Source organism: Xyrauchen texanus, chromosome 38, assembly GCF_025860055.1.
Source record: "Xyrauchen texanus isolate HMW12.3.18 chromosome 38, RBS_HiC_50CHRs, whole genome shotgun sequence".
Lineage (NCBI taxonomy): Eukaryota > Metazoa > Chordata > Actinopteri > Cypriniformes > Catostomidae > Xyrauchen > Xyrauchen texanus.
This window is the reverse complement of record NC_068313.1, coordinates 13020225-13164403: the sequence shown is the minus strand read 5'-3', so window position 1 is coordinate 13164403 and position 144179 is coordinate 13020225. Positions and strand designations below refer to the sequence as shown.

Here is a 144179-nt window from a genome sequence, read left to right as displayed (position 1 = left end):
TTCTTTAGCATTATCTATTAATCAAGTGTCAAGCTCAACCCCAAATTTGGTAGATTATTTGATCAAGTCCTTCAACTCTCTTGAAAGCTTCAGCCAATAATCACTTCTCCAGATGGCCAGGCTTCTCAAGTGCTCTCCTGGCAATTCACCAGCCACAGTGAGCTGTATCAATATTAATTCTTCTATCTATTTGACCTTACCAGAGGCTCATTACTGGACAAGTGGGGTCAGTCTACATTTGGCAAGTTGGGTCACAAAGTGGTTGCTTTCTATTTGAACTGGACACAGCTCAAGTCGGCCCATGCAAAACCAAATCATTATTGTTCTGCGTATGGCATTCCCTGAGGTGCCACAAATGTTTACAGGTGGTTTCTACTGCTGCTTGTAATAGGGCAAATGTTGTCTGATACAAAAACACTATCGATTCCGCTCAGTAGTGCTAATATTTACAGAGTTTCATCTTTTAGTAATAGTTTTCTGCAAATTATGATTATGTAGATAACTTTCCTAGTTATAGTCCACAAAAATAGATGAAAAGTATTTTTATATTTAAGGTGGAAACATACTTTATGCAAGAATGTTAATGTAGGCACTTATAGATACATAAGCTCCAAAGTTGATGTGTTCCAAAATGTGTCATACCACAGTTAATAACACAACGCAAAGGTTGTAGCCAACTATTACACACACTTTTAAGCTTTTGCTTATGTCAGAAAATCTTTTTTAAGCACTCCATCTCCTGCTGAAAAAGAGGATGCTGTATGAAAGTCTATTTGAAGAGTTGATGTCAGAAGTACATGCTGTTCAAAGCGTTGCTCAATTAAAGACAGGTTCTCATTGGAAATCTCTGGGCAAATCCATAACCAGAGTTTGAGTGAGAGACTTCTAATCTTCTGATTCTATCTAAAAGAAGACAAAAAAAACTGTGGAGTTTCTTTGCTTTTGGGACTTGCTTTATACAGATTATGATACTTAGAGGTCTATAGTTCTACGTCAAGGTAACCTTATTATATTTATTTATTTGTTTAAATATTGCAGGCCAGATTCATGCTCAAATTTCCTGTACAAGCACCATGGCTCAATATAACCACCAAGCCACAGGCCTGACCCATTATGAACTTTTAGTATCACTTTTTCTTTGTTTTTCCAAACATTTAATTCTATCAAAACACAACATACAAATTGTATTCATTGTCATTGTGGACAATTTGCCGATGGACGTTTTAAGGGAAATAAAGTGGACAGTGTTTTTTTTTTTTTTTCAAATGTGTTAAACTGGGTAATTAATCTAGACTAGGGATTTAAAGATTTAACAATGCCAAAATAGCTTCTTTTAATCCATAATCCAAGATTTTGTCCAAGTACTCACTAAAATTGATTGACATTGGTTTAATAGTTATAATGAAGGAAAGGTCTCTGTGGACATGTTCGGCTCATCATCAAAGAGACATGTTCAGACATCTCTTTGTTAAGAGTTTACGGTTTCTCCAACATTTCTGTTAAGTGGTTCATCCTCTTGCTCCAAAAAAATGACAAGGAGCTCAACAGAATACAGGACACATTTTATTTCAGTCAGGTCAGCAGAGTCTGTAATGTTGGTCTCAATATCGCATTCATTGTGCTGGTTGTGAAAGTATGTGCATGCTATGAGCCGTGATAGCACTAGAGATCAAACAAGTTCAAAACAATTTACTGCGATTTTAATTTTTGGGTGAACTTTAAATTAACAAATGTTAACATTTTATCCAAGGTAACTCTCTGTATTTTTGAGGACCTAAAGGAAGTCTTGAGCTTTAACCTAATCAAGCTGGTAATGAGCATAACAGGCTGAAATCGAGCTGATCATATTCTTTCTAAAGGTCATTCTTGCCTCAAAATCCTGGGGCTGGATTTAAATATGCTTTGCTCCAGATATATTTACTCTCCCTTCCTTCCCCCATTTTTACATCGCTGTACTCTCCAGTGGATGTCAGATGCATTTCAAAAAGCCATTTTCTGACAGAAGTCAAGCATGCCGCAGGAAGCAGCTTTCAAAGGGATGGGCCCCAGGCGCCAATGCTTTGGCCTGATTTAGCCCTGCAAGCAGGGGCAGACAGAGAGGACAGATGAGAGCTAATCTACTTATAGATGAATTAGAGATTGCAAAAGAAAAACCTTGCATGACTCTTTGAGAGATTTTATTTGCTGAATGATTTGGTGAAACAAGCGTTTGATTCAACCTTGTAAAGTTTGTCAGTGGTGTTTAGTATATGCAGATCACAAAATAAATCACTTTAATATAAATTGTTTCTCCTAGACAGTGATGAGATGGAAGCAGAAAAGCTCTAAAGAAATCTCAACAATGTCTATGTCACGTTTAAAGGAAGTCATGAGAGTGGGATCTAGATGCATCTTAATTTAATAAAAATAAATCAAATACAAGAACAGGGTAAACACTTGAACAGGGCAAGACTAGCAACTGGGAAACAAAACAAACATTTCAAACAAGATAGCAACCGGAACATGAACTGAAGGAAAACACATAACAACTGAAAAGGGCTGGGTAGAAATCAGGGCATTATATATACAGGGATTAATTAGAGTGAATGAAACACAGTTTAGAACAATAGGGAACAGCTGGCAGTGATGAGGGCAGGGAATTATGGGAAGTGTAGTCCGAGGGAAATGATGACATGGGCAAAATACAAGGCAAAAAAACTTCTTGACACCCATATTTAAATATCTCGGCTGGGATGCCTGCTCTACAGCTATTTTTTACCAGCAGTGTTTTCTTGATCCCAGGCCTGTACTTACTGAGTTTTACAAAACAAAGACTTTGGGGTTCCACTGCAGTGATAAGGATATAATTTGCTTGGCAGGGTTCTAGACAATTCCTACAATGAATGATCACCAAAAGGGATGATAGGCATCTACCATTAAAGCACAGCAGTTTGACCTTGAATTGATGTCAGTTCTATTGTTGGAGATGTGTCAGACAGACTTGTTCATGGCTGCATTGATGCACTTGGATAATAAATGTAACATTCATCTAGAATGAATCAATAGTTTAGTATTATATGGAGTTCATAAGGCTAATATCCTAATATGGTGTGGTATGCGGAGATCCTTTTCATGTGGGCACTGTGGTAGGTATGGTTTATTTACCATATTTAAAATAAGATTTGCTCCTATGCGCCACCTGGCTGCCTGGATAAAGGGAGCTTTGGCACTTCAGAACACATCATTTAGTGGGAAAAAATTGGAGATGAATAACAATATGTTTTTAGGTAAATGGATAATAATCAATCAATATTTATTTTAATATGCACACTTTTTGACTTGTTCACTGAAGCCTGCTGGGGACAAATCATCGAGAGCTTACACCATTGAATAGGTATGTCCCTCCTTATCATGGTTTACTTTTTTAAAACTTTTGTTTTGCTATGTTGACATAACTTAAGATTTTAATGTGAACAGTGGCTAAATACTGAAGCTGGAGTATTAAACATTTTTAATGATGCATAGTGTGCAACAGTTAGAAGTGTACAGAGTCCCTAAATTGTCCTTGGGGGAAAAAATAGCTATGACTATCAAGTGTGCACAAGATACATTCGCGTGCACACAAGATACTTTCTTGCAATGATTGGAAATGTGGGCATGTTGTCGTTACCAATATTTGAAGTCAAAAGTTTACATACACCTTGGCCAAATACATTTAAATAATCTAAATAAGTTTTTCACAATTTCTGACATTTAATCGTAGAAAACATTCCCTGCCTTATGTCAGTTAGGATCGCTAATTTATTTTAAGAATGTGAAATGTCAGAATAATAGTAGAGAATGATTTATTTCAGCTATTATTACATACACTTTGTTAGAATTTGATAGCATTGCAATTGTTTAACTTGGGTCAAAAACTTTGGGTAGCCTTTTGTCCAATTTTTTCCAATTCCTCCAGACAGAACCTGTGTAAAGTGTCAGTTTGTAGGCATCCTTGCTCGCACATGCTTTTTCAGGACTGAGGTCTGGGCTTAGTGATGGCCACACCAGTACCTTTTTTTGTTGACTGTAAGCCATTTTGCCACATATTTGGAGGTATGCTTGGGGTTATTGTCCATTTGGAAGACCCATTTGTGACCAAGATTTAACTTCCTGGCTGATGTCCTGAGTTGTTGCTTCAATATATCCACATAATATTCCTTCCTCATGATGCCATCTATTTTGTGAAGTGCACCAGTCCCTCCTGCAGCAAAGCACCCCCACAACATAATGCTGCCACCCCCAAGCTTCACGGTTGGGATTGCAAGCTTCTCCCTTTTTCCTCCAAACATAACAATTGGCAATAAGGCCAAACATTAAATTTTTGATTCATCAGACCAAAGTACATTTCTCCAAAAAGTAAGATCTTTGTCTTCCTGTTGTAGCGGGACCTTAAGAGGAGAAAACTACATCTACATATGTAAGACTACGCCACCCTGTTTGACCAGAGAAATATTAATACTGGTGAATTTAACCACCTACAAAAGGACACACAGGAGCGTGGGTTTTTTGAAAGGAGGGCTGGAGACGTGGATACAAAAAAATACAAATGCTTTATTTAAGTAGTCAACAACAATCTTAAAAAAAACAACATTAAAAAACTAGGTCAACATTCATCCTTCAACATTCACGACTTTTAAAGGAACCAAAAAGAAGGCAGAGGCTTAACAATGGCAGGTACTCTATTTTAGTGAGCACAAGGCTCCTATAATCACTCTTACCACCCTGTGCACAGATGTCAACACACGCACTCCAATAAGGTCAAACATGAACGCACTGCACTCCGTGACAAAACCTCCACCGCCGCACGTGAGGGCCTACTAGCGGCCTGCCCTGAAGCCTCGGCTCCTATAACGAAAGCAAAATTACCACACTGGTCTCAACATTTTCAACAAAAAACAATAATAAACATTTAAATTAATAAACCAGAAAATCATGAAACAAGAGTCCCCTTTTATACAGTACCGCACAGTTCATAATTGGTCCCTCGATGACCCAAGCGCATTAGTTTGATTAGAGATGCAACAGTACGTCCCAACACACTGTGCACTTGCAAACTGTAGTCTGGCTTTTTTATGGTGGTTTTGGAGCAGTGGCTTCTTTTTTGCTGAGCAGCCTTTCAGGTTATGTTGATATAGGACTAATTTTACTGTGGATGTAGATACTTGTCTACCTCCAGAATCTTCACAAATTCATTTGCTGTTGTTCTGGGATTGATTTGCACTTTTCGCACCAAACTACTTTCATCTCTAGGAGACAGAAGCGGTATGATGGCTGCATGGTCCGATGGTGTTTATACTTGCATGCTATTTTTTGTGCAGATGAATGTGGAGGTTTCTTTTGATTTTCCAACGATATCAAGCAAATAGGCACTTAGTTTGAAAATATGCTTTAAAATACATCCACAGGAACACCTCCAAGTCAGTACACCTCCTATCAGTCTAAAAGCTTGACATAATTTTCTGGAATTTTCTAGCTGCTTAATGGCACAGTTAACTTAGTGTATGTAAACTTCTGACCCACTGAAAGTGTGATATAGTCAATTAAAAGTGAAACAATCTATCTGTAAACAATTGTTAAAAAAATTACTTGTGTCATGCACAACGTAGATGTCCTAAACGACTTGCCAAAACTATAGTTTGCTAATATTAAATCTGTGGAGTGGTTAAATGACTTAAATCTAAGTGTATGTAAACTTCTGGCTTCAACTGTATACTCCATTGACCTATATTGAGACTACATATAGTGCACTGAACATACAACAGGTTGAACATAGGTTATGGTCAAACAAAACACAGATGGTTTTCATTAATGATAAGGGTTACACTACTGTGAAGAGAGCGTTCGTGTTATATAAACATTTGACCGTGTAATCTGTTTGTTTGTTGTCAACAATCTCTTAATCCTATGTGCTCTAAATGCGTGTGAAAGCCAGATACATTCAAACAGGAAAAGAGAAAAAGCAAGAGACAAAGAGAGTACAAAGATCATACACAGAAAGTCAGATTTTCAGAGATAAATTTGGGGAGAGAAAATGAAGAAAAGTCAGAGCAAGTAACCGGGAGTGTTTCCCATTTTGGAGATTATCAGTAATACCGGCACAATCGGATCTGTAACACTGCAGAAACAAACTTTTAGATGTGTCAAGTTAGGGCAGAGTGAATTCGATTTTTTATTAATATTTCCTAAAATCCTATTTATTTAAATAAATTACATGGTTTATTTTGAGATGCATGTAGAACAACATAATAACCCCCTAAGTTCTGTTTTCTTTGTTGGACCCACATCATATTAAGTGTCATTTGATACATTGTACTTATTATGTATATGTTTTTGCATTGTACTTACATTTAAAGTATCTGCACTTAATTACATCTGTAGTTACACTGTTCACCTTACTCCTAACTTAACCCTACCTCAACCCTTACACAACCCCTAACCCCATAACCCCTAGCCCTAAAACTAACCCTACCAATACTCCTAAACCTACACTTACCTCAACCTCTGTAGCCATTTCAATTTTTCAGATCAACATGTAGTCACACAGTAATATGTACTTTGTATGTATGTAGTTTAATGTTAGTACATAGTAGTTAAATACAAGTTGACATAATTTTTATAAGTTCTCTTAAGATAATGAAAGGTATGTTTTTATATTAAAGTGACCTTGGGGTCTTTTCAGATTCCAAACAGACCCTAACCAACCTGTGTTTTCCTCATAAATATAAGTATAAAAATGTGTATAAATGTATGTATAAGTCTTCCCCTGCCATCCTACGTTTTGGAAATCCGTAACCAGCCCAACAAAGCAATAATGGTTCATCCAATTATGTTAATTTGTGTCAAGCTCATTTATTTTTTCACAACACCTTTAAATTCATTTTGCCTTTGATTTTGCCAGCAGGTCTTTGCCTTCCTATCAATAACATATAACATTTCTATATAAAAATATACTACTTGATCTCCATTGTTTATTTATCTGGCTGTGGTTTACACTCTCTCACAGTAAACTCCATGTGAGATAATCAGCAGCCTTCATTTGATGTTGCCCTCTGGGGTTAAGGACTGACTAAAGTCCCCCATCAGCATTTTCCTCTTCTCATTGATTCTGCTGTTGTTCACAAGTGCTCCAGAGACCTGATGCTCATTTCAGCTGGCCTAGGACCGGTTTACCTAGCCTGCGTTGCACATACTAATGCGTTTGAGTTCCAAAGTGCTCACTGGAGCTGAATGTCTGCTGATCTTGTGTGTGGGTACGTGTGCATTTGCTAATGCCATTTATAACTGCTCAAATCTGTGAATGGCCTGGTGGAATATTCATGAGCAAATTAGAGGAATGCTAAGTAATTCCTGATAAATTATTAACAAATTGATGACACACATGTAAGGATATTCTGTGAGACACTTTTAGGGTCCTAAGAGGCCACCGTAGCAGGGAACTGTAACGTCACGAAATGCGTAATAAAGGCAGTTGAATACTTACCAGCTAATGTGTCAGTCGCATATCTGTACATGGTACCAGGAGTAAAAGTATAAATAGTTAATGTCTGTGTGAGAAAGATGGGATGGACGTCATAAAACCACCAGAACCATTGAAGCTCACAGGAAATATTGATTATGCATGGAAACAGTTTAAACAGGCGTTTCAACTTTATTTGACTGCAACTGGCACCAATGACAAGAGCGGTGAGAGGAAAGTGGCATTGTTACTGACGATAGCAGGGACACAAGCGATAGAAATATACAATACGTTTGAGTTCACAGAGGTGGGAGATAAAAACAAACTGAACAAAGTTCTGGAGCAGTTCGATGCATACTGTAGTCCGAAAAAGAATGAAGTATACGAGAGACATGTTTTTCGTTGCCGCGTTCAGCAGCAAGATGAATCGTTTGACTCATGTGACTGATCTAAGGCTGAAAGTGCAATCCTGTAACTATGGCGACATGCAGTCCTCCATACTACGTGATCAGATAGTATTTGGAATACACAATAAAAGGTGTGGGAACGCCTGCTAAGGTAGGACAGTCTGAAATTAGAAGATGCAATCAGAATGTGCAGAGCTAGCGAACAGACTGAGAAACAGATAAAGATTTTTGAGAAGCCATCCGTTACTACTGAAGCACCAGGGGGTGTAGACAGGGTGGTCAGAGCTAGCGCACCTCGCTCAGAGGGGGAACGTTCTAATAATGCACGTGAAACAGGATCAGACTACGTCATGAACTGTAGGAGCTGCGGTGGGAAACATCGCTTCAGGCAATGCCCCGCATATGGGAAGGTGTGCTCGAAGTGCAGAAAAAAAAATCATTTTGCAAAAGTGTGCCTTTCTGCCAGAGAAAAGAAACAAATTTATATGATGGAAGAGAGCGAGCAAGACTATGATGAGGATGACATATTCTATACAGACACAGTCACTGTGGAAAATAAGGGCACTTCAACGCTGGAAGTTAGTGTGAACACAATAAATGTAGACAGGTGGATTGTGCCACTTAAAGTAAATGGCACAGAGATTCACATGAAACTTGACACAGGAGCTATGGCAAATCTTATCACATTAAAAGACTTCAAAGCTCTGCGCCACAAGCCAGTTATAGAAAACAAAAAAGTGGGATTGAGAGCTTACAATGGACAAATGATTGAAACACAGGGCGTCTGCAGATTACAAGTCCAGAACAAGCACATTAAGAGACATCTACCATTTGTGATAGTGCCGAAGGGAAGGACTCCCTACTGGGAGATCAAGCTTGTGAGGAAATGGGACTTGTTAAACGTGTTCTAAGCATTGCCAAGACAGAGAGAAAAGTAGGCCTACAGTCACCGCAGCTGAAAAATGCAGGAGTCACCACATCACAAGCAGACAACTGGGAAGTGCAGTATCCCAATATTTTTGATGGCATAGGGGTGCTGCCGTTCACATACAGCATTAAACTGAAGGATAATGCTAGACCTGTGGTGCATGCTCCACGTCGAATTCCTGTTCCACTGAGACAAGATCTTCGCAAAGAACTGGACAGAATGGTGGCATTAAATGTCATTCAACCACTAAGGGAGCCACAGAGTGGGTCAACTCAATAGTCTGCGTAAGGAAGCCAAATGGAGCTCTCAGGATATGCATGGACCCAAAAGACCTCAATGAAAACATCCTCAGAGAACAATATAAAATTCCCAAGAGAGAAGAGATCCTGAGTGAGATGGCTGGGGCACAGTGGTTCACAAAACTTGACGCGTCACATGGATTTTGGCAGTTGCAAATTGACAGTGCAAGCGCAGACCTATGCACCTTCAACACGCCCTTTGGGCGCTACAGTTATCAGAGACTCCCCTTTGGAATTTCCTCAGCACCAGAAATTTTTCACTGTGCAATGGAGAATGTGTTTGAAGGACTGGAGGGGGTCAGGGTTTATATTGATGATGTCATAATATGGGCGGAGACCCAAGAACAGCTCAACAGCAGAGTGCATAGTGCACTTCAGACAGTCCACAAGTACGGGCTCAGATTGAACAAGGAGAAATGCCAGTTTAGCACCCAAGAAGTCACGTTTCTTGGGGATCGACTGACACCGGCAGGAGTACAGCCAGACATGAACAAAATCAAAGCAGTGACTGACATGCCCCAGTCAACAGACAAGAAGGCGGTACAAAGAGCATTAGGGATGGTGAACTACATGGGAAGATTTGTGCCTAATCTTGCCGCAAAGACTGTTGCTCTCCGCCAGCTCCTGCAGTCAAACACAGAGTGGTCCTGGCACCAGACACATGACAAAGAGTGGAAAGAAATCAAGGACATTTTAAGCACAGAGCCAGTGTTGTTTTTTTTTTGATCCAAGTAAGAAGACACGAATCTCCACAGACGCCTCAAAAGCGGGACTGGGGGCTGTCTTGCTGCAGTATCATGATGGGGCTTGGAAACCAGTGGCTTATGCTGCACGATCCATGACAGAAACAGAACAAAGATACGCGCAGATAGAAAAAGAGTGTCTGGGGCTCGTCTTTGGCTGTGACAAGTTCCACTCTTATGTCTTTGGCTTGCCACACATTGAACTTGAGACTGACCACAAGCCACTCATAACTATCAGCAAAAAGCACTTGAATGAGATGACACCACGCATTCAGCGTATGATGATGTGTCTACAGAAGTATACCAATGAACTGTCATACAACCCGGGGAAATACCTGGTAGTGGCTGATGCTTTGTCAAGGGCCAGACCAGCACAAGGACTGAACACAGACGGCACAGAGGAATATGACGCCATAAGAGGTCACGTGGATGCTGTAGTGGAGGCTCTACCTGTGAGCTCTACCCTGAAAGAGAAAATAGTAATGGAGACGGTAGTGGACCGCCAGCTCCAGAAAGTGATATGGCACATGCGAAATGCATGGCCAAAGCAAGCGTGCCCGCAGTACTACTCATTCCAGGATGTGTTGGCGGTAGCTGATGGCCTGTTGCTGAAAGGTGACCAAATAGTCATCCCAACAAAGCTGCGGAAGGAGATCCTCCGAATACTGCATAGAGGGCACTTGGGCATAGAGAAAACAAGGAGACTAGCCAGACAGACTGTTTACTGGCCAGGCATGAATCGTGACATAGCAGAGATGATCAATGACTGTGCCACTTGCCTTACTTACCATAACAGACAGCAAAGAGAACCGCTGCTCACAGACATGAGGGCGGAGCACCCCTGGGAAAAAATTGGGACGGACCTGTTCCACTTCAGAGGAAAAGAGTATTTACTGATGATCGACTACTACTCCAACTATCCTGAGATGGCTTTGCTCACGAGCACAACAGCAACAGGAATAGTTAAGCATATGAAGTGCAGCTTTGCACGACATGGCATTCCAGGGACTGTCGTCTCGGACAATGGGCCTCAGTATGCCAGTCAGGAGTTCAAGCAGTTTGCCAGAGAGTATGGATTTGAACACATCACAGTAAGCCCACACTTTCCACAGGCAAATGGCAAGGCTGAAAAGGGTGTTCAAATAGTGAAAAGTCTTCTGACAAAGGCAACAGAGAATGGTGAGGATCCTTATTTGGCTCTGCTGGCTTATAGAGCAGCACCTCTGGCGAGTGGGAAGTCTACGGCTGAACTGCTCATGGGCAGAGGACTACAGACACAGATCCCAACAGTGAAGAAACAAGTCCACACACCTGTGCTGGAGGCCATGAAAAAAATTAAAGGAAAAACAAAAGAGATACTTTGATCGCACAGCAAAAGCAATGCAACCTCTGCAGGCGGGTGACAGAGTCAGAGTTTTCAACACAGAAAGACAGGACTGGCAGCGCGCTGGAACAGTGCTGAATGAAGTGGCTCCGAGGTCCTATGCAGTCCAGACGGACACCGGGGCTCTGGTCAGACGAAACAGGTTGCAGCTACTTAAAACACAGGCCAGCAATGCAGTTCCTTCAGTAGAGGAGTACAGGGACAAATGTGCACAGCATGGAACAGCAACAAACAATCAGCCAGGGGTTTTAGAGGAGAATGCACCTGTCATGACGGAGCCAGAGGCAGCTCCAGAGAGACGGTCAGAGCGCATTAGAAAAGCCCCTGACAGACTTGATTTATAGCAGACGACTTTAAGCTCATTATTACACAGTTGAGGTATACAAGTTTATTGTTATTAAAAAAAAAAAAAAAAAAAAAAATTAAATGTGTTGAGCCTTAGTATCTGGTCATGAGTTCACCAGGTAATGTATAGCCTTATGGTTGAGTCATGTTCCATGCTCAGGTTAGGCTAAAGTAATCGTGACACAGTCTGTCTTGAATGAGGCGGTGGTAAAGACCGTCCTCCTATGGTGTGCTAAGTACTGGCAACCTCTGGCACCAAATTATTTAGTTATTTTTATGCTTAAAGAATGCACAGTGAATCTGTTTTTGTTTACTGAATAAGGGAGATGTAAGGATATTCTGTGAGAGACTTTTAGGGTCCTAAGAGGCCACCGTAGCAGGGAACTGTAACGTCACGAAATGCGTAATAAAGGCAGTTGAATACCTACCAGCTAATGTGTCAGTCGCATATCTGTACAACACATGCTAACATCTGTTTGTCCTAAGCTTGCAGGGCGGCTTGTGCGTTCAGTGGTACCACACTGTATTCTAGTGGCTGGAAATGGTATTGCATCACATATATTAATACAGGCTAAATATGCAACAACACAGCAAACAGCAATTATAGTTGACGATTTAAAGTACACATTTCTAATTACAAATTCGAAATTATATGAACAATATATATATATATATATATATATATATATATATATATATATATATATATATATATATTATGTTATATTGTTATATTATATCTTTATATAAAATAAAATATTTTATATTTATATATTAATAATTATATAAAGAATAAGTAGTAAGTGAAAGAATAAATAGAAGTAAATAAATAAGCTGTGCTTAAAAAGAGTTGCATGTGGAGGACAGCAAGGTTTGTCTACTGATTGACTTTGGCATTTCAGTGAGATCAGATGAGGAAATTGTGCAACAGAGAGACTATAGAGAGGATAGCTTGATGAATCATGTGCAGGTTAAACAAGGGCACAGGCAAGCAAATCAATGTAGATCAAATGGGTGGTCAGTTGGGATGGACTTTGCATTATATACAAAGATCTCAGCTCTCAGATGTACATACTAGAGGATAGACCAGACAATAGAGCGGTACAGGTGAAAAGCAGCCTATATATCCTTGCATTAAGTCATCCTTGACACCTAGTTGAGTGCCACTCCTTTTAATTTAAAATGTGCTTATGTCAACTTTAGTTTATGTATAGGTCCAAATGGAATCTGTGGACTTTGTTCACAGTTAATAAAAAAAAAAAAAAAGGTTTAATTTGGCAGAATGGACTGAAACATAGTATGATGCTCTAAACAAAGCTGAGCGTACTGCACTCTTAACAGTAGGTTAATATGATCAGATTAGCTCAAATATTTATAAAAATCAAACATGCAGACCTGAAATTCATGTAATACTTTCACTCAACTTGGTAGAAAAAAAAGAAAACTTAGGACATAAAAAGTTGCATCACTGACATACAGTATATGGTGCATCCTCCCAATAAATAAATATTATATATACAGTATATATATATAAATGGTTCTAAAGGTTCTATGTGCAGTAGAGGTCTTCAGTAGACGACCCGGGACCCGATCCATACGGGTTCGGGTCAATTTTTTAAACGGTCAGCCGGTTCCGAGTCGGGTCCCATTCTTGTACTTCGGGTCCGGGTCTGTTTAACATCTGCAGTGACAAGATGACTTTACCAATTGATGATTGTCTTTTTTATTTAGAAGGCGGTACTTATTCCGCCATATCGTGTTTTACAGATGGCGTAAACCAAAGTGCATTATTGGCGTTGACGCGATTTTTGAGATATTGAGGTTGGAGTTCGTTCCCTTTGTATATCTAAAATCTATGATCAAGAGCACAGATGACAGCAAATTAGGGAAGCTAACGTCAGCAGCCGTAGCACTGAATGAGCAATAGTTGTTATAGTTCAGGGGTCGAGAATATGTGGCTCTTTGTTAAAAAACCCATGATTTTTTAAAACTAGAAACATTTTTTCTAAACTTTCCAACAAAAAGTGTGTGTGCGATTGCAAAGCTTTAAGTCAATGGCGCGCAGTGAGCTCTGAGTGCAATGAAAGCGTTTCTCCAACACACGAACATTCATAGAGGTCTGGGACTCGTTTCCCAATAACTATTGATCTTAGCTGTGAGCATTTTCTACGAGCTATTTTATGAACGTTCGTTATTTTTTACGTGCAAACAGGGTGTGATATAGCACCCGCAAAATGCGATGAGACTCAATCCAGTTCACAAGCTCCTCTCCAAATGCATTTCATGCATGAGTAATTTTGCTCATCTACCTGCAAAAAGTGTCTCGGAGTGACACATGACAAGAAATGCTGACGTGCTTGAAGAAACACACCTTATTATATTTTTAAGAACAGACAAAAGAAAAGCCATGCTCATGTCTGATTCGCTGTTTGGTGTGCAACGGGTGTTGTGAAGGTAAGTGAGGACCCAAGAGCGATGTAACAGAAAAATAGTTCTTTAATGAAAGTTCTTTGCAGCACAATAACGAACACAGAATCTTCTCCTTGAGAGGTAAAGGTTAACACAAACAGCCCGCAGAGAGGGCGACGAATAAAGGAAGCTTCTTCAGAGCCCTTTAGCGAGTGTCCCTTAGGCAGCAGCCGGGGGTTGCAGTGTTGCGCCGTAGACTCCCCTGGGGTAGACAAGGATCGAGGCGAGACCGTGGGAACCAGGCTTCTAGCAGCGCGGGGCGAACTGAACAGAACACAAATACATCCAGATAATTATCAAAGAAAAGGACGTAGTGAGGCGGATGCCGACTGGACTGGACTGGACTGGACTGGACTGGACTGGACAGCGACAAGTGTAAACAACGGGTTTGTTTGACAAGTGAGACTCAGACAACGAAAGCAGCGAAAGCAGAGAAAGAAGTAGAGATCTAATCAGCGGGAACAGGTGGGAAGGGAATTAACAGAGAATTAAGGGGAGATGAGGAGCAGCTGGAGGAAGAGAGAAAGGGGGAGAAGTAACCTGAAAAGGCCAGCAGATGGCGAAAGAGTAGAGGGAAAGAACAAGAACAAAACATATAATGACAGGACAAGACAAGACAAGACATGACAACGGGACCCTGTCTTGTGAAACAAGTGCATGTAAAGAGTTATCACTCCTTTTTCTCGGTTTCATTCAACTGAAAACTGTTTGCAAGAATAATGTATGAGAATGCTGCAAATGATCTCCGATCATCCCGTGAGGTACTGCGAGTTTAGTTCGCTCTTACACATTGTGAACGCAACTCTACAGGTTCAGTAATATATACAGGTATATTTGTATTAAATAAACAAAGACGAAAGTGATTAAATCATAAGGTAATAAGACACGTTCACCTTGAACCTAAAATGTAGTTCTATTTTTTTTCTTTAGGCAGAATAAATATGACCAAAATGGAATACAAACACATTTGATAAGAACACACATTTGGCAGCATTTTTTGGGAACACAATATTTTTTTAGGCATATTTATTATGATAATTATTATAATTACCTTTACATTTATAATTCTTTTTAGTTCTTAAGTTGTATGTGAGTAATTTTCACCTGTTGCTGCATACAGACACTTGCGTGATGACAAATGGAGCCGGTAAATGTTTGGATTTGAGGAGGTGGTTATATAGAAGATTTTTTCTATCACTTCGTTATTTGAATTGCTTTTTCGTTTAAAGTGCAATTTGAATTTAGAAATGTCTTTTGTTCAAGTTTTTTGTATTTCAATAAATTAATTAAACTTTTAAAGCAAAATCAATCAAACTAAAATATTCACCAACCTTGGGGATTGACCATATAATCGGATATTGATATTTTAAAAGCAATTATCATTCAAATGTTTTTACATATCGCCCAGCCCAAAAGGGAAGTACATTTTTTCAAGAAGTAAAATTAAGTAATTTTATGGAGACCAGCACAAACATGTGTACTCAATTCCATATTGCAACATGTTGCCTATTAATATTTGCATATTTATTTGTTTTTGAGTAGTCAAACTTAATTAAATTATTCATTTGTGGTCTGACTCTTTCGAAAAATGCATCAACCAAAAATAAAAAAATTGGCTCCTTATTGAAAAATGTTTCCCGACCCCTGTTATAGTTCAAAAGGGCAAACAGTGTAAGTTATCTTATTATGCAAGATACAAAAAAACTACAAAGCTGCAAAGTCGTGTTTGTCATCCGCCACCAATTGGACTTTTGAAGCTGAAATAATGAGTGGATTATGCATGCTCTTTCAGTCAGCATATCTTTCTTGGCAAGGAGGATGGATTGTATGCGTCACTGTCAGGTACAGGAGAGAAGGCTACTAACGTTACATTAGGTGAGACACAAAGGTATATTTTCACAACTTGTAAATTAACTTGTTAATAGCAATTAGCTGTGGGATCTGTGCCGATGGGGTTCAAACGGGTCTGTGTGTTCCGGCCGGATCCAGGTCCAGATAAAATAATAGACTTGTCCGAGTCGGTTCCAGGTAGTACATTTACGCCATTTCTCAGTTCTGCATGGGTCCGGGTCCAAACTTTCAAATAATAGATGGATCTGTGTCGGTTCCGGATAGCACATTTCCGTGTCTCTTTGGTTTCGGGCACACAATTTTGGACCCGTAAAGACCTCTAATGTGCAGTTCTAAAGTGTAAGAGCAGTGCATATGTGTTAAGAGCTACGGTGTGTCTCTTTACATTTATTTAATTTTTTTTACATTACATATGTAAGCCAGAAGGTGGTGGCAAAAGATCATTTTTGTGTGTAATATGAGCCAGTTAGGTGACGTGAAGTGAATCCGCGCCAGCCAGTGTTTACATACAACAACACTCTGTGATCGCTTGTATTACTACTACACTACTAAAGCTAGGAAATAGCTTTAAACAGCTTTAAATGAACAACTTCATCATTAAGGCTCATCACAGCATCACAGAGAGACACAACAGACAGATTAATTACACAACTCAAGGTGCTTACCTCCCACCGGACTTTCCACATTGGAGAGGATGTGCTATTTAAAATGGTGGAGGAGATTGCGGTTTCTATAGTGAACTAGTCTTGTGCACCATATTATATATATATATATATATATATATATATATATATATATATATATATATATATATATATATATTTACAGGGTTGGGGAGTAAAGGAGTACATGTAACGGGATTACGTATTTAAAATACAAAATATTAGTAAATGTATTCCACTATAGTTACAATTAATATAATTGGTAATTAGAATAGTTACATTCACAAACTATTTTGATTACTGAAGAGATTACTTTGCATCCTTATATATATATATATATATATATATATATATATATATATATATATATATCCAGACCTGAACCCCATTGAAAAAAATCTGGAATGCTGTCAAGAGGAAGATGGATGGCCACAAGCCATCAAACAAAGCCGAGATGCTTGAATTGTTGCGCCAGGAGTGGCATAAAGTCACCCAACAGCAATGTGAAAGATTGATAGAGAGCATGCCAAGATGCTTGAAATCTGTGATTGAAAATAAGGGTTATTCCACCAAATTTTGAAGTTAAAACAGCAGTATAGTGTTGTTTAAATATGTATATGAAGTTTAATAAATAAGTAATTTTCTGCAAATAAATTCTCTAAATGACAATATATTTATTTGGAATTTGGGATGAATGTTGTCAGTACTTTATAAAACAAAACAAAAACACATATCTATAAATAGTAAATCCAGAGAAACCAATCATTTTGCAGTGGTCTCTTCATTTTTTCCAGAGCTGTATATATAACTATATATATATAAGATGAAACAAAAAAGAGCTTTTTGGCAGCAAATAACAGTGGTGGGTTTGGCGTACACAGAGATTAAGAAGTACCAATGCCCATGATTAAATGTGGTGCTGCATTTTGAATGTTGTGAGGCTGTTTTCTGCCAGAGATCCTGGACATCTTGTTCGGATACATGGAATCACGGACTCTATCAAATACCTAGAGATAAAAAATCAAACCCGACTGCCTCTGCCAGAAAGCATGCAATGGACCCTGTTTGGATCTTCTAGCAGGACAATGATCCTAAACAAACATCAAAATCAACACAAAAATCGTTCACTGACCACACTAGTGGATTTAGGTATAGGCATCTTGCCGGCAATGCCATGGGGGTGGCACGGGGCGCCCGCACAAAAAGAAATCGGAATGGTGACATTTGTGCAATCAGTTTTCTATCGCTCGTTTGCACGTCACGTCAATGATATCGTGTCAATTAACCTTGTTGGAGTGGGCGCCCTGATTCCATTTTTTTTTGTGAGCTAGACAGGCTACAACTTGGGAAGTTCTCTCACTCAGAATTACGAGATGGCTTTGTTTTAGCAATACAGAGACTAAAACAAAGCCACATGCTCTCACAATCACAACACCGATATGATACAAGTGCATATCGCCAGAGGCAAAGGCAACTTGCAGGGCTCATGCAAACAACATTCAAGAAGGGACCCATGTGTGAGGGTTCAGCCACAACTAAACAGGCACCAAGACATATGTGGCCAAATCCTAGCACAACATGACAACGGATTGTGACCTGGGCGCGCAGCACAAAGCAAGTGTAATGTTAAGCACGCCCGATGTCACGAGAGACAAACACATAACAACTGACACGAGTGCATGCCGCAAGAATGAAATAAGAGCAATGCACTAGTGCCAATAACCAACAAGACAAGATAATGCATGACAGCACCAAAGGGATGAACCATGCACTCTCACAATGACTAGACAAGACACTAGACAAGTGTGTCAGAGCTCAGCCACAAAGACAACAAAACATGATCAACATAAATGTCTGAACTCTGACAATGATCTGCTAAAGGTGTGACTTGATTTTTAAAGTAAAAAGATAAAAATAAGTGAAAATAAGTTGTTTTTTTCTGCCAGACAATCACGTTCTACCGACAAATATCATGCAACTTAATTATCAAAGACACTTTTTTAAGCACCATCATTTGAGCCTTTGATCTATACCATAAAACCATTGGACAGTTGTGTCGAAGGCATACTGACATCTAGTAGGCCAGTAGAAATACAGACTTGATCTAGTGGAAATCAAAGAAGTCTTACCTATGCTATGATTAGATATTAAATAAACCCTGAGTAGAACATCACACAAGTGTTGTTCCTGTGCAAGTCTAAGCCCAGTTGCTGAGCAACAGCCTTCTCCATTACCTTGGAGATAAAATAACAGATGTGAAATAGATTGATAATTAAACAAGTCTCAAATAATTGGTTTCTTAATTAGCTGATAAATGTTTGATATTATAAAAAGTTTGGAATGTGACTTAGTAGACTGAGCCTTACCAATTGTATATATTGAAATGATTCTTTGAGCAGTATTGTATGTGTAGGATTGATCAGACCAATGCTTTTCTTTGAGGTCTTTTAGGTCAATTGGCCCCAAAATTCTAAAGATGTCAGGGTAAGCAATGCATAGACTGTTATAGTACACTGAGGACATACACTGAATCTCAATTATTGCCTGCTGGTTCATTAGAAGTGTAGAAACAGAAATGTATTTATATTCTATAAGGAGTCTATAATGAAAAAAATAATTCTGACATACGAATAATAGTACAGACACATGACTGCCCACATTAACACATCAACAATGGCTATTCTGTGTTCAGAAATGTGGTCTCAGAGAAAAAAAGAGGAGCATCACGCTAAATAGAAGTTCTCAGGTACAGATGTGTCACGAACCCCGCTCCTCTGCCCCATCCCCGCTTCGTCGCACACACACTCACTCCCTCGACCTCACTCCCTCGCTCCGCCCCCTCGAGCTTTTCACGCACTTTTTGCTCGCTCGAGCCCTCACGCCCACTTTTGCTCCTACTCGCTCACATGCTCGTAGGTTATCTCCCTTCCTCGAGTTTCTCACGCGCTTCCAATCCTCCTGCACATTAGTTTCACCTGCACTCGTCTCATCACCTGTTCATTGTTTACACCTGCACTCGTCACTATAAATACCACAGCACTTCCGTTTCACGGGGGTTGGTTATTGTATTTAGTTTCCCGTGTCTTTGCCCCCCGCTAGTCTCGTCTAGTTTTGAACTCCTCTTGTCTTCCTCTTAGCTTGCCAGCTCCCCTTGTTCCCCTGTCTTTTGCTCCCACTAGTCTCGTCCTTCTTATATCCTGTTTCCCCGGCTCTCGACCCTACGCTTACCTCGACCATTCTCCCTCTGGATTTTCCCCACTGTACCTTCCTCTGCTCTTTAAAAATAAAAGCAGTTTTGATTTACATTGTGACTGTCTCGTCTTGTGTGTGTGTGAGCGGGTTACAAGATGTAAAAACGCAGTATTCACAGTCAGTCATGTAAAACTAATAACTTTAGAATAACTTTAGATTTTGTAGCACAAAAAGATAAAAAGGGAGGTCAAAGTTAGTGTAAACCTTTAAATAGAAATGCTATAAGACAAACGAACAGACCATCCTTTTGTTCAACACTCTGACTTCTCATATCAATCTTGCAAGAGATTTGCAAACATTTGAATGTCTTTTGATTTTTGTTTTCTGCTAAAAGTCAGTCTCTGCTTTCTGAATTTCCAAACTAGCTCAGTGCAGCTGAATTGTGACATTATGTTCCAGAATTTGACACCCCGAGTCTGGGTGGAAAGAATTTCAGAACACCACAATTTCCCATTAGATCATGTTGAACTTTGGGACAGCTTGCTTATGTTCTTTGTATAGATGATCTAGGGTTTTCACATTCAGTTCAATTCTGACGAAAGGAAATTGCTTCAACTGAAGTACAGTGATTATAAAAACTGCATGAATCATAAAGTCTTGAGTGAGGTTTTACAAAAAAAATGTGTAGCCTGTGTTTATGCATGGCCTTTTTTCATCATTTATAGTATTTAATGTCTTAGAAACTGTGGAGAAGCCATATAATTGAGAGTTAGCTGCCTGTGCATGTAGTGTGCATGTTGTAAAAATCTTATTTTCAGACAGCCTCATCACTGGAAGCTCATTTTGTTTGGTGTGACTTTCAGATAGCCTTCAAGAAGTGTCTAAAAGCATATACTGTAAATCACAATTGTTGCAGGGCTGTAAGCCTTTCCAATTTGCATGTATTATAGAGCAACTAGATGCTGCAGCTGGCTCACATTTCCCAACTGCAATACATCTAATAAATACTGCAATTGTTGCATCTTAGGATGAATCATATAATCACACTGATTAAAGAATGCATATTAGAGTCAGCAAGTTTAGTTCAAACATCTGGCCATTCCATGTGTTCAGTAACAAATATTGATTGCATATACTCTTACTCATGAATAGACTAATTGATCTGATGAATAATTCAATGATTAAACCATACAGATTTAGATTGCCTGTGTATAAGCACCATTTTACAACTTGAAAACAACAAAAGTTTATTTTTCCTCCTCATTTCTGTCAAGTCTGTAGTGCAAACATAGTGGCCATGTTTTATTCCTGAATAATTATGTTTACTAAGCTGATGACATTTTTGACAAATGTAACAAATGTAACATTATTAGTGCTCATATTAGTAATGTAATGTTTAAGGTATTACATTTGTAAAATGGTAAAAAAAAAAACATCTGGCAATATAGTGTGGAGATGACTGTTTTTAATGACAGTGCCTCACCTGAGTGTGTAGATGTCATGAAGCGATGGTTCAAGGTTGATATCATTAACTACTTTGACTCCAAAAAAACTTAAATCACTTTTGTAAACTCTTGTTTTATCATGCAGTGCTCCGCTGCTATGGCACAACGAGCTCAATGTCTGAATGTGTTTGAAGAGGGCAGCACAGAATGGTCACAGCTCCTGCTGTCTTTTATTATACAGTTTTTTAACTAACTAACTAGCATTAGTTTTAACTAATTTGATTTTTAACGCTTAAGGTTACATATATGCAAAGCAAGTAAGTGTAAATAGGTAACATCAAAACCTTAAAGTGAAAGACTCCACAACACTAGGGAAGGAGGACACAGGAATACAGGTTTTCCATACTCAGGTAAAGCTTTTAATCGCCACTTAAATTCTTTACAACTTTCACAAACTCAACAGTTTCACAGGCACCTAGACAGTCAAACTAATTTAACTTCACAACTTAAACGCATTAACTTATCATAGGTTTCCCTGTGCCAGCCTCCCTCTGCCTCTGCTGGTGGTGTGGTCATTTATATGCCGCTCTCCCCATGCTCACTGGAATTAGAGACAGGTGTTAGACATAATCTAGCTCAGGTGTAAGCACCCTTACAACTTTCCCTCACTCCGGACGGACGCTCGACCACACTCTCGCTGCCACATATCCCCACCGCACAACTTAGGCCGGGGAGCTATCCGGCCTGTCTACCACTCTCCCCATTTCTGAAAAGGAAGTTGGTGACAGCCATCTGCACACCCAGTCTGTGGACCACCTTGAATTTAAAGGGCTGGAGAGCCAGATACCACTGGGTGATCTGCACGATCCAAACAGTGTGGAGAAGGCTGTTTTCTCATGGGAAATTGGTGTTAAGGGGATCTGCCAATAACCCTTTGTCAAATCCAATGTCGAATAAAATCGTATGCAGTGCCCTACCGATCGAGCAACTCATCAACACAAGGCATTAGGTATGCTTCAAATTAAGGCACCGCATTGACTTTTCTATAATCCACAAAGAACCGTACAGACCCGTCGCTCTTAGGAACTAGAACAACCGAGCTGGACCAATCGCTGTGGAATTACTCTATTACCCACATATCAAGCATCACATCCAATTCATCTCTAAATATTTTCTTTTTGTGTTCGGGCAATCGGTAGGGACTGCTACGTACCACCACCCCCGGCTCGGTCTCGATGTGTTGCTGGATGAGGTCCGTACAACCCGGTAGATGGGAAAACACATCTGCAAATTCTGAAGCAGCAAAACAACATTACTCCTTTTTACAACATTACAACATTCGTCAGCATTACAGACACGTTGGACAGTTGACCCTGGATTTCTCCTGCCGCACCAGCCAAACTGAGTCCTTGGTCTGCAGGCCCGTCAGATGTTTCAGCTTCAGCAATTAATTGTCAGAGCCCGAGGATTTTGAATTCTTTGCCATGTTTACTTCAAAGAAGAGATATGTAGCAGGATGTGTCAAATATCCCCGGTTTATGACATAAAAATAATTAAAAACTAGCAAATTGCGCAGAGCTTGCCGTTTACACATCCGCTCCTTGCATGGCATCACCTGACTATCAATTACCCTAGATGTTTATAAGATAATGCACACCTAAACTAACTTTTGTTCACTGAACAAAAAATACCTGTCCTCTTTGTTCTCTTTCTCTGACTCATCTTGTCTTCAAGGAAGGATTTATTTATTTGTTGTAAATATCACTCAATATTGTAATAATTTGCTGTTATTATAGGGCCTTATTGAATTTTTTTATGGATCAAACTATGTTTTTTTTTTTTACATTATCATTAGAATATAAAAAGAATCATTAATTGATTTTATTTATTCATTATTCTTAATTGTATTCTGTATGATGTGAGAGCATTTATCTGATTTTAATTTCAAATAAAACATTACACTTTTGCATCTTTCTTTCTTTTGTTCTAGTCAAGACAAGTGTTCCTGATTCGTGATTAATTTGTGATTTATTATAAATGTATTATTGAATGGCAAATTCAGAAATCACTTGCATTGCAATAATGTAAAATAATAACCAATAAGTAAATAAATAAACACAATCGAGTGGGGCAGCAGGCCAAATCAGTCGTCAGGCCACCAGGACTTTGCCCGCTGGTCGCGATGGCCATTCTGGGTCTGCTCAGAATCTTGCCTATAGTAGACATTCAGATAATAATAGCACACACTTTGCCTCACTGAAAGACGCCAACATAGATGGCAACATTGATCGATTCAATCTCAAAATATCTTAACTAAAGACTACATTTCAACAATCTTTTCAAGTACTTAATCAACTTGAGCCAAAATCTAACTATTTAACTTGCCTCAATAACCCCTCTGAAGTACCAGTCAATCTACACAACATCATCACATAGGAAGTCGGCATGTTGATTTTGTGAATTAATTCAGGTGCCCTGAATCTAGGTGCGATCGCAGTTTACAAATTTAAACCACTTTGCCGTTGTATACATGTGAAACAGCTCCCTACACCTGCTCATATGTTCTCTTATCGAAACTTTCCTCCTGGAGTGGTCCATCGCGCGAGCTGACTCCACGAACTTGCACTGCTCCAGCATCATGCCATTTGAGCTCTATTACTACTTTATTCGAAAGTGAGAGAAAAAAGATTTAATTTAAGAAAATTAAGAAATGTAATTCAACCACCATTTCAACCCCCTCAGTGTTTTAATCTGGTTCTACCGCACATATGATTCCTGTCAGCCTCATTACCTCGCTGCACAGCTCGTTTAGGGTGTTCTCTATTCAGTGATTAATTTTTCCAACATGACCAATCACAATTGTTCTCCTTTCAAAGTGACCTTCAGAGTGTGATTTATCCCATTCGGAACACAGGGGCAATCATGCAACAAGCGAAATTCCTTCCAAACGACTGCTTCTGTAATTACAACATCTTTTCAAATAAACGCAAACATTTTAGTGTGAGCACGCTGCTGCAGTAGTACCTGCTCCGACCATAGCACCCGCTACGACCATATACAGCTTCTGTCTGAACAGACACGAGTCGAATGCGGCTCCGCAAGAGGCGGACCGCGTGCCGCGTCGCAACTCATTCTTAATCATTCTGCAAACATGTCTCGCCTCCTCACAGCATCAGAGTTCACCTCTGCACGCAGCCTGAAAATTATGAAGCAGGTGATTTGACAAATATCTACTCATCTTTAGACTATAACACGACTTTCCTCCCACCCTGGATAAATGCTTCATGCAGGTAAAACCAATTCATAATTTTTATTCTTATAGTCTAAGTCTTAACATTTTTAATGTATAGTCTTCTCTACATTTTTTCGAGTCATTGGATTACAAACCCTTAACAAGCTGAACCATAGAACCTAATTTCTGCATGACTTCAACAATCTGTCAATCTTACGCTCCACACAAGTTTTTTTTTTTCCGTTTTCTACCCAATTTGGCATGCCCAATTTTCTATGTGCTCTAAGTCCTCGTGGTGGCGTGGTGGCATAGTGATTCGCCTCAATCCGGGTGGTGGAGGATGAATCTCAGTTGCCTCCGCCTCTGAGACAGTCAAACCGCGCATCTTATTATGTGGCTTGCTGAGCGTGTTACTGCGGAGACCTATTTCGTGTGGAGGGACCCACGCACAACTCACCACACACCCATCCGAGAGCAAGAACCACATTATAGCGACAACGAGGAGGTTAACACAACATGACTCTACCCACCCTAGCAACCGGGCCAATTGGTTGCTTAGGAAGCCTGACTAGATTCACTCAGCATGCGCTCCACCCAAGTTAAAAAATAATGGGTTCAAATCAACACTGGATGATTCGGCATTGCACTTTGCTTCATACCATTAGTTTTTATATAGAATTGAATACAGGTCATCAATATAAACGAGAATTTGTATTCATCTCACTACTGCAAATGGATACTGATATAGTATCTTTTAAATCCAACCCCATTCAAATGCAGCAAGTGCCACCATGTCCAGGCCATGGACTCTCCCATTCTAATCAGTATGGCCTTCCCATTCAAATGCAATATAGCTCTCTCATTCAAATGCAGTATGGCTCTCCTGTTCAAACGCAGTTCTACTCACTCATTCAAATGCAGTATGGCTCTCCAAGCCAAACGCAGCACAGGCTCAGCAGTTTGAATGCAGCAAGAGTCACCATGTCCAAGTCACAGACTCTCCCGTTCGAATTGCAGTGAGGGGTACCCAGTTCAAAAACAGCACAGGCTCTCTCATTTGAATCGTAGTAAGGGCTCTCCCGTTTGTATGCAGCGAGAGTCACCATGTCCAGGCCATTTGCTCTCCTATTCGTATCACTGCGAGGTCTCTTCTGTTCGAACGTGGGAGGACCCCCATTTGAATGCAGGCTGGGCTTACCCATTCAAATCGTCTTGCAAACCTTATGTCAGTAAGATGCAGGATACACACCATAGTAAATCATTTACCAGAATCCAACCAACACAAATAGGACATTCAATGTACATTTTCAACCTAGCGAATTCCGTTTTACTCTCCCAAGCTAAATTTCCCTCTCAACAAAGCAAACAGACCAAACACAAGAGGGCTTTAAAATTTCATTTTGAACTTGCCAACTTCCATCCAGCCCTTTTAATCACCAGCACACTATCTCCATTACTGAGGGTTCCAATAAAAAAAATCCTCTCGATCCATCTGCATAGATGACAAAAACCAAGCAGTTTCCCGAATCTGGTTCCAAAAACACCTCAAATCTGTTCTGATTAAATCCGGCATCTCAGAAAAACTATATTCAAGCCATTCCTCTGCATCGATGCTGCAACCACTGAGTAAGTTAATTTAATCCAACCAATAACATTAACAGAGTAAGCGTATATAAAAAGCTGCTTACCTCTATGTGGCGTCAAGTCTGGCGGCATCCCTCCACCTCCCCTTCTCCTCCTATCTATTCATTAATAACTATTCTAAGTCAGGGGGAGTATTCAAGCTCAGGCCAAGCCTCGAGGCCTTTGCCCAGGACAGCGAGCCACACGTTTACACTATTCTCAATGAAACTAAAATTAAATTTCAGGGTTCACACATAACACATATCCAACACATTGCATCCAAATATATTAAACTGTTCATCTCAAGCACAACTGAATGTGAGAGGTACGTCATGTCAAAAGCAATTACACCCTGTCTACACCAGACATGAGCATTGCGACATGTCAAAAGTAATAGAACCCCATTATAATCAGTGATGCTGTCTACACTGGATGTGTCCGTCACAGCGCTGTCTGTCGCAATGACAATAAACAGGTGTCCTGTTTCATTTTACGCTGCACGTGCTACCCTTACTACACAAATTAAGCTGTTTAGAATGTTTGTGTTGAAGCATCCAGTGCAGACAGCCTCAAGCCATGGCACCGTGTCATGTCACGGTGTAAACAAGGTGTTATAATCAATGATGCTGTCTACCATGGAAGTGTCCGTTGCAGTAAACCAATATCTGGTTCTATTTTGCACTGCATGCAGTGGCACTTCTACTGCCAACAACTTCACAAATAAATGGTTTAGAAAGTTTGCGCTAATGTGCCTGGTATAGACAGCCTCAAGCTGTTGCTTTGGGATAATGGACACGCCCAGTTTAAACAAGGTTTCAGCACCATAGATTATCAAACAGTCATAACATTTAAAATATTCATGAATGGAACTGTTTACTTATGTTTTTATGTTTAGTGTTTTTTAACTGCCCCATATCCTTCAATGACAAATCTTTTGCAAAGCTTGAATAGTTTTATGACTGGTTCAAAACCAATCCATGCTGCAATATATTGAAGACATATCCACATGATGCACATTCATAGTCCAAAGCACAATAAAGACACACACATCCAGTTTGCAGTATCATTCTGTAATGAGGTGTGCACATTGTCAGAAACGCATTAAAACGGTTAAAGACATCCATTTAGTTTGTGTTTAAATACACCAACAATTAAAAATAGCACAGATGGCCGAAAGAACATTATGTTGAGCAGTTGGTGCACACAACAAGTGGAAGCAGCTAAATGTAACCGAATGGCTTAAAACTGAGTTGTAATTCGACACATTGTCTTTTAAAAGCACTGCCAGAGACATGACAACAGGCAAAGATTTATGTGTAGTCTATGTTTATATGCAAAAATAATTCAAAATAGTCCATATGGGTCCCATATGGTATTTAGGAATAGTTAGACCACACTAGGCCACACTGTTTGCCATGTTCTCTCTGTGTTTACAAACTGAGCCCCAGGGCCAGTGGGAAGGGCCAAGGGTGCGATGATGGAAAGCAAGCGTTTATGTTGTTACTGTAGAGGTGGTCATGAATTAATGAGTACCCTTTGTGACATCACACACTATTATGGAAGTGAGACTGAGGCATTTTGGAAGCTTGGTTTCAATAAATGCTTTTATTGCTTTAGAGATTATGTTTTCAATTCTGAAATTTACAGTAGGCTTTTATAGTAGAAAGAACTCTTATAAGTCAAAATATCACAGAAAATTGTATTCCTCATAACATGAACCCTTTAATCAACTTATCAATATAAGGAGTGAGTCTTTGAGGAGTTTCCACTTTCATAATGTAATTTATTTGATTGTGTGTGTAAGGTAAAAGCACAGTTTGGATTAATTTAATTTCATTACAAAAAAAAAGACTGTTCGCATATATAGGCACTTGCAAATATGCACAGAATCATGGAGGCAAAGGCTGCTATTTTGGGATATTATGGAACAAGATACTGATAAAGTGTGTGGAGGTCAGCATTGGTAAATTTGTCTTTTTTAACAGAATTGCACTGTACGTCAATCAATTCCATTTGTAGATCAGACTGATCTCACAGTGGAATCGGAAACAGTAGGTTGACTTTTCTTTAGTTGAAATCATTCTGTGCTTGCCAAAGTTCCAAACACTTCCTGATTTCAACACAATATCTAAACCCAGGTCTTCCACAAGTGAAAATAAACACACTAGAGCTGATGTAAAAGTGTCAGATAGGAAATGCTGCTTGTCAGTGAGTTGGCATAATGTGGCCGATCCTAGGGTACTGGAACTCTTTGAAACACACATACAATATTACTCAAATGAATGAGCATTATTATCAGCCTTTGAAGCATGACAATGCAGCTTCTGGAGTGTGAACTGTTGCCAACTCTAAACATTTGTGAGTTTTGATAGATATAGAAACAGTTTGAGCAATCATCAGAGGCAATTCTAGGGACTCTGGGGTCCCTAGGCAAAAAAAAAAAAGTGTGCCCTTCTCTGCAAACCTAGTGCCCATTCACTAAAGGAATTATGCAGATCAGCCAACAGTGCAAATGCACCCATGTTTGCAGAACAAGGATGGATGCATTAAACAGTTGCGCCACATTTGCACATAGAATTTCAGCCCAAAAACCTGCGTTTTATTCATTAACCACCCTAATTTATTTTAGCAGGTTGCAAGCAGCACTGAAATTGTGCTGCATTGGATTATCCATGCAGAAGAATTGCAGCAATATGATTTGAATCTAGGAAAAACCCACAATCTTTGAATTAGAATTCCTCAACATCATAAATTAAAAGAAGGCGCCAACAAGTCTCTTATCTGGCCAATAAAACTAACAAAGAGACTTTTCTAGATTGCACATGACTTGAGAACTTCTCTGTAAAGAGGCCCTAAGTTTGAAGGTCACAAGCAATAAAAGACAGAGAATATACCCTCTCTGGAATTCCCAAGAAAATCTCCTCTGATATAAACCAATTTGCTACACTAAGACTTATCAGATCACGAGACATCGTGATTATAATCCTGCAAACAGCAGCTAAAAAGGGGATTTCATCATCCAGGAACATTTCACACAGTCACAGTACTTTGCTGAGTTAACCCTATAAAATATACAGAATGCATGTAAACCCCTAATTTACACCATACCTAAGTATGATAATTCTGAAAATTGCTTTGAACTGTATATAACTGACAAATTAATGATCATAGCCTGATGTATCTTTTTAAAATATGTGTAATTATTTGTAATCACTTCTAACTAACAAATCGATGATCTTAATATTTAATCTTGTATGGTAACTTCAAGGTTAAACTGGATATTATACCCCTACAATCAGGTTTCTCATAATCTGTAATGTATTATTCATGTTGTAAAACTAATGAATTAACCAGTATGATTTGTAACCAGGGATTTTCATGTTTTGTTACCTACACGTATAATATTCATGATAGAATGTCATATTTAGTATGCAAACGCTTGTTGGGATAAGTAGAGAATGTTGATGACAACGAATGTCATGACGCTTGTACTGTTGTCAAGATATACAAGTTCATGATTAAAAATGCACTATTTTTGAGCGGGACGTCCCAAGAATCACCCAAACAAAGGGTCGTAAATTAATTCTGAAAAAAGACAGACCAGTCGACCATGTGACTCTGAAAAGTCACTTCTGATTGGCGCAGGACACCTTTGGGGATGTGGCCAATTTCAGTTCAAATGTCTCCAGACAGGAAGTTCTCTTCACTCTTCTCCAGCTCCTCTCTTCTGAACTCTTCTGATGAAGCATTGCTTGCTTCTTCTAGATCCTTCATGCTATATAGAGTCCAAGGAAAACTTGGGACACACAAAGTCCAGAGGAAGCCTCTCACTCTATGCTCTATGGTTCACACACCCAACGGGATTCACAGGTCCTCCGTGCGGAAGGCCTCGCTTCAAATCCCACCTCATCATTTTATCCAGACAATAACTATCCGATCTAACAGAGGTCCAAACATCAACGGAATGAACTTTTGACCAAGAGCCAAGCAACACAAGGAAACGTGACGAAACGCAAATACATCACCACACTTTTGATCAAAGTGCTGGTGTATTAGTTAAATACTTTGGGTAATCCGATTGCAAATCAATGTAGACTAAAAGAAGGATAAATTGTTCTTAAAGCATTGTCAACAGACTCTATAGAGTTCATTTTCTCAGTATTGATCATTTATTTCACATTCTGTCACTTTACTTACCAACCTGTTTCATGTTGTATGTGTTAGAGATGTTTTATGTTTAGAATAGCAATAAAGTTTGTCTGATAATTTGAGATAATTTGACTGTGGTAAATTTTTCATAAATAATCTCATCCCTGTTTTTAAAAGATTTCACTTCAAAGCTGTACCTAAATATGTTGTAGCATCTGGACCAATCAGACACACATTTATTCATTATTTAATGAATAAGCCAACAGATGTCTCAAGACTCTAGCAAGCAGAGGCCCACGCAGTCTCCATTTACGTCTGATTCCCCACTATTCGTTATCAGCAAAGGAATGCAGAAAGCGTGATTAACTCCTTTCCCCCATAGGAAATGGACACAAAGCCCAGAACAACATATCTTTCTTCCTTAAATTATAGACAAGCAGTCTATAATTTCACATGTATATCCCCATGACATCATGAGGGTATAGGATCATTACTGTCTTGTAAAGTGTTTTGTATTGTATACTGTTTTATCCATGACTTATGACAGTATCATGTTTAGTATCATGTTTAGTATCATGTTTTCTACCAAATGAATCCTTGAATGACATCCTGCACAATGGCATATACACTCACCTAAAGGATTATTAGGAACACCTGTTCAATTTCTCATTAATGCAATTATCTAATCAACCAATCACATGGCAGTTGCTTCAATGCATTTAGGGGTGTGGTCCTGGTCAAGACAATCTCCTGAACTCCAAACTGAATGTCAGAATGGGAAAGAAAGGTGATTTAAGCAATTTTGAGCGTGGCATGGTTGTTGGTGCCAGACGGGCCGGTCTGAGTATTTCACAATCTGCTCAGTTACTGGGATTTTCACGCACAACCATTTCTAGCGTTTACAAAGAATGGTGTGAAAAGGGAAAAACATCCAGTATGCAGCAGTCCTGTGGGCGAAAATGCCTTGTTGATGCTAGAGGTCAGAGGAGAATGGGCCGATTGATTCAAGCTGATAGAAGAGCAACTTTGCCTGAAATAACCACTCGTTACAACCGAGGTATGCAGCAAAGCAATTGTGAAGCCACAACACGCACAACCTTGAGGCGGATGGGCTACAACAGCAGAAGACCCCACCAGGTACCACTCATCTCCACTACAAATAGGAAAAAGAGGCTACAATTTGCAAGAGCTCACCAAAATTGGACAGTTGAAGACTGGAAAAATGTTGCCTGGTCTGATGAGTCTCGATTTCTGTTGAGACATTCAGATGGTAGAGTCAGAATTTGGTGTAAACAGAATGAGAACATGGATCCATCATGCCTTGTTACCACTGTGCAGGCTGGTGGTGGTGGTGTAATGGTGTGGGGGATGTTTTCTTGGCACACTTTAGGCCCCTTAGTGCCAATTGGGCATCGTTTAAATGCCACGGCCTACCTGAGCATTGTTTCTGACCATGTCCATCCCTTTATGGCCACCATGTACCCATCCTCTGATGGCTACTTCCAGCAGGATAATGCACCATGTCACAAAGCTCGAATCATTTCAAATTGGTTTCTTGAACATGACAATGAGTTCACTGTACTAAAATGGCCCCCACAGTCACCAGATCTCAACCCAATAGAGCATCTTTGGGATGTGGTGGAACGGGAGCTTCGTGCCCTGGATGTGCATCCCACAAATCTCCATCAACTGCAAGATGCTATCCTATCAATATGGGCCAACATTTCTAAAGAATGCTTTCAGCACCTTGCTGAATCAATGCCACGTAGAATTAAGGCAGTTCTGAAGGCGAAAGGGGGTCAAACACAGTATTAGTATTGTATAGAGCATAAAGGGGCTTAAACTAACCCCAATCATGCAAATGAGTCAGCTTCCAAACAAAGGAACATTTCCTGCTTGGAAATTGCACCTTTCTCATTGGTCAAGCCAGACTCGAGAGGAGGGACCTCCAGCAGAATTTAAAAGACACGTCCCGCCTCTTAATCACTCTCTTTCCCCTGACTCTCTTCTGCTTTTTGTATGGGACCGGGATGTGGGACCATCCCTGTTTCTAAAAGATTTCCTTCAAAGCTATACATATATGTGTATTATTATTGTCAATAAGCCATGAGAACAATATTACTCCAATAAGAGAATTAATCATAATTCTCTTATTAAAGCTAATTCCCACAGTAGAAATTGTGAGCTGATGCAACAAGATGTTGTATTACGATTTTAATTGTGGAGAATTCATTCAGACAAATAATCTAGTTATTTGTCATTTATCTAAATTATAATGGTTGTCAAACCTGACTGAATTCATTATACATTTCCTTACATAGTAATGTAGAAATAAGACCGTTTAATTTAATTGCTAGCTCCCACATACTCTTTCTCTTACAAACAATGGAAACGTACACAACACTGTAACCCATACAGTGCACATTTATCGTATCAATTTCGCTACATATATTGGTGTGAGAATCTGGGCACTTTAACTGATTACTGTTTAGTTGTGATAATCTGATAATCAATGTGAAGAGAGCGATGCACCTGAGCACTGTCATTGAGACTGAGTCTAACTCCATGCTGAGAAAAGAGATGTTTTGAACCGTGGCGAGCTTGCTCTTTTCCCAGTTGACCTGAAGCCCTAGGTGGCTGAGGTGTCTGAGCACCTGGTCGCTGTGTGCGCATATTAATTCTCGAAAGTGAGCCAAAATGAGCCAGTCCTCGAGGTAATTATGCGGATACCCACTTCCTGTAGTGGGGGAAGGGCTGCCTCTGTGACCTTGGTGAAGATGCGAGGAGACAGGGACAGGTCAAAGGGGAGGACCTTGTACTGATACGCATGGCCGTCGAACGCAAACCATAGAAAGGAAGTATGCTTCCTCCATGTCTACCACCGCAAACCAATCTAGCTGTTGAACGCAGGTTAGAATCCGTCTATGCGTGATCATTTTGAATGAGAGTTTGTGTAAGGGCCGGTTGAGAACTTGCAAGGGTTGTAGAAACCCTTCTTCATCTCGGCTGGAGGGATGGGTTCTATCGCATCCTTGAGAAGCAGAGTTGTAATCTGGAGCAATGGCTTTTTTGCCACGTAAGGAGGTGGCGTGAACACCGCTGAATACTGTGGGAGCCGGGCGGATTGAATTGCATAGCCGAGACGGATGGCCAGCCAACGCGACGGGTTGGACAGCAAAAGCCACGCGTCCAGATTCTGTGCGCTAAGAGTCGCTTTTGACGTACCGGGTGGGGCTTCACAGTGGGAGGGAGCAGGTTATAGCATGTCAGGAGGCAGAAGAGCGTCCTGAGGCATGGGTGCTGAGAAAAGTCTCAAAGCACTTACCTTGCTCAACGCACCTGGCAGGGGGCGGGTTAGAGACTGAGGAAGAGGTCCTGGAAAGGCGTCTTCAGAACTCGTCAGCACTGGCCTGCCAGGGCTGAGCAGTCGCAGGTCCAGAGGCAAAGTGACTGAGTCCGGGGAGCCGGGAAAGTAGGTTTTTGGAGCCGGCTGGATGACCCAGGAAGTGGGGAAATCGCTCTTTTATTAACAGTGTGGAAAGTGGTCTTGGTACCAGCTCTGGAGTGAACGTCTGACTCCCTGGGTCTTCCATCTCAGGAGTACTTAGGAGCCTTCTGGGTCCTAGAGGAAGCCCTGAAGATGGGGGCATGCGCCGCCTGCGAGGTGCTCGACGCTGTGGCTGAGAGCTGGGCCCGGGTAGAGGCAGAGCTGCCTGTTGCTTGGACGCAGGGGGATGCCCTCGGCAGGCAGACGGGGTGCGGACCATGCTGGGGCAGCGCCAAGGCATGATGTGCGAGATCACTTCCGTCTGCCTCCTTACCGCTGAAGACTTCTGGGCGAAGTAGTCGCCAAAGAGGCCAAGCTGTGAGATGGGGGCGTTGAGAAAGCGAGCCTTGTCAATGTTGCACATCTCGACCATGTTCAGTCATAGGTGACGTTCCTGGAACACGAAGGTGGACATCGCCTGCCCGAGTGCCTGCACTGTGACCTTCGTGGCTCTGAGAGCAAGGTCGGTGGCAGAGCGCAGTTCCTATGGCACGTTGGGGTCAGGATTACCCAAGTGCATATATTTAAGTGCCTTGGCTTGGTGGACTTGCAGGAGAGCCATGGCCTGCAGGGCGTTGGCGGCCTGTCCAGTGGCGCTGCAGGGCTTTCGAAGTCAGTGACGACATCATCCTACAGGCCTTGGAGGGGAGTACTGGATGATCCTCGCACACATGGCGGCCCGCGAAAGCATAGCGGACATTCGCGCGTCAGCCTCAGACTGGGCGAGCAGACCCGAAGGTGGCAGCCCAGATGAGTCATCAGCATCAGACGCTGCTGTGACACTCTCCAATGCAGCGGCGATGTCGTCATCCAATTCTGGGGGCTCAAGGGAGAATGCATGCCTGCCGCGAAACACACTCATCCCTAGCTCAGACAGAAGCAAGCGAGCGTGCTGGTGGGCGGGTGGTTTGTGGGGATTTACCCGGCGAAACCGAGCCAGTCGCCATACCCAAATCGCCTTCATCGCCAGCCAGGTCATCCTTAATCCCGTGGGAAGAAGGAGTGATGCGGGGGGTGGCTTAAGTGGTTTTGGCCGTGACCGCAACGTTGCCATGGCTATGTTCTCATACTGAGAACATGAACCATTCATAAAACGCTGAACGTAAAACAAGCTGATCTGAACCAGCCATTGGAGGAAGGAAGAATAGGAGGAAGAGAGAGAGAGAATCAATCATTTATCACTCTCACTCTAATCTTCTTTGTTAACCACATTTTAATAATTTTTTTTGGCATATTTATTTAAATGTAAATGGTCACATTACTCATATTTGTCTTCTTAAAAATCAGTTTAATAAGAAAATGTTATCTTTATATTGCCATTACAATTATGCTTATCAAAGAAGGCTAATATAATGTTATACTGTATTATTTGTAGACCTCACGTCGCATGCGCATATGTCGGAGACTGCCTCTTGATTTCAAAGAGATTTTTTATCCTCTGAAATAGTTTACAGATGGCTGTCCAATGATCAAAATGTATTAATACAGTTTATTAAAAGTCCCATTGTCTTTGATAAACTGTGAAATATTTCAGAAAGATACATTTAAATTGCACTTAATGGACTTAAGATAGGTTCAAAACTCTTAAAATGTAAGTACTTTTAAATTTAAATTTCAGTGTGATGTGGTGAAATGACAGGTCTGCTCTTGTATCAATTTCATACTCCATGTGTGCTTGCTGTGGTAGCCTATTATGTGCCTATTAAGGTTGTTAAAGTTTATGTAAATCTACCTTAAAATTCCATTTTGTGTGATAAATAAAGTGTTACATTTAATTTTAACTTGTTAGTTTTCAATGTGGTATATAGTGGGTGGACACATTGGCTCTTCTGTCTTAGGGCTTTCCACCAGCGCTGACTGTTATATATCTAATTAGATGTGAGGAACAAACAATTGCAATAAAGCTACAATCCCAGATGTAGCCTAATGGCTCAGCCCACCATAATGTGATATTCTAGCCAATGTTGCCACCTACCTCAAATGAGTTCCCTCCCCTGGCATAGAAGTTTCATTCAGGCATGTTTAGATTTGTTGTTTCAGTTACTCCCAAATCAGGTGTATGTGTATTCCATGGGGAACTTTAAGGGATAGTTCACCTAAAAATGAAAATTCTGTCTTCACCCTCTTGTTGCTTCAAACGTATACTTTCTTCTGTTGAACACATTTTTTGTCAATGAAGGGCACCTTAAGCCTTATTGATGGGGCTATGGATGTACATAAGACAGAAAAGCACTGCTGTAGCTGGTTGTGTACATTAGGTTTTGAAAATTGCCTTTTAAGCTTGCTTGTGTCTCATAACTCAGGTCAGATTCAGTTCTATGCCTGTTCTGGGAGACGTGCACTATTCAAACCACGCCAAATGAAGACAACATCTATGTCACTATGGTAAACAAAAGTATCATTAATAGAGAAAATGCATGATATCAAATAAGTGAATGCACAATTTTTGTGTGTCTTCTGCATTGTTAGATTGAGGTGGTGTGTACAGTATAAGCAAACACCACTGCATGTGTAGGCTAGATTACAACCACTAAGTATAGAATAAATTTGTGCACAAGTAAATTGTCTTTTGTATGTGTGTCTGTGTATCATCAATCGTTGAAAGCAGCATGGATTCCCGTTCACACCGAACACTGCTGTCAAGGCTAGACTGAACAGACATCTTCCTTCTTGATTGGCAGCAGGAGGATGAGGAACCTGTCTCTTCCCATTGAACTCACATTTGCCCGTGTTGTTCGAGACCAGCTCATGATCGCTTGGTGCAGGACTAATAACAAACACACACAGAGTCATTAATTATTTAAAAAGAAGAGACTGAAAGCAATTATTGTGGCAGTTATTGTGAATAAAGGGGCTCGAGGCATTAGTTCCTATTATGCTGTTTTACATTAGGTTGTGATATACATTGCAAATAAGGTTTTTTTTAATCAGTATTTTTGGGCAGTATTACATTTAAAATGTAATGTGTCTGTTGTGATAAATTCAGAAGTCACATTGACACATTGATGTTGTGTGAGTCATCAAATAAAACATATAATGCTATTTATTACAGAGCTGTTTTTAATATTTGATTATGATTGGAATGCAGTTACATTTTTGTTATAAAAAATATATATATTTATAATACCTACGTCAATTGACCGTTGTCCCAAGCAACCAATTTCCTACATACTTTAACTGCGCTAGTTTCATGTCCCCCGTATCACTCTTATGGTCTTGTTCTTCTCATGAAATAAAATGTTTTTAACTCAAATCAATATTTAATAGCCATTTATTCATTTACTTGGTAAGTACAGTTGCTGTGTAAAACATGTGATAATGTACAAGCTTTGCATCAGGTTTTGTATAAACTGATTTTTATTGTATTGTTTGTTTGTTTTTTTATTTTATTATTACCAGCTCAATTTACATTATCCCTTATAATGCATAAACAAATTACAATGCATTATATTGCAACAGTGCGTTTGTAAACTATTCCGACAGTCAGAATTTATGGGAAGTTTACATATTCTGCAGTGTGACATGCTATGCTCCATTGAAAATGATTTAAATAATTGCATTATAATAAAATAATGCATAGTTATTATGCATGCAGCTTTTATGACTATATTAACAGAGATTACATGAAACATTTGTATAAAAAAATAAAAATAAGTCAAGTGGTTTTTATTGTCGTTTCAACCATATACAGTTAGTACAGTACACAGCAAAACGAGACAACGTTCCTCCAGGACCATGGTGCTACATAAAAACAACAAAGGACCAACATAGGACCACATGAGACTACACAACGAAATAAAATACCTATATAAACTACCTATATATACCTATATAAAGTGCACGTGCAAACATGTGCAAAAAGTACAGGACAGTACAACAAATTACTGACAATGAACAGGACAATAGACAGTGCAGCGCCGACCAGTACTCAGTAGTGCAAAAAGATTACAGTTTCTAAAAATGTAAACATAACATACTATGAGATAATGTTCTATGCACATAGCAGTTTTTGAGGTAGCAGACAGCTATAAAGTGACAGTAATTAAAGTGCAACTCAGGACACGTGTGTGTGTGTGTCAAACCAGTCTCTGAGTACTGAGAAGTCTGATGGCTTGGGGGAAGAAGCTGTTACACAGTCTGGCCGTGAGGGCCCGAATGCTTCGGTACCTCTTGCCAGACGGGAGGAGGGTAAAGAGTTTGTGTGAGGGGTGTGTGGGGTCGTCCACAATGCTGGTTGCTTTGCGGATACAGTGTTTTTTGTAAATGTCTTTGATGGAGGGAAGAGAGACGCCAATGATCTTCTCAGCTGTCCTCACTATCCTCTGCAGGGCTTTGTGGTCCGAAACGGTGCAAGTCCCAAACCAGGCAGTGATGCAGCTGCTCAGGATGCTCTCAATAGTCCCTCTATAGAATGTAGTGAGGATGGGGGTTGGGAGATGTGCTTTCCTCAGCCTCGAAGAAAGTAGAGACGCTGCTGGGCTTTCTTGGTGATAGAGCTGGTGTTGAGGGACCAGGTGAGGTTCTCCGCCAAGTGAACACCAAGAAATTTGGTGCTCTTGACGATCTCCACAGAGGAGCCGTCGATGTTCAGCGGAGTGTGTTCACCTTGTGCTCTCCTAAAGTCAACAACCATCTCTTTGTTATAAATAAATGTAAATAAAATATACATTTTAACCTAAAATGTTTGTTGGTTATACAGTGTATACTGTATATGGAAGTTATTTGCCCACTAACCATTTGCATTTGATGGTATCATTATGATTATTTTGTTTTCTTTTTGTCCTCTTGTGACTCTCCGATCATCTGTCAGGTGTCAACAGTGGTCAATGCAGTTTAGTTATTGCACTTAGCTTGCTGAGCTTCAGCCACTCGAATTTTCCTCTTTATCTTCTCAATGACTTCTCATCAGCATGAAATTGCTACTTATTCTAACTGACCCATTGTCTCTTTGTTTGAAGAGGTAGCAAAATAAATGTGCACACTATGCTAAAAGTGGAAAAGTGGTTCTGTCTCAGTCAGTATGACAGATTCGATTACTATGCCCACTCTGTCCAAGTGAGCTGCCTACCTAGGCAACACTTTTAGGCACCGTAGCTGTGCTCCCAATTCATTGGCTGTTCCAAACAGTAGGCATCAGAATTAGCTGCTTTAGAAGCAGCTGCCTAAATGTAGATAATATAAAGCGAGGTAGATTACTAGTTTTTGGAACAGAGTTTATTATATTTTAAATAGGCAGCATCATCATTTTTTTAAACATGAGCAACACCAACCCTATTCCATGCTTGTTTTTGTTCTTGTAGCTGATGTCTCACCAGTGTACTTTGATGTACATTAGTGAGGAGATGAGAGGTGGTCCTACTGCTAGCTGGTGTTTTTCTTTAATTGTTTAGCGGCAACGGCCGCACGGATTTTCTTTAACAAAATTCGGTCTACCCTGAATTAAGTAGGAAATGCAATGCAGATACATTACGAAGTTTTCTCTTTAGTAATGTAATATTGCATTATGTGGTTGCTTTTGTTTGTTAAATCATAATATTGCAATATGGTTCGTTTGAACAATCTGCCATTCATGCACAGTTGACTTCCACGAACTGCAACCATAATATCAACCAGTTATCCTGCTACAGACACTGCCAGCCATATCACAGATCAAAATAAAAACATATTCCGTGCTTTATTTATAATTGTAGCGCAGAAAACGATCACAAACGGAATTCGTTTATTATTATTTTTCGATTAATTAAGTTTCAGCGACCAAAATGCCCGTTTTATTACAATCTGCGGAAATGCAGCGGACGTCAGCTTTCAAGTTATCCTGTGTAGCATTGGTGATGTTTGTGGGTAAGTAAAAACAGCTTCTGCTATGGAAAAAATAAATAAATAAAACCCATAATTAAAATTTCAAATAATTTTTCGCGGTGTGTTTGTGTGTGAGGGGTAAAAGAGGGTGTGCGCATCGTAATAGCTAAAAATATGTTTAATACTGTATGAGCATCATTAAAATGGGTGTAGACGCATTTGATGCCATTTCACAATGCAAGCCGAACAGATGTGTTCGTAATCAGGCCTTACTACCTGTTAATGTTAAGCATAACTGGAAATCATGCTAATATAGGCTGAGCTATGTCATTACACCGTAGCGTTTGATGGTGATTTTCTGAACAGACATTATTATTACTGGTCTTGTGTCAGTTGCTTTGAATTTAATGTTTGATATCTTGTTATTGTAATCGGCCATCAGCATCATCACTGCGCTGTATGTGTTGCAATAGTGTGAGCGCCTATGGCAAGCCGTTTTAACTTTTATTCATTTCCAGGATATTAATTCTTCAGAATCAGAATCAGCTTTATTGCCAAGTATGCTTACACATTCAAGGAATTTGTCTTGGTGACAGGAGCTTCCAGTGTACAACAATACACTGGAATCTTGATATCAACAATTACATTTTCACTAGTTAAAATGATAGTTATTGATATCAGGAATTCGATATCTACTAGTAACAATGGCAATTTCTGATATCAGAAATTACATTTCCACTAGTAAAAATGTTAATTCTTGATAACAACAATTACATTTTTACTAGTTAAAATGGTCATTCTAGATATCAAGACTTGTATTTCAACTAGAAAAACTATAATTCTTGATATCTGTCATTGTTATTTCACTAGTGAAATGTCACCATGCTGCCATTCAAAATCAATTGTTAATATCAAGAATTGATTTCTTACTTGTTGAAATTCCAATTTCACATATCAGAAATACAATTTGTACTAGTAAAAACCTTTATTTTTGATTACAACAATTCAATTGTCACTAGTTGAAATGTCTATTCTTGATATCAAGAATTACATGGTTACTAGTAAAAATGTCTATTCTAGATATCAACAATTGAATTGCTACTAGTAAAAATTTTAATTTTGATATCTGAAAATGTATTTATGATATCAACATAATTTCAGATATCTAAAATGGCTTTCTTACTAGTAACAATCACATTCATGATATAAGAAATGAACATTGTCACTAGTAGCAATTCAGTTGTTGATATCAAAATAGACATTTCAACTATTGGCAATTGAATTGTGTTTTTACTAGTACAAATTGTATTTCTGATATGTGAAATTGGAATTTCAACAAGTAAGAAATCAATTATTGATATCAACAATTGATTTTGAATGGCAGCATGGTGACATTTCACTAGTGAAAATGTAATTGTTGATATCAAGAATTAGCATTGTTACTAGTGGAAATGTAATTTCTGATATAAAAAAATTGTCATTGTTACTAGTAGATATCGAATTCCTGATATCAATAACTATAATTTTAACTAGTGAAAATTGAATTGTTGATATCAAGAATTCATATCCTGGAAATGAATAAAAGTTAAAATATGGCGTTATTTCCCTGTCAAATGTCGAGAGCGCATTATTGTAGCGCGAAAGTACATTAATGTTATCTGTGGCCGTGAATCCCTCTGCTGCTCGCATGAATATAATCGCCGAGCTGAATCCCTCTGCTCGCAGCTGGAACTGGTGCGCTCTCAGATAGACGCTGCTCTTGAAAGAATTTTCTCTGCGCTCGCTCAGAGAATATGCCTGCACTTAAAACGTGTTCATTGCAATCGCGAATCTCTCCTCTTCAGCTTAAAGTAAGCGTGTTTGTGCTTAGACTGTGTCCCGTGCGTTCGCGATGCCCAAGTACTCTTCTCTTCGATTTCTTTCTCTTTGCTCTTGGCATAAACGCTGTCAAAGCGGCAACAACCAATCAGAAAAGGCTTCAACGACTGACCAATGAAAACGCGACATCGTACATGGAATCTTATTGGTTGATATTGAACCGCACATGTTCATGTGTTCAATCAAGACGATTCAATTCAATCAAGACGAGCCGAGATGGATCCGCAGAATCGACGATCTCAGGTAAACAGTTTTATTTGTTTTGATGTTAAATATGTCAAATGTATCTTAGAAATGTCTGGGAAGAGGGCGATTGGATTATTTTACATATAAATGACCTAGACTGTCAACCACATTCATACTACAGGCGCTATGCCCATTGTAGTGAGATTTTTGAGCCAAATAGATTTGAAAGCCGATTCCAAAAGGCAAAAATAATATTTTACGTCTGATAATTAACACATTGTCTCGTGCAATCACACCAGTGATTAAACATTAGAATGCGTAGCGAGATCAACTGCTAAATTCAAATCTGAAAAAAGACTTGGGGAGGGAAAGATAAGGTGGCAACATGCCCCGTAAAATTATGCTAGTCCTATATCTATTATGGCTGTCACGAATGAAGTGATGTGAAATGAAAAGTGTCATCTGCAATAGATTTTCTTTATCGCGGATTGCAGCGTTGAGTGTTATAACGTTAATCAATCACCCACTTTCTGTTGAGCTTAATTAATGCAGTTTGGCCAATCAGAGGCATTTTGATTAAAGGACAAGTTCGGTATTTTACACTTAAAGCCCTGTTTTAAGATCGTTTCGGATGAAATAGAACGGTTAAGATTGAAAGATTGGTTAGGGTTAGACCACTAGGAGGCCTTCTGGCCCATATATATCTGCGTCTCATATTGACGCTAAAGGGTGCCATGTGCGTTGGTTTTATGATGCCTTGGTCCAAATTTTAATCTTAACCGTTCCATTTCATCAGAAACGATCTTAAAACAGGGCTTTAAGTGTAAAATACCGAACTTGTCCTTTAATCAAAATGCCTCTGATTGGCCAAACTGCATTAATTAAGCTCAACAGAAAGTGGGTGATTGATTAACGTTATAACACTCAACGCTGCAATCCGCGATAAAGAAAATCTATTGCAGATGACACTTTTCATTTCACATCACTTCATTCGTGACAGCCATAATAGATATAGGACTACATAATTTTACGGGGGCATGTTGCCACCTTATCTTTCCCCCCCAAGTCTTTTTTCAGATTTGAATTTAGCAGTTGATCTCGCTACGTACTTAATGTTTAATCACTGGTGTGATTGCACGAGACAATGTGTTAATTATCAGACGTAAAATATTATTTTTGCCTTTTGGAATCGGCTTTCAAATCTATTTGGCTCAAAAATCTCACTACAATGGGCATAGCGCCTGTAGTATGAATGTGGTTGACAGTCTAGGTCATTTATATGTAAAATAATCCAATCGCCCTCTTCCCAGACATTTCTAAGATACATTTGACATATTTAACATCAAAACAAATAAAACTGTTTACCTGAGATCGTCGATTCTGCGGATCCATCTCGCTCGTCTTGATTGAATTGAATCGTCTTGATTGAACACATGAACATGTGCGGTTCAATATCAACCAATAAGATTCCATGTACGATGTCGCGTTTTCATTGGTCAGTCGTTGAAGCCTTTTCTGATTGGTTGTTGCCGCTTTGACAGTGTTTATGCCGAGAGCAAAGAGAAAGAAATCGAAGAGAAGAGTACTTGGGCATGCGCGAACGCACGGGACACAGTCTAAGCACAAACACGCTTACTTTAAGCTGAAGAGGAGAGATTCGCGATTGCAATGAACACGCTTTAAGTGCAGGCATATTCTCTGAGCGACGCAGAGAAAATTCTTTCAAGAGCAGCGTGTATCTGAGAGCGCGCCCAGTTCCATGCGAAGCAGAGGGATTCGCGTCGGCGCATTATATTCCGCGCGCGAGCAGAGGGATTCGCGATCGCGCATAACATTAATGTACTTTCGCGCTACAATAATGCGCTCTCGACATTTGACAGGGAAATAACGCCATATTAAAACGGCTTGCCATAAGCGCCATCACGCATTCGTATCAGCGGCAGTGTGGAACGCCATTGGGGACATGGTTAAAGGTGCACTCAGTAATTTCTTCCTCATTAAAAAAGTTTAACTCCTAAAGACCGGAATTGTAATTTTGCAATATATGTATGAAATCATGACCACTCACATCAAAATGAAGACTCCAGTCATATCAGTAACCTTATGAAAGCTGTTTAATTATACATGGAGAGGGTCCGCATATGGGGGCGGCCATGTTAGAATCACATGACCAGCCGAATACTACTCGCTTAATCTCAATAACCACCCTATTATTTGACACTTTCCATTGACTGATTAAAATAATCATGGCTATCTGTGAATACAAAATTTTCACAATGGCATCTAAAATTAAAACTACTGATTTTAAATGATGCTGCATCCAAGCTGCTTGGAGACAGTGTAAGTCCAAGATGACACAAAGACAAAAGTTACTGAGTGCACCTTTAAATTACTTCCAGTCAGTCTCAGTCTGGTTGTCAAAACAAAAGTAGCAGAGGTGTTGACTGACACCAGCGATGCAAATATTTTGGAAAGAAAATAAATAAATAAATTGATTTGCACACTGACTTGTTCAGTGAAGTTTTCTATAGGTTGCATTTATTACACCATAGTAATAGATTACACCATTAGATGGTGACCAGTATCTCTTTCCGTAGTATCATGAGCAGGTCACTGTATCATTTACTCTATATGTTCACACTTGGTAGGTTTGGTTCAATTAAAACGAACTCTGGTGCGATTGCTCTGTTAGTGCGGTTCATTTGAACAAGTGTGAACGCTGCCATCCGAACCTTGGTGCGCACTAAACAAGGGGACTGAGACCCCCTGAATAGTGGGTCTCGGTTCGCTTCCAAACAAACTCTGTTCGCTTCCAAACGGACTCTGTTCGACTGATATATGAACACAGCATGGACCAAAGACGTCTAAACGGACCAATAACAGGAAGTAATTTGCCTTTAATACTGACCTCAAGCATATCTTGTTCTTCTCATCATGGGAACTATGTTGCCCATTACAATTCGGTACAGGGATCTGAACCGCCGTCAGCCGTCCATGCAGCATATCTTCATTTGTGTGTGCAACGGAGGAATTCCTGGTGCTGTTTTGACTCCTTTGCACATTTTGATAGCTCTTCGTTTGTTCTCAGCTGGTAAAAATACCACCAAATATATACACAAATCCAACGAGCACATTTAGCCCAGCAGCCAGCATTGTTTTGGATGTTCGGCAAGTTCCGTCGCAAAATATACACTATAAAACCTGTCCAATCAGGTTGTGACCTGCCTTTGATTTTGTAAATGCCAATGTGAACACTAAGCGAACCAGGACTAAATGTATCAGTTTCATTTTTGGTCCGAACCAAGCGAACTGAACTACAAGTAGGAACACACCCTAAATAAATTAATTGAGTTTCAATTATTACAGTTTTAGGAAACTATTTTAATGTGTGGAATTTCTGTGAATTTGGGCCGGAATTTTCCGTCCTGTTTGTGACTTGGTGTGAATTGCCCACTTCTGTGATACAAATTGTACAGAAATTAAACATTGGAAATGCAGTGCTTTGCTGCACATTGTTACACAATAGTTAAAGGTGTTATAAATTTGTGTTACAATGTGCAGCAAAGCACTGCATTTACAATAGACATGGAAGTGAACATTTCCAACATTAATTAAATGCATACATTAAAATGATAAAATAAATAAAATAGCAAACTAGCTTAATTTAAAGCCCCATGGTTTTTAGTCTATGTCTATTTTAATAAAAGGAATAGTTTACTCCAAAATGAAATTTTCTCATCATTTACTCACCAACATGCTACCTCAGATGTGTAAGACTTTCTTCAAACTACCCTACAGAATTTTTTAGGAGAATATTTCAGCTCTGTAGGTCCTGCAGTGCAAGTAAATGGTGACCCAAACTCTGAAGGTCCTAAAGGACATAAAAGCTGTATAAAAGTATTCTATATGACTCGAGTGGTTTAATCTATGTCTTCAGAATTGATACGATTGGTGTGGGTGAGAAACAGATCAATATTTAAATCCTTATTTACTGTAAATTATATACTTTCACTTCTATATTCTGGTGTGGAAGTGACTTTCACATTCAGCCACCAACTGGTCAATGGTGGACCACTGGAGTTGTATGGATTATGTTTATGCTGCTTTAATATCCTTTTTGGACCTTTTGAGTTCTGGCCAAAATCTATTTGCATTGTGAGGAACAACAGAGCTGAGATATTCTTCTAAAAATCTTTGTTTATGTTCAGCAGAAGACTGAAAGTCTTACACATCTGCGATGACATGAGGGCGAGTAAATGATGAGAGAATTTTTATTTTTGGGTGAACTTTCCCTTTAAGTCCATGCTATTTATATAGCTTTTAGGGCATCTATAGGCAAGTGTGCTCCTACAAGTTAACTTATTAACTATAATCAGACATACACATTCTCTTTGGGGGAAACGGTCCATTTATCACTTGAGGGTGTTTGATTTGTCCTCATGAGACTGTTGCTGTTGCATGTCATAAGGATTATTTATTTCAACAGCAGGCAGTTGCCCTACTTTCTCATAATCCTTTTGGTATAGTCCTCACTTAACAACTAGTTACTTGTTAGACTGAAACATGAAGAAGTTTGCAGAAGAAGAATCTTCTTATCTCAGCCAAGACTGGTAAAATTACATTCAAGTTGGATAAAATGCAGTTTTTCTAGAAAGGCACTAGAGGGCAATATTCAGTAAAGGAGTGGAACATTGACTAGAATTATATTAAACCTAGAATAACTAGATCACTACTTAATAATAGTTTTTTAACTATTTTAACTTTTCGTCCTCTACAGAACCCAGCTTTGATGAGTTCACAAACAAGTGGAATAAAGAAACAAGTTAATAAATAAATTAAACAAGTATATAAATTAGACAAAGACAGAAACTATAAGACCTGCAGCAAATCCATATATGGCAGATTTCTGTTATATTGAAATTGCTGCAGCATATTTTGGTTGTTTTAGATTACTTGCCTTATTTTAACTTGTGGATCAAAAGATTAAATGAAGCTGTAATAACAGTGGAGCGGAGGGGGGCGGGGCCGGGTCGGAATATCGCGCGCCCGGTCCCCAATCGGCCTGATGAGGCGCGCGAGGGATAAAGGCGGCCGGTGATGATGGTTCGAGGGAGAGAGAATTACGGGCATGTCCGTCATGTGTGTGTTTATGTTGTCTTTTAAGTTTATCATTAAAACTATTATTTATATCATCAAGCCGGTTCTCGCCTCCTCCTTGCCCATCCTTAACAGTGTTACATTGGTGCCGAAACCCGGGAAGGAGGAGGGATGCCCGAGATAACGCCGGGAGGAGTGTGGAGCGGAGGGGGGCGGGGCCGGTTCAAAACAGATGCTTGTTTTGACTCATGCTACTCAGTCGCTGTACAAAATGTAATATGGAACATCTCAGTCATCAGGCGCACACATATGCACACACACATTTTTGTAATGCATTGACACGCAAATGTGTTGCTGTTACTATGCTTTTAACAACCTTACACTATTCACTTTCGAAAAATAAATGTACAACGTTATACACTATTATGTTCCAGTATGCAGCATTATGCCACAGAGAGAAGCTTTCTGGTCTGTAATAGTCAGAGTATTGAGGTTTAAACATAATAAGGAAAGATAATAGTGCCTTCTATATGTTGTCCAGAGAGAGGAAGACACAGAGAAAGAGAGGATATTTTACCAGCATCTAGATCTTTTTCAGAGATGTAACACATTTGGGGGAATTTACCAAGAATGAATTGTGCCCGTTAATAGAGTTGTTTTATTTTCACGCACTCTATACTGCATTTGGTAATCATGCAAATCATATAGTGGCATAAACACATCCTGAATATTAGTTCTGAATGCAATTTGTATAGCACAATTCCCCAATCCCCACCAAGCCAAAACTGAGTACTCATTTGGGAAAAATGCAGGAGACTGTCATGATCTGGCATAATTTAGCAGGACTGTACAGCATCACTTCACTGTTATCCAGACTCCTGAATCAGCTATTCAAAATGCTGATAATACACTTTTCACATGAGTCTGGACATATGCCCGCTTATAATGCTCTTCTCCTTTAATTGATGAATTACTGCTGCCATGATGAATACAAAATGCACACAAACATCATATTAAATAAAATTATATTTACCACATCCTTTCTTCGGCTCAACTTTAATTGGGTTAGTCAAAAAGTGCTGCCTTCTCTAAATAAGGTGCAAACTATAAGCCTTATTTACACAAAAGTTAGCAGTTTTGCACTAGAAAGGATGAGAATTACTTTGTATAAATATGCATGCCTATACCGGCACAGATTGTGTCTTGTTAAACTAGATTGCATGTGGTTAGTAAATAACACGCATGTTTTCATGCAGAAATGTGTTTCTCCAGCTCAGCTGGTAGCATAGCGGTGGCAATGCCAAGGTCATAGGTTCAATCCCTAGGGAATACTCAAACTCATTAAACTGTTTAATAAAATCTACATATACAAACTATTAGTTGCTTTGGACAAAAGGCATCTGCCATGTAAATAAAATGTAAATACTGTGTGCAAAAGTGGCCAAACTGTTTAGTAAGTTCTCCCCTCTGTATTTAAAAAAGAAAGAGTGATTTAAGTTTTTTTTGAATGTCTATACTGTATAATTGAAGCAGGTTTACAATGTACCATGGCCACAACTCCATTTTGCTGTAACCTTGAGAACAGAAAAAAAGGACAGAGAAAGTGCAGGGAGGGTAGGGATGGGGTTTGTCAGGGTTTGTTGTGAGAGAGAGAGAAGGAAGAGAAAGGGAGCAACACTGCAGTATTTTATGCCTACAGCACTCTATAGCTATTGGAACATACAGTATGTATCACTGGACCCCCTTGTACTGCTGACACAGGGCTGTAGTTGGACCACTTATTTTCATGCTCAAATTAAACCACCCGTCATGCTAGATAGTTTGCAAATATGAAGTCTAACTACAAAAATGAGCCTATAATTTGCTGACCCAGTTTAGAGGAACATGCATTAATTCAAAGATGGAAAGTGCATGGAATACGTAAAATACATTTGAAATCCCTGCTGCGGCACAGAGCACAGAGAGAAATGAACTAAATATACATGAATGTAAAAGGCTGGGTGGCGACAACATTGACGTGATGCCTGTATTGAGTAACACACCCAGCTGAGTGCTGACTCTGCTTGTGTGTGTGTGTGTGTGTGTGTGTGTGTGTGTGTGTGTGTGTGTGTGTGTGTGTGTGTGTTTGTTTGTTTGTTTGTGTGTGTGTTTTTGAGTGTATGCATTTATGCTGAACATGCGTCTCTCACTGTGTATGTAAATTTCAGCCCAATTTGAGAGACTAAGCAGGATACGGTGACCTAATCACATGTGATATATGCAGATTTCTTATGAAATGTGATATGACATGCATATTCTAGCTATAATGTGGACTTTAGGTATTCACATATGTTCACATGAGTTTTTGTGTGTTTTGCAATGTCAGTCTGTTCTCTAATACTTCTCGGTACCTAGCAGCTGTAGTTCTTTCAATCTCTACATTAGGACACTTGATTTTTCTAGAGGGAGGGGGTCAGACTAAACTGCAGCACTTTGGGGGGTGGGTGGTAGAGATGGGATGGGATGGGATGGGAGGGAGGGTGTGACGAAGTTACTGCTACTACTGCAGTGAGCCCGGCTGATAAAGCATAACTGCAGTGGTAGTGGGAACTTGTCCAGAAACACAAAACTACTGACTGCAGAGGGTGAAATGGTGCAGAGCCAGAGAAAATAAATATTCCTGTTGGACACACTTGCACACACACTCTTACTTCACAGACATACAAATTCATGCTGAAATGCTAGTGGTTGTCCACTGGTTTTGATTCAGGTCAGGACAAAAATGTTATAATCAAACATTGTAATGTATTGATAATGTAATATCGCCATAAACTGCATAAGCCCAATAATATGCAAACATCAGAATAGGAACTTTTTAGTTATAAATTGTCTTCATAGATTGAGTGTTGCGTTTCTAAATGTCTCTTGACTTTTGATGATCAGAAATTCACAGCACAGAACACATTGTTTGGCCTTGTTTATCTTGGTTATCCTTGTTGATAGTAAGCCTGTATTAAATGTACTGTGTTCTTTTATCTTGTGTCACACAACCCGTCCATATTGGCATCAGGCTAATTTGACTAGCTTCTACCAAGTGACAGATGAATTTGTAGCCAAATACTGTTGAGTTTGATTAGACACTGTCTTTGACATCTATAACAAGAGCTGACTGATCTCATAGTGAAATCAGAAACAGTAGGTTGAATTTTCTTTAGCTAAAATTGGACTTACTGAAATTCGAAACCAAATGGGAGAATTGTAGTTTGGTGTATGGGCACATGTAAGCTTAATTGTCCGGGTGTAATGTCCACAGTGGGGTTAGTACTGGCTGTAATACAGTGAAGAGGAATGCATTATTTATCAATTGTACCCCTAAGCCCAAACCTCAAACCTAAACCTAACCATCAGTGGAGTGAAAATGTAATGTTAGGGGGGAAAATTATGGAACCAGATTTGTGCCAAAACTAAACAAACAAATAGAACATTTTGCAAACAAATACAATCCACTTCGCAAATGAAAACTCAACTCTCACATGACTTTTGGCACAATTTTCTCATCCACAGTCTTGATTTTCTCACAAATGCATCAATGCATATTTTCTCACAAATGGGCTGAGCCACGTTCTCTTTTAAAACAGTAGACTTGAATACCCTTCAAGTCTGACCTTTTGATACAAATAATTTTTTTTGTCCCACTGTTTATGTTCACTTTAGACATAACTGACTATGTTTACATTAATATCTCGCCAAGACTGGCATTTTGGAGGAATTTTGAAGTGTTTCTGACCGTTTAGCTGTGTATCTGCATTTGCTCAAGTGCTCTTGGAACACACGCGCATGTAAAGTGCACAAACGCTAGCCACAGTCAAACAGCAGGCGGCTACAGAAGCTAGGAAATAAAAAGTCAATCTTTTATATTCACAATCATTTTGTAGTTTCAAGATCAACCAGTGGTCTTACTATTGCGATCATCGTAATGAGCACTCCTGGTCTAGATGTTGAGCAAAGGCTAAATATAGAAAATGACTCAAAAGTTTTTCCAACAATTTCGAGAAAGTTTTTTTCGATAAATATCGTGAACTTTTTATCGCCCAGCCCAATTGCTAATATTGCATAAATCTCTCACAGCAGCCCAATAATCTAAGTGATAGCTAATTTACAGGCTACGTTAGAGATGTAGAGAATCTAGTAAGCAGGTCTACTGCTGCTGTTCAAGTTTTGTTAGCATGATTTGATTTGATGGGAGCCACGAGACTCTTCCTAGCCAATCATGTTGATGGATAAAAATAAAATCATGACAGGGATGTAGCAAACACAGACAGAGGGAAAATAGCACAGTAAAAGTACAGTTACAGTATTTTAAAATGTACTCAATAAAAGTATAAAAAATTTAACTATTTAAAAAGTACAATTCCTTAGAAAAACTACTTAATTACAGTCACGAGTATTTGCAATTCATTAATTTACACTCCTGCTCATGTCATGGTCCCTTTAACAATTTTCACATTAAGGTACTGCAGCATTTGCATTCAGTTCAACCAAACATGTGGATCTAATCAAATAATTGATTATCTGAAAGATCATTTTTAACCACTAACATACTAACACTAACAGTACATAGCCAAAATTCTCAGAAGTGTAAACACTGTTTGGGTCGGGACTACCAAGACAGGCAGAGTATTTGGGAAACCACTTTGAAAACAGTTGTCACTTTTTGCAATTCCCTTTCATGTTGCTAGTGACAGAAATGGTTTCAGTGTTCAATAAACTATTGAGAAGAGTTAACTTAAACTTAAGCTATGGGGCTTTGGGCCTCTTATAATACAGTTGTCATGATAAAGGCATTTTCCTTTACACAAGACAAATCATGTACTTTATAGTGTCTCACCAGTCAGATGGCAGGAATAAGACATGTGTATATTTTCATATTTTGTAGCCTGCCCAGTCTCTTCCATGGACGTGCTGGTGCCACCACAGATCAACGCTCTCAATGGCACTGAGGTCAGAATCCCCTGTGTGTTCACCTCATGCTACAAACTAGATCCCAGCAAGTTTGCCATGAACTGGACCTATCAGGAGACAAGCAATAGCACACATGAGATGGTGAGAGAACAACAAAGACTAAACATGTTAAATATATTTTGTGACCTGTAAAATTCATCTTACAGCTGATTATCACAAGGCAATGTCAGTAATTGTACAGTTGATTTGAAGTGATGCCATTATAAGTGTAAATGTTTAAAGACTCCATATCTTTTAAATGTTTAAGTCTGTATCTGTTAGCTTTGAGGCAATCTATATTCTAGTGTACTCCTAAAAGTTGACCAAATTAATATATGAAGTTACATTTTTCATTTGTTCTCTTTTGGGAAAACAGACCAAAATGTTGATGATTCATCTTTCACTCAGGGGCTTTTTTTGTCTGATAAATTGTTGTCTAGAATGAGAGTTTCCCTCCTACTAATAGCACCTGTCTCCGACTAGCAAGGACAATTGTCAAATCATGGTTTATGGCTATGATATAAACTAAAGTTATCAGTTATTTTAACAAAGCAACATCCAATGTTAAACTCAAACTTCATGTTTCAATAGGAAATATGCCAATGATGGAATAAAATCTGTGTTCATCAACTCATTTCACGAGGTCTTTAAATGATAACTACATAAATCACTTTTAGTCTATTCTTCTCTCAATCTACATTCCTTCTAAAATGTCTTATTTTTCCAGTTTATGACCTATAAGAACAGGATAACACCCCTGAAGTCAAACCGATTTGGAGACCGGGTTGTGTTTTCTGGGAAACTGGAGAAGAACGATCTGTCCATCACTCTCTTGGATGTTCAGTCGACCGATGAGGGCATCTACAACTGCTATGTGCGCAACCCTCCAGACCGCATTCAGGGACAAGGCATCATCCAGTTGTTCGTCCTGACTGAATGTAAGGCCTCAGCATGAGCTGAGAATCTGGAAAACAAACGTTTTTGTGCCTTTCAACCAGAGTTACTTCAGGACAGTCCAAGATGAATGGAGTTTCCTTGATACAGGCTTTGTTAAGTCCATGATTAGAATTAATGTTGAGAAAAAATCATATAGAGTGGAAATAACTCCAAGGATAGTTTTCACAGTTCAGCACAAAGGAATAAATTAAGTTAAGTTGAAAAGTGAAAGGCATAAAGTGTTACACCGTGTCGTAACAATACACAACACAAAAAAGTGACAAGCATTAAAAGCTATCTCTTCAAGGTAAATCCTTTTTTCTAACATTTACATTTATTCAGTTTTCAGATGCTTTTAGCCAAAGTAACATATGAAGAATATAATGAAAGCGAATTATCCTAATGTGGCAGTACGAAGTGCTGCAATTCAAAGTTTCAGATTTACTCAAGAGAAGTACATGCAGAGCCAAATGTAGAGATGATGGTAAAAGAATAAATTGAATTATTTCTTTTTTTTAGAAAGAAGAGTGCATTAGTAGGATTGGGTCAATTGCTCACAGAAGAGATGTGTCTTTAGATGTTTCTCGAAAGTTGCAAGAGAATCGGTAACTCAGACTGAGTTAACCAATTGCACATGACACTGATGAGCAGGAGGACATTTTTGTAGGTTAATTAAGGCACATTTCCGCCATCCGGCAGGGCTGCGTTTCCCAAAAGCATTGTTAGCTTTCTATGGTCGCAAGTTCCATTGTTACCAACATATTTCAACGATGTGGTGTTTTACGAAAATGTAGTTCCAAACTAAAATTTGCAAACAGCATTGCAAAGTTGAGTGGTTGGAACTACAGCTCTTTACCTGAGGTTAGAAGAATAGTTCCTGGTTTGTTTACTGCAATTGAAGCATGTGCTTTCCCAGTGAACAATGTTGTTAGTATCTTTCATTCTTTTACTCTCTTGATCCATGCAGTACCTCCACCAAGAGACTCGACCATAGCTGTGGCCATTGGGGCATCTGTGGGGGGCATTCTTGCTCTGCTGATTCTGTCTATGGTGGTGGTGAAGTGTATTCGCAGACACAAGAACCAGGAGCTGATCTCAGATGAGCAGAAGATGGAGGAAGAAGGCAAAGCAGATGGAGAAGGAGGCACAGAAGAAGCGACAAAGTAGGAACATATTTTTGTCTTTCTTTCTTGAAGGTGCACACTGTCATTTTTTCCCCATTAAAAAGTTTTTACTCCTAAAGAAATTAATTTAAGTTTTGAAACCTATGTATAAAACCATAACCACTCACATGAGATGAGGACTCTAGTCAAATCAGTTACCTTTTAAAAGCCGTTTTATTCTACGTGAGGCAGGGGCACCCTCATGGGGGTTGGCATTTTAGAATCACACGACCAGCTGAATACTACTCGCTTAATCGCAGTAATCGTCTATGTATTGGACACTTTCACTCTTGAGTTAAATTAATCATGGCTGATTGTGAATAGTCAATTTCTCCAATGGCATCTGTAACTGAAAAGTATTGATTTTGAATGACGCTGCATCCACACCACTAGGTGTCACTGTAAGTCCAATATGACACAAGCAAAATGTTTCTGAGTGCACCTTTAAGGTTTATCTAGATTTACTTGGCGAACAGGCTTCTTTTAGTTTGCCTTAAAATTCTAACGAAATGCCAGTTTGGGCACACTTCAGCAAGAGGTTGAAAGTTCTGCAGCTGAAACTTAACTGTTTAGTGACATTTCAAACCACTTCCCCATGTGGCCGAATCTGGAAGTGTTGTTGAGGTAAAATGTCCACAATGTCCATGGCAAGTTTCTCAGCAAGCATTTTTTTTTTTTTTTTTTTTTGTAAATTATGCAATATAGTCAACTGGAATGAATATTTATCAACCTTACTCCCTAACCCAAACCCCAAGCCTAAACCTAACCATCAGTGGAGTAGAAATGTCATTTTAGAGCAAAAAATCTACATCTGAATCATGCTCACCTTGGTTTAGGTGAATTATTTTTTGGTTTCCATTGGGCCAGAACCCATGTCTGTACACACACTATCAGTAGTGCCACAGGGGAAGGTGTACACATTTGAACTGATGCAAAAATTTATAATAAAAAATGACACATGTCGATTTCACATGTGATCATGTTGGAAATGCACTGACGTTTTTGTTCTGCTTAGTTGTTCGTTTGGTGAAATTTCTCAATGCTAAAAATGTATAACTTTGACACTGTCTCTCCAAGCTTATTGTAAAAACAATGTTACACCAATGTAACATCGTCCACCCAAGAGTAGACATCCTTCCAAGACAGCATCCTCAACAAAGTAATTTTATAATGACACCACAAATGGTATAAACGCAAGCTTCGTTCACCTATGGTGCTTTTGTTCACACAGGAGCAATTTATTTTTTTTGCTTATTCCATCGTAAATTATGCTTTATTTGAGTGTTTCTTCTCTGTAATCAGACCATTATAACATGATGCAGCTAACTAGAAATCAGATACAAGATTTCAGTGTGAACTCTCCCCTTTTTATTTTTGTGTGCTTCTATTGAAACAGACAACTCTAACCTGATTGCTTTGTCTTGGAGGACTAGTGGTTGGTGGAGCCCCTTCTTTCAATGTCAGGTAAAACTCAAATGATGACTGTTGTATCTCAGTGGTCATTTGACTGTTGTTAACAGTGTCCATTTCAAGTTGTTTTCTTTCTGTCCACGTTCATCAATGTCCTTGTTTTTGATCTTGCCTCTACTAACTGTCAACTGATTTCTTTTTGTTTTTGCTGATTAAACAAATACAATTAATTACTGCTCCAATTTTTTATATGACAATGTTTACTGGGGGCCTATTTTAAGAGCGCTAGCATAAAGTACAGAGCTACGCCATAAGCGCAAAGTCAGTGGGCATGGCCATAAAGTTTTTTGTAGTTTCGTGCAAGCATGTGCTATGTCTAGGTGCAAGTGGGTTTGGCGATATTGCTCGCACAATGTGCTAATGGGTCCTATTTTACAGTCCATTCCCTGTCAAGCACCAACAATATAAACAAAGACAGCACATTCCTAAGAAGTTTGTAGTGTAAATGGATGGATGTAATGAATTATAAGAATAGAAATATGGACACTTTTACATTACCTTTTACATGCTTAGAATATGTTATTTTCATCAGGATTTGGATGGATGCTACTTTAAATTATAGGGAATGTAAGTATTATTAATAATTTCCATCTGCGTACACACAAAACATGGCTAGAATTAACTGCGATATTTCTATCGGTACGCACTTCACTTCTACCGGTCTATTTTGATTTTGAACAATTAAATTAATTTATTAAAACACGAAAAAATAAAACCAAAAATATTTCTAAATTCAAATTACACATAAAACGAAATAAAAATATAATCAAAATAATTAAATGGTCCAAAACAAATCATATATCAAATCCAAACATGTTATCCTCCTCCAACTTCTTTTACCGGCACCTTTTACAGTGACTGAAAAATCACTTTATGACAACAGGTGGAAAAATACCAATACAATCGTCTTAGCGCAATGACCTTTTTCTCTGGAAAATAGCAAACACTCCTGCCCACTTGCGCTTTGCGCTGGCACGAAAATTGCACTAAGAATTTGCGCTCTCACAAGAATTGGATTAGCGTACGTTTGCTGTGCTTTGCGCACTCATGGAAAAGAGCCCATAGTGTTTATATTGTAACAGTTGTAGGTGATTGTAAGGGTGCACAGTTTTTTTCTTATCTGTTTTATGTGAACAGCTAGGGCACAGACATTTCAAAATGAGAGTCCCTGCTTGTTTACAGGTTAAAGTACTGCACCAATCTCTTTTTTTCTGGTTATTATATGTATTTTAGTTGCACAATACAAAACCTGGGATTTCAATCTATTTAGACTGTTGTTGCATCTTTATGGGGCACCCATCACAGGAAAGACTAAGAACATTTAACAGATTTAAAAGATAGATTTTAAAAACAATTGGCCGGTTAATTGTTTATTGGCTTTCTTCCAATACCTTAGTTACCGGTATCGGCGAAATCCAATATCGGTCAATCTCTAGCCTCTTCTCTTTCACTCTCTCATTGTTTTGCGACATAATGTCACTTTTAGACCTCACTTTCAGTTGAAGGAATGTGCCTTTTTCTTAAAATTAATCCTGGGTTACCATTTTTTTTTTGCATTCTGACATTAATTTCATGATATTTCAGAGGGATAGTTAAAAGGTTTAAAATATTATCATTTAATTAGCCTTTTTATTTTTTTTAATATTTTTTATTTTTTTTTCATGGAACACAAACTGAGATGTTTTCCAGAATATTGGCCTTGATATCCATTCACTTTTATGTATGGCATCTTTTTTTCTCTCTATAAAATGAAAGTAAAAGGATACTGAGGCTAACTTTCTAGCTTTCTTTAAGTAATATTGCCCAACCCTAGTGGCAGTTACTCTAGTGTTTTTTTGTTTTGTTTCTTTTGTTTTGTTTGCCCTCTTGATCTGTAGCCATTCTCCCATAACCTTTCTTTCTTATACCTTACAGAAATGTATGAATCTCCTGCCTGAAGATATGTACAAGTTGTTTGACGCTTCGTCCTGTAAATGTCTCATTCAACATTCCTAAAGGCTCAATTATTTTGTGTAGCCATCAAAAATGTAATTTTTGGAGGACCCCTGCCACAGTGCCATGATGTCCTGTCATTGATGACAAATAACAAAGGGTTACTCAATATATCAGGTTAATGTGGTAATTACAGTAGCATACTGACCTTTTATTGGGTCCACACCTTTTTTCTTACTCACTAAATGTATTTTTTCTCCAACTACTGCCAATGGATTAGCCATCCAGTATTTCTGCTGAAAATTTTCTAAAGGAATAATTTTTAAGTGTTATTAAAATTGAAGAAGCACACAAAGTTCTCCTTACAACTGCCAAAGTGTTTTTAACCAACTGCTGTTTATAATTTTTGACAGATTTTTGGAAATCACTGCCCTTAACTTCCTCTCAAGTGTGTTTGTATGTATGTGTGTGTGCCTTTTCATTGTGCCAGTTTGCTCCTATTGCGACTTAATATTTATGCTGTTAAGATCAACTTGGTAAAATGGAAAACGATTTAGCAGTGATACCTTGTGCCTACCAAAATGGTAGGAACACATTCATCATTGTTCAAAATCTATAATTTGCGTAACACACCTCCAAAACATGTACAATCATTGCATACTAATTTTCTTACATATGGCACACATAAAGTGCAGAAAACAATCCATCAGTTTGCACAAACATCAAAAAAATCTTGCTTTCACACAAAAATGTGGTCATTTCAGGTGCAACACAGCAAGTACAGTAATTGCTGGTGAATATTTGTATTTGTTGATAAAAACCCCAAAAACCTAAACAGAAAATAAATTGCTAGTATTATTAATTGTGCTACATATGTATGTTGTGGTATTTTATGTGGGAGATAGTAATTTATTCTTTTCTTGATCTTCTTGAACGTATTAGTTGTGAACTTAATTTTATTTCATTTAAAATTGCACTTCATATTTAATCTGATAATACAATCTAAAAATGTATCTTATAATCCTTTCTGAAACAGGCAAAAAATAACCCAAAACACTTAAATAATAGGCTTGTGCAAATAACAGATAATGCAAAGAATAAGCAAATGTTTAAACAGGTATATGTTAAGTATATGTTAAACTGCTGATTAAAAGATATTAAAAATATAGAAGATAATAAGCATATAAAAAAAAGAAAAATAAAGCACAAGTTATGGAAACTTGTATGCACACTGTCAAACTCAGTCTAAAAATGTTGAGAGAGTTATCTCCAGATCTTAAAAATCTGCTGTTTTCATTTTGAATTTGATAATAATCTGTTTGTGAACGAACAAAGATTATAAACTCAGATTTGTTACAAACTAAAGTTTTCGTGTGTCAGGGGTTGTTGCATTTTAAATGTGTCCCATAACAGTTCCCTAACTGTCACTCACTAGATGTAGTGACACTAGGGGGTCGAACACCTCTGATATTTGAGAAAAGGCCAATGACAATTGGCGAGTGGAATTTGCATGCCACTTCTCCGGACATTCAGGTATAAAAGCTTGCATCTACTCATTCAGATTTGTTCTTCGGAGCCGATCAGTGTTAAAAGCTAATCCACGGGTATTCCATTAACCTCTACGAGTGTTTAAAAGGCTGTTGGATATACAACATATTTGCAGTGGGTTCTCCCTTCTTGCACAGATAAGTGCAGTGAGTGCCCCTGGGCTCTTCAGCGTGCTCAGTCGGTGATGAATTGCCTGAAGTCATTCAGGGGAAGAACAGCGATCCCACTGAAACAATTTCAGAGGCTCCTGGGGCATATTGCATCCTCAGCAGCAGTTACGCCACTAGGGTTGATGCATATGAGACCGCTTCAGACTGGAGTCCTGAGATGGGCATGGTGGCGTCGTACGTATCGCGTGGCTGTCACGCCGATCTGTCGCCACACATTCAGCCCTTGGATGAACCTTGCATTTCTAAGGGCAGGTTCCCCTAGAAAAAGTGTCCAGGCATGTCGTTGTCACAACAGATGTGTTCAAGTCAGGCTGGGGCACCGTTTGCATCGGGGACGCAGCCTCGGGCTCCTGGACAGGATCTCGACTGCGTTGGCATATGAACTGCCTCGAGTTGCTGCCGGTATTGCTGGCTTTGCTGAGGTTTCGACCATTGATCAAGGGCAAGCACTTGTTAGTCCGGATGGACAACATTGCGACGGTAGCATATATAAATCGCCATGGTGGTATACGCTCCCGCCACGTGTCGCAACTCGCCTGTCATCTCCTCCTTTGGAGATAGCAGCAACTGAAGTCATTGCGGGCCACTCACATCCCAGGCAAACTCAATTGCGCAGCGGACGTACCTTTTTGCTTCCCAGGAATCCTCCCACTGACCACTATGGTACTCCCTGACCAAGGAATGAGCAAATATGCATTTCCTCCAGTGAGCCTTCTTGCACAGACTCTTGTTGAGAAGTTTACGATGGGGCTGTGTGCACTTGTTACTAGGCACGTGGTAGCCTGCCTGCATCTGCACCACCGATCAGTTAGTTGTGGCATTTTTTATAGGGACCACTTCGACACAACGTCAAGTGAGTGACAGATAGGGAACATCTTGGTTACTGTTGTAACCTCCGTTCCCTGATGGAGGGAACAAGACGTTGTGTCCCTCCTGCCACAACACTGAAGTACCCACTGAAATGGCCAGGACTCTGTCTCGGCTCCTCAACACAAACCTGAATGAGTGGATGTAAACTGTCTCCTTTTATACCGGTATGTCTGGGGGAGTGGCATGCACATTCCACTCACCAAATCTCATTGGCCTTTTCTGAAATATCAGAGGTGATTGGGGCTCCCAAGTTCGACCCGCTAGTGTCACTACATTGACACAATGTCTCGTTCCCTCCATCAGGGAATGGAGGTTACACCAGTAACCAAGACGTTTTCTTGTGCTGGCATTAAAACTCATTGTCACTCTATACAGTAATGTTCTATTTGTTAACATTAGTAAATGCATTAGGTAACATGAACTAACAAGGAACATTGTTAAATGTAATTTACACTAACCAAGGGCTGGGTTTCCTGATAACATTGCAACTTTAGATTTTACAATCATCTTAATGAACGTCACTCATTATTTTGATTGAGTAACACCTGTTTCCCAAACCAGCACGTAGATTGCTTGTTATAAAGAACTTAATTGCTTCGTTATGGGAGCTGTCTGGTATAAAGGTGCTGATCACTTTGGCACATATGTCCAGAGGTTGTCTTCTCAACATGAAAATAATGTGGAAATACTCACAAACATGGAAGTTGTTTGTAACCTTGTCGAAGCGACGACATTTATGAACCATTACAGAATTGAATTATAGAAATAATGAGTTTCAAATGTATTGATGCTCAATAATAGAGATTAATGAAAGTGATTCAATAAATGTAACGTGAATGTACGCAATGTGAATCATAAGCGACTCTCATGTAGCCTAAAGTTTTTTGGCTGGAAACTGAACAAATGTACAAAGAACAGGATTAAAATGACTGGCATCAGTGTTGACTTACTCATAGACCTACAGTACAGTATCTAAATATAAGGGCTGTCGATTTAACACGTTAATTCTGTGCGATTAATTTTATAAAAAATAATGTGTTAAAAAATAAACGCAATTAATCGCAATGAAATCCTTATTACGGTCCGGGGGGACAGTAATAAGGAAGATTCCTAAGAAATGCAAGCTTGTAGTACCACCTCTTCACTCCTGAGGGCAGTAATTGAAATTTCAGCTGTGTGGCAACGCGCAGTTTATACAGTGAAGAAAAACCATAACCTGCGTTCAAAACATTTGATAGATCGCAAATTTGATCTAAGGGATCTCAAGATGTGTTCTAAGTATTAAACTATATTTAACTTGACATAGTGACCTAAAAATTGTATGTTGATGACGCAACGCAACCAAGACGCTACACAAGCATTTCTGACGCAGGTGTACATTGACGGGTTCTTAAACAAGCCCTCATAATAATTCTCGAACTGATTGACAAATTCACTTGTGAAATGGATTGCTGTGAACTGTATTCCAGTGATTGACTTATGATCAATAATATGGTAGTAAACAATACATTGTGTTCTAAAGCTGTCTTATCAATGATTAACTCTTCTGCCACAAGAATGTAATGCATTTTGATTATTTGAATATTTTGTATTTATATATACAAAATATTCAGATAATCAAAATACATTACATTCTATATATATATATATATATATATATATATATATATATATATATATATATATATACACAAAATATATAACTATAACTGTGTATAATTATTTCATCATTATATATTTAATTATTGTTATATGAGGGGCTTTCAGCAAATAATTGTATATGTGATTAATCGCGATTAATTAATCGGGATTCCATGTAATTCATTTTTATAAAAATGTTAATCGATTGACAGCCCTACTAAATATTAATAGAACATCTGGTTAAAGTTCAAAGCACCGTGTACTTGTAGCCTTACTGCTGTTATGCATCATTATGCATCAATTTGTTCCTACCTTGTAAAAAGACTATAGACGAGCCAATTTGAAACATCCATTGGAGAAAGTAGGAAGAGAGAGAGGGAATCGTTCATTGCGCACTCTTACTCTAATCTCCTCTAACCAAATTTGTATTATTTATTAGGCTTATTTATTTAAGTTTGAAATCGTCACATTACACATGTCTCCTTAAATAATCTGTTTAATAAAACATTTTATATTGCCATTACAATTATGCTTATCAAAGAAGGCTAATATAACGTTGTTACTGTATACTGTATTACGTGTCTTATAATTTAGACCTCACATCACATGCACAGACTGAGATAACGATGCTTTTGGGAAACATGCCTTAGAGATTAAGTACTAAAGTGCTACTAACGTTCAACTTAGTGCTTAGGGAAACCCAGCCATGATTAATTAATGCTGTAAAAGTATTGTTTATTGTTAGTTCATGACTAACAATAAACATTTATAAAGTGAATATTTATAAAGTAGTTATAAATACAAATACATTTGTTATGTATATATATATATATATATATATATATATATATATATATATATATATATATATATATATATATACACACACATACAGTACAGAATGTCTTGGCTGCAAACTATAACATAGTTTGTATCATCCTTAATTTTGTTATCAACGATTCTAGATCTTGTTTTACTTCACCATGTATGGTCATCTCTTATAACACTACATTTATGTAGTATATGACCCAAGCCTGTGGCTACAGTGACATACATAGGCTACTCTTTATTCCTTTCATATTGTATTTTACTGTATCTTGATGATTTATGCTGACAACTTGTTGTAACACTAACAAACATCTACCAGAAAGTACAAATACCACTGCATTATTTGAAGTGCCCTGGAGTACTATGTAAATACCATGGTTCATGAATATAGTAATCATTCAGTATCATAGTTACCACCTGATAATGTCACTGGACCACAGTACCATCATAGTATTTTATTTATTTATTTATTTATTGTAAATGAATTGTATTCTTTGTTTATTATTATTAATATTTTTTATGATTGTTATTCAAACTGTTTAAATGTGTTGTATATTTATGGACTGTATTACATGTTGAGTAACATCTTTTAAGAGTTGATGAATCTTATCTGACGAATCAAATCATTGGTATGAGCAAGACCATCAGGACAAATAATGTGTCTATGTATCCAAGTATAAATTTATTTAAAATGAAATCCAGTTACTCTGTTACACAAGCATCGAGATTTAGTATCATGTTGGACTGCATTTTTGTGTAGATATTTGCATAGTGTGACTGAAAGTGCACTCACACATTATGAAGTCTATTCAATCCTAAAGAACATACCGGTAAACCCATTTAGCTCATAATTTGATTTTCTGTCCAGTAGTTAATATTAAGCTAGCTAGTGAAATTCAGACTGTGGCACAATGACTTTCATATTTGGCGCTTTAATGGTTGCTGTTCAGTGGTTGATTCATTTGCGTTCATTTGCATTTCATTAATTTGCAACATAGCTCTCAATCCCTGAATATCATCTATTGGAATTAGACAATGATGTCCTTGTTACTTGGTTACATGTATACATATGTAATAATTGGGATGATATCGGGTCATACTATAGGTCATAAAATCAATTTTGCAACGCTAGTCACCAGCTATTTTTTTTTTTTTAAAGTGTTACTGATTACACAAATAAGATGTAACCATGAAAATTAGACTGTTGATTGTACTGCCTTGGTGTTTTCTTTGATACAAATGCTTATTTATGTTACATCAAGATCATACAAACGTTTCAGTAGTGGCAGCAAGGCTGATTGAGATGGTTTGGGGACCATTTTTTGCCTGTTCTTCATAATGCATGCCTCTGTTTCAGTGTGTCTCTGAAGGTTTGACCCTGGCCTACTTTATAACATCACATATGCTTGCACTGCACCATAACTATGAGCTGCATCACGGATTGATTTTTTCCAATAAAGATGAAGAAACAAAGCATTTTGTCTCCGTTACCATTAATATACCATTAATATACCATTAATAGCATTCTCAAATAATAAAATGTAACATTTCTTAACAAGTTTTCATTGGTGTTATGAATTAGTTCAAATGAGCCAATTGGGCAAATACTGATTTTTTTTTTATTCAGTTTTAAAAGTCCAAAGTAAATTTTCACATAACAATTGAAATTTAGAGCAGGTAGTCAGGCCAGGTGTTTTAAATAGGTTACATAGAGAGGAACTGACAGCGAGGGTTGAGGGGGCAGCGTCTCTGCAGTGTGAAAATCGCTGCACAGGCAAAAGTGAAGGTGACTCATGCATGCAAATGTACAGCATAGAAATTAATAAAAGTGGCAAAACTAGCCATATAACAGCATCCTGCTGACTCAATCAATTCTTGAAATAATGCAAATAAACCACAGTTTAAGCTGCTATCAAATTATAACTTTTAGTCGTGTTGTGCATCTGTTAATTCAGAACTAATAGTCTAATCAAAATAAATATGTTGAAGGGTTTTTTTTCCTTCTTTTTTTATTTGTGCTGAATAACAGTTTGGTTTGAAGAGGGTGGTGGGGGTGATAGGGTGTCACCACCACAGTGAGTCAGCAAGATAGATGCTAATTTAAACATCTGGTGTACAAAAGATAAATGTGCAGCTGAAAAATGCTACTATGTGAGATGACTGTGGAACAGAAAATGCTTAGTGAAGCAAAGTCCAATTTAATCAGATCACAAATGTACATCCCATCACTGTAAAACAATATTTGCCGAGTCAACTTAAAAAAAAACAAAAACAAAAAAACCCCTGCTGACTTAAAGTTTTTCATGTTGAAATAACTTACCCTTAAAGTGGAGTCATCCTTTAACATTAGTTTAAATTAGATTTGTTTGTGTGTTGTAATGTAGTCTGATTGATATAGACATGTTAAATAAAATTTTTGACATAAAATAAAATCAGTTAATATAGTTTCAGGAGTTTTTCTTTCCAGCTTCCTCCTTGTTAACATATCTACAGTAGTTAAAGCAAAGTGGACTTAGTTGTGTGGAGCAACAATGCTTGGATCTGTGCAGTCTCCTTAAAATGTTTGTTTTCTTTCTGACTAAGAAATGAAGTGACATTTATGCAATTGTGTTTATACTGTGCGGTTTTATCTGCAGAAATAAACTTGACTGTTATAGAACATCTGAATAGTTTAAAAAAAAAGTCCATTGGAGGTTGTCAATATCTATAGTCTTAACAAAGTGAAGCACATTGTTTGGTTAAAGCCGTTTCTTTTATCTCTTTGCAAAGATCATTTATATGTGACCTGCTCCATCATTTTGAGTCACTTGGTCCCAGAGACACATTTTGAATTTTGAGTTTAATGCACTAAAGTAACAAGGAAAGCATTTAAATGATTTTATCCTTCAGCTCTCTGGAATACTTGATTCTGACTGGTCATTCACACCATCTATAGAGTTCTGATATCTCAGAGTAGCAACTGCACATCCACATGTCAGACCGCTCATCCGGGCTTTGCGAATTTGCGAATTTGCAAGTAATCTTTCCTACTTCTCGATAACTGTGCAATCTCAACAAGTAAGCTCATAGAATCATTTCAACTCAAATCAATATTTCATGTGGATTTATTATTTATTGGTTAGTAGTCTTGTAATTACCAAGAAATGCGCAGTCAGATGGTCATTATTTACACAATAATCACCAATAGAACTCATGCAAACCAGAGGTGGAATTTAGCTTGAAGTGTTTTCATTCTTCTCACATAATTACATAATTTCAAAGCAAATCAATGTTTCATGTCCATTTGTTAATTAATATGGTATGTATTCTTGTAATAGGCTGAATAATGATGACTCAGTCTGTCACTTTCACAGAATAAACACCAACAGAACGCCAATGCAAACCAGACATTGATTTCATCTTTTCAGCGATTTACTGTATTTTATTTTACACAATCACATAAATGCATGGACATACAATATTGATTTGCTTTGAAATTATTAATTTGGTCAGTTGCCATGTAATAAGTGGGATAATGGTTAGTCAGACGGTTGTTATTGCAAAATCAATCCCTTCAGGGTGATACAAGGCCCGTCTACTTCGTGTCAGGGTCCCGATCACCCTGTCGGGATTTATTTTGCGATAACAACCGGCTGACTGTACATTATCCCTTACATTTCAGCTAAAGTTTACATTATAATATACTGACAATGGTTTAGAGTAGAAACAACATCATTTTATCGTTAGAAATCTATTATAGTGCATAAAACTCAAAATGTGTTTCTGGGTCAAAGTGACTCAAAATGATGGAGCTGGTCACATATGCTTTTGATAATCAAACAAATTACAAACAATTATAATACCAAATAACTTTATGAAACTAATTTAAAAGAAGCAGTGTGTAAACACTTGCAAAAGGAGAGTTTTTACAAGTTGCTATACAACAGTCTATAAAAAGTATCGCCAGTTAATCTTTTAAAATAACAATACAAAATTCTTTAAAAAAAAAATTAACAAGTCAAAGACTTTTAATAATACAGATGGTATTACTGTATATACCATATGTATACAGAAAATGTATCTTAGAAATGTATGAACCACAGAACTCCAAACGCATCCCTTATTATTTGATGGTTGTATTATTAACAGTAAAAGTACCATTGGACATTGATATCTTGCACGACAAGCTCCATTGTCACATCATACTGTAACTTAACCTTCAAGATAATAGAAAATCCAGGAAAAGTTTTTTCTTTCTTTCTTTTCTAATAATATATTTTTACATTGATCTTGCTGGTAAACAGTCTTTGACAATGTTACATTTCAATGTCCAAGGGCATATTTATGTTATTAATACTCTCATCGAATTAGAATATATTCTTTAGTTAAGGAATATGATTAAAGTTGGCATTCTGTAAGAGTTAAAATTTCTTAGGTTATTGATACATTTGAAACTCTTTGCAGTTATAAAAAGCTAAGCATGTAACCTTTCAAGAAAGACAACAATAATCACTGGGGAAATAAGTCACATACCCTAAACAAATATGCTTCATACTGTATATGCAACATCAATTAAACTGGCAGAATCAACCTGACTACATTAGTTCACACCAAATTAAGTATTTTTTTTTATTAGGAATAGCTAAGCAGATAAGTAGAAATAGCTCCTTAAAGTAACAACTGCACATTTTAACATTTAAAAAAGCTAAAATAAATAATAAAATAAATTGCAACTGTAATAACAGTTCACAAACATGAACCAGTGGTTTTGTGTTGAAAAAAACAAATGCATACATTCAAAGACAGTAAGGTAAAATAAGATGCTTGGTTTACTTACCCCCATCTCATCCAGCTCACAAAAAGTCTTCACTCCTAAATTCAAATGAGCTGCTGAAATGGAATACTACTGAACGTTTTTAGAGGAATTGTGTGGAGACCGATGAGCCTGTCCTTCCCACAAGTCCTTTCTTCCTCTCTCAGGCCTCAGAGTCACTGTGTGCAGTTCACATACCAGAAAGTTGACGAAAAAGATATGGAGAGTGAGAGCGAAAGAGAGAAATTTCAAGAGGTAGGAAGGGCTGCATCCTTCTCTAATGCACCCTAGTAGTTGTTCCCGGGATGCTTAAGGTCTAAAGACCTGCAGCATTGTACTTTGAGTGCAAGAGAGAGATTCTCAGGTCACTGTTAAGCTTCTTACTCGCTCTATCTCACTATGTCTCCCTCCTTCTTCTGTCCTCTACACATCTCCTCCTCCATCTATTCTCCTCCACCCCTCCCTTACCTCTCTCTGTACCCTTTTCCCTCTGGCTAAGTTTTGCAACATCATGCTCCCCTCGCTGGCGCAGTCCAGGGGAGTCGAGAATCCTTGCCTTCACTGTGTTTTTCATTGGCACAGCTGTGATATGACCATTCCAGCACCAAGTCCACATCCTCTAAGACATTTGTTCAGCAAAAGGACAATTCACGATGTGGTGCCCCAAATATGAGTACCAGGTGAAATCTGATCATATCAAGGGCACAACCATGAAATTAGACCTTTCTCTGAAAGCACATTGTTCCTTAGGCTGCACTGGTCTTCTCTTGTCCTTTTGTTCTGGTTCTTTTGCTTGGTAGTCGTCAAATTGACTCCATAAAAGCCATCTATTGTGTTTCTTCCACAACACTGTCTCACCAATATCTGCCTTGTTACACTTCCCTCTTCTTTCCCTCTTGTCCCACTGTGTGTGGGTCTCGGTTGACCCATCTCCCTCTCTCTCTCTCTCTCTCTCTCTCTCTCTCGCTCTCTCTCTCTTACTGGTTCTATATAGATTGCAATATGGGAAATGCTCTCTCTCTTTCACACCCCACCCGCTCTCTCTCTCTCTCTCTCTCTCTCTCTCTCACACACACACACACACACACACACCATATGCTGTGATATGGTATCCCAAGGTCACATTGTCCTGAGATTGTGTGTGTGTGTGTGTGTGTGTGTGTGTGTGTGTGTGTGTGTGTGTGTGTGTGTGTGTGTGTGTGTGTGTGATCATAGGGGGTTGATATCGAGTGCTGTCCTATAAATCATAATGGCCTACACAGGAGACATTTTGTCACTCATAGCCATGTGTGAGTGTGTGTGCAAATGTCTCTGTTTAGACCATATGTCTGTCAAGTCTCTCTTTGGTCTCTGTTCACTGCAACTGTTCCCTAATCAGACTTAAAGTCCCACTCCATCACAGTCATTAGTTAAAAAGAAGATTGTCTCAACTGGATCCTATCTGCTGATTTCTCTTCTCCAGATAAAACCAAACGGCTACACAGACATTATTCTGATGCATTTGCATTACAATTTGTTCTCAAAATATCGTCCATCTGTACCCTGTGTGTATGCTCAAACTAGTTAAATAATATTTGGCTCATTTTGTACATTATTAATTATTATGCTTGAAGTTTGAAAGTAAACAAAGAAATTTTAATTGTAAAGCATGAAATACAGTCAGCAGGAATTTGTTAATATGTTATTAACTCTACCCCCTATTCCAGATCTCAACCTTAAACCTAACAGTCAGTGGATTAAAAATGTAATTTTAGAGTAAAAATACAACATTCAAAACTGCGCCCACCATCGTTTATATGAACACGATTACTTCATGGTTTCTCTTAAGGGACCAGAACGGAGTTTTGGCAGCTCTTCATGCAATGTGCTGTCAGTAGCACAACAGCGAAATGTGTTTACAGCAGAACTGATATAAAAATGTCCGACGGGGATTGATCTTGTCAGTAATTTGGTTACATTCACTTTCAGAAGTAGCCTAAAGTTATTATTTCCATTGTGATCATGTTTTTAACTACCCATATGCAATTACTTTGCAGGACACTTTGTTTAAACAATCTATTTAAGGGCCTTAACATTTTTACAGAACAGGTGGACAATACAGTTAAGCCAGAGGTTCCATATTTGCCTTCAATGACCAAGACAATGACCAGCAAAATCCCATAGTCTATAAAACTCAATCCACAAGGCCCCGGACCACTTCCCCATGTACTCAGTTTTCATTTTACCAGCTGCACTACAGCCTGATCTAGTGCTCAATTCAATTGCTGGGGAATGCTGGGGAGATGAGACACAACTAATCAAATAATTCATGGGATAGCCTGTTTCAAAATCCTTTGTCTCACAGAGCCAGACTTTTTATTGGCATTACATCTGGTCCACTTTACAGTTTCTTTCTGGCCAAGAACTGCCTAAGAACTGACATGTAAACTGACCAACCAAAGTTCACCTTGTTTTCACATGACTTAGAAATGGGTAAATAGGAAATAAATGTCATGTCTCTAGTGGCCATTTCTTATTTCATTCAGTCAACATTTCACTGAAATTTTCCATAGTAAACTTGTTTATTTCATTGCAACACTATAATAAAACAATACAAACCCCTTCCCTTACCTTACAGATACATTATACAGAGTAAATATCAGTGACAAAAAGAAGAATAAAAAAGGGTTTATAAATAATAGTAAAATAATTTACCAATAATTGAACTTGAAGTTGTTACTCAGTACATGTTAAACCATCCATATCAATTTTCAGATTCTCACAATTAGATTCCCAGTACTTAAAATTTGATTCCATATTTTATCAAATTTATGTGATTGTCTCTTTACATTATACATTTTTCATTAATTTTTTTCTGGGTGGTTATATGATAATAGTTAATTCCACCATTGTGTTATTGTTGGTGCCTTTACTGATTTCCAGTTTCGTAATATACACATCTTAGCAGCAGTAGTAAACATCAAAACAGTTTTCTTAATTTCCACATAAGCTGCACCTAATACACTTAAATCCCCCAATAAAGCAAGTCGTGGATCCATTACTACTAAATACTTGAAGTTATTGACATTAATGAAAATATACCATTCCAGAATATTTCTAGTTTTTTACACTCCCAAAACATATGCATTATCTCTGCATTGAGTAGACTGCATGATGGACATCACGAAGATATATTTGATGTAAACAATGACATTTTGTAGGAAGTGTAATATGAGCAGTGTATTAAGTTAAATTGTAATCCATTTCTTTTTCCATCAGAGTGCATGTCAGATTTGGAAAGTTATCAGCTGATTGAGATACCCAGCTTCGAACCTGCAAATATATAAAAAAATGTATCCGCTATATTATATTTGTTTTTTAAACTTTCAAAATCTAAAATATTATTTTCATTACATAAATTACCCACAGTATGAATGCCCATGTTTCACCATGCCAGTGTAGTACTATCTATTGGGATTTATGGTATTCTTATCCCATAAAGGGGTATACTGTCTGTACACTGTGAAATTGTCAAATCCAAACACTGTACTACAATTTCTCCAACACCTATGTGAGTGGAGCATAATCAGGTTTTTAGACAGTTTACATACTTCATGTTGGGATTCTATATACAAAATGGACTTCAACGGAATATTTATCACTTGTTGTTCGACATGTACCCAAGAGGGGGGAAGTCTCGTTAATTAATTAACCAAGTGCCAAATGTTTCGAATTTGACACAAAATAGTACAATTTAAAATGTGGTAAATACAGTACCTCCTTTTTCAAAATTGACAGTTTTACTCTGGGTTGTTTTAATTCCCAAATAAATGTAGATAACATTCTATCTAGTGTTGTAAACATAATAGTAGGACATTTAATTTTAGCGATTGATATAAATACATACATTTAGGTATTACTGTCATTTTGACAATATTTACTCTGCCTATTATAAATACAGGAAGATGTATCCATCACGAAAAATCTGCCTTTGTTTTTTCAATTAATGGTTTGTTATTAAGATTATAAAACTTTTTTAATTTACTTAAGTTAAAACCCATGTCCTTGAACCCTTCGAAATCCCATTTAAATTTTGACAATATTTCATGATCATAAAAACCATCCAGTAACACTTTACAAAAAGGTTCCATTTGTTAACATTAGTAAACAACATTAGTTAACATTAACTAACAATGAACAATAATTATTAACCATTTATTAATCTTAATTAATGTTAAGTTCAACATATAGTAATACATTTTTAAAATCCAAAGTTGTATTAGTTAACATTAGTTAATGCACTATTAACTAACATTAAAAAATATATTGTTAATTGTTTATTCATAATACCTAATGCATAGACTAATAGACTACTGAGTGGTAAATCTGTCAAAACTCTACTAAAGTTGATTTATCCTTATTTGATGTATAAAATTGCTTAGTATCTTTTAAATATTTGGTTATCATACACAATGTCTCCATCCTTGATCTTGATTGTATTCTATGTATCATTCATTGTCCTTTTTTTTTAATTTTCCAATTTAATATTTTACCTGTTTATTTACCAAATTCATAATAGTAATATTTTGTTTGAGCCATTTCTACTTCTGCCTGTTGATTAGTTAAATTATTATATTCTACTTTTTATGTTCATTTATTCAATTCAGTTGTATTGTTAGATTTAATGAAAAAAAAATGTTTTCCAAATTGTGAATTTCTTGTTCTAATTTATTTTGTTTCCACTTATAAGACTCTTTAATACAGTTCCAAATTATTCTATTAGAAGCTGTGCCCCTATTATTTTCTAAAAAGGTCTCAATTCCCTTTTCGCATAGCTTAATAAAATAAACATCATTTAATAAATAGGGCTTAAAACACTTTAAGTATTTATCTGCAACTGCAGTGGACAATGATCAGAGATAGTGGCCACCATATATTCACAGTCATAGAATAAATAAAAAAGAGATACAAATAAGAGAATAAATTCTGGAATATGTTTAAAGAACCATCAAATAAAATGTGTATTCCTTTTCCATAGGTTGTAATTTCCTCCAAATTTCAACTAATCCATTATCCAATATTCCCTGTGTCAGTACACTGGCTGAACTTTTAGTAAATCCTTTATCCGCTGATCGATGTAATAATGGTTCAAGAGCTAAATTAAAATCCCCACATATAATACAGTTCTCACATTGGGACACACTAATCAATCGTTTATACAATTTTGGGTCATCATGGTTTTGTCCATATATATTAATAAACGTATGACTATTATTATTAATATCACATTGTACAATTACTTGTCTACTAAATACAGTCAGGTCCATAAATATTGGGACATCGACACAATTCTAGTCTTTTTGGCTCTATACACCACCACAATGGATTTGAAATGAAACGAACAAGATGTGCTTTAACTGCAGACTTTCAGCTTTAATTTGAGGGTATTTACATCCAAATCAGGTGAGTGGTGTAGGAATTACAACAGTTTGTATATGTGCCTCCCACTTTTTAAGTGTGTGTGTGTGTGTGTGTGTGTGTGTGTGTGTGTGTGTGTGTGTGTGTGTGCGTGTGTGTGTGTCAAAGTGAACAAGATTGACCTAACAGATAAAGCCTATCTAATGGCAGGAAGAGGGCTATTACTGTATATAAGTTGGTGACTTATTTTTAAAATTTAGATGGCTAAACAGTCTAAATTCTCAAATAAAACTGCCATGAGATTAAATCATAAATATAACTGTTGACATAATTGTTGATTTGTAACAAAAGTAGACAGTAATAGTAACTGTATAGAAGTTGCATTAATAGAAATTAGATTACCATCTAGATTTTACATATACAGAGTGACTCTTATTTTATGTTGCTGATATTTAGCTTGCAATCTAACTCCGCAGTATGGATGCCAGGATAGATTTAGTGGCATAAAGTAGCTGGGAGGCTAGAGGTTTGAGAAAACAAACAATCAATCAGATGTTTACATGTTTAAGTGTTTAAGTTTTTAAGTGTAAAACATTGGCCTCCATGGAAAACCAAATTGAATGACAATAAAGGTTTAAACTGCATCATAAATTATGCACACAATACATTTGATATCCTGAATGAGCTCAGCTGGGATACTACAGGACTCAGCTAGAGTCATTACCTGCATGCAGATTTAGAGTTTTGCATAGTGTCTGATGTATATCTTATTTTCCTTGAATCATTGGTCCAGTCCTGCATTGTAGGGAATCCAATAATTTACTTCAGGCTTGACATAGCTCCAAATTTAGAAACAGATTGAAGAAAGAGGTAGACACCCAGAGAAAAGAAAAATCACTACGGAGATCTCATTAATATCTGATTTGTTTTTCCTAGACAGCAATGAGATTAAATGAAAATATAAAGGGAACTTTTGCTTATATCTGCTGCATGTCAGATTTTTCTCCTCAAACCTCCATAATCTCACATGCATCTACGCTAGAGTTTCTGAAAAGATCTCAACAATGTTCCCAAAGACTGCAATCAACACTAGATATCAATACGAACGTATACGTTTCTCACCAAATTCGTCTAAAACCAAATTATCTGCACTATACTATACTTGTTAATTTGACAGCTATGCACTCTACTGTTGAGGCATGGTCTATAATGGGACACTCTTACATGCCTATCCTGAAGTGTTTATGATCTTCATAGATGTGATTAGTCTAAAATTCAACCCCTCCTTACAACACACACTCTCACATGCATCCACCCCCCCACGCTTTATTCCCTCCGTCTTTCTCTCCCGCCTCTGCAGTGGCTCATTCTTTCCTGCGCCGGCTACAGGCACACAGCACACAGCACCCACCCTCTCTACCCCTCCTCTGGCCAATCATCCCAGCATGCGGCACCTATTTATGGGTAAAACTAACAGCCTCTTTTCCAGACTTAAAGCAGAGCTTTATGCTGCAGCTATAGCTGAATGAATCCAGCGTACCCTGCGTCTACACATGCTGAGTGATGCAGAGTATCAGCAAGACACTGCCAGCAACTGAGAGCCACTGATTAAAAGAGAAACAGCAAAGGATCTGGTGCTGCCTCTAGTACGCTCTGCCTTGCCCTCCCTCTTTGGGACAGACTGCAAAGGAGGATAGAGAACAGGGAGGCACTATCTGCAAGACTTCTCAAGCTTGTCTAGTCCACAATCCTGTTTTGATTTTGTGCACCGTGCTTAGTCTTGTGTGGCCCCTCAACACCATTCTCTCAGAACCATCCTGCCTGAGACAGAAACACAGACACCCAGGAAACAAGCAGACATACAGACCATTGGCGGACAAGTGAGCAGACAGTCTGAGATGGATTTGCAACTAGGTAGAAGACCAATTCCGCACAGATGTGCTCAATCCGGTGATGTATTTCATGCAGGTCTGGTCGTCACTCTTCTGCTCGGTAAGTCTCTTACAAACATTCCTCTACTTTCGCTTTCTCGTCTCTTATACCTTACACCTCCCTCTAGCTGTTTACTACTCAGGCACCCATTCCTACCTTTTCCTAGTGGGGTGGCTGGCAATATGCTGCATTGTGTGCATTGCTTGCACAAACTGAAGGTGTCCAAACAAGCACGGGCATTTACTTGTTACTATGTCAGCGTCAATTAGTCTCAGCTTTCTATGTCTGGAGAAGATACAGTTTGGGCGGTCAAGGTTCCTGACCCTACCTTTGGTCAAAAAGAATATTGATTGAGGAAAATAAATCATGCAATGTGGTGTTAGCACTTTAACAGTTAATGGGACAGCAACCGGCAGCAGCCAACTGGTATAACAGTGTATAACAAGAGGGCATAATTGTCTTGAGCTCTTATCTCTTCGGTTAATACAGCTGGAGCTTTGTAGTCCTGCAGAAGTATTAGGAATATTGGTGCATGACTAATGCATATATGAATGAGCAAGACATTTTATCGTTCGATACTCACAGTGACATCAGTCCCACTTTGGCATTTTGGTTTATCTAAGTTGACGTGTTATTAAATGTATTCACCTCCTGTAAGCGCATCTATTCAGAGATCTGTTTGTGAGAACAATACTCCAGTGATTCACCTTTTCTTTTTAATTTCCCTTCAAGCTACTATATATTTATGCCACTCTTAAAACACTTGCCATAATTACAATATACTTTGAGGGGGACATGTCCACCCAATGTGACTGTTATTTAGGCTATTACTGTTTAGACATCATTGTTAGAGAATAACTTGATGAAATCTTCTAAGACGTTTTTTTTTTTTTTATCTGTCACGAATCAGTTGAGGCAGGACCCAAACGCAGCGCAAAAAGCAAAAGCTTTATTAATACAAAAATGGAACAAAACCAAACATAAACTACCCTGTAGGGGAAAACACAGTCCAAGGTGGAAGCCCACTTAAGCTGGGCTGGGGCAGACGAACTGGATACAGGACTGAACGTAACCGACTAGGAACAGGGACTAGAAACAATACCGACATGGACATGAAACAAGACAAACTGGCACAGGACAGCACACACGAGGAGACTAAAATAGGGATAAAAATCAAACAGGTTAATAAGGAGGGCAGGTGTAACTAATTAACTAATAATGGGCTAACAAGGGGGGGGTATGACTCAGACTGAAAGACACGAGGCAAACAGAAACAAAACAAAACCACGTGCTCTCAAAAATGTCATGTGCGCACATCTTAAAGACAATAAGGCAATATGCACTCATGCCATCGGACAAATAAGACGAGAAAATGCACGGCAACACTAATAAAGCAATGACGTACATTCTCACACAAGACAAAGCCTGAGCGTACATCGTGAGGCAAACACCATGCGATGCACGGAACAGGCGACAACACGAAACAAGACACCTGTCAAGAGTTTGTACACACACAAACCCGACTCCTCAGACTGAAGTGACCGAACCTCAGCACAACGTGAAGACAGCTCGCGACCCGGGCACGCAGAGGAAAGTGAGCCCAAAGGGTGTCCAAGATCAGGAGAGACAGACACAGCTTATTGACTGATTATTGAGAGCATCCTGCCAAGGTGACATAAACGCAATGCACTCACGCCAATACAAGACAAGAAATGGAACATAAGTGTCTGGATCCCAACACCAAAACCGAAACTTTACCAGACAGGGAAGTCAGGATCCAGACCCCATGCTCCACGAGAATCGAGACCGACCGAAGAGCGCACAGCAGGAAAACCACAACTGAAGCCTTTGCTCACAGGAAGACAGAAGGCAAAACACAAGACATACACAGAACAATGATGTCACGACCCTGTCACACAAAAAGCCAGACTGTCAGAGTGACAGGATCCTGACAGTATCAGTGTGCAGGTTTTCAATGACTGGTTCTTAAAAACATATATTTGATTCTCCTAATCTTGAAAGTTGGTTTTAATTAGTGCTGGGAAATTTAACGTGTTAATTTCTTTTCCTTTTTTTTTTACATGTAAATATTGGCTCAAAATGCTTACTTATACTGTCATCTGAACTACTCTCAAAAGTGAAACCGCCCGAGCGAGACCCAGCGTGTGCTGGTGATCTGCAACCAGGTTTACAGTACTTGTAGAGGCTGAACGGCAGCCAGAGAAAATAATAGTTATACTTTTAATATGTTTCATCTCTATATGTAGTACAGTGTCTAATAATGCATTGGCAATGTGCACTTAAGATTCTCTTGCCAATAAAGTTTGAAATGAATTGAATCTGCCCATTTGATCCTGCTGCTAAAAATGTCCACTGAACAACTGCACATGTCCACTGATTATATGGCATGTATACATCTACTTGTATCAAAGATAATTACCTGTAAAAATAATGTTCATAATAACCTGAACATTTTACCATGTACATATTTAAAAAATTTATATAAATGATGACTAACCAATTTCATGCATACAAGTATAAAGTAAATATATTTATATTGTTTGTTTTAATGTATCATGTACCATAATTTAATAACGATTAATCATGATTAATCACAGAAAACTGTGCAAGTAATTAGTTAACATTTTTTAATAGATTCACAGCCCTAGCTTCTATAAAAGCGTTCTTCCTGAGATCTTCTACATCTCTGCATTGACTCTTTAAGAAGAAACATTTACACATACAGTATATCATGCAAAGTCTGTCCTGGCTGTGAATGTTAATTGCTTTGCTGAAATTGTTTGATTGCTTTACACTAGCTGTGGTATGTTATTTTGCGGGATTAGGGGTTCATGCTCAGAGTGTCTTTATGATATATTGGGCTGTGTGACTCTTGAGTCACACGGTACACCAGCTCTGCTAAGCTCAGCACTTTGGCTGAATTTCTCAGTTGAATTATATTAATTATTTTTGAGCAAGAGGGCATTATTCTTCCAACCGAGCCCCACCTTTCCCTTTACTGCTTGTGAAGGTGAATTAGAGGCCAATAAAATGGGTAATTTTTTCCTTCACTTTCTCCTTCATAGCTAGAACTCCGTGGGTTAATATGCATCTTCTGCAAAGGTCCCAGTGGATTCTGGGAGGTATGACATATTGCTGTATGTTCACGGCACATCCTTCAGATTATGAGAGGGTGCACCACTTAAAGGCAAATCACAATTATGACAGAGAGGGTGGTAATAATGTCACACACACTTCACTATGATGTCTTGTGGTATGATTACACAAAATGTCTCTGTTTCTGAATGAATATACATTTAAAAAAAATATGTATATAAAAAACAATGCAGAATTATGCCTTAGGAGACTCAAGGTTAACTTGTTTACTACCACCAGTACATACACCATAGTACTTAAAGAGTCATGGTGTTTTCACTTTTCAGAGTCATCAGACTATCAATGACTTGTCTCTGCATTTTATGCTAGGATTAGAGAACATATTTTAACATAAAAAAAATTACACACATCCCATTTAATAACTTCAACTCTATAGAAACTTAATTCTATAACTAAAGTAATTCATTAGATTTTGCATCATAATTGCATCATATTATATTTCTGTATAAAGGAAGCTGGTCCCAGTATAGTGTTCAATACAGCTAATTCTACTAATTAAAGAAATTAAAGGACACACTGTTCTTCCTTTGCATTCTGTAATAAACAGGATAGTGGATACGAATAGCCCTCTATAAAAAGTCAGTGAGCACAAATGTGTGTAACTAACCCCCCTCCCAACCTCAAGTGGTGCAGGCCCCCCATAAGACTGGAATAGGGGGCATTTACATTTTTAAAGAGATGTGACAAATAGCCTGAAAATACATTTCAAAGACATAAATTATTGTAACTACTTCATTCACAATCTGGACCGGTGAGCAGAGGCGAGCCTGGACCGTTGAACAGAGTTTTGCTTGTGACATGGCATGGAGCAGTCTGGGGTTTGATTGACACATGGCATGGAGCAGACTGCGGTTCGGCTGTGACATGGCATGGAGCAGTCTGGGGCATGGGCATGGACAGAGTCTCGGGAATGACCTCTGTGGTCATGAACACAGGCTGAGACGCAGAGATGAAATCCTTTCTCCTCCCCCTCCTCCGTGAGGCCGAAGTTGGCGGAGCAGGCTCTGGGACAGACGAGGCTTCCAGCTCGTTGGCCATGGCAAGCGTGGGCGTTGGCTCGTTGGCCGTGGCATGGGATGTTGACTTGACAGCCATGACATGAAACTCTGGCTTGGCAGCCATGAAGTGAAACTCTGACTTGGCGGCCATGACGTGACACTCTGACTTGGCGGCCATAACGTGACACTCTGGCTTGGCGGCCATGACGTGAAACTCTGGCTTGGCGGCCATGACGTGAAACTCTGGCTTGGCGGCCATGACGTGAAACTCTGGCTTGGCAGCCATGAAGTGAAACTCTGACTTGGCGGCCATGACGTGACACTCTGGCTTGGCGGCCATGAAGTGAAACTCTGACTTGGCGGCCATAACGTGACACTCTGGCTTGGCGGCCATGACGTGAAACTCTGGCTTGGCAGCCATGACGTGAAACTCTGGCTTGGCGGCCATGACGTGAAACTCTGGCTATGCGGCGGTCATGTCGAGGAACTCTGGCTTGGCGGCCATGACGTGAAACTCCGGCTTGGCAGCCATGACGTGAAACTCTGGCTTGGCGGCCATGACGTGAAACTCTGACTTGGCGGCGGCCATTTCGAGGAACTCTGGCTTGGTATCCGCCTCCTCCCAGCCTAAAATATTCTTCTGGGCCACCTGACAGGCTAAGGCACAAAATCCTCAACATAAACCTCCAAGGGATGACTCCCCTGACAGAGGCTCAGAAGCTGATCTGCTGGGTCCATTGTGAAGGTCAAGTATTATGTAGCGATGCTGCCAAGGACGAAGACGATGATGAAGGAGTGAAGAACACAAGAGCAGTTTATATAAATAAACGTGAAACCAAAAACCCTAACAATAAACGAGAACTAGACATAAACATAAACTTGACTTGAACTAGACTTGACTAGACATTACTTGGCATGGCATGACATGAACAAAACAACAAAGTTACACTTACAAATATCAATACTAGACAAAGGACAATGGTAAACATGAGGGCTTAAATACATGACATGGGGGAACATAAACCAATGATCAAACAGAACACTAAACAAGATAATAAGACAATGAAACTAAACAAATGAAAACAAGACACATGAACATGTAGGGAAAACAGGACATCACATGACATGAAACAGGAACTAGACTTATCAAAACAAAAGACATGAAATCAAAACATGAACAAAAACACATCTAAACATGACAGCCAGCATGCACAACCTGTAATTATTTATTTATTGCCTAATTTAAGCTAAAGAATCAATGTGATACCATGTTTTATGATAATATATTTATATGCTTGAAATATACCTAGTCAACAGTGTTGGGTGTAATGCATTACTAAGTAATTAATTACTGTTATTAAATAACTTCTTATTGAAAACAGTAAAGGGATTACTCTTAATATTCAGTAAAATAATTACAATTACTTCTGATGTAATTGCGTTAAATGCTGTATAGACTATAGAATAATTCTATATAAAACAATAATGAATTTAACGCTGCCCCCTTAAATTCTTTGGCCAGTTCATGAATTATTTATTTGATTTTATATGATTTATTTGAAAGAATTAAAAGAACAGTTTCATGTCTATCCTCATATTTTTCATCTGGTCAAGGTTGATAAGTGTTTTAGAAAGTAATTAGTAATAAGTAAGGCAATTACATTTCATACAGAGTAATTAGTACAGTGATTTAATTACACGGTAGAAGATGTAATTAGTAGTTAGCACTTAATTACTTAGTAACTTACCCAACACTGGCAGTCAGCTGTTTTGGAGATTTCAGTGTTGTTCTATTCATCTAGCTTTTTACTGAACTGACTTGCCATAAAGGTACTTTGCTTTAATCCAACATCAAGAACTGTCTGCTCTGCAATTTGTAAAAAATAGCTGATGATGTCACAGGCTGTTTCTGAGACATGGTTCCATTTAATATATTAAACTATAAACTGCACTGTTTACAATGCTTAGGTAATCTTCCAAAATGTGTCAGTTCTTGTAGCTTCCTTTATACACCCAGTGCCCCATCAACTGTTCAGAAACTATACAATTGAAAGAGATGAGAAAAAGAAGACATGCTTTCCTAAAATAATCAGCAAACTGTCACTTAAACTGAAATGTTTATACTAAAACTCTTGATGCTACAATAAAATATATATCATATGTGAACCAAATGAACCAAAAACAAAAAGGTCCAGGCAGACACCTGTGGAAAAATCTTAACAGTAAATGATCAACATCTTCTTTCTCAGTATCGGCCTTCACTAACATATTTGTCAAAAATACATTTTTACCATACACATTTGACCATAGATGACGTCATCATAGTATATCATCATATATCAGCAAAGAGAAAAACTAAATAAATAAATAATAAAAATAATAATAATAATTAATTACCTATTTACCTAAACATGACAACATGCATTGCTTAATATTCGTTTGCCTTATACCTTTGGTTATGTTTAGTAGTTGCTCGGATGCTGAGGTTTATGGTCGTCATGGAAATGATACAACATACCATGTTTGTGTTCAGCAACAAAACTGGTCTCATGACAAGTTGTAATAAAAGTATGAGATGGCCTGTACAAAAGCATACAAATTTTACTCCCATAGAGAAAAATAAACGAACCAACGATCAATGGTATTACAACCCCTTTCTCAAACCTAAACCTATCCATAAAGTGTAATCCCTTACCAAACCCTAACCCTTATATCCATTATTTTGATAATATTAAAAAAGGGGCATGGGTAGCTCAGCGAGTATTGACGCTGACTACCACACCTGACGTCGTGAGTTTGAATCCAGGGTGTGCTGAGTGACTCCAGCTAGGTCTCATAAGCAAACAAATTTGCATTGTTGCTAGGGAGGGTAGAGTCACATGGGGTAACTGTCACGATTCCCTTGTTGTCTGCCCTGGGTTTCACTTGTCTTTGTCCAAAACTACACTTCCCATGATCCCCGGCCCTCATCACTGCCAGCCCTGTGTCATTGTGCTCACCTGATTGTAGTTTGTCATCATCATGTCTCCAGTGTATATAAACCCTGTTTGTTCTCCATTCCCTTGTCGATCGTTGATGTTTGTGGACGCCTGTTTCCGTGCTCTTTCCATGTTTATCCTGCCTGTTCAACCTTTCAATGTTTTCCGTGTTTTTGTTTTATTTCCCCATTGCGGGTATTTCCTTTGTTCTGGTTTTGTCTGTTTGGTTTTCACTGTTTCAAATAAAGTAACACTGCATATAGATCCTCACTCCACATCTGCCTTCATCTGCACTCGTAACAGAACGATCGACCCACAATGGATCTAGCAGTTCTTCGGGCAAGCTGCCGCCTCCTAGATTTGAGGCAAGGAAGCCGCCCGGTGGAGGATCACGTTAGGGACTTCCTGGACATAGCGAGTGCCACTGACTTCCCTGACTCCTCCCTGGTGGTGTTCTTCCGGGCCGGCCTGGCTGGTTCGCTCAAGGAGCGGTTGCCACCGGCAACGCGCGGCTGGACGCTCCACGATTTTGTGGAGGAGACGCTGCTGGCATGTGGCTCACCATACACTGTGGATGTAGTGGAGGAGGATCCTGCCTCTCCTCCCACAGTGGTGACCCTCCAGTCGTCCATGGCTCGACCTGTTTCGCCTGCTCCACCTGCCAGCAAGCCAACCCCCAAACCTGCCTTGAGCAATGAGCCAGCGCTGCCAACTTCGTCCGCCCGGAGGAGGAGGAGAAGAAAGGCCTCTGCTCTCCAGCCTCCGCCAACCACGGCCAACCAGCCAATGCCTGCAGCCCCGAACGTCAGTGAGCCAGCACCTGCAGCCCCGAACGTCAGTGAGCCAGCACCTGCAGCCTCGACCGTCCCAGAGCCAGCACCTGTAGCCTCGACCGTCAAAGAGCCAGCGCCAATAGCCATGACCGTCCAAGAGCCAGCGCCCCTCGAGCCTCCTGAGCCTCCCAGGGCTCCGCCTCTCAAGTCTCTCGAGCCTCCCAGGGCTCCTCCTCTTGAGCCTCCCGAGCCTTCTAGGGCTCCGCCTCCCAGGGCTCCGCCTCTCAAGTCTCTCGAGTCTTCCAGGGCTCCTCCTCTCGAGCCTCCCAGGGCTCCGCCTCTCAAGTCTCTCGAGCCTTCCAGGGCTCCGCCTCTTGAGCCTCCAGAGCCTTCCAGGGCTCCTCCTCTCGAGCCTTCCAGGGCTCCGCCTCTCAAATCTCTCGAGTCTTCCAGGGCTCCTCCTCTCGTGGCTTCCAGGGCTCCTCCTCTCGAGCCTCCCAGGGCTCTGCCTCTTGAGCCTCCCGAGCCTTCCAGGGCTCCTCCTCTCGAGCCTTCCAGGGCTCCGCCTCTCAAATCTCTCGAGTCTTCCAGGGCTGCTCCTCTCGTGGCTTCCAGGGCTCCTCCTCTCGAGCCTCCCAGGGCTCTGCCTCTCAAGTCTCTCGAGCCTCCCAGGGCTCCGCCTCTCGAGCCTTCCAGAGCTCTGCCTCTCGAGCCTCCCGAGCCTTCCAGGGCTCCTCCTCTCGAGCCTCCCAGGGCTCCGCCTCTCAAGTCTCTCGAGCCTCCCAGGGCTCCGCCTCTCAAGCCTCCCAGGGCTCCGCCTCTCGAGCCTCCCGAGCCTTCCAGGGCTCCGCCCCTCGAGCCTAACAGGGCTCCGCCCCTCGAGCCTAACAGGGCTCCGCCTCTCAAGTTTCTCGAGCCTTCTGGGGCTCCACCTCTTGAGCCTCTCAAGCCACACAGGGTTCCGCCTCCTGAGCCTTCCAGGGCTCCGCCTCTCAAATCTCTCGAGTCTTCCAGGGCTCCTCCTCTCGTAGCTTCCAGGGCTCCTCCTCTCGAGCCTCCCAGGGCTCCGCCTCTCAAGTCTCTCGAGCCTTCCAGGGCTCCGCCTCTTGAGCCTCCCGAGCCTTCCAGGGCTCCTCCTCTCGAGCCTTCCAGGGCTCCGCCTCTCAACTCTCGAGTCTTCCAGGGCTCCTCCTCTCGTGGCTTCCAGGGCTCCTCCTCTCGAGCCTCCCAGGGCTCCGCCTCTCAAGTCTCTCGAGCCTCCCAGGGCTCCGCCTCTCGAGCCTTCCAGAGCTCCGCCTCTCAAGCCTCCCGAGCCTTCCAGGGCTCCTCCTCTCGAGCCTCCCAGGGCTCCACCTCTCAAGTCTCTCGAGCCTCCCAGGGCTCCGCCTCTCAAGCCTTCCAGGGCTCCGCCTCTCGAGCCTTCCAGGGCTCCGCCCCTCGAGCCTAACAGGGCTCCGCCCCTCGAGCCTAACAGGGCTCCGCCTCTCAAGTTTCTCGAGCCTTCCAGGGCTCCACCTCTTGAGCCTCTCAAGCCACCCAGGGCTCCGCCTCCTGAGCCTTCCAGGGCTCCGCCTCCCGAGCCTCCTACGGCTCTTCTCCCAGAGACTCCCGAGCCTCCTACGGCTCTGCTCCCAGAGACTCCAGAGCCTTCTAGGGCTCCGCCTCTAGAGCATCCTACGGCACCCCCTCCCTCGGCTCTGCCTTCAGAGCCATCCAGGTCTCCGCCTCTGAAACCTCCTACGGCGCCTCCTCCCTCGACTCCACCTCCAGAGCCTTCCAGGTCTCCGCCTCTAAAGTCTCCTACAGCGCCGCCTTCCTCAGCTCCGCCTCCTGAGCCTTCCTCGGCCCATCCTCCTGAGCCCCCAGGGCTTTCCATGGTTCCACCTCCCTTGGCTCCGCCTCCCAGGCCTTTCTCGGCTCCGCCTCCAGGGCCTCCCACAGCTCCGCCTCCTGAGCCTCCTTCAGCTCCGCCTCCAGAGCCTCCCTCAGCTCTGCCTCCCAGGCGTCTGGAAGCCGCTCCTTTGAGGGGGGGTTATGTCACGATTCCCTTGTTGTCTGCCCTGGGTTTCACTTGTCATTGTCCAAAACTACACTTCACATGATCCCCGGCCCTCATCACTGCCAGCCCTGTGTCATTGTGCTCACCTGATTGTAGTTCGTCTCCAGTGTATATAAACCCTGTTTGTTCTCCATTCCCTTGTCGATCGTTGATGTTTGTGGACGCCTGTTTCCGTGCTCTTTCTATGTTTATCCTGCCTGTTCAACCTTTCAATGTTTTCCGTGTTTTTGTTTTATTTCCCCATTGCGGGTATTTCCTTTGTTCTGGTTTTGTCTGTTTAGTTTTCACTGTTTCAAATAAAGTAACACTGCATATAGATCCTCACTCCACGTCTGCCTTCATCTGCACTCGTAACAGTAACCTCCTTTTGGTCGCAATTAGTTGTTCTTACTCTCAATGGGGCATGTTGTAATTTGTGCGTGGATTACGGAGAATAGCATGAGCCTCCACATGCGGAGTCTCCGCGGATTTCACGCAGAATGAGCCACGTGATAAGAAGTGCACATTGACTGTGTCAGAAGCGGAGGCAACACCCGGATTGAGGCGAGTAACCTACTAAGTATAGGGTATTGGTCATTCCAAATCGGGAGAAAAAAAAACTGAAAACATTAGAACGATGCAAGGGAAGCGTTTTGCAGGTTATTGACAAACATCACATCATTCATTTTTATTGCAAAAATAAATATGGAATGAGTAGTAATCTGTCTTAAAAAAGAAATTTCCTTTCTTAAAAAAAGTGTTCGATAGCAGGCTAGCTAAAATGTGACGCTGTATTGCATCAATTTCAAATTCTGTCTGTTGATTGGTTGGTCTATAGGAATAAACCTCATATCATTTCACAAGAACCCAGCCAGACAATGTCTTATGATTTTGCATCTTGTACAATTTTTTTCAAGTTGTCATGACACTATGTCTTCAAGTAAAGCAATACAATAAAAAGCGGTTGCTGACAACAAAGTGATTTTTTTTATTGTTAAAATACATGTATTGTTCCCATATGGACCTTTAATTTTCAATTAAGTAAGAGTGTAAACACAGTGGCTTCTATGCCTTTTTCAGATTGTCCTCTCACAGTTGTTTATTTTTCACTGTTTACTCTATGCCATCTCAATGAGGAGAAACTTTACTTATAGTCAAGTGAATGATTCGTCAGTGACTGAGATAATGAGATATTGGCTCTAAATTGATGGCCTGAAAAGGGAAAGAGAGAGATAGATGCTTATGAAGGGCAGAGTGATGGGAGAAAACTGTTTTCTTTAATTAGTTTAATTCTCAGGAGTGTTCCTGAAAGGAAGGTAGGGTGTAGATTTACATGTTTTTATCTGAATCAGACTGATGACAGAATAATGTCATTTTCTTTGAGCTTTGGGCCTCTTATTTTATAAAGCCTAAGGTGATATTTTTTTTTTAATATGTAGTTTGATGTACCTATGAACTTTTTTACTTCTGATTATAATATTTACATTTTATCTGCAAGCAAAAAACTATTTGATTGCTGTTTAGAAGAAACAATTGAGATCTCATCCATATTCTTTTCCTATCGTAGTCTACTTGACTCACTGCCTCATCCATAAAAAAACCAAAAACACAACAACAACAACAAAAACCCTGCACCATCTGTTTGCAAGTCATCCATCAATAAATATGGAAAACCACTTGACAAAGTGGCTTGTGGTAAAACTGATCAGAAGGATGTGCTCCCCATCTCAGCTCAATGCGGCAGTCAGTACATTAAGTAAGAAAAGGGCTGACGCATTACTGTAAACAGTAGCCCCTCCCTCTTTTTTCTGCAGCCTGAACTCTAAGAGTCTCTTAAGGGGAATTACGGCCAATAGAAGCAGATAGGGTGAATAGCGGTATAGAGAGGAGGTGAAGAGATGGAGAATGCTTATGGAGGTGGGCTATAAAGGGGAAAGCAAAGCAGCATTGGTGACGGTACCTGGTACAAGCATGAAATGTAAAATGTTTGGATAGATATAAGTTAACAGGAAGGACATTGGCGAGAAGGACAGAGAGAGAGAGAATGTAATGGCTTTAGAGGTCGTGGGGCAGTTCTGAGCGAATAAGAATTGAGGAAAAGCAAATGCTAAATACTGTTTCAAAGATTGAAAACCTGCCAATAGAAAATGGAAAATCAGAGTGTTTAATACACACTAACATCATCAGCAAGTTAATATCTGACAAATGAATGAGATCCTAACTGAAATCGGTTACTACATATGAGATAGGAGTAATCTGCACACTTATGAGCTGATTCTTTTGTATTTACTGCACGAAACATATAGTGTAGTCCGATTCTCGAACAAATCACTCATGAGCTATTTCTTTTTAATGGACAGCACAATATATAATGTATATATATTATTTGTGTATGTAACTAAAAATTAATACAATTATCTTAGCTACTCTGTGTGAAAACCATTTTTGCAAGAAATAAAAAAGTACTAAAATAATCATAAATGGAACCATTTAGAATTTTTGACTTTTTTTTTTTATTTAAAAAAAGGATGCATTGCCATAGCGCAACTCTGTACCACAATGGAAAATGGTCCAAAATTGTATTTTGTTGTTACACAAATGTCTAAACCAAATGTGGTTTGTTCTCGGTGGGGCGCGTGGATGCCGTGGTGGATGCCGTGAAGCACGTGCTATGTCTCCGTGGCAATGTGCTCAACAAGCCACGTGATAAGATGTGTGGGTTGACAGTCTCAGACACGGAGGAAGTTGGGATGTATCCTCTGTCACCAGGATTTAGGCGAATCACTATGTGACAACGAGGACTTAAAAGCACATTGGGAATTGGGCATGCCAAATTAGGAGAAAAAGGGGAAAAAAATATGTGTAGTGATTTGTAATCACTTATAACTGACAAATCGATGATTATACTCTTTAAGCTTGTTTTATTCATGCAATTTTTACTAAGAATGGTAACTATTCAGGATAAAACACTTCATGTTTTCTATCATTGAAATTCTTTCTGCATTTCAGGAATGTTTATGTTAATACATTTTTTATATATTCAGTTCTATCCAAGATATAAAAGTTCATGATTAAACATGCTCTATTTAAGCAAGACATTTTTAAGAATTCTCCACACAAAGGATTGTAAATCAACTGTGAAAAAGACAGACCATTTGACCATGTGATTCTGAAAAGCCACTTCTGATTTGGTTCAGTTTCAGCTCAAAATTTCCTACCAAGGAAGAAGTCTTCAGTCTCCTCTCTTCTTCAAGTCTCTCTTACTTATTCCACGTCCTCTGCAACTCGAAGAAGGATAAATGGTTCTTAAGGCATCGTCTACAGACTCCATAAAATTAATTTTCTCTATACTGCTAATTTATTTCACATTCTGTCACTTTACTCACCAACTTGTTTCATGTTTGTAATGTAACGTGTTAGATTCGTTTTTATGTTTAGAATAGCAATAAAGTTTGTTTGAACTCAAAGATAATTTGACTGTGGTATATTTTGATAAATAATCTTGTCACATGATTACCTATACCTAAAACATGTGTGTGATATTATTTTCAATAAGCCATGAGAATAATATTACTACGATAGGTGAATAAATCATAATTCCCTTATTAAAGCTAATTCTTTACAATATAACAAGACATTGTATTACGATTTTAATGGCGGACAATTTTATTCAGACAAATAATCAAATTTTTGGTCATTTATCTTTCTTTATACTGTAGAAAGATAAATAAATGATGTAGGGAAATTTATAATGGAAACAGTCGCGCACAACAACCATTATACATTTCACTACATAATAATGATGGAGATATGCACCACTTTAATCCTTACCATATACATCTACATTAACTGAAATTCCTACAAAAGTATAACTGAACACCTTTAAATCCCTAAATCTTAATATAAGCAATGGTGCCTGAACAAAAACAATAACAAGCTGATAAGTTAATGGTCCATTATGTTGTTCACAGTGTGTAGTGCCATTACTAGCATTTCTAAACATAATCTCATGAAAGACATTTGTTTTCTGCAATATCTAGGTCTCTTGCAGTCTCTAGAACCATGTCTGTGTTTCAAACTTGATAGTCACAACAGGACAATGTAGGAAATGTTGGTATCAATAGGACATCTGTTCCACAGTAAGAGAGAAACTAGGTCTTTCTCCTCCCTCTGCTGACGCCCAGACTCACTCAGTCACCAGGTGAAAGGGAAAAACACTGAATTAGATTAAGAGAATATAATCCAGAATAATCCATTTCACAATGCCACATTCCAGTCATATCTTCCCCCAGGTGACAATGTACATGCCCTCCTGGGAATTGAGCCTTTGTATCCTTTTGTAGGCCATCTTGACAGCTGATCTTATTTTTTCTGAGCTTAAAGAGGGCAGAAGTTAGGAATTACTATTAGTACAAAAGAGTTAAGGGACCATTAAGGCCAAGGTAAAAGTTAGAAACATCAAGATGGTTAATGGACGAGTGAACATGGTGGTTTCGTCAGCTTTGTTTTCAGGACCGAGCTGAAGAAGGGCAATGGCTATTGCACATCAGGGTCATGTCTAGATGGCAACCATCTCATGTCAAGGTTCTTGCGCATGCATGTTTGCCTCTCACCTTTCATCTTTTTAATGATGGAGAGTAATAAACATGTCTCTTAAAGTATCAAGTCGTGCTGAGTTGATGAACGTATTTGTGTATGTAGCACAGTATCAAGTTCTGTCCATTTTGTAGTGTTGTTTGCACATCTGTTAATGTTAATCCTGTTCAGTCACAGTAATATGAGAATGTTAAATTTGGATATTAGTTGCTGTTATGGTCTCTTTTACTGTCTTTGTTACCCCTTTCAAATATATATATTTTTTAGAGATTATATTATTAATATGATTATTATAAAAATAAATGATCACAGGTGACATTGATAAATAAAAAATAAATATTGCATCCCATGTTTCTAGGGTATTGTAATGTTTTATGGTACATATATCTTGGCTAACATAAACAGTAAATTGAACCTAAAACCTTAAACAAAATATACTACAATGTTACCACTAGAACAACCAGTCAGTCTCTCAACAACAGAACCAAATGATGAACTTTACCATAATCCACAACAACCAGTAGAAAATTTTGAACTGAAGTGATCTAATTAACTATGAAATATTTATTAGAATACTTAAATTTGTCATCAGAAATTACTATTTATCAAAATTGAAAATGTAAAAAAAAAAAAGAACGTACTCTGCATAACGTGATCAATATTTGTGAGTTTTGCCACTTTGCAAATCTGTGAAAGCTACGAAATCACCAACAGAAAGTACATACGAGAGAAACTTGACGTGAGACTGTTACCTTCTAGACACGACTGCATACCAGTCAGGGGGTCAGGATTTGGCTGGTTATCATGAGCTGTTACTTCAACAACATTATTCTGGCCCTGAAAAAATCATTTGTGGCAATTGATGGCTTCTCATAACAGGGGTTAAACTGGGATTTTGGTCAGCGAAACCTGAAATTGTGTGGTGATTCTGGATCTCTGGGCGAGATACAACATGACCAGCCAAAACAAATAAAAATAAAGAAATTCCTCACAAATCAGCATAATTATCAGCATAATAAGATGCTCAATATACATAGTATTTGGTGGGAACTTTGCAGTGAGAGAATGCATATATTTTTGACTTTTGTGTGATAATTAGCTTAAGTCTCTCACTTGTAAGTCGTTTTGGATAAAAGCAGTACATGGAAATCTTGAAGTAAATTTTTCAGGATTCCTTTTTCTCAAGTTGTTAAACAGATACTATAATTTGTATTGAAACATTTGTATTAAATTTGAAAGTATTGCAAAATAAAGGAATTTTCTAGAAAACATCTAGGTTACTGTTGTAACCCCAATTCCCTCAAAGGGGGGAACAAGACATTACGTCAGAAGCTAATGCTAGTGGTCTCTTCTGAGAGCTCCGATCCTGTTGGCAGGTGATGCTCAAAGCTGCACCCCATTCCAAAGCGAGCATAGAAAAAGAAGCCTTGAGGGTCATACTCCCAATTTACTATTTATATAGGCCACCACTAACATGTTGTCTGTCTGGACCAACACATGATGATACTGGAGTTCTGGTTGAAATGCTTTCACAAATACAGCCAGTAATTCCAGGCAATTTATATTCCATGTCAGTCTCACACCTGTCCAGGTGCTGAAGGGTGGACGCCGGTTGTAAAAGGCTCCCCAGCCCTAATGGATAAATCCATGGCAACTACTTTGTGTCTGGTGACTTGACCCAGTGAAACAGCCATTTGATAAAACAAGGTCTTGTTCCAGGGAGACAATGTGGCCTGACAGTGGTGTGTCACTAAAAGACACAAGTGGCCATGACGCCATGCATGCAATGGCACACTTGCACCAACCAAGTACCGAAGGGGTCTCGTGTTAAGTAAGCCTAGTGGCGTGACGTTGGCTGGCGCTGCCATTAAACCCAGTGCCTTCTGTAGCGATTTCAGGGGAACCACTGCTCTAGCTGTAAAGTGGAGCACGGGTGTACCGCGATTGCCTCTTCTACCTGCAGGAGTGTGGTGTAGCACTTCTGCTCCATGTGGTCAAGCATAGTGAAGGTGGTTACTCTCTAAATGTGTGTGGGAGTAGCCCACACACATTTAGAGAGGCTCCAGCCACGTTTTGGAGAGCTCAGCATCTACCTTCGGGAAGAACAACACCTAAGACCAGGGCGTGGTGTGACACTGGCCCATGTTCAGGTACCGAGAGTGCTCGAGCTGAGATGGAGGAGACCTTAGAAGATCAGCCTGTTCATCCTAACAGAGGGACAGTGATCTTCGCTGACGTATTCCATGGGCAAAGACTCTGCCAACGGAGAGCAGGAGGCCTGCGAAGCTTGCGCCGGCAGATGATCCTCCTCAAGTTCTCCAAGCTTCATGTCTGAGCCTTGCGCAATCTAGTGCACAACTCACAACGAAGTAGAGAAGGAGTGATCCAGAGAGAGATCCATTATCATCTTTGAAGGAGAAGTTCTGTGGGAGAATGACACTCGAGGCTCCTTATATACAATCATTGAGGTATGGGGCGGAGCTTCGAGCTTAATTTGCCAGAAGAATTGCCGTGAATATATAGTATTCAGAGAGATCGGGGCTCTCTGGTGTGACCCCTAGCATTAGCTGCTGATGTGTCATTGAGAGATTGACTTGAAAGGGAACAAACATTTTCATAAGAAAAAATTATTATGAAAATATATTAGCACAATAATTCCAAGTTGGTATTTGTGAAAAGGATCAAACAATCCTGGAGAGGAGCACAAATGAAATGGAATTGATTGACAAACAAGCTGTTTGTCTGTTTTTTAACCAAAGGTGCCAGTGTTGTGAACTAATGAGTCCGCCCATAAAATCGAGTCTCCATCTGAGACTCATTGAACTTTTAATGGGTACTCCATTCACTGCCTGAGTAGAAATCCTACAAAGTCCTTATATGATATACGTCGATATAACTTTGTAAATATGACATAAAATTACTTTAAAATGATTTGTTACAAATAATAGTATATAACCAAAGCTATAGATCATAAAGTCATAAAAAATTTTGTCAAGTTATTTTAATACTGTATGTATAGTGCTTTTCATAATACACATTGTTTCAAAGCCATCATGATAACACGATAACAAGGCAAGCAAATGGTTATCCCTGGGAACTCGAATTCACGGGTGCTTTCAGTTCATTATTAGTTATTTAGTTAATTCTATTCATTTAAATATTTTGATTATTCATATCTTAATTTTTGTATATTTTTATAAATAGATTCGGCTCTTCTGATATTCGAGCCGGCTCTTAGATCCGACTTGTTCAGGAATGACCCATCACTACCAGCCAGTGGCTAATCACTAGGATGTCCTGTTTTTTTCCGGGACAGTCCCATAATCAAGCACTTTTTCTAGTGTCCCAACTTATTCTGAAAAAATATCAAAGTTTTGTCCCATATTTCCCTTCTCCTAGAATTAGCCTATCGCTTATTCGGCTTTCTCAGTCATGTGAGTATTCTAATCAAAGATAGCCAAAGATATGACTTGTAAATCCCAAAAAAATCACACTGTGTTATTTGAAGTACATGACTGGATTAAACCATTCAGTCACAATCCCCTATCAATAGACGTTCAGGTAGTGAAAGGAAGTGTGCATGTATATTTAATGAGGATCTTCAAAAGAGTTTACATTTCTAAAAAAGGAGTCAGAGACAGAGCCTAGTAACGTGAGGTGTGAGATTTATGGAGCTTGCTTTCCATTGCCCATGGAGGCCACACTGACATTGCGCAGCATGTTCATACAAAAAAGCAAAAAGTGTGCCACACTTTTTGAAGAGTTAGCAATTTCAAGGTGCATGCAAGTGAAGGACTTTTTGCTTATCATTCTGTTGTGCATGACCACTTATGACCTGAGAATCATTCATACCTTCTGACATTAAAAAGCAGTTGGATAACTGATGTCGTGGGGTGCCATGTAGGGGTCGGCGAGCTTCATATGGAACAGACAGAGACCAAACACGATAAGAGACAGTTAAGTCATCCATGCATTTGTTTATCTGTTAATAGGTCTGTCCCGTGAACTGTTGTGTTAACAGTCAACAACCATTAACATAAACTATGCTTTGCATGAAATGGAGTGGATGTGTTGTAGTTTATATTAATTTAAGTTCTACAAACTTAAGGTATGAATAAATCTATGTGGCCTTCCATTGCTTTAATTCAGGGAGCAACTGAAGGAATTTATGGCAGTTCTTGCCTACCTGAGTTGGTGAGGGCAGAAGGTCCCCCTTTTTGCCCTGTAAGAGGTGTCTGGTAGCTGTCTTAGCATCTTATCTGATGTTGCTGATCATTTGTTAATGTTCATTCACCAAGGATCCAATCACAGTGTGGCACATCTTTTTCCACACCAGCAGTTAGAGAGGGGCCCTGCCATAAACTGGTCCCTGGAATGCCATCTTAACTGATGTTCACCACACGAGGAAGACCGAGATATGGTGAAATTCCTAGATGAGCTCTTCCCAAGTCTGCTTGACATAACAGCCAATAAGCTGGAAATTGAGTGAGCTCACAGAGTCCCGGCTCGGAGATCCACTGAGGGAGACAGGCCCTGGTCAATTCTGGCCAAATTTCTGAGATCATCCGACAAAGATCACATGTTACCTGTGGCGAGGAGAAAAGGAAGGTTTTCTTGGAAGAACCACAGCATTTTCTTGTTCCCAGACTTTGCGAATTCGACAAGAGAGAAAAGTGATCGATTCAAGAAACTCAACAGAAGACCATTTTTGCGCTGATGTTTGCGGCCAATCTGAGAATAGATACTAAGGATGGCCACAAAATATTTACATGCCCACAGCAAGCATTGCCTTTCATAGAGACAATGGGGTAAGTAAGTCATTTGGTGATTTTCATGTTGTCCCCAAGTGAGCTTGACTCGCTGAACATATACTTGACTGTCTGAGGAAGCTGGGCACCTTTTTTTGTGTTGGTTCAACCTAGTGGCTGGAGTTTGTTTTTTGTAGTCATACTCGACGGAGGGTCGCTTTTGCACTGATGCTCCTGGCCAAATTGAGAATAGATACAAAGGTTGGCAGCAAAATATGTAAATGCCCACAAGCGATGTCTTTCATAAAATCAATGGACTGATTAAGTCAGGGTGTATTTTTCACATTGCTCCCAAGTGTGCTTGACTCGCTGAAAATACACTTGACTGAGGAAGCTGGGCACCTTTTTTGTTTCTTTTTTTGCTGGTTCCGCCTAGAGGCTTGAGTTTGTTTTTTGGAGTATTTTTTCTGGACATTGGAAGGAGTAGGTCATCTGCTGCACTCATAAACAGCTAGTTCACTGAGCATTCGTTTCACTGTCCGAGGAAACTGAACAGATATTTTTGTGTGTGTATGCTGGTTCCGCTAGTGGCTGGAGGAACAGGTATTATTTAATTTTTTTCACATTTTAGAATAATAGTCATCAAAACTATGGAATAACATAAATGGAACTATGTGAATTAAGTTATGACTAAACAAAATTAACAAACAAAACACATTTAGCATCTTCAAAGTCTAGAATTTGCCTAGAATTTGCAGACATGTATTCTTGACATTTTCAAAACCAACTTCTTGAGGTATCACACTGGAATGCTTTTTACACATTATTGAAGGAGTTCCCATCTCTGTTGGTCACTTATTGGCTGCTTTTATTTATTATTTGCTCCAAGTCATCAATTTCAAAATCTTTTATTTTATTTTTTATGACATTTTAGTTTTATAATGAAATAAATTAATATGGTGGCACAATTATATTTATATCTACAAAACTATTTTCAAACATTTAAGCATATGCTTTCAAGTAAAAAAAAATATATATATATATATATATATATATATATATATATATATGAGTTCTCTTAAAACATAAATGATATTGCTGCATCACGGCCTTGCAACACCATTAACAACTCTCTTATGTGGACTGTCTTCATAAAGTATAAAGTGCATTTAAATGGTCTGCACTTATATAGTGCCTTTTTAACCTTAACAGTATTCAAAGCGCTTTACATTGTGACGCATTCACCCATACATTCATGCAAGGTGCTAGCCTGCCATGGGAGCAACTTGAGGTTCAGTGTCTTGACCAAGGTCACTTCGGCATGTGGAGTCATGTGGGCTGGGATTTGAATCACCAACCCTGCGATTAGTGGCCAACCCGCTCTACCAACTGAGCCACAGCCTCCCTCATCTAATCTATTTTGCCAAATAATAAAAATATTAATACTGTGACTTGCAGTGCATTCTGTGAAAATGTATGTCTTTGTATTCAAAATGTCTCTGTATACCAAAAATATGGTGGCATCTTCCCAAAATTGTTATTGCTGTGCTTTTGTTAATAGTCATTAACAGCTGTAAGTGGCAGTATTAAAGTATCTAAATAACAGGTCAGGCTGAAGACGGGTTTTGTTAGGTGAGATCTGTCTTTTATTGATGCGACTTGACACAAGCTAATCCACAGTGCTGAATGTGTTTTCCAAAGCAGTGAGTAGTCTTGTTCAGCACTTGTTCTACGATTGCTGTGGTTAGACTAATTACCAAAATCACTGGACTGTTACGTCATTTATTGTTTTCTATAACAGAGTGGAGAGAAGCAATAAAATGATTTGCTGTGTTGCAGAGAAACAGACATTCCATTTGCATATATTTTTTATTATGTCATGACTGTAGGACAATTTTTGCAAAAACTCCCTTTCCATTACAAATGTTTAATTTGTGCATTTTTTACTAACTATAGACATCATATGCCCTGACACCAAATGAGCCATGAGCGCAATAAATGATTTCTCCTGGAACACACATCATCAAAATCATATTCTGTAATTTCTTGTAGTGATGCATTACATTTAAATTATGGGCCGAGATGAAAATTCTGGACACACAAAAACTGAAACCAAAAATTTTAACACTGTTTCAAAACTTGTATTTTCAAAAAGGCAGAATTTGAAGACAGCATAGGTTCACTCCCAACACAAAGGCTGTTCCAAAAGGTAGGTAGCATTATTAGGTGATTCTCATTAAACCTGTCAAGAAAATGTCCTGATTATTTACTAAAAAATCAAAAAAGACATGTAAATTAAATTTTTATAGAAAATTAAGCCTAGTTTTAGGGCCATTAGGTTTAAATGTATTATTATGTAACTTTTTGACATTATTTTCATGACTGTTATGCACATTTTACAAAATTGTATGGCAGCATTGCATGTATCCTTACTGGACATGTCAATAACATAATGCCAGAAATTTTTATTATACATATTCTTTATTCATTCAGTACTGAATATTATCAATAAAAAAATATTAAATCTAATTTAATGTTTATGGAGTGGTGGTGGCGTAGTGGGCTAAAGCACATAACTGTTAATCAGAAGGTCACTGGTTCGATCCCCACAGCCACCACCATTGTGTCCTTGAGTAAGGCACTTAACTCCAGGTTGCTCCAGGGGGATTGTCCCTGTAATAAGGGCTCTGTAAGTCGCTTTGGATAAAAGCGTCTGCCAAATGCATAAATGTAAATTTCAAATACACAACTTTACCCAGTATGTGCTATGCATTTTTACGCTTATTGCTCATTTGCATAGCAACATGATAACACTTTAATGGAAAAAGAGGTGACTAAATGAGAGAGTGATAGAGAGAGTGAAAGAGACCAAGAGAAATAAATAATCCTCTAAAAGGAAGAGAACAACCCTGTCAGCTGTCTGTTTGACAGCATATTTTTTTTGCACCAGTTATGCATGTGTACATGCAAGTCTGTGTGCATGTTAATGTGATGACAGGCTCTGAAATGAGCTCTCGCTCTCTGAGGTTTAGAGTGGCCTTGTTGATGAATAAGTGCACCATGATGGCTAGTCATCCATCTCTGAGAGAGAAGCTACAGGGATCAATAGCCTGAAAGGAGCAGAGAAGAGGCAGGCACATGACCTTAGTAAAGAAGCTATTGGTATCTTGAGCAGTGGATCTTAACAACCAGCGTCATCTATACTGCAATACAAGGCTATTTGATCCGAGCCAGTTTGCCTTTTACTGTTTGGCTGTGTCTCAAAACTGCTGTCTACCTAATTAGCTTTTTTGGGAATCATATCCTTGCTTCTGTCATATCCTGTATCAAACTATTTGTAACAAATCTTTTGAGATTCATCATTTTGGCCAACCAAAGTATGCGTGCTATGTGTTTTGTGCTTACTAAATTATTTAAGTGTTAGCTTAGCTACATGCTAACATCAAGGCTATTTATATAGCATGGGTGAGGGGAAATAGTAATGAAATGTCACCCAAATTAAATAGGTAAATATCATGTGATAATATCAAATTCTGCAATCAGAACTGAAACAAGATATTCAAAAAGAAAAGAAAAAAAATATTTAAAATAATACTTTTGAAATGTATTCCACTACAGATTACAGAATACAGGCTGTAAAATGTCATTTGTAACGTATTCCGTTAGATTACTCAAGGCCAGTAACATATTCTAAATACTTTGGATTACTTCTTCAGCACTGGTAGATTGTTTCACTTGTTTTGACTATAAACACTCAACAAAATACACATTAAAAATAAATTCTCTGATATCCTAAATATCTTATGCAGTATTGTTTCTAAAACAAGATAAATCAACTTGATCTATTTTTAGATATTTTTACAGGAAAACAATATAAAAATGATCAAGAATACGATTTTTGCACTAATATCAAAGGTCTTTCTAGAAAAACATTTATTATGATCCAATGTGAATTTTCTTGAACAAAAAAAATATGATCGAGCCTGGTAACATGTGCATATAAAATGGATAGACATAGAATTTTAGCTTAGCGAAAAGATGACAATTTACACAAGGTTTATTTCCATTTCTTCTACTCCAAACTTACTTCAAACGTACTTCTCTGTCTGCTCATTTGAATGTAACGCATCATAAGAAAGTGTTTCACCGCTGACCAAATGCACTTTGGATCACATCATTTATATGTATAAATGTTTTCCATCTGAAAGGACTAAATATTAAATGAAACAAATGACAATAAAATGCAAAGTAATCTCTTCAGTAATCAAATTACTTTTGAGTGTAACTGTATTCTAATTACAAATTATTTAAATTGTAACTATAGGGCTGGATGTAAATGACAAATAATTGGACAAACAGTCTAGTTCAGCATTATATGATTTATTAATGCATTCTGTTAGATTTTAATTTTAAATTGGACTGGCTAATAATCTGGGTTGGCTAATAATAATGTCAAACATTCTAATGCCTTATTTCTTTAATAACATTGCCAATAACATCTCACAACATGCCACAAGCACACACACACACACAAACACACATACACACACAGAGGCTATTGAGATGGTATGGGGGCATTTAAAAATAATCTCTGTTCATAGTCTTGACCCTCAGGTACATGTTAAGAATACCGGAGCAGGGGCCACAAAACAACTCTCCCTCTCATATCTGTGTCTCTATAAACACAGCTTTGCATCTGTTTGGCATGCATCGAGTTTGATAAATGCAGTGCAATGTGTTAGCACATTAGCAGATATTTTAAGACACTAACAGCCTTAGTCTTGTTTGTTGTCTCTGTAATAGCTGACCCCTTGATGTATATGGCAGCCTCAGCAGAATAAACCAGTCACATTCATTGACTCAAGCCACTTGTGCCCTTTTTGAGGATGACAGCCATTTGTCAGTTCTGTTGTAAAAATAAAAGCAGCTGATAAGAGGGCAAGCAATCTCCCTCTAAGCCTTATATGTCTTCAGCAACATATTGCAGAGGAGAAAATGCTCTAACACAGTGTTCTAATCAGACGCGATTTAATACATTTCCAGTGACAACAGAGCGACAGAAAGTGGTTTGTGGGTTAACACTTGTTCCATGTAGTAAAACACATCTATTGAATTGACAAGTGCATTGTATTCGTACTGCAAGGGTAGTCAATAGAAAGACCTTCATATCACATAGATGGTAACACACTAGTGCTTACAGCCTTTGTATACACTTGTAACAGGACTGGTCGTTGTAGGAATGAGGAAACAGGGTTCATGTAATGTCATTCTCTTATATTAACTCTAAAATAAACTTTTGTGTGCTTTTAAACACTCTAATACGTCGCATTCCTGTGCATCACTCTGTCTCTCTCCATGGGCTCTGGCGTGGGCTTCTCTTATCGCTCTTCCCAAATTACTGCAACAAGAAACAGCTGTTATACCTAATTGTCACCCAGGGATGAATCCTTACCGCTTCCCCTGTCCCTGGACAGACACTCAACAACCCTCGCCACAACACGCAAAAAATTCAGAGATGGACATTTATCCCCTCAATTGTAAAAATAAATTTGGTGTTTGAATGTTTTTCTTAAGCAAAGAAAAAAACTCCATATACTATTACTGTAAGAGCTTTACTTTACCAGTACTTTACTGGTGTTGCAGTTCAGATTAATAACAAAACAGACACTTCTCATATTTGGTCAATGAGATAACTTTAGACCGAAACTATGGAATAGTCTACCTCTATATATTAGATTATTTCCCTCATTTTCAACTTTTAAGTCTTCTCTAAAGACATATTTTTTCTCTTTACCTTTCAATATTCTTTAAATATTGTGACCGGTTTTATCTTCTTTTATTTTATTATTTTTATCTACTTTGTATGTTTTTATTTTCTTGTAAATAACCATTTTACCTTGTACAGCACTTTGGTCAACCATGGTTGTTTTTAAATGTGCTTTATAAATAAATATTGATTGATTGATTGATTGATTGATTTAGATAATATTAGATGTCATTATGAACAAAGTCCCTTTCATGGCAGGTCAGTCCACTCGGAGGCCATCTTTGGAACACTCCCAGGCAGACTGGGCTGCTAATTTCTATGTAAACAAATAGTATAAAATTAAAGTTCCTATCTAGTTGAATGGGAAAAGAACAAAATCTCCAAAAAAGGTTTGTCAAAATTACGATCAAAGAACATTTAAAATCAGCAGTAAAAACTAACAACGATGGTATTCAAATTTGTGCTTCTTTAGCTCAAATTACACTTAAAATCACTTTTTTTCAGGCTGGTTCAGCTAATGTGAATTCTCAAGTTAACTGACAGGCGATGATTGTATCTAAAAGGTGATTGGATCTTTTCCCTGTAAGGTGGGGTTTCATTTTCTAAATTTCCTTTTCTGCTTTGGCAACTTGGCATTCCAATTTCTCTCATTCATATTAATACTAGGGGTCTGTCGTGCTAAATAGTCTCTGTTTTTATTAACTAGTTCTCCATCTTAATCTAAATGTTGTATAGTAACTTTGTCATATCAGATGAAACTCCATACAATTTATGTGCAAAACCATTGACTGTTGATTTTTAAATTTACCAACATTATTCCTGTTTGGGGATTTGTATACAAACCATGAAATCTACACAAAAAGAACATGAAGTACTACAAAAAATAGTGATGTTTAACTCTTTTTTTGGGAGAGAAAAAACATACCTAATCCTTAACTTTCACCAAAGAATGGGAGAAACTTCAAAATAAGAGTCCTGTTACATTGGTAGAAATAAATGGGATTTTTATCTGCTGACACAAAAATATATTTAAATACTGTGGAACATGGACAACAATTATATAAAGTTGATGGGTGTAATCCCAGTAAGTCCCAGATTAAAGGTGCACTTTAGAAGTTTTACTTAGAAATTAATACTAATTTCGAAACATTTTACAAAATCAAGAGATGAAGACTCTCTTAAGTGAAAAACACAGCAACAGTGGTTAAAACAATGGTGTAAGACTGGGCCTGGACTTTCTATTTGTACAGTACATCCAATCCAATGTAAAATCTTCTGGAATCTGTTTAAAAAAGTGATAAATATGTTCACAATGCCATTTTTGGCGATGCTATGGCCTCATACCTCTTTTGCTGCAATAACTGCAGCGTGTCCTTGTAAGTATGCAGTGCAGTTGTCATGTTTAATGTGTTTTTGTTCATGTTTGTGTTCATTCTGGAAGTCTAGTTCCCATACAATAGTCATGTGTTTCATGTCATGTGATTTCCTGTTTTATAGTCATGTGTTTCCTGGTCAAGTGATATCCTGTTTCCCTCCATGTTCATGCATCTTGTTTTCATTGGTTCATTGTACTCTTTATCAGTCTTGTCTTTTCATTGGTTTAAGTTTATTAATCTTGTTATCTTGTTTATAGTTCTGTCTGTTCATTGGTTGTCTTGTTACCCTTGTCCATGCAAGGTAACAAGACCCTCATGTTTACCATGGTCCTTGGTCAGGTATTGTTAATGTAAAGACGTCACGTCACAAAAAACTGCACTTGGGTTCTTCACATCATCTTCGTCATTGCCAGCACACATTACAGAATAACTGACTTACACTATGGACCCAGCTGTTCAGCTCATGCGCCTATGTCAGGGGAATCGCCCCCTGGAGGAATATGTAGAATACTTCTGCGCTTTAGCCAACCAAGTTGGGTTTAATGGCATCGCCCTCAAACACTTCTTCCGGGCAGGCTTGAATGAGCCGGTGTTCTCTCTGATGCCTGCCAGTCGGATTAACTTCAGTCTGGTGCAATACATTGACTTCGCCCTGTGGATGAGTGGTTCATCTTTCACTATAGGAGAGGCTGATGAGGAACTATGCACTTCTACATTGGCAGCTTTGCCAGAGTTCACCGTCATGGTCGCCGAGCCAGGGTCCCACGTCATGGTCACCGAGCGAGGGTCCCACATCATGGTCACCAAGCCAGGGTCCCATGTCATGGTTGCTGTGCCAGGGTCCCACGTCATGGTCATCGATGCCTCGGCCTGCTACATGCTATGTCACAGCCATGCATGAGTCTGCTCCATGCCATGTCAAAGCCATGCCTCAGCCTGCTCCATGCTATGTGACAGCCATGCCTGAGTCTGCTCCATGCCATGTCACAGCCATGCCTCAACCTGCTCCATGTTATGTCACAGTCACATCTGAGTCTACTCCATGCCATGTCACAGCCATGCCTCCGCATGCTCCATGCCATGTCACAGCCACGCCTGAGTCTGTTCCGTGCCATGTCACAGCCATGCCTGAGTCTGCTCCATGCCGTGTCCCAGCCACTCCTGAATCTGAGCCATGCCATGTCTCAGCTAAGCTTCAGTCTGCTCCATGCCATTTCACAGGTCCACCTCTGCTCCATGGTCCAGGCCTTGCCTGCCACAGCCAACAAGCCAATGCCCGTGCCTGCCATGGCCAATGAGCCAACACCCACGCCTGTCACGGCCTACGAGCTAGAGTTACATGCCTCGTCCATCCCAGAGCCAGTGTTGCAAGCCGCGTCCCTCCCAGAACCAGCGTTGGAAGCCTCAGCAGCCATGTTGCCATTCTTACCACATCATGCCATGTTACCATGTCTGTCAAGTCAAGTGGCCCTGCCTTGGTCCTCCGGCTCCACCCTGGCCCTTCAAGCCTTCGGCTACTCTCCGGGTTCCCAGTTGTCCAGTTTTGCCCCTACAGCATCTCACGGCTCCACATTCCATGGCTCTGCCCTTCGAGCCTGCTCATGACTTCATCTTCCACTGGCTCCGCCCTGGTCTCATGCTCCACGCCCTGTCTCACTAGGCACCAGTTCTGTCTGTTCATTGGTGGTCTTGTTACCCTTGTCCATTAAACCCTCATGTTTGCCATGGTCATTGGTCAGGTATTGTTAATGTAACGTTGATTGGTTCTCAAGTCATGACTAGTAAAGTCCATGTTTATGTTTTTGTTTACGTTTTTTTATTTCACATTTATAAATATACTGTACTTTGGTTCTTCACATCTTCATCGTCTTCGTCATTTCCAGCACATTACTGTGGTGGCTGACTTTCTGTTAACTGGCGATCATCTCTTTCTCTTTCTCTTAGGAGTTTGGTATGCTCAGGCATTGGAGGTGAATACAGGGAAGGTTAATTTTGTTGAAGTGATGAATGGAAGTTCAGTGCTTCTACCCTGCATTTACTCAAGCTGCATTGGCATTAAAAACCTTTACTTTAACTGGCAGTTCAAGGACAATGGAACACTGATTAAGGTGAGAAACCCGCTGTCTTTTTCTGTGGATTTCATCTGAACACTTAAGTAGAATACAAACACATTACATTTCCACATTCCAAGAAGATCATATAACTTCCTAAAGCTCATACAACAAGAGGAAATACTTTAATACACACCGTGGCCCTAAAAAGTATTTGGATACTTAAGCCAAACTTGAAATCTATTTAATTGCAATAAAAAGAAAAAAGAAATTGGGCCGTAGATGTAACACATTAATTCAGTGCTGTGGCGGAATGACACACCCCTCCCCATTTTTATCGTCGCCCCACCTCTTAGGGCCATCCTTCAGCTTGGGACAAAACAAGAGTGGGCAGGAGAGAGAAGAGGTTCAACTTAATGAGCTTTGTTTGGGCAGCGGAGGAGGAGGCACACCTGTTGCGAGTGGAGCCTCTTCACTTCTACCATTAAAACTCAGAGCACACCTTTCCTTGGGAAGTAGGCTTCTATCTCCTCGTGTGCACACATTGGCATCCTCGCAGGTCTAGGAACTGAGCAGGGATGGTCCAGCATGAGTAAAATGTTTTGCCAGACCCGCATCCCAGACCCCCCCGCGTGGATTAGATGCGACACTGGGCTTAAGGACCCTGTCCATTATACAGTATCTGGACCTTACCCTTTCATCACCACCTTTCCTTCACATAGCCCCATTCACAGCGAGAGTGCCAGATCCCATTTTATTTTACACACTATTTCCCAGTGCACACTTTATTCCCCATTTTGGAATGTTATGTTTATTATTATTTCCAATAAATGCCTGAGGCCACACCCACTATGTCTGTCTCTCACCCGCCACAGTGCAATTAATTATTAAAAAAATTAAGACAATTAATTATGCCCCCGCATAAATATTTATTTATGTATTTATGTATTTAATATCACTTTTATTTTTGTTATTAGAGATATTTTACATCAGGAAATCAAATGGGAAAAATATTCCATCATTAGAGCATGAGGTGTGAAATTACTGAAAACCTCTTTTTGAGGTGCCTTAAGTATCTTTATTTATGTACTCAAGGAACTTTAATATACATACATTTTATATACATAAAACCTGTCCCTTAGACTCCGTTTACACCTGGAATTAAGATGCATCCTGGGTGATCCGATTCGATCCGGTTTCTTAAATGCACTTGAGATCGCATTTGGAGGAGTGGAACTGATTTATTATGACATACATCAATCATTATATCAGTTACTGCATGATATAAAACTGAAACAAAGTCAGAAAAACTAAAAACAGAGCAAAAAACAGCACACTATTTCTTCCAGATGCATCTGAAATGTAATCTATGCACTATCTAAGCAACATTTTGAGCAGAAATGCCCATTATTTGAGCTGCAGATGTTTGTGCTTCTCATAAGTGTCATGATGATACCAGACACACTGAAGCAGATCCGTGAAGTTCTCATGCTTGTGTATCCACTTTTTAAAATTGTCCAATTGGATTTCCATTTATTGCACGGTTCTCTGGAATACTCAATTCTGATTGGTCAGTGGCACCATCCAGCAGACAGATTATGCTCTGTAACAACTGTACATCCTGTATTTAGTGCTGACCACGGATCACCAACAATGCATCTTAATACCAGGTGTACAGTAAATGGGGTCAAAATGGGACAACTAACAGATGCCTTAAAGTTTTCAGTTTCTCAGTGAATTGAAACGATGTCTAGTGGTTCTCTCAAGGGTTCCGTTACCCCAAAGTGTGCCCCGAGAACCGTTAAATATTTTTAGTGTAATGCAATGAAAATAATACATTTTAAGTATGGCTTATGTGTCCTACTAATTTTCTGTCTCACTTTATCTCAAGTGATGCTGTCTCTCATTCTATCTGTCAGCTATGTGAGGCAGTTATCCCAGCAGAAGGAATAGAACCTCGTGTGAATATCTATCATGACCGAGTGGAGTTTGTCGGCTCCAGTAAGGAAAACAACATCTCCATCCTGCTACATAACATCACCTTCGAGGACCAGGGACAGTACATCTGCTTCGCCATCAACCCCAAGGAGAAGGGCCGTAACCATAGCGCAATTTTCACACTTTTTGTTGTGGATGAATGTGAGTGTCAATTTTCACCTGCTTAGACGGGATCAACAACCAACATTGTACATGTATAGACTATTCATATGTAGAATTAGGCTGCATAATAATTAGGGCTGCATAATAATTAGGGCTGCACAATAATGACTAAAAAAAATCAATATTATGTAATTTTATATTGTGATCACAATTATACATTTTTATTAATATAACTTGCATAAAAACATGTTTAAGGCAATTGCATGCCATATTCTTTATTTAGTACACATTCAAAACAAATGTGAGACATGTCAACGTGTGTCGAGTGAAGGGACCCTAGGGGTCTCTATTCAATTACACCATGCGCTGAACTGTGTACGTGCGCTACTGATGCAGGTGCGGGCAGGCAGTTGCATGCAAAAGCTACAGGCTGTGTCAGACTGCACGTACCCTTCCCTAACACCCCATAAAATCGTCATAAACTTTAGCCTCTACTCTCTGCTGAGAGTACCTTGTCGCGACAACACTGTTTGGAGGCTTCTGTGGTGACCAGAACATGTCGGGACACATGCTGTATGGGGACTCCTGTCCGCAGAAAACAGAGATCTGCCCAGGGATTAAAAGTCTGGCAGCAGGCGGGGGTGATGAACATCTCAGGACTCGAGTCTGGAACCAGTGCTGAAGCTGTCTCATATGCATCAACCCCAGTGGCGTGACCGCCGCAGAGGATGCCACATGCCCCAGGAGCCTCTGGAATTGTTTTAGAGGAACCGATGTGCCTGGCTTGAATAAGGTGAGGCATTTCAGCACCGGTGAAGTTAGGTGCGCTGTCATTGAGACTGAGTCGAACTCCATGCCGAGAAAAGAGATTCTCTGAACCGGGATGAGCTTGCTCTTTTTCCAATTGACCTAAAGCCCTAGATGGCTGAGGTGCCTGAGCACAGTGGGAAATCTAGTCTAGAAGTCTATAGAGTGGGCTAGGATGAGCCAGTCGTCGAGATAATTGAGTATTCGAATGCCCACCTTAGTGGGGCAAGGCTGCCTCTGCTACCTTCGCGAAGACGTGAGGAGAAAGGGACATGCCGAAGGGGAGGACCTTGTACTGATACGCCTGGCCATCGAATGTGAACCGTAGGAAGGGTTGTGTCGAGGCAAGCTGGAGACGTGGAAGTACACATCCTTCAGGTCTACCGTGCGAACCAATCTTGATGCCGGACGCAAGTTAGAATGTGTCTTTGCATGAGCATTTGAACAGGAGTTTGTGTAAGGCCTGGTTGAAATATCGCAAGTCCACGATCGGCCGTAAGCCGCCGCCTTTCTTGGGTACGATAAAGTAAGGGCTGTAGAAACCCTTCTACATCTCGGCTGGAGGGACAGTCTCTATTGCGCCTTAGAGTAAAAGGGTCGTGATATCTGCATGCAGGGTGTTGGCGTCTTTGCCATGCACTAAGGTAAAGCGGAAGCCGCCGAAGGGAGGTAGGGGCCTGGTGAACTGAATCACATAGCCGAGTCGTATGGTCCTGACCATCCAGCGCAACAGGAAGTGAGAGCCATGTGTCCAAGCTCAGTGCGAGGGGCACTAAGGGGATGATTGTTTTTGATGTACCTGGCAAGGCTTTGCAGCGGGTGGAGCAGGTAGTGTGGCATCGGGAGGTGAAGGTGCGTCTTGAGGCTTTGGTGAGAGAAGACTTGAAGCACTTGCCTTGCTCCGCACACCCGGCAGGGGGCGGGTTAATGACTGAGGAGGAGGTCCCATGTAGGCGTCCTCTGGACTCGTTAGAACCAGCCGGCCGGGGAGCAGCAGTCGTGGGACCGGAGGCGAGAGGTCCGCGTCCGAGGTGCCAGGACTGCTGGAGTGTGTCACCGGGTTGCCGTGAGAATGGCATTTGCAGGCCAGGTGACCAAGGGAAAGAGGAAATTGCTCTATAATGGAGAATGTGGGTACTGCAGCCCGAAGGGGGTGCGGCAAAGAAAATACCTTTAACTGAAGATTTTCCTTCCGGCCCTCCACTGGGGGACGGAGTGGTCTACTTACCAGCACTGTAGCAAACGTCTCATTCCCTGGTTTGTCCGTCTCAGGAACGCTTGAGAGCCTTCCGGGTCCTCGAGGACGTTCAGGAGAAGGGGAGCATGTGCTTCCTGCGGATTGCTTGATGCTGGGGCTGAGAGCTGGGCCCAGGTTGAGGCGGAGCAGCTTGACATTTGGAAGCCGCAGGAGGACGCCCACTGCGAGCAGACGGAGCACGGCCCGTGCTGGTATGGTGGTGGGGCATGATGTGGGAAATGGCCTCCGTCTGTTTCTTCACCGCTGAGAACTGCTGGGCGAAGTCATCAATGGTTTCGCCAAACAGACAGAGCTGGAAGACGGGGGCATTGAGAAATCGTGCTTTGTCTACTTCCCGCATCTCGACCAGGTTCAGCCATAGATGACACTCCTGGACCACAAGTGTGGCCATCGCCTGTACAAGTGGCAACACTATGACCTTCGTGGCTATGGGGAGCGTGATCGGTCATCGAACGCAGTTCCTGCAGCACATCAGCATCAGGACTACCCAAGTGCAGATCTTTAAGTGCCTTGGCCTAGTGGATTTGCAGGGGGGCCATGACATGCAGTTCGGAGACAGCTTGGGGCCAATCCGCCATTGAGGGTAGTGAGAGTGGAGGAGCGAGGAAGCCGGTTTCGGGCAGTAAAAGGGAGGGGGGTGGCTGTGAGCTCACAGCAGCCCAGGCAAGCATAGCAGACATCTGCGCATCAGGCTCAGACTGGACGAGCAGACCCGGAGGTGGTAGCCCAGTTGAGTCATCAGCCTCAGACGCCGCTGTGACGCTCTCCGATGCAGCGGTGAAATCATCATCCAGTCATCCACTCACCTCGAGCCCGAACGGTAGCAAACGAGGGGCGGGTAGTTCGTGGATGTGCTGTAGGGGCGGGTGGTTCGTGGATATTTACCCGACAATACCAAGCCTGCTGCTCCCCTCAAATCTCCTTCATTGGCAGCCGCACCGGCCCCAATCCCGTAGGAAGGAGGCGCAGGGTGGGGGGGGGAGGGGGAGCCGGAGGAAAGAAAGCCGCTACCGCAACATTGCCATGGTTATGTTCTCACACTGAGAACATGAACCATTCATAAAACACTGCCTGTGTGTGATCGCAGCCCAGGCATGCGAGGCAGCTCTTATGACCGTCAGAAGCAGAGAGAAATCGACCGCATGCAGGAACTACATGGGGTGGAAGGGCATCGTTATAAAGACGCGTCCTGAAAAGGATGTTCAACGCCAGTGGTGTATTGCTCTTTTATATAAAATAAATCTTTTAGCAGCGCTGTCGAAGCGCCCAGGGGCAAAACTGCACTGCCGTGCAGAGAAGGATAGAGCCGCTGATATGCACTGTAGATCCAACAGCGTAAGCTCTGCAGAGGTCAGTGGAACAGTAAGTGATCTCCGCTAGCTGATTGCACAACCGCTTAGCTCCGAAGAAGAAATCTGAATGGACAGATGCATGATTCCCTCCTTTTATACCTGTATGTCCGGGGGAGGGACATGCAAGTTCTGTCTGCCAATTTCTCATTGGCCTTTTCTCAAGTTCAGAGGTAACCGAGGCCTTCAAAGAAGTCCCCTAGAGTCGCTTCAATCGACACAATGTCGAAGTGAGCGACAGATGGGGAACTTTTTGTTTTTATCTCTGTCAAACAATTTAGCCAATGCAAGAACCTTGCAAAATGAAACATTGTTCTTGATAAGAACAGAGTTATTTTCTAAACCTAAGATGCCTCTTTTTAAAGAGTGTGTAAGATAAAATATTTCAGAAGCTCTCACATAATTTCATTTTTGTCTTTGCAGTGAAAAAGGTGGACAATACATTGACTGTCATCATTGTGTCCGTGCTCGGGGGGGTCATAGGCCTGATCATTCTCATCATGGTGGTGAAAGCTGTTGTACTCGCCGTTCTAAAAAAGGTCCAGGAGAAGAAGTAAGTCGCAGTGGTGTGTTTTTTTTTTTTCCTGGGTCGAAACCCAAATATCCAATCCCTTAACTCTTTTTCACACAATGGAGTTTTACTCATTGAGTAGTTGGTGGTTACCAGCATTGGGCTAACTCAACCAATAAGACGTGTTAACTGGTTAACCAGCATCAATTGTGACCCCTTTCGACATTTAATCATGTGCATTGTAGTAGCAATAACTTTGTTAATATCAATTAAACTCCAGTGTTGCTCCGTCTTTCTTTCCAGCTTAAAATAGTGCATTGTTCTTCTTAACTGTTCAATTGGAAATCTCTGCAAACCAATACAGCATAGAAGCAAATAAACACAAATCATTTATCTAACATGTATCTAAACATTTTCTATATCAAAAACCTTTACAAATGAACAGTTTATAAATGTAATATTATTCTTAAGATTTTTTAGCCATTTATACTTATTTATTTTTTGCTAAATGTATTAAAATTATAGCTCTAACATGCAGGAAATTAATTATATATATTGACAATTTACTTTTAACTAGTTAAAATGCTAATTCCTAATATTAGGAATGGAATTACTACTAGTGAAAGTGCAATTTCTTTATATCAGTAAATACATTTGCACAGCTAAACAAATAAATAAATTATTGATATGAAAAATGACGTCATTACTCACAGAAGCAGCTGAAAGAGTGCTTGGATAAGATAGACAATTGTCATCTCACAGACAAATACAAGGTCTGTTGTTACCAATTTGCATCGTATCATCACCTTATGTGGCCGCTAAATATGTGTGAGATCGCGGCAGTGGCAAGGACGGACACCAAGGCCAACAGTTACATCTGGAAGTGGCTGGGATTTCTGCGTTTGTAAGAAATGCCTTACAACTGTCATTAAAGTACATCACACTGTGTTACAAGCAGGAGAAGACCAGGCTGTTCTTAGAACTAAGGGAATCAACAGACCAGTCAGTAAATGCTTGTCAAGCCCAGGTCCGAACAGGCCGTGCCTGGAAGGCAGAGGAGGTTATAAACAGGTCGTTTCAAGACTGATGCAACAAGAGATTGTTGGATAAATCCAGTCAGGAAGAGCAGGCCTTGGATGGGGTGGCACCCAAACTGTGGTCAGCAGCCTCTAAAAAACCGAAGAAAGTGATTGTAGTGACAGAAGTGAGAAAGTAGGAAAAGGGAACAATTGCAATATGTGGTGAGGTAGCATGTAGAAGAGGAAAGGGGTGGGGAGGAATTATTTCCATTGACCCACTCTATAATTATCTAGGGGTTTCTGGAGAGGAATTGAGTGGGGGAGCGAATCCAGGCCAAGCTAGGCATTGGAGGGGTTGCTGATGCAGTCTCATGGCTCGCCTCTCATATCCAGGCCACCAGGAGTTGTTCTGGGATTAATGAGGCAAAACATTTGTGATAGGTGGATTTCAACTTGTTAACATTAAAAATGGAAATATATGTAAATATATTTCAACATCTGGGAATGGATTTTGGAGACGAATAAATTGAAGAGTAATTAAAGATAACTTAAAATAACATTATAGATATTTGATATTAATATCACCACTAGTGAAAACCAAACTACAAAATAAAAATAATAATAATAAATAGCATTTTTAATAGCTGTAATTTACGGAAGCTAAGTTTTAATTGTGAATAGTATATGTGCTGATCCACCAGCTAGACAAAACCAAAAAAACATGGAATTAATGCAGGTCTAAGATGGTATTTTCTGCAGGGTTTTGCCAAAATTTCAACCTGCCCTTGGTTACTACTTCATTGGTTTGATTAATCTGTAAAAATTGCTACCAATTATGTAAACAAATCTTTAATCAAACATTGACTGTCCCTCACGTTGATCCAAACCCATATTGTTTACTTTCTTCTGTGGTACATAAAAGGAAAAAACTATTTTGACTGCTCTTTCCCATATATAAAGGAGACATTACATATTTAAGATCCAAAAAGGACCAAAGAAAACACCATAAAAGTTGTAAATATGAAATATGTTTCAACTAATGGCTTTATTTTAAGTCCATGAAGTTAAAGTTATTATGCTACTGAAAATCTTCCCCTTCGCTACTTGTGCTTTTACACATTTAAACATTACACATTGCGATAGGCCACAAGACATGTAAGAATCAGTGCTTAGTGTAATCTGATTACAATGTTTTTTTTAATCTAATTATTTTTAAGTCAAAAGCAGTATAAGGTATTACATTTAAATGTATTATAATTAGTTTACCTTTACAATTACTGACATTCAATTAAGTTAAAGAACGCTATGGGGCACTATATCGCGAAACAAATCTATGCTTATAATGTTCATGTCCCATGTACGTAAATCAGGCATATGAGCAGAGGCGTAGCTAGACCCTGGCTGATAGAGCTGAAGCCCCGGATCTTTTATTAATAGCCTTGAATGTTTTTTTGTGATGGAACAAAAAAAAGAAGTATGGCTTAATGTTCATTACATCAGGGTATAAAAGCAGCAAGGTAGGCTGCAGTTCTGGCTTCAAATGTAAAATAATTCAGATCAGTGAGCCCAACTTGCATTAATTGACAGTTCGCACTTTGACTTACCTGCTGTTCGTGCTCAAGTTCATCAGACACATAACTAATGCCTTAAGTGGGAGCTTTCTATTTTCTCTCACGGGGGTGCAGCTTTTCTGTATCAGAGGCACTGAGGTTTTATTATGTAAGCCTTATTTCTAAATATATTATCTATAAGCCTCATTTCTAATCTTCATTTTTTTTTTTTTAACAATCCACACACCAAGTAGATTTGAATGCATGTGCCAGTCAACTTGTTCGGTTATTCGGGTTTAGTCGGGAGTAGGGATGCGGTAATAAAGAATGTTTATTGCAATAGAATTTCCTAAAACGCAACTCAAAATAACAGCACAGTGAGCTATAAGCCTAAATAGCACAATACATAGGTGTTCAAATTATAAATCTCACAAAAGTCAAACAAAAAGTCAAACAAAAATTATCAAACTGTTCCTACCTATATATGCGCTCTCTGCCTGGGCTGGTTCACATTCCCATGTCATGTGCGTGGAGTTAAACTGCTGCATTTAAAAAGCCTCTTTGGGGTGCCTTGATTCATAAATGGTTTAAAATCAAATGACATCGAACTTATCTAATTATTGTACTTAATCTGCACGCCGGAGCAAAAGGGGAACGTTTATCAAGCGTTGAAACTGTGATTTTTATTAAAACACAACCTGGAATCATGTTTAATAGCAGTCATGAAACCCATCGCAGGTGTTTCAAGATGCGTTTATAAAATTAAAGTTAATTTAATTAACTTTACTCGGTGATCTCATGATGACGTTTTATTGCCACGTTAAATAAAATTACGATTTTGATATAAAGTCTTAATATTTTGCAAAAAAAAATTTAAAAATATTATGCGAATAAAGTTGTAGCATTATGATATAAAATTGTGTATGAGAAAAATTACAAATTATTAGAATAAAATCATAGCATTTTGAGATTATAGTAATAATATTATGAGAATAAAGTACGAATGATTAGAATATAATCATGGCATTGTGAGAACGAAGTAGCAGCCTATATTGTGTGAATAAAGTAGAAATATTAGAGAAAAAAACCTCAATATTAGGCTAAACAGGGCGTCATTATCACAATGATAGAACTGATGCCAAGCCAGCAGCTTTGTTAATGCATGAGATAGATGTGGAGGTTGTAGTTAAATCATACTTTAGGATAGGATTTAGCAATAAAGAAATCACTGGTCTTTTGGCGTATCAGCCAGAAGTTATTAGTGTCCTGACTCTGCAGCGGTTATGTAAATGTAATATATTCAGGAGAAAGAACTAGACAGATTTGTGCAGTCCTGATCGGTGTTGTTATTGGGTTTTCCCTTGGGTTTTTTGTTGTTATTGGGTTTTCTTAATATGGGCTTATATAATTCACAGAAGTTCCAATTATTCTTCACTTCACTTGAGTGTGAGCCTATATCTCACACCTCTCTTGACAGGCACCCACATGTTGAAAACTCATGTACTAATGCACATCTCATTTGTGAACAGAGAGCTTGCAAAAACTTCCCACATATTCAGCTTGGTTGTAAAGCCAAGTTATCTCCCTGGTTAGTGATGTTGAGTATGTAAAGTCCCAGATGCTCCACTTAGCTGTTACTTTTCTTGCTATTTATTCTGAAATATTATGACTAATCTCATAATGCTTCGACTTTCTTCTCGTAACTTTACTTTAATCTCAAAGTATTATAATCATTGACAATTGCAAATTTAAAATGTTAGCGTTAGTTTCTGCACAAGTTGTAATTCTGCCTTTGATCCTTTGCCTTTTAAATTAAAACGTGTGTGATTGGTTTACTGTACACCTGACGTTTGCTCATATAAAGTTCTGAACCGGTGTCAGTGTTGTGCTTAAAAAACGACCGCCCTGCCTTTCAAATAATAATTGTATTATGTCATGGAAGCAAGGATTCATTTTATTTTTCTATTATAATAAGGCCTGTGGGCTAAGCCCCAGATGACAATGAAGTCTAACAACGCCCTTGCATATGGGGTAACGTTTGGCAACAGGAAGCATCTGCCAAAATAACCAGAAGTCAGAGGGGCTTATTGTTGACAGCAGAAATCACTTGCATACTTGAGGGGAAGTACAGGTGAAACTCGAAAAATTAGAATATCGTGCAAAAGTTCATTAATTTCAGTAAGTCAACTTAAAAGGTGAAACTAATATATTATATAGACTCATTACAAGCAAAGTAAGATATTTCAAGCCTTTATTTGATATAATTTTTATGATTATGGCTTACAGCTTATGAAAACCCCAAATTCAGAATCTCAGAAAATTAGAATATTACATGAAATCAATAAAAAAAAGGATTTTAAATACAGAAATGTCGGCCCTCTGAAAAGTATAATCATGCATATGTACTCAGTACTTGGTTTGGGCCCCTTTTGCATTAATTACTGCCTCAATGCGGCGTGGCATGGATGCTATCAGCCTGTGGCACTGCTGAGGTGTTATGGAAGACCAAGATGCTTCAATAGCGGCCTTCAGCTCTTCTGCATTGTTTGGTCTCATGTCTCTCATCTTTCTCTTGGCAATGCCCCATAGATTCTCTATGGGGTTCAGGTCAGGCGAGTTTGCTGGCCAATCAAGCACAGTAATACCATGGTCATTGAACCAGGTTTTGGTACTTTTGGCAGTGTGGGCAGGTGCCAAGTCCTGCTGGAAAATGAAGTCAGCATCTCCATAAAGCTTGTCTGCTGAAGGAAGCATGAAGTGCTCTAAAATGTCCCGGTAGACGGCTGCGTTGACTCTGGACTTAATAAAGCACAGTGGACCAACACCAGCCGATGACATGGCTCCCCAAACCAACACAGACTGTGGAAACTTCACACTGGACTTCAAGCATCTTGGATTGTGTGCCTCTCCATTCTTCCTCCAGACTCTGGGACCTTGGTTTCCAAATGAGATGCAAAATTTGCTCTCATCAGAAAAGAGGACTTTGGACCACTGAGCAACAGACCAGTTCTTTTTTTCTTTAGCCCAGGTAAGACGTTTGACATTTGAAGCCCATGTCCAGGACCCGTCTGTGTGTGGTGGCTCTTGATGCAGTAACTCCAGCCTCAGTCCACTCCTTGTGAAACTCCCCCACACATTTGAATGGCCTTTTCCTGACAATCCTCTCCAGGCTACGGTCATCCCTGCTGCTTGTGCACCTTTTTCTTCCACACTTTTCCCTTCCACTTAACTTTCTATTAATGTGCTTTGATACAGCACTTTGAGAACATCCAACTTCTTTTGCAATTACCTTTTGAGGCTTTCCCTCCTTGTGGAGGGTGTCAATGAAGGTTTTCTGCACAACTGTCAGGTCAGCAGTCTTCCCCATGATTGTGAATTCAACTGAACCAGACTGAGAGACCATTTAAAGGCTCAGGAACCCTTTGCAGGTGTTTAGCTGATTAGAGTGTGACACTTTGAGCCTACAATACTGAACCTTTTCACAATATTCTAATTTTCTGAGATTCTGAATTTGGGGTTTTCATAAGCTGTAAGCCATAATCATCAAAATTATATCAAATAAAGGCTTGAAATATCTTACTTTGCTTGTAATGAGTCTATATAATATATTAGTTTCACCTTTTAAGTTGAATTACTGAAATTAATGAACTTTTGCACGATATTCTAATTTTTCGAGTTTCACCTGTAGTTTCTTCCTCCTTCATAATAAAAATGGTGTTATATGTTGTTAAAAACTGAATGTGTTTTAAAATGCTTCTGCATTGTGGTTTTTGGTTTACTTCAGTTATTTCCTTTTATGTAATCGTCATATGACTCATGTATCAGTTTTTATTGAGGGCTTGTTTAACGCTACCAATTCAATTCAAAACACAGCTTACTTGTGGAAAGTGTCCTTTGTATGAATGGTTATTTCTATTCCCCATCATATTGTTGGCAGTTCTGGCTATTAAGCAAATACATTCATTGTTCATTGCATATGGGTCATTTATTAATCAGATCATGGTTAATTAAATGTCACCATTCATGTCAATAACAGCCTATATATGGTGTGATTACCGAAGTTGTTTAATTTACAGTAATGTACAGTCAATCATAATGATGGTGTATGGTTAGATGAAACACAGACATTCTGTATCCATTGTTCATGATGTTGACATATATTACAGACGGTGGACACTCATTTGTGTGGACATCAAAAATGCATGTTGTCTGAATGACTGAAGACAGCATTTTGTTTTCTATAGACATTTATTTAACTTTACAGTATTTTACTGCTTTCACATTAGTGCGGTTGTAATTTCAAATTATATAATTCAGAATACAAGTCTTGTAATGATAATAATGACAATGTTAACAATATTAAGTCAAATCTTTATACATAATGTACAGTTGAAGAAATGTTCTAATTATTTTAAGAACTCAACTGCTAACACTGAAAAAGCATTTGCTTTTGTCATTCGTTACTCGGGGAGTTTAGCGATTGGCTGCTGTCTCTGTTTGAACGTTAATGATTGGTGGCTGCAAGCAGCAGGTTCCTCCTACTATTCCGACAGACATTGGCAGGCACTTTCTGCTGCCAGCTGCCATTTTTTCATTGCACACCCTCTTATTGCTTGTGTGAATAATCCAATGTTATATCTTAGATGTCCAGAACAAAATATGCAGTCCAGCAAGAAAAGCATGCAAGACAAATCATCTGAAATATGTCATCGATACACCTAGATTGAGCTTCTAGTCCATTCAGAGGGGCTCAGCAGGCATTTTTATAAATACAGTCTGTTGAAAATGTAAAGTATTCCCCATATGCACTTAATCACACACATATTTTGCACATACTGTAACATGGTAATGCATAAATACCTCATTAGGGGTGTTTGCTAAGACAAGTGCAAGTATTACTACTGATCATACTTAGGTTAGGTATTTTAACTATAACCCCTACCCCCAAGTATTACATTTAGGCATGTAATTAGCTTCACACCAATAAAACCAATGGGGTAAGAAAAGCATACTTGTTTTCCCTTTGAATCAAGTTTTGTTTTTTGTTTTTTTACCCCATTGGCAAATACTGTAGTTTTTTTTTTTTTTTGTTATAAGCATTAACATTTCCAAATTTGATAAGATATCTCTTTGCTTTTGATAAGACTTTAAAATAAGGTTACATATGTTAACATGGTTAACATGAACTAATAAGGAACAATAATTTTACAGCATTTATTAATCTTGGTTAGTATAAATGTCAGCATATACTTACTGGTGGAGTGGAGTGGATTGAGTGGTGGTGGCGTAGTGGGCTAAAGCACATACATTGTAATCAGAAGGTTGCTGGTTCGATCCACACAGCCACCACCATTGTGTCCTTGAGTAAGGCACTTAACTCCAGGTTGCTCCAGGGTGATTGTCCCTGTAATAAGTGCACTGTAAGTCGCTTTGGATAAAAGCATCTGCCACATTTGCATAAATGTAAATGTAAACATATACACAACATTAGTTAATGCACTATGAACTTGCAGTAAGACTTTTACTTTTTTTGTACTGTAGAATCATGGCAGCAACTTTGGCATGGGCGAACACCACCTGAATGTAATTCAGAAAATCTAGTTATACATAAAATTGTCCAGTTCCTTGTAAAATGTGGCAAAGTAACACAAGTAATTAATGAAAATATAATAAAGCCTACTGACTTATCCCTCATTCTTTTCTCCTCAAATGGTGGCATGTGTAATGTAGAAGCACTAAGGCCCAGCGCTTTCTGGTGATTTTTATAGTTTGGCTGTTATAAAGCCCCATGTGAGAGCCAAGTAAATGTCAATGAATATCATTCTGTCATTTTGAGTAAAATGTCAGTAACAAAGCATTCTGAGTGATGGTGATTAATTTTCATTTGGAGGGGTCATCCCTCCCATGACAACAGAGCTTCCATCCCAGGCCATAACTGTCTCATTCACCAGAACTAAAAATTCAGTCAACCTTTACTCATCTTCATGCTGTTTCAAACCAGCATGGCTTTCTTTCCTACACTGAACACAAAATGAGATGTTAGGCAGGACTTTAGGACTTCCACCACAGGGGAAAGGGAGCTCCCCCATACAAATTGTGTTCTGAGCCCCATTTTAACAAAGGCAGTGTTACAAGTTTCAAGTTTCAAGTTTTATTTGTCACATACATAACCATACACAGTACGAAATGTAGTGAAATTCTTGATACGACTTTTCTCCCTACAGTTTACGATAAAGAGTATATATACAGTATATATACTGTATATAGATAAGGATAGAAATAGAAGTAAAACGACAATTTAAAAAAGCTATTTAAAAATGCCCATTTAAAAAAAACAATAAAATTCAAAATAAAATAGGGTAAAGAGAACAAAGTCTGCATATGATTTGAAATAGTGCATTGTGATAGATGTAGAGTAGCAGCAACAATTTACTGGCAATATATATATATATATATACTGTGCAGGGTAAAGTGCAATTGTGCAGTAATATTCAGTATGTAAAAATATTGGTCAAAATATTGCTTCAAGTGTGTGGTGTTGAATAGTGATCCTAGTCCTTGTGTTGTCCTTGGTTCAGGACACGGATGGCCTGGGGAAAGAAGCTCCTCCTCATTTTCTCCGTTTTGGCCATCAAGGAGCGGAAGCATTTCCCTGACTGCAACAAAGAGAAGAGACCATTATTAGGATGGCTGAGGTCTTTCATGATATTCCTGGCTTTGGTCTAGCTTTGTTTGCTGTAGATTTAGTACATTTAGTACATTTATACATTTGGCAGACGCTTTTATCCAAAGCGACTTACAGTGCAGTTATTACAGGGACAATCCCCCGGAGCAACCTGGAGTTAAGTGCCTTGCTCAAGGGCCCAACAGTGGCATCTTGGTGGTGCTGGGGCTTGAACCTCCAACCACTGAGCCACCACTGCCACCACTGTAGATGGAATGCAGGTCAGGGAGTTTGATGTGGGTCAAACCAGGCTTTGATGTTTCCTGTCAGGATGCTCTCAGTGGTGCAGGTGTAAAAGTTTTTTAGCACCATAGAGGGCAGCTTAAATTCCTTTAAGCATCTGAGGTCGTAAAGACATTGACGGGCCTTCTTCACTACGGTGATAATGCGACAGGACCATGACAGATCATGTGAGATGTTTATACCAAGGTAACGGAAACGGTCCACTCTCTCCACTGTGGCCCCGTTGATCATAATGGGGTGGTAGTTCTTCGCCTGCTTTGTGCTGAAGTCCAATATCAGCTCCTTTGTCTTGCTGGCATTCAAAAGGAGGTTGTTCTCTTGGCACCAGTCCTTCAGGCCTTTGTTCTCCTGTAGATAGGCTTCTCGTTGTTATCAGAGATCAGGCCCACCACTACAGCATTAGCGTCATAGTATGGGTTATATGTCTAAAAACTTTAACTTAACTAATCTTGTGTTACAGCTTTTAAATTGGTATTGCAGTTCTCATTGACAAAATAAGCCTATTTCAATATTTACTATGTCTTTACTGTTTTTGTTTTTCTCCTTCTTATAGCAAAGAGTGCCTTGTGAGCTCTTCAGGGAATGACAACACAGAAAATGGCCTCCCGGCTTCCAAAGCAGACAGCAAACCAACACCAAAGGCATGAAAAAAGTGTGCATGTGTACACATACGAGCATATACTGTATATGCATACAGAGGTATGACAGATTGAAAGAAAGTCATCACAATGGACAGTTTTATTCTCTTTACATTCTGAAAAAAAATGCTATGTATAAAAATGTAAAACAAAATATTAAATATATTTTAGATTTTGCTTGAAGAAAACTATAAAAAAGTGCTGCAGGCTGGATCACACACACTTTGCTATCGTCATAGATGCAAACGATAGATGAGGATTTAGCGTGCTTGCATCTTGTTCTATCTAGTTTGTAAGACAAAGCATATACACACTGCCTTTGTTCAGTTGAATCCCTCACAAGCTGGCCATTCAGCAACATTAACTGACAAACTCATGAAGGAATAAAAGACACACTGGAAGAGAGACGTCATTTATGCATGTAAAACCATGGGTGCCTCTTGGAATTCTAATATGTTTACCACAAATCTAAGCAGCTAACAGAGTCTGATTGTTAATTGCTCCCTCTAATTTTACAAATGATTATTAGGTCATAAAGAACAGGATATGAGTGCACTACAAGGCCAGAAACATACTGTACACAACTACAGACACCAATGCTTGCATTGCAGTTTGTTCTGGCCTAAAACCACTGACATACACAGAAAAAATGTGTCTGACCAACCACCCTTACACAAATCGAGAGTTCATTGCAGATTTGATGCAAATTGTCCACTCTCTATTTTCACATGGAAATGAGGTTGTGATTTGCCACAAATGTTGGCCAGAAGTTTGCAGCTTTTCACCGGTAGCGGTGAACCTGCAGCAAACCTTTGGCAACAATGGACAATGTGCTGCAAATTTGCCACAAACTCTCGATTTTTGTAAGGCAGGCTTTGGTTTGCTTTGCATGCTGTTTAGGGACTGGCCGATCTGAAATACATTATAATGGAGAATGAAGTGCCATAAAAAAGTGTTTAAGAATTGCACAGTCTCTAAGTCTCTATGACTGAAAAACAAAAACAAAAACCCTTTGTGTACTTACACGAGATGCATAAAGTCAACCAATCAGATTATGCCATTAATCAAATATGCCTGCTGTTGCGCCCCCCTTGAGAGTGCAGCATGTAATTGCATTGCAATATGAACTGCATTTTGATTTCAGAACGCAAAGATGCATGAAATCGAGCATGCATAGCTAGAAGCAGTTGCATTCACAAACTTCAATAGAGTATGTTTCTGGACTAAAAGCAATGTTTAAATCGTTTTAAAGAACAAATCCCATCATCTTCAAATGACTTCACTAACAAAAAAATCTAGAGTTCTGACAAACTTGCTGCAAATTTCCCACTGTTATTTTCATATGCAAAGTGTGAGTGTTCGCCAGAAGTTTGGAGCTCTTTTCTGGTAGTGGTGTACCTGCAGAAAACCTTTTACGACAATTATGAGTTTGCTAATTTCTGGCAAGTTTTCCAGAAACCTTGATTTATGTAAGGGTTAACAGAGACACAGATAAGGGGTATATACTTGGGATCCAGCCCAGCACTGTTTATTCTTTTCTTTTCTTTTTTATTTGCTTTAGATAAAACACAGGTGCCTGTAAACGCTTCAAGCTCCACATGATTTTCCAGAAGCCTTCAAATGCTATATAGATAAATAATTTAAACAATTGCTTCCTCAAGATACAAAAAAAAAAGAAAAAAGAAATGAAAAAAGAAGAAAAAAAAAAATACCTTCAAATATTAAGACAATTCCCAGAAAACAACTCCCCATAAGAACTTATGATGCTGCTTTAACAAAAATAACCAATAACTTCTCTTAAACGCATGTGAATGATTTTCTACATCTAGTGTACTATGTATCCATTTCTCCATACAGTGCTTTCCTGTATTTCTTCACACGATCTCGACATGACGTGATCAATCAGTGCTTGTATGCAATGCCACCCTTGCTAGTACGTCATATACATGTCTGACACACAGATTTGGCATGTTTTGCTACTGCAGTGAAAATGGTAAAGCTTATTGTGGCCATCGAAACTCCACAGGGCACCAAGATGCAGAATCTGCCATTGTTGCCCAGTGCAAATTTTGACTTTTGAATTAGCAAGTTAGCAATTAGCTTCTGTGTGCCTAACTACACTTATAAGACACTCACTGATCCTCATAGAAGCTGTACTGAGGCTATTATTATTTATACCATCATACCATATGGATAAAGCTACAAGAGTTCTGTGACAAAATATAACAGTATTGCACTGTAATACTTGATAGAACTCTGGCTAATTACAGTTAAACTGTATCGAGCTTAAGCACAAACCTCGAAAATATTCTTGTAGATCTGATTAGCTTGTTGCTAATTCTCAAAAACACAAAATAGGGATTTAGTTTAATTAAAAATGCTATGATGCTGTAAAGGGAGTTCTGTTTATCAAATAAAGATTCAATATTTAATTGGTTATTTAAAGGTGCACTCAGTAACGTTTTGCTCATGTCATTTTGGACTTACAGTGACACCTAGTGGTGTGGATGCAGCGTCATTCAAAATCAATAGTTTTCAGTTACAGATGCCATTGTAGAAATTCACAATTCACAATCAGCCAAGATTAATTTAATCCAAGAGTGAAAGTGTCCAGATGGTCATGTGATTCTAAAATGGCAACACCCATGAGGGTGCCCCTACCCCATGTAGAATAAAACAGCTTTTATAAGGTTACTGACATTTTTAGAGTCCTCATCTCATGTGAGTGGTCATGATTTTATGTTTCTTTCAAAATTACAATTCATTTCTTTAGGAGTAAAACTTTTTTTAATGGGGAAAACAATTCTGAGTGCACCTTTAAGATTCAAGTGCCAAAAACAGAGGATGGTTTACTGTTTTATTTTGTATTTTCTATATTTATGTTTGTTTTCTTTGTCTTTTTTTGTTTATTTGTTGTTTGTTTGTTGTTTCGGAAAACACATAAGTGCACAATGCTTATTCAAATCCATATTGTCATATCTGGTTTAAGTGTAAATACATTGACAAAATCATAACATGCAAAGAATGAATGTCACTGCGATTTCTCTGCAAAAATGCAAGGAATCCCTCACTAGTCTTCCCGCCATATCCCAAAGATGAATGTACTGTACGTGGCATCGGTTTGTAGTTATGGCAGAGTTAAGAGGCAATGTTTCTGGACACTTTCTATTGTAGATAAATGTAACAGTATACAGTATAATTAATGTAGATCTATGAGAAGAGAAGAGCAATGTAGATTTTATCGCAGAATATTTCGAGAATATGTAGTGGAATAGCTACAGTGGTGATATTGAGAATATCAGAACATGAATAATTTGACTTTTTGAATGGCTATATCTCTAATATGTGCACATAGATAGAAGTCTTCCAAAACAATTGACATTCTTTTAGAAATCAGGGGCTTCGGCAATCTAAACAGTTTGGGATCCTTTTGACAGAGCGTTATGAAATACTTGCTTCAGCATTTATTCGATATTCAGTCTGGATAATTGTGATTCATTCTTTTATTTTAATTGGAACATTGTCTTTTTTGACAATATGTATTGCAACACCTCATTACAGGAAAAGTTCAACCAAAAATAAGAATTTTGTATTTGTTTACTCAGCCTCATGGCATTCCTGTGTTGTTCCCATGAGACGTTCCCATTATATTTCAAACCTGCTTTTAGTTTTCAGTGGATCACATCGGTAGAAATTCCCATACAATAAGCTCCAAAAAATAGATCAAGCAAGCGATTTGCATCTGCACACTTTTTCTGTTTTCTTTCTAAGTCATAATGCACTAGATGGACATTTGTTGAACATTTAGTTGCACCCAGCTTCTCGTGCAGGACACTTATTTAGACACTGTTTCAGGTTTAAAAGAACATTTCATTTGAAATGTGTCTCGAGACACATGCGTTCTGCTTTATGCTTTGTGCTGCATCTAGCGGAAGAACACATTTAGTGTGGACTTCCCCTAACACAGCATTTTTAATTCTGGATTCAAGTTAGCAGGAGGATAAAATTATCAATGAATAATGACTTGAATTTTGGTCTGTTCTAGAGTTGCCAACTGTCCCGTCTTAGCTGGGACGTCCTGTACTTTGGTTGGAATTGTACCATATTTTAGGGTCGAGAGGCTCAAGACAGATGGCGAAACGCTCGAGGGGGACAATTACTTTTTATAAGGGTTTGGTGCCGCTCTGTCCAATAGATGCAGTGTACTGTATCTCATGTGGTTAGTGTCGAGTGTCCTAACTGTTGTTGATCTGTTGTTGTTTGTGTGGTTGATCTTTCTCTCTCTCAATGCCCCCCACACACACACACACACACAATGGCTAGTCAGTTTATAGGGGATCTCATTTGGCCTCTTAAATGTATTTATGGATGACATCTTTCATATATTATGCTTCTTGCAGCTTTTAGCCTTTTGTCATTTGCAGTAAGTGTGTTTATGGATTAAAACAGAATCATAAACAATGAGATTACGTAAATCAGCAATACTGTAAAAAAAAAACAAATAAGAAAGGAAAATGTAAAAAAAAAAAACTAATTAAAAACAGTGCCTATGGCCCTCAAGAATAGACTGTTGAACGCAAAATGGGCACCTTGAACTTCTATCAGAGCTTCTTTTTAATTATTTAGCTTTTTCTTTTACAATCGTTTTTTAACCCAACTCCTGTGCTGTTCAATGTTTGGACTTTATATATAGTTATTGAGCTTATTTCTCATTACTACTTTGATTTACAAAACTGATTGTAAAGATGCATAGCAGATTTATTACAAATGTTGAATGTTGGTTTGTCTTGTTATGTCTGCAGGAATGTTTGGCTCTAGTCTGGGCTCAGCTAGTAATGTCTGTGCAGGCGAGCAACTGCAGATATCTGCAGTGCTGCAGTGCATAGCATATGCTAAGAGTGCTGCATGAGCATGCATCTGCAGGCATCAGACTGTGTTTCTCTCCGGATCTGTGCACTTGACGGGATAGCCTATAGCAGGGATATTGAAAGGTTATATCTAATTTAAATTCAACAGAACATATTCATGCTCAACTACTTAACACCCTAACACTGGGAGGCTGAATAAATTCAACTTAATACAATGCATGTTACATACTTGGATCTAACAATTAATAGTAAATGTACGGCTGCAATTTGACGCAGGCTGTTTGACCTTGGGAGAAAAATTATATAAGACTTCAAAATCTGCCTAGTATCCAGAGAATTTGTTATTCTCTGTATTTTGCAAAGAGATAGTTTATTCTATGTATGAAAAGATCAATTCCATAAGTGCAGTGTCCAAAACCTCCGATGCACTCTTTTAGAATTCTTGTACTACATTCATTTTAGTACTTTTGGCTCTTCCGATCTGCTGATCTGATTTCAATCAGGCACAGATTGTTATTTGTTAAAAAAAAACAAAAAAAATGCTTACAAAATAACGACTCTAAACTGGACTTCACTGCCTGTGTGTCTCCTACTCTTACTGCCAAGCCAAGAGTGCGTGAGGACTGATATGTGCTCGAAAACAACACATTCCAAGACACTGAGCACTCTGTCTCCCTCTAGTGTATTTTAAGACTTTAACATTTTTAAATGGCTCAAGTATTCAAATAACTGTGTTTGGAATGGACAACTAGCACACTGCTCACTGCATAGTCCACAGAAAACACTGTGCACTGCGTACTATTAAGAAATGTTTTTGTCAAATAGTATGCATTTTGCAGCAAAAACATTTCAAAATGTCTCTTGGCAACAATGAGTAAAATAATAATAATAATAATAATAATAATAATAATAATAACATCTGGACTGAAATCAATTATGGAAATGGATGTCCAAACCAAGCACATAGCAGTATTCTCTACACTGTGTTTATGCTGTACACTGTACAATATGTAGTCATATAGGTAAATGTCATCCAGTAATATTATTCATATTGGAAATACTGCATACTGTCAAAGAAGTAGGCTACTAGTAGTGTGGTGGTATGCTATTCCGAACATAGCCATTGTCTGAGGACGATGTGGTTTTAAGGTTTGTACATTACAAGTGTGCACAATTACTCTTTGTACACTTGATTAAATACACTTAAGGAATTTTATTCCATACGTGAACTAAGACAACAACATAAAGGATGCATTTGCAATGCTATTTTAACACCCCACCCCCCTGCTGTACCATCCCTCAGTGCACCCAGGACAATGCTCATTTGTTTTTTATTTCCTTCCTTTACTGAATGTTTATAGACAAATGGAGTAAGTAGTAGGCAAGATGAATGGAAAGAATTTGAAATGTGGCCTACCTGCTAGTTTTGTGATTGTTGGCTCTGACTGAGCACTTTAAAGGCTTACAAACACACATCATGTACTCAAAAAATAGAAAACTGAAAAGAAAAAAAAACATGTATGTACAGCTTTTTGTCCCTTTGTATCAATCAACATCTGTCATATTCCCTTATCATAGCTATGCACCTCAGTAGATTTCTTTTAAACTAATAAGCTAATGAATATAGAAAAAGTACTAAATAAAGGTTTGCATAAAAAATAGTTGTGTATTGTCATTTTTTTTCCTCAAGTAGTCAGTGACACAACTTGCAGTTCACTGTTCTTCACTTTATTATTATGCATCTGACATGAAATACAGACAACATAATGTGGAATAATTTACAATTTTTACAAAAACATTTAATAATTATTTTACATGTATATTAACAACCAACATCTATAAGTTACTTTAAGTGTCAAGTTTAAAATATGTAAACGTAAAGAGAAATGATAATCTGTAATACACAAACATGGAAGGGGCCGGGAGTGAGTAGAACTTAATAAATTATAGCTGTTCAAATTCTGTAGAAATCTGTGGATTCCGTGTAGGCCTACTGATACCATAATCTGACATTTTGACCTCTGATGCTTGACATAAAATCTTTGTTTATAACATTTTAAAGGCACTGTGTTATTTTGGCAGACACAACAGACGACAGGCTCTAATACAAGATTGTATCACGGCACCCAAAATCATATGAATTATTTTCTTTCAAGCCCATACTACAGCAAAAGTACAGTACATCTGTGGAAGAAAAAAAAAAAATACTTGTGGCTTTTAAATGTTTCTAAATAAACATCACTATGATTTAAAACTTTACAGTTCATTGTTGCAGTCCACAAAAGCAGTGATGACCGCACAGAAGAGATCATTCACTAATCTCTTAGCAATTATTTAGTGTGCTTATTTATTATATAGTTCAGTGTGCAAAATATTCCTTGTGGCACCTTTGAGAGTATCACGTAACCCTGAGCACAGACCAACTACTGCCACAGCGATTCCTGATTGATCATGAGGATATTTCTAGTATCCCCATAATTCACATTGCTTAAAAAACATACTAAACTATGATTTTTTGAAAATGTAAACATGCTGAGTTTTTTGTGAGGGTTACGTTTAGGGGTAGGGTTAGGGGATAGAATCTACAGTTTGTACAGTATAAAAGTCATTGTGTCTATGGAGAGTCCTCATAAGGATTGCCGCACCAGCATGTTTTTGTGTGTATGTGCGTGTCATCTGTCTGACATCTACTTTTGTGCACTGAAGATCTTTGTGTATCAGTGATGAATGCTGAGGGTTTGACTCGGGTGTGTCCTCCTTCCCATCAGACTCACTGAAATTCCTGAAGACAATAAACAACCATGAATATTCATATATTGCTAGCAGTCAAAAAAATTGGGCACACTTGACTTTCTTATCTTATCATTATCATGATCTTAAAAACCTTGCGTTCCAAAATGTTATGCTTAAATGCTTGAAATTATGTTTTTAGACAAATATAAAGGAATGAGTTGGACCGGACAGTGAAGGAGACGCATTCAAAAAGTGTGCAGAGCTGTTTTCAAGGCAAAGGGTGGCTACTTTAAAGAATGTATTATATAAGCTATATTTAATATAATTGTCAAAAATGAGTACATTGTCACTTCATTATACCCATGTTGATTTTGATTACTTTAATGATAAAGTATGAGGTGTGTGGACATTTGGGTGTTATTGCAGGTGTACACAGATTTTCACAAACAGTTTTTTTTCTCTCACAACAATGTGGTAATACCTGCGTGACCGAATGGATCCAGTCGAGCATCTGGTCCACATTGGTGTAGACACCAGGATGACCTTGTCTGGCACAGCCCAAACCCCAGCTCACGACCCCCACCAACATCCAGCGGCTAGATGAATACACCAGAGGACCACCACTATCTCCCTGAGACAGAAAGAGAGAATAAAAAAGGTTATTCTTAATTATACAACAGTTAACTTCTGTGCTCAGGTCTGATTTGACAAGCGGTGTTCCAATAGATCCAACAGCACTAGGATGCTTTATTTTTGTATAGCTCCACTTCTCCGTGTTCGTGGCTTTCCAAATAATGATTTCATTCACTGGTTTGTTCAGTAACCATTTCTGAAGTTTGCATATTTACAACAGTAAGTGGCAACAAATGACCATCTTTTATGTTATAAATGAGCTCTTTAATTATTTAAATACATAGAATACGATGTATTTAATGTGTAACTACATTTGCATTGAATGAGGTTGAGGCATATGTTGGTTTAGGAGTGGGGTTTGGGTGAGGATTGGGATAGATTTAGGGTTAGAGGTAAGGTTAACAGTGTAACTACAGATGTAATTAAATGCAGGTACTTGACATGTAAGTACAATGCTAAAACACGAATGCACATAATAAGTAAATTGTATCAAATGCTTGAGTACATAGTAGTTAAAGAGACCTAATATAAAGTCCCAGTACCGCTGCTTCCTATACTCATATTACGCAGCCTGAGTAGGGCACCAACTCCCTAGGGGGGCACCATCTTACCCTAGGGGGGGTAACAGAAACACCACTGGCTGCCCTTACTCGCAGGTTATACGTTGTTGAAGTACCCGGTAGCAGTCATGGAACACTGTCTATCAAACCCTCTACATTATGCCATCAACCCTTGAAAAAGTCATATCGGTTGAACACTGTTCTTTATATCATGATCACACTTATTAACTGTTCACAGAAAATAAGAAAACTTTGCTCTGCTGGCACACAAACCTGGCATGAATCCACCTGGCCCGTTAGAAAACCTGCACAAATCATCCTGGGAGTCACACTGTTCCCAAAGGCCATGCACTGGTCTCTGTCTATCAGAGGGATCTGAGCCTTTTGTAAGTTTGGAGACATGTTTCCTGCAGGAAAAGACCCAGATAAAGTTGAAAACTTAAATTTGAATGAGATAGGCCTTTAATGAAAAGTACATTTGATATCAACGATGCATGAGGAGTTGATGATGATAAGAAGGCATACCGTTCTCCTTCAGCTTGCCCCAGCCGGTCACGACTAAGTTGTCTCCTACTTTGAGGCCAAGATCTTGAGGGGGCAGACACACTGGCTTACGGGATTCTACATGTGATGAAAATAAGGATTATGAATGGTCATTCACATGATCAAAAAGACAAAAAATCATTGAGATTGACAGAAAAGGTTAATTTATTAATTCATTATTATAATTTTTTCGACACTGAATTAAAATGTTCATGATCTTAAAAAAAAAACGTTTGATCTAATGAGTAAACCCTAGTTTACAGTTGTTGACATAATGTTTTTAATGGCATTTTGCTACTTTATTCCTATTTATAATGCATGCAACTCTTATGAGCTCATATTAATTGAGAGACAACATAGAATAATTGTACTTTCAAATTAATTTGACACACCGCAGGACCATTTAGGTGATTTAAAATGGTGAAACAGGTGATCCAAAATTGTGAAAAACGTACAATTATCGGTGACCAGTTGCAGGAACTAAGATACACTTTCCATTATAAATCTCAGTTTTAACCTAAAATTTTGTTGATAAAAGAAAGGTCCATGTTTATGTTATGAGTAAACGTCCTGACAATTCTGCATAATATTAATGCATTTATTACAATATTAATAAAGCAACAACAGTCCTAAAACCTAACCTAGTAACCTAACAGTAAAAACCCAACCTAGCAAAAAACAACTGAGGACACAAGATACCAAAAGATTTGTTTCCAAATATGTGTGTCATGCAGGAAAAACAGATTTCATTTCTATCTGGCTTACGGGAATGCATTTATTTGGTAACGTATAAATGAAATATAAGTGTGTCAAGCTCCAAGGAAAGTAGCGGTAACTCTCCGGGTTTTCATAACGATTAACAGCATCTTTTGGTCCAAATTGGTCATTTTTTGTGTGTCAAACAGTGAGTAGTGTGTGTGTGTGTGTGTGTCTGTGTGGGTATGGGTGTGTGTAAACTATCAAGCCTCCTTTCAGCACTTTGCAATATCAGTGAACTCCTAAAGCGTGGCTTGAATGAGGGGTAACCGCCGAATACAGCAAAAATTCACAGGCAGAAATTGGTTCCGATTAGCGCTGATTTGTTCAACATGATGTCAATCAATCAATGCAATTTGTCTCTCATGCTCTCGTCCTCACAGCGTGTCTCCGCAGATAGTTTGAATGGGACAAACTGATGAAAGTGGAGAAACTTTTTGCAAATGAAACAACTAACTGACATGGATGACAGCACTTTTGTTACAAATTAACTTGAAATGACTTGAAACATGAAATGGTGTGCTAGTGAGCCGCTTGAACACTTGCTCTTATAATATTACCTCCCAAACTCTCTGAGAACTCTACTTCCCAAAAGTTTGTGTGTGTGAGTGAGTGAGTGTGTTTGTCTGATGTACCTCCCACAGTAATAGGCGACTGGAGTCTTATCATGGCAATATCGTAGTCATTCTTTGAGTTGTAATCTCCATTGATGATGATCTTGTCCACAGAATAAGCCCCAGAAGATCCCAAATATGTGTTTGCAGAGACAACCTTCCATATGCTCAGGTCCTTCTGACCCTCCCTAAAGAACGAAGAAGCAGAGTCACAACTTTACACATTACTCTTTAAGCTTTCATTCTATATTAGTATTAGTTTTATTTTTATTTTTGACATATCATGTTTATTCAACACATTTAATCATTGTTTTGACCATGAGTGACTTCTGGATATATCTGGTGTTTCTGAACAATAAAAATGAATGATAAAAACCTGTTCTCTTCAATGAGCTGACTCAAATGTTCCCTTTACTAAAGCTTCTCACTTGTAGTATAGAAACCTGACTGCTTTAGTAGTGTTTTTCTATATAACCATGACTATGGACTGTGAAGGAGCATATAATTTGTGAAAATTCTCAGGTTTGTAAGATTGTCATAGAAAAACATAGCACTTTAATATAATTGTATAAAAAAGGTCACTAAATGTCATTTCTAAAGCATAATTACAATGTTGGGGCAATTTAAGTAAACAGATATTTAGCTGGCAAAACAACATATAAAACAGACTAGCAAAGCAGTAACCCCTCTCAATAAAATAGAAAATTGCATGTGAAGTAGAAGGTAAAACATGCATTTGCTCTGTTTAAGTGTACGTGTTTTGTAAACCCACCCATTGAAGCAGTGGGCTGCAGTGACAACCCAGCGTGGAGACACCAGTGACCCTCCACACGTGTGCTGACCGCTACTCTGCAGGCTGATCTGCCAGGGCCAGTTCTCAATTATTGCATCCTGTCCACCAACAATCCTGTTCTGGTTTCTGCTCACACCACAGTCGACTAGAAATAAAACATCCACAAATCACTTAAAAATTAAAAATATATTAAAACAAAAGAGACACATCAATTATTTCTCATAAAATTAAAGAGGGCACATATGAAATAATTGGTTGTAAATATACTGTATGCAATATTAATTAATGGTCCTAAATGAACAACCTGCCCTGAATGTAAGAACTCTTACATTTAACAGCTATGAATAATGAGATTTTACACTAGTAATATGAAAATGTACTTAAAGCAAAGTGAATTGATACAGGATACAGGGCTGCTGATATTACATTTAGGACCTAAAGACAATGCTATTTTTATTTGTATTTTTTTTTGGGGGGTTACTTGTGTGTGTGTGTGTGTGTGTGTGTGCTCAGTGTACATAAGCCCTGAATCTGATCTCGTGAGTGTTCCTCATTCATATTCTCAATATTCCAACATTAACAGAATGGGCATTTACATGAGAAGACACATTTTTGTAAGTTGTACCGTATCTTTCTTTAAAACCTCAGATGTTTATTCATGTTTTGTTTTGTGCTATATGTTGGAGAGAGAGAACATTGTTCCCCGCTCTGTTTGAATGGCCAGCTACCACAGTCTGTCACACACACCATTAAAGAGCATGAATAAAAACATTTTGGTATGAATTTCAAGATACAATGAAAATTTGAAAGCTGAGACTAATATCGTGTTTCTTCAAAAAACTAAATCTGATTCAAATGATGGAGCATGTCACAATTTGTGCATATGTAGCTGTAACTGGCACTGTCCTGTAGGCCTACCGTCAGTGCTGTGTGTGTGGGGGGGAGTTTGGGTGGTTTATGAGGACATTTTTTTTAGATTACAAACTGATAATTACAAGGATATTATGATACAAATGTGGTTTATGAGGACATTTCTAGTGCCATTATTTATCAATTTGTGTAGTAAAACCTGAAATATTTGACGTTGTGGGGACAATATGTCAGTCCCCATGAGGAAAACAGCTTTACTATCACACTAATTGATATTTTTTGAAAATGTAAAAATGCAGAACATTTTCTGTGAGCGTTAGGTTTAGGGGATAGAATATATAGTTTGTACAGTATAAAAAACATTATGTCTATGGAAAGTCCCCATAAAACATGGAAACACTACATGTGTGTGTGTGTGTGTGTGTGTGTGTGTGTGTGTGTGTGTGTGTGTGTGTGTGTGTGTGTGTGTGTGTGTGTGTGTGTGTGAATTGAGTCCACCCATCGAAACTGTTTGTCCTGCCTGAGTAAAAACAAGTTAACGTGATGGCATGTCATTGAAGTGTAGGCTAACTGAAAAACACAAACAATCTATAACTTTATAAAAGTAATTAAATGTCATATTTGCAAAGTTATGTCGACATACATCATAAAGCGATTTTAAAGGATTATATTCAGTGAAAATAATACCCACTAATAGGTCACTCCACCAATGTAATTGATTTGATGTCTGAGTGAGACCTGATTTTCACACCAGCAAGCACTTCCGGACCTCATGTTTTTCAAAAGAAAAGTCCCACATTGAATTAACTAAATTTAGAATAAATACGAACATATTATTTAAAATGTTTTACAACATAGATTATTTTAGGATATCCTTCATTAAATAGTGAAAATAACTTTATATTAATATGCAAAAAAAAAAATACAAAAAATACAAATAATGAAATATCAATTTTAATATCTGTCATGGCTAATAGTAATACGTTAAATATCAATCAAGTCGATTTGCAATTTGGAACAAAAGACAATGATGTTTGTGATATCTGGATAATATATAGGCAATATCTGATACTGTTGGGAGCGTTTCCACCAGTAAATGACTGAGAAGGTCTTCAAAAGGGTATTAAAAATAATTACATTTGTTGTGCAGATACCCTGATTTAACAAATATAATCCTCAAGGGGTGTGGACTCCCCATAAGACTGGAATCAATTTGAGCACTGCCTAAAGTTATTACAATTATGGCTTTTATTAGTTTAAAGATGGATGATTACATTTGTGCCTTTTATATATATATATATACAGAATATATTAAAACTTTAGATTTTACACTGTGTTGACTGTATTAAGTCAGTTTTCTTGACCTTAGGACTGCAGTCCTCTTTTTTTCTCACACCTAGCTCCCTGCTTTCTTTTTACAAAACATGTTTTGGCATGAATTGCTCACTGTGACTCATTCTGCATGACTGAGTGTGTCAGTGATAATACCTCTGAGTTATTTGATGTTATATTGTTAGTGCTGTGCTTATTTAACTGTCTGTTGGTTTGGTTTCCTTAATTTGATTGATGGATTAGGACATTGTAGAGTAATTACCTGAGCATGTTAATGTGACAACTGTTCCTGTACTGCACACCTTGCTAGAGAGACAAAACGTGAGAGTGTGAGAGAGAGAGAGAGAGAGAGAGAGAGAGAGAGAGAGAGAGAGAGAGAGAGAAAGAAATTAATTTTCTTACACCCAAAAGCAGTAATGGCTACAATTTCCTCAAAAAAGCAGTTGGATACATAAGCCACACTTAAAATGTATGCATTCCATTGCTGTAAATAATAAAATATCAAGTGATATCTGCAAAGAAATCAGATTTCTAACTTTTCTTAGACATTTTTGCAATTACGTTAAAAGGGATAGTTCACTCAAAAATGTTAATTCTCTCATCATACTCATCATGCAATCCCCTTTCTTTCTTTCTTCTGCAGAACTTTAAACAATTTTTTTTTAAGAATAATTCAACTCTGTAGCTACATACAGTGCAAGTTAATGGTGGCCATAACTTTGAAGCTCCAAAAAGCACATAAAGTAGGCATAAAAGTAATCCATAAGACTCCAGTGATAAAATGCATGTCTTCTGAAGTGATTATATATATTATAGTAAAAAGGACTTCAATATGTATCTGTTCCTCACCCACAACTATCATATCACTTCAGAAGACATGGATAAAATAACTGGAGTCTTGTGGATTACCTTTATGCTGCCTTTATGTGCTTTTTTGGAGATTCAAAGTTCTGGCCACCATTTACTTGCATAGTATGGACCTACAGATATATTCTTCCTTTGTTTTCTGCAGAAGAAAGAAAGTCATACACCTCTAGCATGGCATGATGGTGAGTAAATGATGAGATCATTTTCAATTTTGAATGAAGTGTTCCTTTAACCATCTCATCCCATGGTTAGATTAGTGGATGTATGAAGTCAATTTCACACAGGAGTGACCATATATTTAATTAATTACATTGACTACAGTATGAACATGTTCCACTGCAATTTGTAAACAAGAAAGTATTTATATACTTTTGTCCTTTTTCCCTTGAATAGTAATTATATTGTATTGTTTTGCTTGAAAAGCGTGCTTGTCGTAAATGCCACTTGTTTTCACAGTATCACCCAATATAATGTCATTCATACATTTTAAGTGTGGTTTAAGAGTCCAAAAACAGTTTGGAGCCACTGTATATACATTAGCACATAAAAACACTCACCGATCTGAGATGGTGGACAGAAATGTCTGAGGTTTATTTGAGCCCACAGCACAGAAAGACATCTTCAGACCAGAGGACAGAAGACCCACTTGAACTGTGTTGTAAGATGGATCACTGTGAACATAAAATAGAAGACAACGAAAAAGAGATGATGCAGATTGAATGATATATCCATACATTTATTTAGCACTCTTAAATGTTATTGCAATTATGTGATTCTGATTTAAAGACCCCATGAAATTGTTTAAAGAACACCATTTTCTTTGTTTTGTTGACATATTTCATATTGAAACGGAAGAAAAGCAAGTTTTATATATACATATATATATATATATATCATATAAATAGCCCAGCAAAACTATAATATTTGCTAGGTGGCATGTGGTGTCAGAGGAATAGAAAAAAAGTCGATATGTATCTAAGCAGGAGATAATATCATCAATATCTTTTTCATTTTCCCTGACAAGAAAGACTGTGTGTTTTAGTAAATGCATTTATCTGTTATGGTTTGTTATGTCAACTTTTAGGAGTACACTTACATATACAGTATATGACCATTGGTTAATTGATATGGACCAAAAATAAACTTTAATTTTAATTTCATGGGGTCACAGACTTTCACTTGTTGTTAATCAGTGGGCCAGTACTCACACTGTGTATCCCAGCTGTTTGCATGCGGTATTGGCATGTTCTTTGGCGAAACCCTCTGAACACACACTTTTCCATATACCCTCACTAGGGCTGTAAACCTGAAGGACATTACGTGATGAGATAAGCCGCACTGCAGAGACAAAAAAAGGAAACAAGACAATCATTTAAAAATTCAGATCTCACTCACATTAACAATGGATATGTATTATATTGTGTATAAGGGTGTTTGAGACATAACGTGTACGTGGACCTTTTTTTATCAACATTAAGATTAAAAAAAAAAACTTTCATAGTTTGGACATGAAATGAGACTCATTTTTAGTTATGTATTAATTTGTTTATTTATGTCTGAAAATCTAAAGCTTTTCAAAAATACATAAAAATGCAATTCACACAAAAATTACTTCAATAAACCTCTGCAATGCTAAATGTGTTTTTAATTTCTGTGTTAAAAGTATTTTTTTCTCTTCTTCTTGGGCTTAAAGTGAAGTGAGGTAAGCATCTCTCAAACTCTTGATTAATCAAATGTTGGCATAAGTGGTTTAGAATAATCTTTTATTACTATTTATTTAAAAAATAAGCAGTGAAACTAATTTGTTTTAAAATATGAATATTTGAAAACTTTTGTCCACCACGTTAAAAACAGGTGGAGTAACCAATATGCAGGTAGCTATTCAACATAAAACATGATCCTTATAATAGTGTTTGAATTATGTTTATAAATATCAAGATATTTTGACATATTTATGAAAAGGCCCATTTTGTTCAGGTCAAACGTGAAAACATGAACTAATGAAAAAAAACTATTCAAACTAACATACAGTACGAGGATTACATTTCTACAAACTTGAAATATGTGTTTTTAAAATATATTTTTAAACTTATTTGTCATTGACACAAGTACAGCCAACGATATTTACATGCAGGAAATGTCTTGACAGGTTTACGGAAAAGGGGGCGAAGTTGTCTTTAAACTGGACAAACAGGTAATGACTGTGTGATCTACGTCTCTGAGCATGTATGTAGGAGTCTGTGTATATGTGGGAGTGAGTGCATGTATGCATGTGGATTTCTTACAAGGGAAGGTGGAGTTGGCTTTGTACTTCATTACACAAGCAGACTCATCCTCGGCTCCGCTGCAGTCCTCGTTGCCATCACAGACCTTATTCAATGGAATGAACTTCACTGATCTGGAGCAAAAGAAATACTTACTGTCGATCAGCTGCTTGACTACGCCATGAAGAAGGATGAGTTGTGCAAAGAGAAAAGAGAAATAAAAACATCATTCATTACAACATCAGTCATTGGTTTAAATTAAACCATCTGTTTTTGGGTTGTTGACATGTCAATTAACTTTAATTGCTTTATATATATATATATATATATATATATATATATATATATATATATATATATATATATATATATATATATATATACTGCACGTATAAGGGAAAGTGTACATATTAGGGTCCTGTAACTAGTCACCATTTTTTTTTCAACATCTGCATGTTGGTTATGAATTTTTGTGCCCCAGGGGTGCTGGTGCCCCCGAAAATCATATTTGACTTCACATTCCTTTATATTATATAAATGTATATTTTATTATACAAAAAAATATGTGAAATAATGCAGTTTTGGTCTCAGTGGCATTTGGATAGGTTTAGGGTTTGCATTAAGAGTATATCCAATTGAAAATGTAACCATCTATAGTCGAATTCCCGAAACATCAGTCTGCTTTTTTAAAAGATGAAGTGGTACATTTCTACACCAAATGGAATTGCAATTATAATGACTGTTCACATAAAAAAAATCTTCCATTGTTTGTACAAACAGATAGACCCACATCAAAAGCACACCATTGGTCGAGTCAGCTATTTTGATAGTGCCACAGAGTTTAATTTTTAGGTGAAATCATCCTACGAATGGATTACCACTAATGGATTAATTATAGACTTTGCATATTAAACGTGCTGTAAGCAATTTTAGCCTTCTGAATCTTTCATGTGACTGAGCCGTTGAATTAGCCACGCCCCCTCAGTCCAAAACCCCGCCCTCAAAAGATAATAAATAATATTGAGACCATAACTGAGCAAAAGAGCAGCATTGTTTGTTCCTGTGGCTGTCAAATTCAACAGTGGCACAATAGCACCCTCAACTGACAAACATTATGACTCATAGCCTCAGTGATCCACTTCAAATACAACGCTATGCGAATGAGCAAAATAATAGACAGCTGAAAAGAGTCAATGTCCGTGGTCCACATTATTGTTTACTGTTTAAAAGTCTACAGCTGTCTCAGAGACTGGTGAGATATCTCAGGACACTTATTACATTCATATCTTTAAGGGAGTAGGACAATTATTTGCATAATTTTCCAAAACAAATCACTTACAGCACCTTTAAGCTATGAGATTGAATGAGTCACAATGGTCAAAGGGGTGAATAAATAACTGTAGCTAATTAAAAACAACACACTGTGATTTTGTGACAAATTAATATTGTTAAAAGTAAATGTGTGAAAGGTTATGGGTGAAAAATATTAGGTCAGTTTCACTGACCCACATTATAACTGCTGTTTCATTTCAATCATACGTTATAGGTAATCTACGAGGGGGTAAAATGACCCAAAACTTACTGAAATAAGCAGCCACAGCCAGAATGGCCAGTATGACCAAAACAATCAGGACCGTAATGATGGCCTTGATTTTCTTGGATAGCCATTTCACCTTCTGGGCCTTTGGAGCAGTCATGGGTACTTTGTGCTTACCCGGCTGCGGCACTGGGGAAGAATATGAAAATGAAGTCGAAATCAGTTCTTTCTTGTAAAACACTCACTGGAATTGCAGGCATCATCATAGTGTGTTTTAATGGACTGATAGTTTAGGTGATACATTAGACCAACTGGCCCAAATACAGTACCTTGTTGTGTTGGGTTTAAGGGTGTAAAATTCACTTCAACAACCTGAGCATTCGCCTGAAATAAGAGAGAGAGAGAGAGAGAGAGATTGGGAAGTAAAGAGGGAGAGAAAAGAGGAAAGAGAGAGAGAAAGTGAGAGGGCATTTTGTTATTTCCTTAATACACATACCCTGTCGCTTTATGACTCAGCTGTTTTCTGTATGACTTTCAATGTGTCACAATTTTTTCAAACAGATGTATGTGAAATCTCAAGCACTTCTTTGTAACGCTTCCTACTCAGTTTAACATGAAGGCTACAATTTACTTGAAGGCCGTAACAAACAGTAGCTGTTGCTGCGTTTATTCTGCTCTGAGGTTTCACGTCAGACCAGGAAGACGCAAATGATGTAGATATGATAGAAAGTGACAAAAAACATGGAATATACCATGTCTCTCCTCTCATTTCCCTGTGAATATCCCAAAAACCATGAGTGGGACAGACAAACTTCTTCAAAGGATGTGACATAGGCCAACTGTGTGTAGTTGCAGTGTAAGTGGGGAACCTATCCTACTTACAAAAAAAAAAAAACTCAACTTAAAACAGCCGGTAGTTTACCGGTCTTAGCTGGTCTCCCTACCTGGTCTGGCTGATCTGTTGTATGGTTTTAGAGAGTTTTGGTGCACTTTTCACCTGATCAGGCTGGGAGACCAGCTAGTCAAACAGCTAAAATAGCTGAAGACCAGCTTGGCCATGCTGAAGGTATGTTTCAGTATATTTAGATTAACTCACGCGCACAACATGTGCGATGCAAATTTCGTCATTATTACAATCTATGCAGACTGTATGTTTGCGGCTCAGATTTTCTCGACATGCGGACAGACCTCATCTGTGCGCCTTCTCGGTGCATGCGCCTGCCGTTGACTGTAGTCAAAGAATATCACGCAGCAGTCGTAATGTGCATGCTTCGAACACATTCGTATTCACCCACTGTCAAAATAGTATACTTTGAAACGCAACACAGTCGATTGTGCATATATCTGGGCCTTGAGAGACTAGCTGGACCAGCTTAAAACAGTTAAGATCAGCAAACCATCCTATGCTGTTTTTTTCGACAAGGTAGCAATACTACTAAATTAACTTCTTTTTCAGTAGTGACAGTAGTGCAACTATTTTCAAACTGGCTTTAGCAAATCGTAGCTTTTCCAGTAACTTCTAGCTATTTGTCCATCAATATAAACGTGTGCAACACGATACGCCTGGAGTAAGCTGAGGAAATATTCAAACACAATCTCCATCAAGTGTCCTCTCACCCTGAAGTAGTGTTTGGAGGTGTGATTCATTTAAGCAGATTGGTTCTTTCAGTCTCTCTGTCTTATAATTTATTTTAAAGTAATTTTGTAATTTTACAAGTTGTGTTTAGTGTGTGTGTGTTCAAGTTTGATGCGTTCACCCTTATTGAGATCCTTGCATTTGTGCCAGGTAAATGCTGCTCAGATTTGTTTAAATTTTCGATCATCAAGACGAAGAGCCTGAAGTGAAATTTAACATCTGTCTGCTTGTCAAAACAGTGACTAACACTTAGTATCAGTGTAACAGATGACTCCAAACAGCTATTTTGCATCCTAAAACACTGAGAATCAGCTCATTTAACAAGTCAAAACATACATCTCTGCATTGCCTCCAAATACGTCCACTTTCATTGCATTAACATGATGAGGAGTTTCACAGGTTTGTATAGTCTCGTGCTATTTCCATAATTACATCTATTGTATTATTGTGGGAGAGGTAAGTCTTCCAGGCCATATGAAAAAAGCCTAAAATCCATTATATAGCTAAATATTTCTAAGCAAACCTGAAGCTCACATACAGAGTTTCACCAAATGTGCCATCATAAAACCTTTTAACTGCTTGATGGTGGAATTTTTGTAGTTTATGTGCTAAATAAATGATTGTGTTATTTATATAAGGTAATTTAAATAAGACACCCGCTTGATCAATAAAACTATGTTAAATGTATTTCCAAATTGAGGCTGAAATGCGTCTAAGCCTTTAAATGATGTCATTGGGCATCACAGAAGTGAATTTCCCTCTATTATAAACTGATAAAAAGGTTGTGGACATTCTATCTCTGTGTGTATACAATAAGCTAAAGCATATACAGCTACCTGCATAATATAAGTTATTCATACAAAAAGTATGCAGAATACTAATACCCAGCGAATAACAAATTTTACAGGTGTGTTTCTCTTCTACAGTTTATGAAACATAATGAGGTCAATTACACACCTTAAACATACAGTATGTGGCACTAAATCACATGCCTATTGGCATGCTCCACAAAGCATTTACATAATGCCCTCAGGGCACACCTTTAAAGTCAATTTGTATTAATTTAAGTTTTAATGCCATTGTTTTAACATTAAACTACAAAGAAGAAGCAAGAAAACAACAGAACAAAGGAAGCACACACAATAGCCATTCAGCGTATTAGCACAGAGCTTTTGTATTTGCATCGAGATATGTTTAAATGGAAAAGTGCACATTGGAGCTTGAATAGTCGCCTTTCAACAAACACTGAAACCAGTAGCATGTTTGGCGTGCTGGCCTGGGGGGGTGGTGGGGACTCTAAATGAGAACGCCCCCAAAGTTGTTGACCGGGCCTAAATCCGTCACTGACTGAAACCATAGAAATGTCCATGTGTGAAACAGAGAATCAGTGGAACTAAATGGGTTATTATCACGTGAGGAGATCTAGGCAATGATTCACCAGTGTAAAGTCATTTAAGGGATTGAATGAAAAACAAATACCTGGTGGAAAGGACTGTATGAAAAGAGATTTTCAACTTTATTAAGTTGACGAATCTGTATTTGTACGTAACATTTACATGTACATTGTTGTCCATTCGTTTAGACACTGAACGTATTGACAACATCTTAAATGTTAAAGTTTTGACGTATCTACAGCACTTTATAATAAGGTTACATTTGTTAACATTAGCAAATATTTTTTTTACAGTATTTATACATCTTTGTTAAAGATTATTAATAAAAATGCATTTGCTCATTGTTAGTTAATAGTGCATTAACTAATGTTAACAAATACAACTTTTGATTTAAAAAAATATTAGGATATGTTGAAATTAATATTAACCATGATTAATAAATGCTGTAAAAATATTGTTCATTATTAGTTAATGTTAACTAATGTTGTTAATTAATGTTAACAAAATGAACCTTGTTTTAATAACTTGTTACCAATATGTTTGTATAGTTACATTTGTATTTTTTTATAAATATTTTTGAGCCACTAAACCAACCCCAACCCTAAATCTAACCACTTTTTAACAATGTAAAATAATAATAATAATAATAATAATAATAACAACAACAGGCGGATAAAATGTACAGTGAATATAATTATAGCCAAATCTACTCTTTTAATTCTACTCTTTTAAATAAATGTGATGACATCCAACATATTTAATTAATCTAACTGGTTATAAATACTATAAAATCAACCTATAATTCCATGTATTTAATATAATGATTCACATTCGTACATCTCTAAATTTTGTTTTTAAAAGAGATTTACATGTTAGATGCTGTCAATATTCTACAATTCAGTGTCTATGCAATCAATGTATGTCTGCTAAAACCACACTTTAGGAATATATATGAATACTCATGGGATCATGTTGGATTCAATGACCTAAAGACAGGGATGGATTACACTGGCCCCATTACCAATGACTTCCCCGGGGTGCCCTGGGCTTTAAGGCTGTGCTATCTAGTTTGGTGATTTCCCCCCAGCTCCAGCTCTACCACCTTTGGGTGGAGTGAGGCCCTTGGAGATAATTGGCCCCAGGGCCTTTGCAAGTCATAATCCGTCCTTGCCTAAAGATCTAAAACCAGACAGGCATGTGTTGTTCTGGCTGCCCCTTCCAGTAATTCTGGATGTATCCTCATGCACAACAGAGCATAAAGGAAGACAAAGTACACATCTCAATGCATTTGTATCCAACACTGCATTAGTGTTAAATGGTTATTAATTGAAATTAACAGATTTTAATGTGACTTTGGAAACATCAATCTAGTTTTCAGTTGATTTAGACTGTTTGGTCTAGTTCTGTCACTTTGTGAATAAACCTCATTTGTTTGCTCATTTCACTGAAGGAAGACTGGTTTAACAGAAAACTACACCAGTGCTGCCATTGTAGACTCCTCACTGTTTTAAATGTTTTAAAGGAAAGATTTTAGATTTTCAAGCACCTCATGAAGAGCAGAGAAAACATGCTGACTAAACATGACAGGCCTAAATTTAATGCAGGTGAGACATTGCAAGGATCAAAGCAGACTGATGCCAAAGTGGATTAAATAGACAAATCAACCCACACATTAAAAGTTCCTTTCAAGGCACAGCCAGGCTTTGTTATTAACATCTCACTTCTCACCTGCATCTTTTGCAGGAACCTGTTCTCAGACCTATATGAATTACTGATATACAAAGTAGTATTTTTGAACCATTATGGAACAATGCTTTGGATGTTATGGAAACATTGCATGTTTTGTGTAATAATACAAAAAATCTTAATGTGGTAACATCTAAATTAGCTGGTTCTATTCAAGTCAAAAATATTATTTGGGTCCTTCTATGAACAAATGCCATATCCAGGATTTTTAAATTACATTTTAGCAAGCTTTTAAACATCTTATCATACCAATAATATGTTTAAGTCTGTGTTAATACGTTGCACTGTGCCATCTCAGTTAAATGAATACACTTAAGTTGTAAATAAGGTTGTCAATCAATGAAATGTCTTAGTCTGATTAATTACAGTATATATATGCAATTAATTAATCAATCTCAGCATACCAATATTAGTGGAGAAAATTTTAATTAAATAAACCATAATAATTTAAATTATATATATATATATATATATATATATATATATATATATATATATATATATATATATATTCAGATATTCATATTTAAATATATTGAATTATTGTGGTAGACAAGAAAAAAAGTACAAAAAGTGACTTTAGAAGTCAGAATACAGTTATTCTAATGGTATGAAAAATCTGATGGTAGAAAAATAATGTATTTACCTTTATAACAATATTTACAAGGAGGCATAATTAATGGTGTTCAATTTTGCAAACCTGTTATGTTTTATATAAATAATCGCACTTAATGAATGCGTTAAATCGACAGCCCAAATTTGAATATATATTGGGACACCTTCAGAAAGGTAACAGGGTTGGCAATAACAGGGCTGATAGTTTTGCTGTTTCAAGTATCATTTGTTGACAATGCAAAATCAAGTCATGACAACACATATGATTCATTTTAAAATCAACCCCTGACAAACATAACGTAACATACGATACATTGATGAAGTTACACAGCAGACATAAATTGTCCTTAAAGAGATGTACTCTAAAGAATGTCATTATGATGTTTTCATCATATGTTACACCACTGAAAGTCATATCTGTAAGGGTCAGATCAGGCAGAAATAGCTCCTTATAGTACAAACCGCATGGTAATAACAACAACAGTTCATAGCACTGAAACTTTAAATAAAGAGAATCAATTCAAACTCACTTTCATGGTTTTGTAGTTCCTGTCACTTCGTTCCTGCAATTTGCCAGTCACACAGACAACAGCAGACCCCTAAGTGCAACGAGATGATACCTCTATTTCCGATTAAACCCCTTTTTAAGTGCAATATCTTCTCTTTAACTTTTTTCTTTCTCTCTCTCTTTAACTTCTTCCTCCTCTTTTACACAACAATTACCACCACCTAATCAAAACTTGCACCGTTTCAAACTCACTCTCCTACAAGACTCTACAACTTTGAAGGGTTCCACCCAGCCTGTCACTGTCACTGTCCTGATCAGATTTGTTTGGATTTATCTAGCCACTCTTCAAAGCCCTTGCCTATGTAACAGGACATCCTCCGCCCATCTCACCTAGACACCTCCCTCCCTCCCTGCTGCATGCACTTCCTCCATGTAACAGGGCAAAATTCCCATGTGTTTCTGTAAATCTGACTTCAGGTGATGCAGATTGGAAAGCTGAAATATCACACATTGAAAAGATATACCTGTTTTGATCAGGAAATGTGGCATTCAATTTCCCGGATCTGTCTGCAAACAGGTTTTGGTGTCTATGACTTCTAGTTTATCACTATAATTGTGCTGCTTTTCTAAAGATGACAGCTTGCAAAATCAGACACGTCATTTAGTAATGTAGATTGGGAATTTCCCTTTTTTGTTTGCATTGAAACAACTCACTATAAGTATACATATCATGTGGTTTCATCAATCCTCGTTTGATAATACAATTACACTTGTGTGATCTCATTCAATTTTCTCTTAAAAGACACAACATTTTACATTTTAGTTAATGTCGACAGG

At 38.6% G+C, this 144179-nt stretch overlaps 3 protein-coding genes and 1 long non-coding RNA gene across 4 annotated transcripts; 2 read left to right on the top strand and 2 right to left on the bottom strand.

Moving 5' to 3' along the window:
* Nucleotides 1-35262: 35262 nt before the first annotated feature.
* Nucleotides 35263-51689, bottom strand: LOC127631370 (uncharacterized). Its single transcript, XR_007968947.1, has 3 exons — nt 51581-51689; nt 35833-36520; nt 35263-35485 (listed from the first exon to the last, which is right to left on the bottom strand). It is a non-coding gene; the product is annotated as an uncharacterized LOC127631370 (long non-coding RNA).
* On the top strand, nt 37431-61329 carry LOC127631369 (sodium channel subunit beta-2-like). The gene is made up of 6 exons (XM_052109468.1): nt 37431-39594; nt 51629-51795; nt 52421-52631; nt 53597-53792; nt 55189-55256; nt 57177-61329. Exons 1-5 carry the CDS (start codon nt 39513-39515, stop codon nt 55196-55198), a joined length of 666 nt encoding a protein of 221 aa, XP_051965428.1. The 5' UTR covers nt 37431-39512; the 3' UTR covers nt 55199-55256; nt 57177-61329.
* Nucleotides 61330-74338: 13009 nt separating this feature from the next.
* LOC127632172 (sodium channel subunit beta-4-like) lies at nt 74339-119098 on the top strand. Its single transcript, XM_052110762.1, has 5 exons — nt 74339-74432; nt 102768-102931; nt 104794-105013; nt 108812-108941; nt 118989-119098. Exons 1-5 carry the CDS (start codon nt 74339-74341, stop codon nt 119080-119082), a joined length of 702 nt encoding a protein of 233 aa, XP_051966722.1. The 3' UTR covers nt 119083-119098.
* Nucleotides 119099-125654: 6556 nt separating this feature from the next.
* LOC127632069 (transmembrane protease serine 4-like) lies at nt 125655-143647 on the bottom strand. The gene is made up of 13 exons (XM_052110546.1): nt 143365-143647; nt 137773-137827; nt 137489-137632; nt 135928-136080; nt 134851-134980; nt 134200-134313; nt 133038-133081; nt 130553-130718; nt 129802-129968; nt 128393-128488; nt 128141-128274; nt 127156-127305; nt 125655-126723 (listed from the first exon to the last, which is right to left on the bottom strand). Exons 1-13 carry the CDS (start codon nt 143368-143370, stop codon nt 126712-126714), a joined length of 1371 nt encoding a protein of 456 aa, XP_051966506.1. The 5' UTR covers nt 143371-143647; the 3' UTR covers nt 125655-126711.
* Nucleotides 143648-144179: the final 532 nt, after the last annotated feature.

Bases quoted from the DNA above. Each gene is read 5' to 3' on its own strand.
- LOC127631369 (XM_052109468.1), top strand. From the start codon at position 39,513: ATGCCCGTTTTATTACAATCTGCGGAAATGCAGCGGACGTCAGCTTTC. The intron at 51,796-52,420 runs GTGAGAGAACAA...TTATTTTTCCAG, and splicing joins GCAATAGCACACATGAGATG to TTTATGACCTATAAGAACAG. The intron at 52,632-53,596 runs GTAAGGCCTCAG...TGATCCATGCAG, and splicing joins GTTGTTCGTCCTGACTGAAT to TACCTCCACCAAGAGACTCG.
- LOC127632172 (XM_052110762.1), top strand. From the start codon at position 74,339: ATGGATTTGCAACTAGGTAGAAGACCAATTCCGCACAGATGTGCTCAA. The intron at 74,433-102,767 runs GTAAGTCTCTTA...TCTTTCTCTTAG, and splicing joins GGTCGTCACTCTTCTGCTCG to GAGTTTGGTATGCTCAGGCA. The intron at 105,014-108,811 runs GTGAGTGTCAAT...TTGTCTTTGCAG, and splicing joins ACTTTTTGTTGTGGATGAAT to TGAAAAAGGTGGACAATACA.
- LOC127632069 (XM_052110546.1), bottom strand. The intron at 136,081-137,488 runs GTAAGTTTTGGG...TTCATGGCGTAG, and splicing joins GGCTGTGGCTGCTTATTTCA to TCAAGCAGCTGATCGACAGT. The intron at 129,969-130,552 runs GTGGGTTTACAA...TTCGTTCTTTAG, and splicing joins GCAGCCCACTGCTTCAATGG to GGAGGGTCAGAAGGACCTGA.